The sequence below is a fragment of the Medicago sativa genome, chromosome 7, assembly GCF_051527215.1.
Source record: "Medicago sativa cultivar Bolivia chromosome 7, Bolivia_mono, whole genome shotgun sequence".
Lineage (NCBI taxonomy): Eukaryota > Viridiplantae > Streptophyta > Magnoliopsida > Fabales > Fabaceae > Medicago > Medicago sativa.
Genome location: NC_140755.1, coordinates 103,036,476 through 103,144,689, shown reverse-complemented (window position 1 = coordinate 103,144,689; position 108,214 = coordinate 103,036,476). Strand labels below are relative to the sequence as shown.

At 33.8% G+C, this 108,214-nt stretch overlaps 14 protein-coding genes and 1 pseudogene across 37 annotated transcripts; 7 read left to right on the top strand and 8 right to left on the bottom strand.

Annotated features, from left to right (window-relative positions):
* Positions 1-1,452: 1,452 nt before the first annotated feature.
* LOC146911556 (uncharacterized) lies at positions 1,453-2,094 on the bottom strand. Its single transcript, XM_085730205.1, has 2 exons — positions 1,856-2,094; positions 1,453-1,769 (listed from the first exon to the last, which is right to left on the bottom strand). Exons 1-2 carry the CDS (start codon positions 1,961-1,963, stop codon positions 1,662-1,664), a joined length of 216 nt encoding a protein of 71 aa, XP_085586331.1. The 5' UTR covers positions 1,964-2,094; the 3' UTR covers positions 1,453-1,661.
* A 367-nt stretch (positions 2,095-2,461) lies between these two features.
* LOC146911555 (uncharacterized) lies at positions 2,462-3,338 on the bottom strand (annotated as a pseudogene).
* Positions 3,339-6,290: 2,952 nt separating this feature from the next.
* Positions 6,291-10,235, top strand: LOC146911554 (uncharacterized). Its single transcript, XM_085730203.1, has 3 exons — positions 6,291-6,498; positions 6,676-8,583; positions 9,503-10,235. The coding sequence occupies exons 2-3, from the start codon at positions 6,913-6,915 to the stop codon at positions 9,884-9,886; spliced, it is 2,055 nt and encodes a 684-aa protein (XP_085586329.1). The 5' UTR covers positions 6,291-6,498; positions 6,676-6,912; the 3' UTR covers positions 9,887-10,235.
* Positions 10,236-10,795: 560 nt separating this feature from the next.
* Positions 10,796-16,304, bottom strand: LOC146911553 (uncharacterized). Of its 10 annotated transcripts, none has more exons than XM_085730197.1 (10): positions 16,204-16,304; positions 15,426-15,466; positions 15,082-15,324; positions 13,664-14,001; positions 12,998-13,247; positions 12,737-12,902; positions 12,518-12,620; positions 12,193-12,321; positions 11,335-11,553; positions 10,796-11,246 (listed from the first exon to the last, which is right to left on the bottom strand). In XM_085730197.1, the coding sequence occupies exons 3-10, from the start codon at positions 15,308-15,310 to the stop codon at positions 10,962-10,964; spliced, it is 1,719 nt and encodes a 572-aa protein (XP_085586323.1). In that variant the 5' UTR covers positions 15,311-15,324; positions 15,426-15,466; positions 16,204-16,304; the 3' UTR covers positions 10,796-10,961. The 10 variants fall into 10 exon arrangements, with proteins under 10 accessions (XP_085586323.1, XP_085586328.1, XP_085586322.1 ...); XM_085730202.1 differs by having other exon boundaries at positions 11,335-11,493; XM_085730196.1 differs by lacking the exon at positions 16,204-16,304 and adding an exon at positions 15,715-16,164.
* A 2,880-nt stretch (positions 16,305-19,184) lies between these two features.
* Positions 19,185-21,004, top strand: LOC146911552 (uncharacterized). The gene is made up of 3 exons (XM_085730192.1): positions 19,185-19,539; positions 19,627-20,653; positions 20,734-21,004. Exons 1-3 carry the CDS (start codon positions 19,379-19,381, stop codon positions 20,815-20,817), a joined length of 1,272 nt encoding a protein of 423 aa, XP_085586318.1. The 5' UTR covers positions 19,185-19,378; the 3' UTR covers positions 20,818-21,004.
* Positions 21,005-22,373: 1,369 nt separating this feature from the next.
* Positions 22,374-28,825, bottom strand: LOC146911551 (cell division cycle 5-like protein). Of its 2 annotated transcripts, none has more exons than XM_085730190.1 (5): positions 28,718-28,825; positions 28,254-28,395; positions 26,223-28,157; positions 25,201-25,488; positions 22,374-23,557 (listed from the first exon to the last, which is right to left on the bottom strand). In XM_085730190.1, the coding sequence occupies exons 3-5, from the start codon at positions 28,113-28,115 to the stop codon at positions 22,727-22,729; spliced, it is 3,012 nt and encodes a 1,003-aa protein (XP_085586316.1). In that variant the 5' UTR covers positions 28,116-28,157; positions 28,254-28,395; positions 28,718-28,825; the 3' UTR covers positions 22,374-22,726. The 2 variants fall into 2 exon arrangements, with proteins under 2 accessions (XP_085586316.1, XP_085586317.1); XM_085730191.1 differs by having other exon boundaries at positions 28,722-28,825.
* Positions 28,826-30,029: 1,204 nt separating this feature from the next.
* On the bottom strand, positions 30,030-35,830 carry LOC146911550 (protein PHR1-LIKE 1-like). 9 transcript variants are annotated; one of them, XM_085730182.1, is made up of 9 exons: positions 35,553-35,830; positions 34,086-34,298; positions 32,554-33,138; positions 32,033-32,204; positions 31,869-31,945; positions 31,713-31,752; positions 30,855-30,912; positions 30,693-30,762; positions 30,030-30,623 (listed from the first exon to the last, which is right to left on the bottom strand). In XM_085730182.1, the coding sequence occupies exons 3-9, from the start codon at positions 33,100-33,102 to the stop codon at positions 30,270-30,272; spliced, it is 1,320 nt and encodes a 439-aa protein (XP_085586308.1). In that variant the 5' UTR covers positions 33,103-33,138; positions 34,086-34,298; positions 35,553-35,830; the 3' UTR covers positions 30,030-30,269. The 9 variants fall into 9 exon arrangements, with proteins under 9 accessions (XP_085586308.1, XP_085586311.1, XP_085586307.1 ...); XM_085730185.1 differs by having other exon boundaries at positions 32,554-33,133; XM_085730181.1 differs by having other exon boundaries at positions 34,086-34,267.
* An 11,154-nt stretch (positions 35,831-46,984) lies between these two features.
* LOC146911549 (peroxygenase 2-like) lies at positions 46,985-49,096 on the top strand. The gene is made up of 6 exons (XM_085730179.1): positions 46,985-47,411; positions 47,606-47,755; positions 47,895-47,980; positions 48,078-48,172; positions 48,246-48,371; positions 48,746-49,096. The coding sequence occupies exons 1-6, from the start codon at positions 47,297-47,299 to the stop codon at positions 48,897-48,899; spliced, it is 726 nt and encodes a 241-aa protein (XP_085586305.1). The 5' UTR covers positions 46,985-47,296; the 3' UTR covers positions 48,900-49,096.
* Positions 49,097-52,323: 3,227 nt separating this feature from the next.
* Positions 52,324-54,133, top strand: LOC146911548 (uncharacterized). The gene has a single exon (XM_085726699.1). The coding sequence runs from the start codon at positions 52,576-52,578 to the stop codon at positions 53,740-53,742; it is 1,167 nt and encodes a 388-aa protein (XP_085582825.1). The 5' UTR covers positions 52,324-52,575; the 3' UTR covers positions 53,743-54,133.
* A 958-nt stretch (positions 54,134-55,091) lies between these two features.
* Positions 55,092-57,385, top strand: LOC146911547 (Profilin family protein). Of its 2 annotated transcripts, none has more exons than XM_085725660.1 (5): positions 55,092-55,448; positions 55,547-55,616; positions 55,704-55,816; positions 56,464-56,578; positions 56,673-57,385. In XM_085725660.1, the coding sequence occupies exons 1-5, from the start codon at positions 55,388-55,390 to the stop codon at positions 56,755-56,757; spliced, it is 444 nt and encodes a 147-aa protein (XP_085581786.1). In that variant the 5' UTR covers positions 55,092-55,387; the 3' UTR covers positions 56,758-57,385. The 2 variants fall into 2 exon arrangements, with proteins under 2 accessions (XP_085581786.1, XP_085581785.1); XM_085725659.1 differs by having other exon boundaries at positions 55,176-55,460; positions 56,673-57,185.
* Positions 57,386-59,750: 2,365 nt separating this feature from the next.
* Positions 59,751-63,933, top strand: LOC146911546 (inositol phosphorylceramide glucuronosyltransferase 1-like). Of its 2 annotated transcripts, none has more exons than XM_085730177.1 (10): positions 59,751-60,178; positions 60,273-60,393; positions 60,494-60,679; positions 60,753-60,916; positions 61,544-61,651; positions 61,785-61,922; positions 62,018-62,152; positions 62,470-62,752; positions 62,862-62,985; positions 63,614-63,933. In XM_085730177.1, exons 1-10 carry the CDS (start codon positions 59,924-59,926, stop codon positions 63,753-63,755), a joined length of 1,656 nt encoding a protein of 551 aa, XP_085586303.1. In that variant the 5' UTR covers positions 59,751-59,923; the 3' UTR covers positions 63,756-63,933. The 2 variants fall into 2 exon arrangements, with proteins under 2 accessions (XP_085586303.1, XP_085586302.1); XM_085730176.1 differs by having other exon boundaries at positions 62,446-62,752.
* Positions 63,934-65,278: 1,345 nt separating this feature from the next.
* LOC146911545 (F-box associated ubiquitination effector family protein) lies at positions 65,279-67,159 on the top strand. Its single transcript, XM_085730175.1, has 2 exons — positions 65,279-65,428; positions 65,610-67,159. The coding sequence occupies exon 2, from the start codon at positions 65,662-65,664 to the stop codon at positions 66,922-66,924; it is 1,263 nt and encodes a 420-aa protein (XP_085586301.1). The 5' UTR covers positions 65,279-65,428; positions 65,610-65,661; the 3' UTR covers positions 66,925-67,159.
* A 1,597-nt stretch (positions 67,160-68,756) lies between these two features.
* LOC146911544 (myosin-11) lies at positions 68,757-81,392 on the bottom strand. Its single transcript, XM_085730174.1, has 38 exons — positions 81,172-81,392; positions 80,489-80,617; positions 80,219-80,362; positions 79,982-80,127; positions 79,742-79,898; positions 79,581-79,639; positions 79,067-79,226; positions 78,847-78,996; positions 78,608-78,744; positions 78,370-78,516; positions 78,138-78,239; positions 77,950-78,007; positions 77,764-77,865; positions 77,158-77,195; positions 76,865-76,991; positions 76,612-76,782; positions 76,291-76,422; positions 76,063-76,172; positions 75,900-75,960; positions 75,505-75,682; positions 75,116-75,321; positions 74,913-75,032; positions 74,350-74,448; positions 73,937-74,158; positions 72,906-73,045; positions 72,449-72,560; positions 72,316-72,363; positions 71,974-72,228; positions 71,721-71,876; positions 71,420-71,626; positions 71,129-71,272; positions 70,290-70,360; positions 70,098-70,197; positions 69,929-69,985; positions 69,741-69,797; positions 69,583-69,663; positions 69,362-69,444; positions 68,757-69,193 (listed from the first exon to the last, which is right to left on the bottom strand). Exons 1-38 carry the CDS (start codon positions 81,172-81,174, stop codon positions 69,070-69,072), a joined length of 4,593 nt encoding a protein of 1,530 aa, XP_085586300.1. The 5' UTR covers positions 81,175-81,392; the 3' UTR covers positions 68,757-69,069.
* A 965-nt stretch (positions 81,393-82,357) lies between these two features.
* On the bottom strand, positions 82,358-86,068 carry LOC146911543 (GRF1-interacting factor 1-like). Of its 4 annotated transcripts, XM_085730173.1 has the most exons (5): positions 84,704-84,907; positions 84,482-84,550; positions 83,693-83,769; positions 83,167-83,251; positions 82,358-83,060 (listed from the first exon to the last, which is right to left on the bottom strand). In XM_085730173.1, the coding sequence occupies exons 2-5, from the start codon at positions 84,482-84,484 to the stop codon at positions 82,620-82,622; spliced, it is 606 nt and encodes a 201-aa protein (XP_085586299.1). In that variant the 5' UTR covers positions 84,485-84,550; positions 84,704-84,907; the 3' UTR covers positions 82,358-82,619. The 4 variants fall into 4 exon arrangements, with proteins under 4 accessions (XP_085586299.1, XP_085586297.1, XP_085586296.1 ...); XM_085730171.1 differs by lacking the exons at positions 84,482-84,550; positions 84,704-84,907 and adding an exon at positions 85,329-86,068; XM_085730170.1 differs by lacking the exons at positions 84,482-84,550; positions 84,704-84,907 and adding an exon at positions 85,329-85,760 and having other exon boundaries at positions 82,358-83,063.
* Positions 86,069-103,276: 17,208 nt separating this feature from the next.
* On the bottom strand, positions 103,277-107,972 carry LOC146911542 (myosin-binding protein 1-like). Its single transcript, XM_085730169.1, has 4 exons — positions 107,914-107,972; positions 106,562-107,765; positions 104,747-106,264; positions 103,277-103,644 (listed from the first exon to the last, which is right to left on the bottom strand). Exons 2-3 carry the CDS (start codon positions 107,676-107,678, stop codon positions 104,760-104,762), a joined length of 2,622 nt encoding a protein of 873 aa, XP_085586295.1. The 5' UTR covers positions 107,679-107,765; positions 107,914-107,972; the 3' UTR covers positions 103,277-103,644; positions 104,747-104,759.
* Positions 107,973-108,214: the final 242 nt, after the last annotated feature.

Sequence of the window (108,214 nt, the reverse complement as noted above, 5' to 3'; positions counted from 1 at the left end):
TGTACAAGTTTCAAATTGAATTAATGAAATTATATTGTAAAATGGAGATAGTCATTGAGCCATATTGAATCTGTTCAATTCACTGTATTTAATTAGTTTACTAAATTTTGAGCATTACAAATACTTAAGACAGTTTGCTCAAAAAAAAAAAAAACAAACTTAAGACAGTTAGACCGTCTTCAACTCATGTAAATATATACAGACACACATGGTATAGCAACATAAAGCGCACACATGAAGTACAACGTTGGAATAAATGGTGTCAACTATGATATGATATTACCAAGTTCATAAAAAAAGTCACCAACTGTGAAGAAATTCATACGACATAAAGAAATTGTTACTGGCTTACCGTAGCAGATCACTAATATACCCCCAAAAGAACACTTTAGTAGATCACTAACACACCCCAAAAAAACACTTCAGTAAATCAGTGTCCCAAAGAAGAAGTCCATCCAAAAAAAAAAAAAAATAACCACATCTTTGTAGGTTGGTAAATGTTTTGACATCTTCAAGAAGATTTGATTACAGTTAACTTGGGGGTTTAGAGATTTCTTTTAATTATTTGTCTATTTGTTTCTCCGCCATTAGATTAATTCAGTGATTGAGACTATTACAGCAGAGAGTGCAGAAGGGAACACTGAATGAAGGGATCTGAATCTGATAGATAGGGAGGATATAGGGATTTAGATCCTCTCCTTCACTTTTTGTTTCATTTCTCTCCTCACGCTCTATCTCTCTCTTAATCCCACCCTATCTCTTCGTTAAAAAATAATAAAACAATCGAGAGAGTAAGATTCAGGGAGTGATAGAGAGTAGATATAGATGTAGAGAAAAGTAAAGGAGACTCCAATTTCAGGATATAGATGGTCCTCTCCTACCACCTCTCCATCTTTCTCATCACATCTCTTACTCCATCTTTCATGCATTTTCACTCTACTCGTACCCTCATTATTGCTGCTGCAGGTCTGCACAACAAGAAAGGATCCAGATTCCTTTCTTATATACGGTGTTGTTAAATAACAGCCATAGCGGCGCTGTACCGCTATTGTTCTACGATATGCTATTTAGTAAAAAATGTGTCAAATAGCGGTTAAATTGGTGCTATAGACAAATGTGTATTCACAATCAGCTATTTTTCACTATCCGCAATTGACAACATTGATGCTTATGTACTATACGACCCCATTATGATAACATTGGATTAATCATTTTATAATCACTCACCTCACGATGCACCCAATAGTCTTTTTTTTTTTTTTGTGGTGGCCGGGGTTCGAACCCCGGACCTTGCATATTTTATGCATTGTCCCAACCAACTGAGCTAAGCTCACGAGGACATGCACCCAATAGTCAAATAATATGACTCAATAAGCCAAAACAAGTCTCATTCGAGCAGCAATTTCATTCTTCTTCTACTGTTATTATTATTCAACAAAAAACAAAATAAACTGATTCAAACGGGTTTAATCATCATGATACTCAAACATAATCCATATTGATATTCTATGCATCTCTTTTCCTTAGGTGGAAGATTTAACAGCTTTGACAGAAACTACTGCTTATGGCACTAAAAACAATTTTCTACAATTTCTAAAAAATTCTTCGTCGAAAGCAGAAAGGCTACCTCAAAAAGAAAAGTTACAATACGGAATGGAAATTCAAAACTTGGATGATTCTTCAATCTCAAACTCATTGATTGTCTCTTCCCTCTTCATCTTCCTCTTCAATTCATCCTCATATTTTCTCAGCCTTTCATTCATTTTCTCCTGCAAACAACGACTCATTTCAAACACTAAAAAGGTAAAATCATTAATATGAAAAAGCAAAAGGGTTTCAGATTATTCAACTGAACCTTGTAACGAATCTCCATACGGTGCATAACATAGAAACCGAGGATGCCTCCGATGATTGTGCCAGACATGATTCGAATGTAGCCCCATCTCTGAGAAGGCACCGTCATCGATTCAACCCTGCCACGGCGGCGGAAAAGGTTGTCCGGTGAAAGTTGACGGAAAAGGTATTGAAGAGAGGAGTGCAAACTACTAATCAGGGTGGTTTGAGAACTATATATACGATTATAGGTTTCAATTTTATTGTTTCTTGGATAATTTATTTTACCACTACTAATCCTTCAAGCGCACCTAATTTTGTGTTGGGTTAAATATGTCTTTAGCTCATACAAATCACTGGTTTTTAAGTTGTGTTTCTATATTCCTTCGGAAAAAAAAATTGTGTTTCTATGTAATTTTAAGGCTTAATAGCACTTTTGACCCCCTATGTTTGCAAAAGTTGTGATTTTGACCCCCTATGTTTAAAAACTATAAAATTGCCCCTTATGTATTGGTTTCTTTGCACTTTTGACCCAGGATCAATTTTGACCTGGTCCACGCTGACATGGCACCCACATCACTTATGTGAGGTGCCACATGTAATTTAATTTATTTTTTTCTTTTTTAAATTAATTTTCGTTTTTCTTTTTTTTTAAAATTTTTTTCTGATTCGTTGTACTACTCTGCAACAAAATCGCCAAAATCTCCAAAGCATACTGCTTATTACTATCAAATTCCCTAACCTTAATCTTCCCCAACAACCACTTCAACAACTTCGTCTTCTCGCAAACCAACTCCGCCACAGCCGGTTTCACCTCAATTAAATTCTCAATCGTCGCCAGCGTATTATAAACCGCGACATTCTCATCCGCATCCTTCTCCGACAACCGATGCAAATTCTGCACAAGCAATTCCAACACACTACAATCCACAAGCGCATCAACAAGAACCTTAGTAGGTTCATCATTCTCCTCAAGCACATCTTCATCAGTCAAATCCTGAATCAACGTAACAACATCAATAGCAATATCAGTATTATCATGATTCAACAAATCAACAATCGACGGAACAACAATGAGGTTAACAAGATCCGGATAAAGCTCCGGTGCTCCAGCAAGAACTTTCAGCTTGTTAAGCTCTTCGTGGAGCTCCAATTCAGAATCCGCGAACCGTTCGGGTTGATTCGGATATTTGAGACGTGCTTCGATGTTTTCTTTCAATCGACGTTCGAAGGAGAGGACGAGTTTTTTAGGGTTTGGTTGTCGACGGCGTCGATTGTGGGTTGGTATTTTTCGATGTCTTCGAGAAGGGAGAGATCGATGTTGTTGGTGGAGGATGAAACGGTGTCGTTGAATTTGCGTTTGGATGAGTGGTTGCGGGTGGTGGTGGATGCTTCCATTGTTGTTGAAGATTTGAAACCCTAATGAGAGGTTTTGAGAGGGTTTGGATGAAGTGAAGAGAAAGTTCTTCTTCTGCCGCTACCTCAGCTCAAGCTTTACTGTGCTTTTTTTTTTGTGTTGGTGTCTTAAATTTTGACATATTTTTTTAACATTTTTAGGGTCTTAAAAATAGCATTAAAAAAAGTGCTATTAAGCCTAATTTTAATGATAGTTTTAGGCTATGTGATCTAAAATAGTTACACTTTGACCATTTTTATTCTACAAAATGGTTCTATTTACTTTGATAATTTTAACGATAATTCTAGAATATTTTTTTGGAAATACTACTGAAATTGTTAACTCGAATCATTTGTCAAAAAAAAAAAAACTCTGGAAGAATCCTATTTATTTCCTATTTTAGAAGTCCTTCAAATTCATTAAAAAGTTTGAGTCATTCGATGCTTGTGTTTTTCGTCCCCAATTTCAAGTCACAAATTATTTTTCATCATTTCCTCCATTATATGATTTTCAATAACAATAGTAAATTCTAACTTCCTTGCTTCATGTTGAACCCCGCATCAACAACTTGGCATGTGTAGTAAACTTTATTTTAGTAGTAAAATGTATTTGGTGATCAATATAATGATTAACTGAAGGTGCAAACTCCGCCTTAACATTGTTGGAAGAATTACCAACTAGAGATGGAGTGGGGAAATCTTGGCTTTGACATTGTCGATATCATCATAAACTTTAGGTGCAATGTGTGTGTATAGGTTTTGGATTATATAATCTAAAGGCAAGAAAACACGCTTCTGAATATATAATTCGAACTAAGATTTTACAAATAAATAAATAAAATGATTTGTCAGATGAAGGGTTCAAAGTAATCATTTGAGATTTTAGAATCTAACAACGCTTCAAATTATAAAACCTAAAAGATGGTATAAATGACAAAATAGAAGACGCGGGAAAGTTTGGAGGTGTGAAAAAACAAATTCTTACAAACAAATGTTTGTGTTTTTGTTAGTGAATTGGCTTCATTGGCTAGTTTCTAGTTTCTTTGTTTTGGAGTTTGTAGCCCATTCTTGTTCAAAAATAAAATAAAATTATGTTAACAAATTATCATAAAATATAATCATAATTTGCCTCTCCTTCCCACAACCAAACTGACATATGATTCGCGTAAAGTTTTGATCATTTAATCATAGATCATATTAAGTTGTATTTTAAAGACACATGTTAAAGATGTCATAATTTTGATCATTTAATCATAGATCATATTAAGTTGTATTTTAAAGACACATGTTAAAGATGTCATAAATTAGGGCTGGAAATGAGTCGAGTCGAGTCGAAATCGTCTGAGCTCGACTCGACTCGATAAGAATTGGTTTGGTTCGTAACTCGGTTCGAGCTTGATACGAACCTTTTGTTAAGCTCGAATTCGGTTCGTTTAAAGTTCACGAACAGTTCGGCTCGACTCGTTAGGTTCACGAAACTTTTTACTTAAAATATTTTTTTTAAAAAATTTTGAGCTTTTAATTTTTTTAAAAGGTATATATTAAAATAAATAAAAGTCATAACACACAAATTTATGCAGAATACAAAAACAACAATAGCGCTTACCTGTGAAGCCCCGATACTTCAAAATGGATGATGTATCGTATCCCCTGCGTATCCTGCACCGATACCTGTCTGATACTTTCCGATACGTATCAGAAAAGTATCCAAAGATAAAATTTTATTTTTTTAAAAAATAATTATCCGATACTTCCCGATACGTATCAAGAGAGTATCCGATATTTATCCTGCACTGACACCTGCCCCGATATTTCCCAATTAATGTTAACTAAAATAACTTAACTCTTGAGTATTGATGTGTTTTTTTTTTGGATATAGTGCTTCTTTTATGGATAGATATAGTATAACACTAACAATGTTCCTTTTGATATAATATAGCAGTGATTGTGCTCTTTTTGGGATATATTGTTTATGTAATTGACTAATCATCACTCTCTTAATCGTCAATATTATTTATATTTATGTTGATGTGCTACGAGCTTATAACTGGTTTCTTTTGTTTGTTAATATATTTGCATATTAAAAAAATGGTTATAATTATATTGTACATTTAATTATATAAATTTTTTTATTAACGTATCCTAGCTGTATCGTATTTTGATTTTTGAAATTTTTCCGTATCGGCGTATCGGTGCAGTATCGTATCTCGTATCCGGGCTTCACAGGCGCTTACTGTTGAGTGTTAGTACAATGAAGCTCCATTGCACACACTTCCCTCTTTTTATATAGCTAACCTCATCTGTATTGTTTTAAACCCACCGATGCAGGACATTTTAACTTATGTAGAAGCTTAGACTATTGACAATGTATATGCCGTTAACTTTCAATGTGAAACTTTTTTTCATCATTTTTTCTTATTAAATGAGACTACTCTTATTTTATTATTATTGTTAGTTGTTGGGCATATTTCCTTTTTGTGTTGGCGTGTAATTTATTATTTAATTAGAAAAGACTTAAAATTATCATTCGAACTTACCACAGACCAACAAAATTAGTGCATATAAGAGAGACAAAATCCAATAAAATTCAACAATTAAAATTGAAAATATCCTCAAAATACTTTTTTCACTTCCCAACTATGATAGTTTAAGTTTGGCTCATTTATTTAACGAACTTAATTTTCAACTCAAATTCAGCTCATTTGGTTCATGAACCAAGTTCAACGAGTTAATTGTCGAGTCGAATTCCGAACTATATTCGAGTTGGTTCGGTTCATTTTTAACCCTATCATAAATTATAAATATTTATTATAAAATAATTTTCAATCTCTAGAATAATATATTGACACAATTTACCAAACAAAATTTCCATTTAAGTTACATGTTACTAGCATTTCCCTTTATATATTTCTTCTGATCCATTAATTAAAAGGACAACACACATTATTATTGAATGTATCTATAAAATAAAATGATTTAAGAGAGGGAGTAATGAATTAATTAAATTAAAGGAAAGTGAAAATTGAGTGCATACATAGATAGTGAGTGAGTCAAGAGCGAGTGGTGGTTTCTTTTGAGGTGTAGTAGTAGTCATCATCTGTCAGCAGCACTGAGTGAGTAGAGCAGCATTAATGGTCCACCACCTTTAGATCTCATTTCATCTTAACCGTCCGATCAACAACAACCCTAACCAAGAACAATCATCCATCTCTCTCTCTCACTTGCTTTCTTCTTCTTCTTCTTCTTCTCACCAACCTAAGCTCAGCTCAGGTACTTCTTCTTTCATCACCGATCTTCAACTTATCTTTACTCATTTCAATTTTCTATTATCAATTTTCATTTTCAATAATCAATTTATCTTAGTTTTTCTCTCTGCTGTTACAATTATGTGTAAATCTTAGTGCTGTATGTGTCAATCTTTAAAGTTCAAGCCTTTTCTGTTTGCAGATTTGATTTCTTCATTTCATTGGACCATTCATGAGTTTTAAGATTCATTTATCTACTTTGATTTTCGAATTTTACTTCAAAATTTGGGGGAAGAATTTCGAATTCTCAAGTTATTTGGAGTAAAATCACCTCCCATTTTGTTGGTGTTGGGAAGATCTAGAAATTGAAAGGAAAAAGGGGAAACATTATGGGGGAGGCTTGTGCAATTTGTGTTTTGTAACTCAAGATTGAATAACCATGGAAGCAAATGGAGTTGTACATGATAACGGTGTAGGAGCTGCGAAGAGGGAAAAGAGAGAGGTAGGAGATAAATCCATGGAGGATTTGACTAAATATACACACAGTCCTGCTCACTTGGCAGTTGCAAGACGTGACCATGCTGCTCTTAGGCGCATTGTTACTGCCCTGCCTCAGCTTGCTAAGGCTGGTGAAGTTAAAAATGAAGCTGAATCTCTTGCTGCTGAACTTCGAGCTGATGAGGTATCGTCTGTTATTGATCGTCGTGATGTACCTGCTAGAGAGACGCCACTTCACCTTGCCGTGCGTCTTAGGGATCATGTCTCTGCTGAGATATTGATGGCTGCTGGTGCGGATTGGAGTTTACAGAACGAGCATGGTTGGAGTGCTCTCCAAGAGGCGGTTTGCACTAGAGAGGAAGCTATTGCTATGATTATTGCACGCCACTATCAACCTTTGGCTTGGGCTAAATGGTGTCGCAGACTTCCCCGTATTGTTGCTTCAGCAACTCGTATTCGTGATTTTTATATGGAGATAACTTTTCATTTTGAAAGCTCTGTAATTCCGTTTATTGGACGCATAGCCCCTTCTGATACTTATCGAATATGGAAGCGTGGTTCTAATCTCCGTGCTGATATGACCCTAGCTGGTTTTGATGGTCTGCGCATCCAACGATCAGACCAAACATTTTTGTTCCTTGGAGAGGGTTATACTTCAGAGGACGGTAATTTAACACTGCCACATGGTTCTTTGCTTGCTCTTTCTCATAAGGAGAAGGAAGTTACAAATGCCTTGGAAGGGGCTGGTACACAACCAACAGAAGCTGAAGTTGCCCATGAAGTCTCCTTGATGTCTCAGACAAATATGTACAGACCAGGTATTGATGTTACTCAGGCTGAGCTTATTCCTCATTTATCTTGGAGGCGTCAAGAGAAGACGGAGATGGTTGGGAATTGGAAAGCAAAAGTTTATGACATGCTTAATGTGATGGTGAGTGTGAAATCAAGACGGGTTCCAGGTGCTATGACAGATGAAGAGCTTTTTGCTGTGGAGGATGGAGAAAGTATGATAAATGGGGAAAACAATGATGAGTACGATGATGTACTGACTGCCGAGGAAAGAATGCAATTAGATTCTGCACTAAGAATGGGGAACTCTGACGCTGCTTGTGAAGATGAAGAGCATGGGGTTGATGGTCAAGAAAATGGTTCATCAGCTTCCAATGAGAATTTTGAAGCCAATGGTGTGGTTAAAGAGAAGAAGAGCTGGTTTGGTTGGAACAAGAAAAGTTTGAAAAGCAACAGTGATGATCCTCCAGAGGATTTAAAAACATCAAAGAAAACTTCTAGGTTTGGCCCAGAAGGTAGCAACCAGAGATTGGCTGATCAAAAGATAGCATCCGAGTTTCTGAAGGATGATAGTGGAGACACCAAGAAGGGAAAGGATAAAAACATTAAAAAGAAGAAGAAGAAAGGAGCAGTTAGCGAGACTAAGACCGAGAGTGAGTATAAAAAGGGTTTAAGACCTGTATTGTGGTTGACGCCTGACTTCCCATTGAAAACCGACGAACTTCTTCCTCTACTTGACATCTTAGCAAATAAGGTTAAAGCTATCAGAAGACTACGAGAGCTTTTGACAACTAAGCTTCCTCAAGGAACTTTTCCTGTCAAGGTAATCCAATTACTATAACCAAAGTTACGAACTTTTTATGCACTGTTGCTCTGCACTCTATCAGCACAACAGAGTGCTCATGTTACCTGTAGTTGCCTTCTATGGGCAGTGCGGGATAAATCTTTTATATTTCTTAGTAAAATATACCTGATAAACATCTGAATTTGGCCAGTCGCTTAGGTTTCACAACTGTTTGAGATTCTGATCACATGTGTCTGTTTCAATTATCTGGTCATTCTTGTATAAGTATTGACATTTGTGCATGAGTATATTTTTAATGTCTTGTATGACCTATAATCATCACATGATACTTTTGTTATTGTTGATGTTATTTTAATCATGTCAAGCTACAACGATACAAAAACTGTTTCGTGTGCAAATCCAAGATTTACTGCTCTTCTTCAGATGACCTGATAAACTTGTCGGTTTTTCCAGTTTTCATCCCCGCCCCCTGCCTTCTATTCATTTTGCCTTATGAAGAGTTCTGTCAGTTGGCAGAGAAAATTGGGTGATTATTACACCTGGATTTGACTTATCATAGATTAGTTATGCCCCAGTTGTATGACTAAGATCATCAATCTGGTTGGCTTATCTCGACATAAACTTCAGAGAAATCAAATTATATCTAAGTGTTGGCGCGATAATATTGAGCTTGATTACTGCATGTATGTGTCACTCTTTGTGCTGTGGCATATTCATCATCCATTCTAGTTCTTTATAATGATCTTGATTTATGCGTGTCTGTGTGTCACTCTTTGTGCTGTGGCATGTTCATCATCCATTCCTGTTCTTTATAAGGAGCTTGATTTCTGCATGTCTATGTGTCACTCTTTGTGCTGTGGCATGTTCATCATCCATTCTTGTTCTTTATAATGACATTTGATTTTGAATGGTAATAATAATCTCTTGTGCTGCACAGGTTGCTATCCCCATAGTTCCTACTATCAGGGTGCTTGTCACTTTTACAAAATTTGAGGAGCTTCAGCCAATAGAGGAGTTTTCAACACCACTTTCCAGCCCTGCACATTTTCAGGATGCCAAATCCAAGGAATCAGAGGGGTCCGCGTCATGGATTTCATGGATGAAAGGAGGCCGCGGGGGGCAGTCCAGCGACTCTGACAGTCACAGATATAAGGATGAAGCTGATCCTTTCAGCATACCTGCAGACTACAAATGGGTGGACGCCAATGAAAAGAAACGACGAATGAAGGCAAAGAAAGCCAAAAGTAAGAAACATAAGAAGCCGCCAGTGGCTAAATCTGGAGATGGAGTGCATCGCAGCACCGAGGACATAGAAGAATAGTATTAATATTACAGTGTGGCATCTCTGGGTAAAACTGCAGCTCTGATTATTGTTGCCAGAGTCTTTTTCTTTGTGCACAGTGCCAGCTGACTTTACATTTCAACGTTGGAGGGTTTTTCTAAGAATTTACTAGAAACTTATTGTGCAACCAATTGTTATTAGCTATTAAAAAGGTGCCTTCATTTTTTCCACTGTCATCTTGAAATTGTTGTATTGTCATGTGAAGTGAAACTGAAGAGCAAGAGTCTTGTTCATCATTTCAATTGCTTGGCGTCATTCTAATTTTCATTTGATACCAATATCTGTATCTACACCTATGTCGATGATCATCGATTTTACATTTTCTTGAGTGGTGTTCTCTTTAGTTACATTCCTTTCATTGGGATTTTTGTTTCATTAGGATTTTGTATGTTGTTTTCAAAGGACCTGTCTGTGTTAGTAAAGTTTGTTAAAACGTGATATCCAATTATTTAATCAAAAGGATAGTTGCATTGCGTTTGCATGGTCTATAAGCTCTGAAGAAGTCAATAGTTTAAGCTTTTGTTTTTCGGTGATAAGTAGCAATATATATATATATATATATATATATATATGGGTTATGATGAAGGTGTCTTTTATCATATTAAGATTTTATAAAGTGACAACCGCCTCCACTTATAAATTGATGTTTAGACTTTATCCCATCTCCTATGTCCAGGACTGAACATTTAGAACACGACCTGATAACAACTAACCTAACAAACTTGAAACAAGCTATAATATCATCTTAAGATTTGGGTTCGGCCGACTCAACCCTTATGTTTGTAAGGTGAAAATTGACTCCACTTATAAACTCATTCAGACCTTATCTCATTCAATGTGAAACTCTTAATTGAACCAAAGAAAAAACAGGAAAGGGACAAGAACAAGTTGCAAATATGATGAATTTTTTACTGGCATGTACAATGGTACTACATATAAGAATAATTTACATCATTTTACAAAATAAGATTACAGAAATCTATTATGTTATTATTGAAATAGTCAACATTTTCGTTGACAAAAAACCTAATAGAGTGGTAGATAATGTGTCTCCCTACCAAAATCTGTCCTTGTTGACGCTCAAGTAGCCAGACATGACCTTTCCACCAGTATTTCTCATTCCATCTATAAGGAAGCACCAAGTTGAACCCAAAGCTCCAACAAAAAAATCAGAGTCCGTAGCCATAAGAAAATTAACAAGTGGATAATTAGTGCTTCTCTCCCTTCCCAGGCTAGCTTCATACTCAGCCATTGAAACATTACTCCTATCTTGCCTTCTTACCTTTGTATAATGAAAGTTCCACCTAGAAGAATACTCTTTGGTTTTGTCTATCACTTCCTGAATCAAATGAACTCAATGGTGAGTAACACAGAGAAGAATAAGAAGGCTGAAAAATCAAAAACAAGTGCAGTAGTAGTAGCAGTACCTGCATCTCTGTAGACAACCAAATGTTATTGAGGTTTGGGAAATGACTCCTAATTCTATCAGCAAGCTGCATGTACTCTTCAAATTCAACCACTCTCATTTCACATGCTTTATCTCCCATCCTTACATGCATGCTTAGAAGAGGTCTTGGGACCCAGGGCTTGTGATTGGACCATACAAATTTATCAATATCAGACTTTGGCTTTCTACCATTCTCCTCCTGAGGCATCTCCAGAGGTCAAAATACATGACAATATCAAAGCATGTAAAAATGGACCATAGGATTTGGATTCCTTGGTACTCATGCAATCACGGCCCGTGATTCACGGGGACACCAATCTAAACCACCTGATCAAGGTCGCTCACATTCTGACTTTATACTTTGGACCCAATATACCAAGTTAGAATGCGATCAGCTGGTCTTAATATGATGGTTCAGATTGTGTGACCGTGTCAAATGCGTAATTGCTTTTTTTTTTTGACAAAAAATGCGTAATTGCTTGAGTGCAGGAAATCCGTATCCAATACACATATATATGCTGGTGCTAATTTTATGCTTTGATCAAGAATATTCAAGTGCACAAACATAAATAGGCCAAAAAGTGAACTTGGATTCTACGTAGCCGTCTAGCTTCTCCAGCTAAATGTCGCACGTTGGATCGAGCTGCAACCTAGACCCAACAGCCAAGATTTAGTTGGACGAACCGGACAGATACAGAGAATCCAAGCTCACAAAACATAAGTAATTTAATCAAAAATATCTAATGCTATTATCCATTTATAGATGTAAAGCACAATCATGTGTATTCTTGTCCACTTAGTCTTCTATACCAAATAGGAAAATTAGTGGAGAGTTAACCTTTGGCCATTCTCCAATAAGACTTTTTAGAACCATTTTCGCAGCCATTTTTCCAAAGGCAGCATGGCGCTCCTCATTCAATAAGTTGCATGTGTATTCAGTCGGGAACCTCATTAAGTAACGTACAGCCTGAAAATGATAATTATGGCAACATCATTAAATCACTATTCATGGATGATAGTTACAGATAGACTTGCAAACAGAAGTTATATAAATCTCTCATGAAACAAAACATTGGTAGAATATGATGGTAAAAGTGACTAGCGAAAATCATACTCTTTTCCATCAATGATATCATGGATTAATAAACAGAAATAAGGAGTACCTGTGCTCGCCACCACCGTCGATCCATTTTTCGATGTGAAGCCACAAGACTTCCGTTTATATCGGTTGTTGGTTGCAAATAATTCCACGGATCGCCCCATATCCTGCATCATACATTGACACAAGAATAAGAAGAATAGGTTTATGTTCAGGACCTTGTTACGGAATCAATCAATCAATCATATATTTATAAATGATTGTAGTTCTTGTGAAAGCTTGCCTAGGAGTTGGTCCTGCCCATATATGCTTCGACGTATAATTTTCTTTTGTCGTCAAAATTCCTTTACTCAATGCATCCTCAATTTTCACGAGTTCCAACGCACGTTGGCGACATTCTACAGAAGTTTCTGCAAAGAAGTAGCAATTCCAGCTAGATCGGGACAGCCCTGCATGAGCAACATTCCAAGTAGATGTTCGCAATACTGTGAAGTTTTGTTAAAATGGATATGCAGATTCATAGAATGGCTCACAAAATTTATACCCTTGCAGCCATCATGATCAGCCCTATTGTAGAAGTTAGTGACAAGGACTCTTCCTTCATTGATTGCAATAGCAAGAAGTCCACACATTCCAGCAATTTGAGCTCCAATGCCAAATCCAGGTAATCTCTCCCAGTCAGCTAAAAGGAACTTGACATTCGGGTCGCTACAGTTTGATGGATGCTGATGAATCCATATGTCGCGTTGAACTTTTCTAGTCAGAGGATAGTTTTCTTCATCAGACCCTGCAATCTGCAAAAGCTTCTACAACTGTCATTTTCTATAATCTAATAAGGCAGTACATCAATCTTCCTCAAGTATCTACTCTGCATGCTGTTGTTCTGATAATAATTGTGTCAAAAATGCACTTAGGTAAGATAAGTAATTATATTTAATTCATTACATAATAATGCACTTAGGTACTTATAAATCCTTATTAAATACAAAATCCAAATATGATAGTAGTTTCCTAAAACAAACAAGACATTAGAATAAAATGTTAAACAGTAAATTGAGATTACTAAAACAAAGATACCAAAATTACTAAATAACAAATTAAAATATTGTAATTTATCTAATCTAAGTGATATCCAAGACTCTATAATGTAGTAGATACTATCAAAAAATTATCACACATTAAATACAGTACCAATGATTAAGAAACATACCCAGGGTGGATGATTACCCTCAGATACAGCAAGAGGGGGCATGTTCAACAATCCTTTCCTACTTGTCCATGGTGGAAAGGAATCATTTCCTATACGTGTGTCGAGACGGTTATGCAGCTGCGATTTCGCGTTGCAATTTTCCAAATGTGGAGCATTAGGCAAGTTGGACTCACTAATACCAAGTTTCCATAAGCACTTACTTCTCTCAGTTTTAGGTTCAGTTAACACACAACTCCAAGCTGAGTAAAGCAAAGATACCCTTTCATCTTGATTAATCTCTTTTCTGCTCTTCAAATCTGTTAATCTTTCTATTTCTTTAGGTTTAAAGGAGCACTGTGCTGTTGTCACAATGCAAAAAATGTCACTTGTGTTAATTTAATTTTAATTATTATAAAATAAAATGATTGAATTACTACATTTTACACGTGTACTATAAAAAGTTGGAAAGTGGTAATTGCATGATTGTTTTTCTACATGAAATAGTATTAGATTGATTATGCAAAACAAAACAATGAGCATATAGTGTATTCAACTCTCCCTAATGTAATGTTATCTTGTAGCAAGTGCGGTCTGAGTCAAAAAGGCCAAAAATTAATTATAGTATGCTTAACGTAAAGTAAGCATTAGTGTAATTATATGTTACTTCATCTACAAGCCTAAAATTTCATACTCATCAAGTTTGCTTCACAAATAAACCTCCCTAAAGTTTCAACTGTATTTCATAATTCTTTTGAATAATTTTAAAAAAACAGTAGGATTCATATTAATCAATAACAAAAGAAGAAAATAATAAAGGGGAACTGTTAACTTCTTGTTCTGTCTTGAGCAAAATTACTTTAACTTCTTCATATAGCAGTTAAAAGGTTAATAGAATTGCTCATTTTCTACTACTTTTAAAGTTTATACTGAATTTGATACTCCATGTGTCTCATATTAAATATCAAGTTTGAAATATTTATTTGTCTCATATTATTTATCATTTTAGAATATCAATAATGTATTGAATAATTATTTATTGTACAACTTTTCCCTAAAAAAAAAAATTATTGTACAACTTTTAGTAACTCATTAACTAGTATTAGTAAAAAATGTTCATTTGATCATAAAAATTAGTACTATCAATAAGTAATTTTTTGGATTAATTTTAGAAAAACAGTAGGATTCATTTTTTTTTTGAGGGAAGAAAAACAGTAGGATTCATATTATTGGATTAATGTTAGGAAGACAGTAGGATTGATATTAATAACAAAAGAAGAAAATCATAAATGGGAAACTGTTAATTAAACTCTTATTCTCTTCATAAAGCATGCTAAAAAGTTGATTGAATTCCCAATTTTCTCTTAATAACTAGGCTAGAAACGGTAACACTAAAAAAGACATTAAGTAGTAAATGAAAGTGATTAAGGAAAATAACTTACTGATGGTGGTATTGAGATCTGAATTGAATGATAAACTAAGCATAGAAAAATGAGCAAACTGGAAGTTACCAAAGTTACCAAGAATAGCCAAAATCAAAGAAACAATACAGAGTCCACAAAAAAGTGCAACAGCACATATCTGACATGGAAATGAATTGCTCATTTGCAATGCCCTTTGAGAAACCACTCTCTCAAGAGGAGTAGTAGACCTTTGATTTAATGGCTCCATTTCACTATCCTTTTCTTTATGCATGAACATGGATTAATTCATTTTAATGCTTCAAATAAAAAATAAAAATATATATATATATATATATATTGACATGAATATAGGATCTTGCCACCTCAAAGAAACTTGTGGGCCATATCCCTATGATTTTTCCAACTGCAAAAAATAAATGCAAGTTTCTATCAGAATATACATAGAATGAGAAAAGGACATAAGACAGATGTTGATCAAACAAGAAAAGTGTGACTGAGATGATAAAGTAACAGCCAACCAAACAAGAAAGAAGGAAAGAAAGAAAGAAATTCACGGACTTTCTTCACTATTCATTCATTCATTCAATATCATCAACAAACAAACAAAGAACAAGAAGAAGGCTAAACTGTTATTAGAAGCTAATGAATCACCTCTAAATAAAATGAATTCTTGAAAATTTGAATTCTTCAAAATTTGAGTCATTAATTAACCATAAGCACTTTGTGTAAGACACGTTTCTTCTTAAAAAGAACAACAAAATGAACAAGACAAGAATCTGCACTGACAGTCTTAGCAGAAACAGTGAGTCGGATTTTGAACCACAAAGCCTTTTTGTCTCATATAATTATTATTATTAGAATCTAACTTTGGTCTAACTTAACTTTATAAAACCGGCTTATATATAAGATCCTGACCTCATGAAGGCCTGACATGAGTGGCCTGAATAGAAAGACTCGGATACTATCTTAGAAGTTGTGTTGGGATTAATTCAACACTATCAAAATGATAATTATCACACTTATAAACATATGTTCACGCTTTATTTAAGACTCTTAACAATAATATAAATATAATTTTGTGTTATAAAAACGATGAAAGATGAAATAATGAATACTAAAAGAGGTTAAGTTAAGTAGTACCTTTGAGTTAGATTTAAGGTGAGATGAAGTTATACGTAACAAAAAGAAGTGAGTGGCAACCACCAATGGAGAATAGAAAAGGATCACCTGCCTATGGTGGCGGTTTATTAAGTGTTACCAATGTTAATATATATTAATAATATGATTTCTCTATCAAAATGGTCCCCTACATACTATACTATACTATACTATCTCTCTACGTCTTCATTTTCATAGCTGTCGTTCAACTTCAACTAAACTACACTCTCTCTTCCTTTTTTCCCTCAACTGTTTCTCAATTCCATTACATTAGCTCAAACCCAAATTAATTATTATTTATTGTTCAATACAAACAAGACATGTTATTTTATATTGAACAACTTAATAGTCAAATATGCACGTAAATTTAATATCAAAGACATTAAGAATAACTAGACAAGTAAAGACACTTGTTACCTTTCTTCCTCGACCGAGATTTTGATTTTAGGTCTTAGACATACATGTGTGTTGTTTTTATGTTGGTGATCATTTTTCTAATAAAAACAGAAATCAATAACATCTACAATTACGCCCATATATTAATTAAATTTTATAATTGTTATCAATAATAATATGAATATATTTTATTACTATAAATAAAAGGGACACACGTTTTGGAATGACATTTTCCTTTTTAATTTCACCCTTTATACAAATCATTTAATTTATAACTTTATCATTTTTTTATTTATTAAGTAATCACTTTTTCAAATATCTATACTTTTATATATTTATATAAAAAGATACAAAATTGAATAATATTTTTTCTTCTAATTTTACCCTACATTTAATTGTTTTTTCTTTTACAATTTTATTCTTTCCGGCTTATCTCAAATAACTTAACACTTTATTAAATTATTGTATACCATTTTACAATTTCTACATAATTATATAAAAAAAAAGACGGAATAATAATTAAATGAAATATTTCAACAATAAATGCCACATGTACGTTCTCCTTTTCTCTCGTGCTAAAAAAGTGGTAATGTTCCCTAAAAAAAAAAAAAGTGGTATTGCGTTGGTTGAGTTATTATGAATTTATACCATGAGTAATGATATTTTGACATCCATTTGATGACAATTTTGTTGACAACCTTGTTTTTTCTCACTTCTTATTGGTCAAAAACAATAGAGAGAGAGAGAATAACAACATCATGTGAGTATGAGAGAGAAAATTGTCCAAAAGTTGTCAAAAAGTGGTTGTCAAAATATCAATTCTCTTATACCATACCATATCACATGTTTCCTAATTTAATTTTGTTTCCTGTTTTGAATTAATTTTTTTCTTTTCTTTCCAGAGGGAAACACGCGCAATAACCGCGAGTGAAAATAGATATAGGAATCAATAGTTGACAGTTGGTGCTCAAGCCAATGACAGAGCGAGTGTTAAGCTGAGAAGGTATGGTTTGGTTAACTTAACTGGTTCCATATAGTATTTAGTTGGTTGTATATCATTCAAGTGTAGAGCACTGCATCCATAATACATGACACAGTTGACCCTATGTCAATGCATAATTTTGAGTTTAAATATCTTGAAAAATATATTAAAAGAAATTATGAAAATTTGATATTTTAAAAGTATTCGTTGAGACAAATCTAACAACATCTTATATGCTATAATTTCTTTGTATATTAGTAGAAAAATATAGGAAAATATATTATGTGAATAATGCACATTTTTAAAATAAGTATATTATGTGAATAGTGCACATTTTTAAAGTAAGTATATTATGTGAATAGTGCACATTTGGTTATCTTTATGAGCAATGATATTTGTACACAACTTTAGTGACAACCTTGCTCTTCGCTATTTTTATTGGTCAAAAACAATGGAGAGAGAAAAAGAAAGAGATATGATAAAAACATCACGGGAGTATGAAAGAGAAAAGAGTAATGATATTTTGACATCCATTTGATGACAACTTTGTTGACAACCTTGTTTTTCTCACTTCTTATTGGTCAAAAACAATGGAGAGAGAAAAAGGAAGAGAGAGCATAACAACATCATGTGAGTATGAGAGAGAAAGTTGTCCAAAAGTTGTTAAAAAGTGGTTGTCAAAATATCATTTCTCAAGAGAAAATTGTTAAAAAATGATTGTACAAATATTATTTCTCTATCTTTATATTGGAAAATGAGTTAAAAAAGAAATAATTATAGATTTGTAGAAAGAATTTGGAACAACTTTTGGGACAATTATCTTTCATATTTTATTTTAATGGTGCTTTTATTTTATTCACCTTACATTGATTAAAAAAAAAACAATCATATGCATGGAGTTAATTAGTCGAAAATTGGATCTCTACCATTAAGATTTTTCAGCATTCATGCAATAAAGACATCGGTAGTCGTCTGATCTTGATTGAATAATCCAACAAAAATTGATTTTATTTTTTATTTAAAATCATGACAGATGTTAACGAGTGTTTCCGAGATACTTTTTAAGCACCTGAAATGGTGAATTTTTTATAAAAAAAAATGTATGTAATGTATTGTAAATTGAAATATGACTTTTTAAAAGCCCCAAGAACACTCGTTAGTAAGACCCTGAAATTATTGAGAGCTTAAATTTGGATAATTCAATTTCGATTGAATGACTGTGTCAATGTAGAGAAATTCGGACCGCAGGGAATCATAATCCATGGAGTTGGAGGTGTTAAAGTTTTAAGTGGGACTTCCTTGATTATTTTTAGCGTAAATGGTCAACCATCCCTCGAGGTGTTAAAGTTGTAAGTGGGACTTCCTTGATTTTTTTTTAGTGTAAATGGCCAACCATCCCTCGAAATCTTTAAGGTGATTTTGGATAGAGGATTTAGGAGAGGAAGGGAGGGGATTTAGTGTAAATTAAAGACATTATGGGAAAAAAAATTATATAAAAAATTGTTATAGAAAAAAAGTTAAAAAAAATTATAGTGTATATAAATAAAGTGAAGTTGTATTAAACAACACAAGGTGGGAAGGCTTCAAGTACAATTGATGGGCCCAAGCAAAGTAGTATCTGGAAATTAATTTCAACGGTCAAAATTTCAAAAGTTGTAACCGTTTGGTTTTCCTCTCCTATTCATTCTCATCCCTACGAGGAAGACGGGGTTGTAAATTACTTTACAACAACAAAAGCTAAATCACTTTTAAGTTTACACAATCAAATCAAATCAAATCATGAAGTGCTTTCTACCTTGTTTTTCTTCTTCCAAACGTCATAAGCACTTTTCTTCTTCTAAACCTGCTGCTGCTGCTGCTTATACTAATACCATTCAATTTCAACCCACACACCATGACACTGACCTTGAAGAATCCATCCATTGGATATCACAATCTAAGTATGTTTTTCACTTCCTTATTCATTCTTTCTTATTATAGTTTCATATTTCATTAATTTTCATTTCATTTCATTTATTTATTTTCAGAATCGACAATGAACAAGAGAAATCTCAATGTGATCTTGAAACAAAGGAAAAAACCTTGAAGGAAGAGAAAATAACAACACCTCAATCTCAATGTTGTATCCATGAAGAAGAAGAGAAACAAGAGTGTTCAGATTCACTTTTTTCTGTTTCCATTACTTGTGGAAAACCAGTTTCAAAAGAAGAAGAAGAAGAAGAAAATGCTGAGAATGAAGTTAACAGCACTCCAATCAAACTCCATCATGCAAAAGATGAATCAAAGATTGAAGACCAACCAAATGAAGCCAAAGATTTCAATGAAAAAGCCAGACCCATGAATCAATCTATTCTTGAGTATAGATATCGAGATTGTTCCGATGATGGGTACGATGATATTAACCTTGATGGTGATGATCTTTGTAATGACAAGACAGGGGGAAAAGAAGAAGAAGAAGAAAGGTCTTCAGAATCTTCTTTGTTTTCTCTATCAACTGATTATAATAACAATAATTGTCGAAAAAGAATTTCATTTTCATCAACAACTGAAAAAGAAGTTAGCAGCAGAATGGTGCCAACCCAAGAAGAGAGTGAAGGAAACAATGATGATTCTTGCTCCTCAATGTTGAATCCAATTGAGAATGTTAGCAGTCAAGGGAAGATAGTCAAAGTGGTGAAAGAAACAATAATGTTGCATTCTGTAAAGAAAGACAAAGAAAACATGAATTGGAATCAAGCAGAGACTAGTTTGAATTTGAAGGTGTTATCATCAAACAGAAAAATGAAAGAAAAAGAAGAAATTGGAGTAGATACAAGCCTTTCTAGTTGGTTGGTTGAATCAGAAAATCATACACCAAATAAAGCGTGTTATGGCGAGGATAGGCCAATTTTAGGAGAATTAAAAGTTGAAGAGATAAGGAAGTATAGTCCTAATGTGTCAAGCAAATCTTCTACAAGTCTTAGTCCTGAAGACACACCCATCATTGGTTCTGTTGGAAGCTATTGGAATCATTCAGGGAAGACAAGGTCTTCCAAATCCAACAAATTTGGAAAGGTTAGTCAAGTAAATTTTGTTAGAAGTATGTAGTGTTGATGAATGAGGATGAACAAAGTAGAGAATTGTTTGTATTGCAGGATAGGAAACAAGATTGGAGTTCAACAACAATAATAAAGACCAGACTAGAACCATCATTTGAAGCCAGTGTTCCTCAAAACTAAGACCTTACCACATCCTATGTGTGTTAGACAGACACAATTTTTTTTGATTCAATTGTATCATAATTTGATGCATAGATAGATGATTCGAATCTCCTAGTTTTGTTTGATTCAAATGAATAATGAGTACATGTTAAAATGCCTTTTGCTTTTTAGTAAGACAATGAAAGCAATGTCTCCATTTGTTCTATTTTTTGTTTGCAATGATAATTCACCGCTGAAGCAAAATGCAACCCATCAGCATCACTAGGCTGCTGGCAAATGACTGTCATTATTATTATCTTGACTGTCATTGAATTCAACTATACAGATCCATGTAAATGTAAATGTAAATCAATTACTCAATTCTTTCCATAAAAAAAGTTTGATGTATGTATCCAAGTTTCTGATAAATTTTATAACTCAGCCCAACTTAATTTTTAAGAAAACAAATGTCATACAAATAACACTCTCGTTATAATTTTCCTGTGTTAAGTAAATTACAGTTACTAAATGTATTTATATAGAACAAAGGCAAACTAGCCCTCTAGCCCAGTTTTCCAAATTCTGGAGCTGCTGTCTCGAACATAGCTGCAGATTTTCGCTGACATTTCCGTTCAATTGGCACGACACTGCTTGGTTAATTGGCAACGAGTGCGGGGATCTATTGCAGCACAGGCCGAAGCAGCTGTCATGGACATAGCAAAATTGGGCTAAACCTGCAGCAGGACAGATAAAATGTAACTGTAATGCGAGAATCTTTTAAGAGTGAGGTTGTATCAGAGTGGGTATGTGTTTGAGAGGATCCAATGGTGAGTTTATTCAAGCCAAGATGACATGGACACAAGGATTACCAACGCCTCATGGGGCGAAAACTTGGGACTTAAGGGAAGCAATAATTTGGCTTCACAAATTAGGAATTCGCCAGTGTCGATTATACTCAATATTAATGGTGATCTTGATTCCCACTCTAAATTTGGTGCTTTTTTTGCTTGTAGAGCTTCTTTGCCTTCTTTGCAATTATATCCAAACTTTAGAATAAGCAAAATCCATTGTCAGGAACAAGCAAAATTCATTGTTCATTTGAATGAAACGTTGAAATTTTTTGAATGAAATGAGTTAAGTTAGTTTATCACTTAGTTGAATAGTCAAATATAGTTTACAATTAAAGTTAGGGTCTTGTTAACAAATGCCCTTAAGGATTCAAATAATGAAAACAATTGATAACTTCTATGTAGAAAAAGCTACTTTTTCATGTTTTAATGTGTTGAACACACAAATTCCAAGACAAAATTTCTATTTTAAACTTCTTATCAAGTGCCCTAAGGACACTTGTTAACATTTCCCTTAAAGTTATTTAGTTTATCCAAATTAGAGAAGTCAAATATAGTTTATGATTCTTAACATAGCACTCAAAAGCTCACGCTGTTGAGTGTTGAGGAGGGAAAATTTTTAATCATGCGATATTTCATTTAAAACATACATAAATACATTTGACATGAATAATTAGTTTTTTCTGTTTTGATTTTTTTTGTCTATCATGAGAATATTATGGAAAGTCTATATAGGGGTCAGGACCATTCAACAATCAGGCATACTTATGCAAAGCTCGTCATGTCAATGGACCAAAAAGTACATTACGAAATTCAGAGTTGTTGATAGTTTACCCCATCTAAAAGGAGTTTTAAGAGGACATGGTGCAATCAAACCTAATTAAGTGAATCCAAAAGAGATCATCACCAACATCCACTCCGAAAAGTAACAAGGGCAAAACTTGGCAAAATAAAACGTTCCAAACCTTTACTTATGATCATTCAATAAATAAAGACCCACTTTCCATGCAATTCATTCGGATATCTGGGCTGAGTAACAACTATTCAGTTTAATATCACTGCAAACTCTAACATTAGAACTTGCTGATACAATCTCCAACCTAATTTGCCTCATCTCCTTTATCATCAGCAATTTGCATGTCATCAAGCGGAGTTATGCTATTATCAGGTTGGTTTGAAGCTTCCATAATCTCATCTGGATTCCCAACATCTGGACCCTCCTCATTTCCCTCATTATTTTTTATTTCCACCGCAGCACTCATATCTACTGTGGTCTCACTATTCTCTTCAACGTTTTTGTCTTCTACAACTTTTGAATGCTCATCCTCGGCAGCAGGTGCATCTGGCAATGTAACACCAATACTGTCTGTCATTTGTGCTTCACTAGAATCCACATCCATGTCAATTTTGGAGCTAGAAGTAGCCTGATCTTGCATGGTGGCTATTTGCTGGTCAGCTGAGAGGGGCACCGCTTCACTATTTTCTGTACCCTGCACATTAATTTCATCAGCTGTGGCTCCAGTACTCTCAAGTACATGATTCTTAGCTTCAGTTTCTTCTTGCTGTTGTGCTTGTGCCTCTTCTATTGCATGATTCTTGGCTTCAATCTCTTCCTTTTGTTGTGCTTGTACCTCTTCTATTGCACGATTCTTGGCTTCAATTTCTTCCTTCTGTTGTGCTTGTACCCTGAAGTGCTCCATTACATTTTGTGTCCTTTCCAGCTCTGCCATAAGATCCCCATACCTCTTCTGTAAAGTTTTCTCAAGTTCCTTTTGCTTCTGAACTTCAGACCAAAGATTGTTTATCCTATGTGATGCTGCTGACTGCTCCTGCTTTTTTAAAGCTTGAAAACACTCGAATTCTGTTGCAGCCACGTCCATCTGCTTGAAAGTAGCCTCGATTTGTGGCCAAAGGCCTTTTTTTGATCTCATCTGAAAATCCAGCCAAAGTTTAATATTCAGTCTCGATTACGGAAAAGCAGTCAAATAATTATAAAGATAAGAAACTATATTCAATTTTTCAATCTGCTAAACCCATAGAAAAGGGTAACTTCATTGAATAAACCCATATAATCAAGAAAGAAAACAAAGATACAAAATAAATTTGAAGATCAAGCCTCCTTAAAAAAAAAAAAGTACTACTATTTGATGATACATACATGTGCCCACTTGCACTGTTGCAGATTTTAAGATGAGAGGGTTTGCGTAAACTTGAACAAATCTTTCCTTTCTCGGTGTTAGAAAGAACTGATAAAACCATTTCCCACGCCCTAACACTTTCATACTCCATCAACACATTTCACAAAATACACCCCTTTCTTTGTAGGACCATTGCATCATGTGAATCACAGACACCCATCGTGAGAAATTGTAAATCTAATTTGATCATATGGTATATACTATCTAACATTTTATGCTAATTTTTGGGGAGAAATAAAAGTTCCGGAGGCCTAATTTTACTTATTTTTTTTTTTTTTTTATGCGGCAGCAGAGGATTTTTATTTATATAAATAATATGAAGGGTTCAAGGGCTGCCCCAACTCAAATACACACAAATGCAGAGTCGAATCAGAATAGAAGAAACTAAATTACACCCGCCAGCTTACACACTATAGAGACTACGACCTTAATAAACAATTGAGAGGATCCACCCACTATTATAAAGACCCCTTCCTCCTTTCGCCCTTGGCAGTAACCATTTCCATGAGTCCACCTTAATCTGCTTCACAAAAACTGGAGCCTTGACAACCGAGTTAGAAAAGATACAATCATTTCTCGATCCAAGACAATCCATTCCTCGATACAATAAGTGTCAGTCCACTCCTTTTCTTAACTTGAGGAGTTAAAGAAACAAACACTGAAAAGAACTGAGACAATTCGCCCATGCTCGAAGCCTTCAATAAACCACATGACCACTACGACCTCAATTAAAAAATCAAGTCTGTTTTGTTTGGCCGGACATATTATTGTGTAATTTTAACACTAGCCTGTGTGTTATACTGTACAACAATGGATACATTAAAAATTGATGTCTTTAACAAAAATAATCATTATTAAAGAATATACTACAGCTATATTACCCATATCCATGTAAGCTATAGCACTACAATGCCGCTATTTGACAACACTATTTCATGAGACTGCACACCAAATTCCAATCAAGCTGATCCTCCATCCTTAAAACTTAAGCTATTGGATCATATTTACACAAGACTGTTTGCATCATACATTAGATGAAGTCCTAATATATTATGTTAACTTTTTCTATCATCCATTATATGCCATGGGAATGCCAAACAAGGTCGAAAGAAATTATCAATTGCAACAGTTTTAAGTTAGGTGTATAGCATTTTATATTACAAAACCAACTTTGAAGGGCATTGAGACAACATTAACACTCTAGAATCTCAGTAAGATTGATGCAAGCTAACTGCTCATAAAAGAAAATGAAAGCAGGTAAGCAGCTGGCATCCAAGGAACTTGACAACTACAAAATGTGCCAATAACAATAATTGAAAGAAACACGGCAAGAAACAAAAATGTAGAAATTTGCATACAAGTTAGCAGTAGCATACCTCATACCCTTGCGTGTGTAGTGTAACCTTCTTCTCAAGTCGAATCATCTTCTCCTTCTCCTTCCCATCATCCAGCTTACTTCTCACATTCTCAAATTCATTCTGCAAAGCTGCTAGCTTCTCCGCGTTTCCAGCAACACTAGATAGACCATAGGCGTTACGGGTATCAAAGTACATTAAATCATTAATGCAAGTTGTATGTGCTTCAACAAATTCCTCGAGGGAATCATTTTCATGCCCCATTGCCTCACGAAGATACTGGGCTTCATCTTTTATCAACTGATCAGCCTATTGAGAACAACAGATATAAATAAATAACATTCAACACAGATATTATGATTCATAAACGTACAAGCTCATCTCCAATTATACCATAGTCAAATTTAAGGATTCAAATAATAATTAACAGGCAGTTTGGAAGTTTGTATTACTATCAATTGCTGAATTAACATAAATAGGGAATAAACGTTGTAAAATGTAATTGAAGAATCACTTGTTACAAAAACGAAAGTGGAAGGTAGAATTTGGGGAATTACGACTGAATCAGGAGTGGAACTATCTGAATTCACAAAAGAAGAAATGGAGAACAGCAATTAAGAGAAACTAAAACCAACTTCAACCTAATTAATCAGATGATTATAACTGAAAAAGAAAGAAAAAAAAAACAAGGATGATACAATGCATATTACATACCACCACAATATGCAACTAGTTCATAAAGGAGATGATACATAAATTAAAAAGATGTCCAAATTTTTTCTATTTAATTATTACATAAGATTCCAGTGGTTTCGAAGGGGTGAAAAGGGGTTTCTATTTAAAAATGATAATGCCAAGTAATAACTGGACAAAGTACTAATAATTTAAAGGTCAAGATCATCAGAAAAAGCATGTGTATCATCTAAATGAAAAAGCACATTGTGTACCAAAGGGTGAAAAGGTGAACAAGCTAATTAGTAGCAAATGAAGAAAAGTGAAGTAAAAGGCATAAAACAAAATTAAAGGTGGGCATAAAAACATACAGATTTCATCTCGTCCTCCTGATAATCTTCTATGACAGGGATAGTAGGCCCATTTGCTGCTCGTTTGGATCCTTTCTTCTTCTCCTTATTTGCTATCTCCTCAAGCGGATACTTAGCATTGTCGTGCTCCAGTAAGGCTAGAAGCTCCTTTCTTATCATCTCGTCGGCTTGCTCAATAGGGGTTGGTGGAACAAATGAACTTTTGTCTCCGTCAGCTCTTATCAAGGAGTTCCTAATAAGCTCCAGAGATGCCAGAGGAGGCCTAGGAAGTTCCCTTTGAAGGACTTTTGATCGTTTTCTAAGTAATGCCTGCTGCCGTGCCTCTTCTTCTGCGTTTTCTCTAGCCATTCTATCAGACATATCCTCTTCAATCTTCTCCTCAGGCTCTTCAGCATCTTCTTGAATTGGTTGCATCACTATCTGGTACTCATTTTTAGGCTGTGGAAGGCTGCTTAAACCAGAGCGCAGACTTTTTTTCATATCAGCTTGTCTCCGTAGCTCGAGCTTAGCACTATCACGCATCTCCATATCTTCATTGATATGTAGCTCATCCCTGAGAGGAGTTCCCTTCGGAGTCATGCCAAAAGAAAAACCATCCCTTGCCGGCGTCATACCACTTCTGGGAGTAAGGCCTGCACTTCCAGGGGTTGCAGAGGGAGTCAGCAGTGGGTTTGGAGTGTGAATTTCCTTTTTCTTAGGAGTGACCCCGGAGAAATCTGAAGGATGCAACTCCGGGTTTTCTCCTCCTAACAGTGGTGTCTGAGACTCCCTCAGCCTGGCCAAATTTTCAGCTTCCATCATGATAGCATCTCCTTTACTAGTTGGTGTTCTCTGAGGAGTTCTTAAAGGAGTCTTGGCTTGGTTGGGTGTCTGTGGATAATTAGGGAGAAGAGCACGAGTAGCACTGCTGCCTTCGGTGAGTTCCTCGCTGCCCACAAGGTCACTGGCATAACCCAACTTGGCAATTTCATCCAATTCTTGATCGGAAATCTGAGGCGGTGGAAGCATCAGTTTTGATCTCTTTCTAACTGTTTCTGGGTCATTCAGCTTGTTGGCATGCAGAATAGCAGCTGGGGCATCTTGCCTCTCTGCAATTTTATTCCTTGCAACGTCTTGCTTTCTCAACTGTGCCTCAACATCAATCCTTCTTTTCCCCTCAAGTTCTTCAATAGTAGTAGGGAACGCAGGCTGCTCCACCTCCCTATCCTCATCAGCAACATCAAAATAACCCGGAGGAGGCCTCTTCTCAAACGGAATTTCTGCATTATAATCAATCCCTCTCCTTTTCCTCCTCCGCTGCCTTATATCAATCCCAGCAGCCTTCAGTTCTCTCTTTTTCTGTAAAGAAGCGAGCCTCCTCGCTTCCTCAAGCTGTTTCTCCCTAGCTTTCCTTTTTGCTTTTTTACCTTTCGTGTTAGCCAACCGAGCACGTGCTTCGGAAAGCATCTCCTTCTCATCCTCATCCATATCAACAGGATCAGGTCGCGCAGGCTTTGATTCAGGATTCGGATCAATCTCCCCCGGACGCAATTTCCTAGGGTCATCACCAGGTTCATAGTTATCATCCTTAACACAAGCGGTGTCAAGGAGTTTCTCATAGCGTTCAAGACACTGCGAAGGAGTACGACCAACAATGGGAGCAATGGTTCTCCACTGAGTAGGCATAAGCTTAGCAAGATGAAGTAGCTTCTCATCCTCTTCTCGAGTCCACTCAGTCTTCTTAATGGAAGGATCTAACCACTCATACCAACGAGCTTTACACTGTTTTGCAGATTTGCGAACGAGTAGGGACGAGATACGAGCCCACTGATTTTTACCATATTTCATAACAGCAGCTTTCAGGATTTCATCCTCGGTGTTTTTCCAAACACCTCCCTTTATCATAATCCTCATTTTTGCAACACTTTATTTGTATTCCTCTCACGAAATGGGTTACTGCAACAGGAAGAAATATAAACAGAATCAATTATAATTGCTGAAAATCACGAAATGCGTGGAAAACACAAATTGAGAGAAGCGAGAGAATGATACCTGCGGTTTGGAGACGGTGGTGAATGAGAATGTGAGAGGCAAGGCAGCTAGGGTTCTGATATGGTGGTGAATTGATTTGTCAGTAGAAAGGGGTAGTCCCGTATTCGGTGATGTACAAGCAGAAGTCAAATGCGTCAAAGAACTGAAAAATTAACACACATGATCCAATTAAGGGTTGGTTTGGAACAAGAAAAATGAATAGTATAGCACTACCGCAACCAACACAAACATGAAAAACCCCAATCTGAAATTATCAAACAACAATGAGAATATCAAATTCCAAAAACTTCTGGGTCGGCCAAATTTAGGGTGAGCGGAAGAGAGGGAATTTAAAACCCTAGAAAATCAATTGTAGTGGGTGAAAATCGCGTAATGTGCAGAAACAGGGAAATCAATGAATTGGAAGAGGTTAAAATCGCAAAATACGTAGAAAACACAAATTGAGAGAAGCAAGAGATTGATACCTACAGTTTGGTGTAAGGGGCGACAGATCTGAAGACGACGATGCGGCGGTGAATGAGAATTTGAGAGCACGATATATTATAGATAGCTAGGGTTCTGATAATTGGTTTGGTTTCACGGTGGAGAGTCCTAATTTTGTATTTTCATAATGTAACATTCAAAACAAAACAAAAAAAAAATGTAACAAACTATATTATTTTTTTCAACGACAAAAATAATATTTTTTTTATTAAGTAACACACAAACAATATAACAAATACTACTCCCTCCGGTCCTATTTATAAGAGAAATTTTGGTCAATAAAAGTTGATGTATCTAGTTAAAAATTCAGTTCAAATACATTAATTTTTGTTGACCTAACTTTCTCTTATAAATAGGACCGGAGGGAATATATAAAATTTAGTTCTCCTGAGCTTAGCTCACTTGGTATGGACAATGCATAAATATTATATAAAATCTTCTTTAAAAAATATAATATAAAAGTTTATCTTTGTGAATGATACCAACAAAATAACATTTTTATATTGCATAAAAACATATAGGATTCCTCAAAATATGGTTAATAATTGTTCAAATATCCCATGTAATATAGGCGAGGTTTAAAAATAGTTAATGTAAAAAAGCAATAAAACACAAATTTATCCATGTAATTTTGCATTCTTCAGATTTTGGTAATTTAGCATCCTAGTCGCACATAAAACAATGATGTGACAGAGAATCTTGCCATATGAATTTTTTTCTTGACCTGCCAATTTTATTTTTTTGCCTAAAAAAATTGATCAACAAAAATACATACTTTAGAAATCAATTTAGCTAAACAGTCAAGACCATAGATCATAAAAAAGTCTCTTAAACCTATTAGACCCGTCTACTAAAGTAAATATAAATACTAATATTTTATTGCTAATATTATTGTTGTTATTATTATTATTAAACAAGTTTAACGTTACAAACCGGTTTATTTTTGAACTAGTTTCTAAAATAGATTTTAAAACACTCTCTGTCCCAAAATCCACTTTCCCTTGTATGCCCACTTTCCCTCTATTTTAGTCTCACTTATCTCACAAACCAAAGAATAAGAAAAAAATAATCAAAGAGGGAGAAAGATAACTGAGCGAAAAGAAGAAAGAGGCCAAGGGAGATGAAGAGAGGCTGAAGGAGAGAGAGGTAGAGAGAAAGAACAGGAAGAAAGGGATAAGGGAAAGAATGGGAACGGCCTGCAATCTCATCTACAAAGAAGAAAAGAGAAATAACCTTTGAAATGTCAAGAGTCATCATGGAAATTCCTACGTAAAACGAAACCCACAAGCAGGCTGTCAGAAAAATAACCTTATAAAACGTAAATACCACATTAGTTGAAACAATCATGGATCCAATACTATATCTACAAGTTCCATGGAGTCTAAAACATGTCCAAGAATATAAAACAAATCTAGGGAGTGAAATTTATTTCATCCCAAAAAATGAAGTTTAAGTCATTGCTGGCTACGGTTAAAGTTGATTATATCATTATGATAAGCAGGAGATATTCGAGCATGTTGTCTCTAGAAGCAGTCATTGAATCTTCGCCCGTTTTGTTGGAGGCACGTCAGAAAACTGATCATCTACCCTCTCATGTTCATTGGTAACTTCAGCTTCATCTGCCATTTGCTTTCTGCTTACATCATGGGAACTTTCTCCGGGTATGTCTTTAGGAATGTCAGGGTTACATCCTGATTTATCCCGTTCATCTTTTGAAGTTTTTAAATTGTCCACCGGAGAAGAAGGTGGCGTCGTGTCCAACACTGCAGCAGAAGGTGCATTTGAAGGGGAAGGGCCCTTGTTGTCACCTATCTGTTTCTGTTTCTCAAACATCATCTCAAGATGTTTCCCTTGGTTTTCAATTTGAATCTGCAACTTCCTTTGAATCTGTATAACAATTACAATATCAGACATGCCAAAACTTGGAAGTTCCGGGTGATAATAACAATAATGTACCTCAAGTTGTTCATGAAGTCGCTTCTGAAGTTCCATCTGCAACCGTAATGCTTCAGTGATTCCCTTACTCCTGTAACCATAATTCAAGGAAACAATGGAATTGTGATTTGTGAACAATAAGTATCATATCTAAAGCTAAAAGAAGTTAGAGAAATGACTCACGTTTTCAAGTCCAGAGATTTCATTTCCTCAATTGAACTCATCTTTTTCTCAGAAGTTTCTGCAGGTACAGAAGAAGATCTCATTCACCATTCACATTCTTACTCTTATATTTTCACAAAATATTAAAGGAGTTTTGTTAGGCCTACTATTAGTAAACATTATTAGGCAGTTATTATTTTATTAGCCAGCAATTATTACATTAATGTGCAACAGTTATGTATTAGGAAGCAGTTATGTTTCTAGGCAGTTACTAGATAAATAGGGAATCTGAAGGACAATGTCAATAGCGAGAGACCAAGCCCTCGAATTCTTGGAGGGAGAGACCCAAGACTCTCGAATTCCTAGGGAGCCTATTGTGTAATCGTATTCTATTCTATTATCAATAAAATTAAATTGTTTCTATTATATTTCTATGTTTGGTCCTGGTTTCATCAAGTTTCTGTGTGCATAAAATAAAATATTCTTCAAATGTAACAAGAATAAGGGGGGGAAAAGCATTCTAACTTGCCTTTGAATGAGAGAAAAATAGATAAACTTTTGAAGTTTTAAATAAAGGAATAATTGGATTTTTACTTCTACACTTTTCTTTCTTCTCTACCTTTCCTTTTCACTTTAACAAATATAAGAGATTGTTCCTATTTTTAAAATGGTCTTTTGTGTTTCATCCATATCTTCTTTTTATCAATCCCAACATAGGACATGAAGAAGAAGAACACAAACAAAAAAGACATTTGAAGTTGAAATAAAACATCTTTCTCGAAACTATAAGGGATAAAGAAGCCACACATCCACAAAAAAAAATTGGTAGCAAAACCTGCTGTATAAAACAATAGGGATTATAAGTACACTCTTGAATACCTTCTGGTGACTCAGGTTTGTATCTGGCAGTTCTATACTTCTGAAATTAAAAGAACAATTAATTTATAAACAACATTAGATTATAAAAATCGACATACACGCCGGTGACGGCACCAACAAGCTCAATTTAAGAGGACGGAAAATCCATATATGCACCTGGAGGTGGCTTTTTACATGGTAGATGGTAAGGCCCTCAACATTCATTAGATTCAAGACACCTTTTGGAGTAGCCTCTGCATGTTAACATCATTATATGATGAGAAGAAACGTTCATGAGAGAAGGTCAAACGAAGGATGAGATTAGGAAGAAGTAAACATACTCTCACTACCACCAAGCTGGTTGACTGCTTCCACAAAAGCTTCGTGAAGTTCTGGACTCCAACGCATTCTAGGCTTAGTTTGAGAAGCAGTTGATGCTGATGCTGAAGCTGGATTACAAAGATTGTTGACTTCTCCAGATGGTGTATGCTGCTTCTGAGAAACCTGCATCGCCTGCATCAGAAAAGTAGGATATACTGTTAACAGCCGCATACAACCTAAAGGGGAATAGGGAATGAACTATATGCACATGGTGACAAATTCAATTAATAATAGAACTGATCATCCAAATATGGATTTTCCTCTCGAATAAATAATAATAGAATGGCATTAATGCAGAAAGTTAATAGAAATGAAAACCTAGGTGAGGAGGACTGCGTGTGTGTTTGTTTTGTTTCTTTGTCTTAAACCTCCAGCTCCTAAGGCAAATGGGCCCTAGTGAGTTCGGCTGGGAGGTAAGTAAAGTTTGGCCTAGGATTGTTCTTGTTCAAGTCAGGATTAGAAATCAGATTGAGAAACAAACCTGTTGTGTTGGTTCAACAACATTGTCATCACCAAGAAGCTGACTCCAATTTGGATTAACAGAATCATCACTTGTCATTAGTTGTTCAACCCACTCCCCAAAATCAGTTTTTTTGACATTGTCTTCATTCATGTAACAAGCACTGTTTTCCACCTGATCATGCTGGACAGAAAAAATTTCAGGAAAACCAAGAATATCTGGCAATGGATCCGGTCCCCACGATATATCATCATTTTCTTGAAGGTGAGAAGTGAATGTTGCTGAGTGGATTTCCGAAGACACATTGTCACCTAATGCCTGAGAAGCGAAGGGAGAATCTTGATATTGCCTATCATGCTGTGAAACGGGAGGAAAAGGGACGCCGCCAGGACATTCATCATTGGTTGAAAACACAGGTCGAACACTTCTGATCGGATACGATGATGTAGCTTGCAATGAGGCAGGATTTGCTGTCAGACCCCTGACAGGTGAACGATGAAAAGAATCCGGGGGTTTCATATAATTGCTTTCCATAAGACTGGGAAGAACAGGTGAAGACGAAGAAGGCATGGCTCTCGAAGCTTCAAGTGAACACCTTTATCTGTCCTGATTTCAATTTTCAATAGAAAAAGCAGGTTTGTATGTCAGCTAATCACACTAATACAAATTATCTTGACTGCCAACATAAATAACCCTGTTGCTCACAAGTTTAAACTTTTTTTCAAATACCTCACTAGTAAAAAATTTAACCTTCTTTGCTCACAAGTTTAAACTTTTTTTCAAATACCTCACTAGTAAAAAATTTAACCTTCTTGTGTCGTTAAAAGCACTAGAAAACATACACTCCCTCCGTTTCAAAATGAGTGTCGCTTTAGCCAATTGCAAATAGATTAAGGAATGGAATGAAATAATCATTAGACATAACACTTTTACTAAACTGCCCTTACTTTATAAGAAAAAGACAGACTTAAAGTTGCATTGAAAATTGTGTGAGAGAAAAGTTGGAGTATTTATTGAGGGTATAGTTAAAAAAAAAATTAAAGTTGTATGAGTAAATAGGCAATTACCCCCCCTGAAATTGTAAGTTTCGTCAATTACCCCCCTGAAATTAACAAAACTTCAATTACCCCCTGAAATTGCACAACGTTAATCAATTTACCCCTCCGTCAAATTCTTCTGTTAGTCAACATGACATTTTGCAAATACCCCCCTGAAGTTTTGCACTTGCAAAATACCCCCTGAACTTGAAAATTTATATTTTTTTTTCTTATTCTTGACTTAAATGATATTAAAAGCAAACAATTAACTTTAATATTTTAAGCTCTACATTCTTGGTTTTTTATTTTTTTGAAAAAACCCATGTATTTTATCAACAAACCATTCAACCTAGAAGGTGTACCATGAATAAGAACATGAGTACAAAACAGAACAACAAAGTAAACAACTTATCTTGGCTTATTTGATTATGCAAATGATTGATCCGCTAGTTGTTTTTATAATCCTATTAATCATAAAAGAAATTAAAAGAAACACTAAAAAAAAGCAAGAGGTACCTGCAGCATTTTGCTAACATTGTATGCTATGTTCCTTTGTTTTGTCTTCTATAAACTTCCCCTGTTTCTTTTGTTTTATAATTTTCTTTTGAAGAAAAAAAATGGATGGAAATTCACCATGTGCTTCATGCAAGCTTATGAGACGCAGATGGAAAAAAGACTGCACCTTTGGCTCCTTATTTCTTTTGATGATTAATGGGATTATAAAAACAACTAGCGGATCAATCATTTGCATAATCAAATAAGTTAAGATTAGTTGTTTAGTTTGTTGTTCATATTTGTACTCATGTTTTTATTCATGGTACACCTTCTAGGTTGAATAGTTTGTTAATAAAATACATGGGGTTTTTCAAAAAGATAAAAAGCCAAGAATGTAGAGCTTAAAATATTAAAGTTAATTGTTAATTGTTTGCTTTTAATATAATTTAAGTCAAGAATAAGAAAAAAAATGTATAAATTTTCAAGTTCAGGGGGTATTTTGCACATAAGTGCAAAACTTCGGGGGGTATTTGCAAAATGTCATGTTGACTAACAGAAGAATTTGACGGAGGGGGTAAATTGATTAACGTTGTGCAATTTCAGGGGGGTAATTGAAGTTTTGTTAATTTCAGGGGGTAATTGACGAAACTTACAATTTCAGGGGGGTAATTGCCTATTTACTCAAGTTGTATTGGAAATGTAAAGTGACACTCATTTTGAAATAAATTTTTTGTTGGCTAAAGTGATACTCATTTTGAAAGGAGGGGGTATAAGTAATTTGAGAAAGAATTCAACTACCCTAAGAATACATCACAATATTCACAGATATCCTTGAAAGAATGTGAAAATATTTTAAATTAAGAGCTTAAAAAAATGGACAATACTTGGGTGCCATTAATGGCACCGTGCCATTAAATCCTGACCATTGATGGCACCCAACACACACATCACACACACACACTTGGGGCAATGTGTGGCCCTGATCTAATGGCATGGTGCCATTAATGGCACCAAAGTGCCACCCTAAAAAAATAATCTAACCAACACTAATTCATGAAAAATGTGATTAACAGTTTCTACAACAACTTAGGTGGAATACAAAAAAAAAAAAAAAAATAATCCAGCCCCTTTACAATATGTATGTCAGAATTCTATGCAATACCAAAGAACATGATGCAACTACAAGCACAATTGCAATTGAAAACCTTGATCTGTACCTAAAATAATTTATTGGGATTATTTGAAGTAAGCATGTTAAAGTGATTGATGAACACGGAAGCTATATACTCATGAACTAACGCATATACATGGATGTTATGTTATATCATACAAATTGAAAATCAAGGCAATGAAAAAACAAATAACCAGATTGAGAGAAAAATCATAACCCAATAATTAATAATCTTATCCAAAAATATACTAGTCAATTACAAAACAAAAAAAAACAGAGAGTGATGTTGAGAAAGAATTAGAAAAAAGAGAAGATACCTTGAAATCGGGAAAAAGCGGTAATGGAATCGAAAAAAGAATGAAGAATTGTTGGAGAAGAGGAGTTATAATAATGCACGAACACGATAACGTACTTGTGTTGTAGTTGTTGTCGTGTTTAACTAACTAAAAAAAGTAAAACAAGCAAAAGCAGACTCCAAAAATCTAGGACTCTGCCAACAAGAAGGACAGAGTCTGCTTATTAGATTAGGTTAGGGCGATTAGCCGGATAACCTATTTTTCTCTATCATTCGATTAAACACAAATACTCCTACGCTACTTATCTTGCGGCGGCTCCCACGTGTGTATATTGTCTACTTTGGGCCGTCTGATTCATTTCTTCATACTTGTTCATGACCTCATCTCAAAAAGAGAACACAACTAGTTGACTTTTTTTGTCTACAATTTTTTTTATGGGTTAAACTAGCAACATACCCGTGCTAAGCACGGGCCCGTGCTCCGCACGAGTTAATTTAAAGTGGGGGGCTATGCATCAAAGCGTATTGCAATACTATATGAACTGAGAAAATAAGGAAAAAATACTAATGTTAAAACCGACGTTAATGATAAAAGGGCAAATTAATTTGACTTCCCTTGAGATTTTCTTAAATAACACAAGCACACCTTCTAATTTTCAAACACATCAATCTCTCATCATTTTATCCATCTCAATAACTTTGTAAATATACAATTTAATTTCAGTCATTTTGGTTTGTTTGTATCTGTTTTCTCTTTTCACAATTAAGTTAAATGAGATTTTTTTCTTGACTTGTTTGTATATGTTTTTCTCTTTTCAAAATTAAATGAAATGAGGTTTTTTTTCTCGCAACATTTGTTTTTACCACCAAATAGAATAAACATCGGCAATTACATAAGAGATCAAAGGAGAATATAGAGATGAGAATAATTTTGGTGGATGGACATTGTGGTTAATCAATGAAAAGGAAATAATCTTCGATATATCCGTTTTATTACTTTAGAGTTTAAAAATTAAACGACCTTGACTAAGGAACAATAAGTTGAGAAAAATCACCTAGTGAAAAGTGGAAAGAAAAAATTGTTGAAAATTAAATGAAGAAGTTAATTGCTCAAAATAAATGAAAATAACAAAGTTTAAACCGTGTTATATTATAAAAGAAGTGCTTGTCGATTTGATAAAAAAATAAGAGAGATTGGTGTTTAGTTAAACAATAGAGCGGGTGTTGTGTTATTTAAGAAAACCTTAAGGGAGGTTAGTGTAATATTATGTACAAATATTTAAAATAGTAAAGATTTCATTATTGATAAAAATGCAGTTATGAGTCTCGTGTATGAATTGTACAACAATATTATTTTGTGACTCATTTATCATGTTTTCATTGTTTTTTATAGTCATTTTTCTAAAAGATATAATAATTAATAATCTACAACAATAAAAAATAATATTTTATACTGACATGGTGGCCTGACTTCTTTGATTTTCTGTTGTTTTCAAATATGTTATGATATGCAGGTTTCAAAGTGTCTTGTTTGTCTACCCTTTGGTTCTTCAAGCTCGAAAGAGTTTTTATGCCTATTGATTTGTTTAGGGAGTTCCTGGCACTTGGATTTTGATATTGTGTTCACGGTCGATCCATTAATTGCTTTTCGCAGAGGTCCACTTTTCATTCTTTTTTTGTAACAGGGTTTCGCGCCCGTGTACAGGTTCGCTTGTTGATTAGTGAATTTTTGTTACGATAAATTTGGGTCGATTCACTTGGTCTGATTTATTATGTGGTATCCCGCTTTTTTGTTGTACCTGAGTCAGGTCTAATGCCCTCGGTCTCTTTATCTATTTTTATTTATTTAATATATTTTTTCTTTTGACTAAAAAAAAGATAAAAAAAAAAAACAAAGGCAAATTATTTTTTGAAAAAAAGCAAACTTGAAAATGTGTAATTTTTTGAAAAGTGGGTATATGCCTTGTAATAAATATTTTGTAATTTTTTTTAACTCTTTAGATATTTAAAAGTTGGATTATATGAAAATTTGTTTTGATTGAGATTAAGATTAAATTTGTTTGTTCTTTAAAAAAATATTAAGTTGGTGTGTTTTTTTTTTTTTTGACAAATAAGTTGGTGTGTTTTATTGAGTGAGTTTGTTTTAATTTATTTTTAAAAAAAATATGGGGAAGTTGAAGCAAAAAACACAGAAGGATATAATTTTGATGATGTGTCAAATTTAAGAGGGGTAAGATTGTATTTTTGGTAGACATTAATTTCATAATTAAAGAATAGAAGATTGTATTTTTTTTTAACTCTTGATATTTATAACTTGAATTATAGGAAAATTTGTTTATCTCAGACACCACCAAAAAAATAGGAAAACTTGTTTTGATTGAGATTAAGATTGAGTTTGTTTGTTTTTAAAAAAAGATTAAGTTAGTGTGTTTTATCGAGTAAGTTTGTTTTAATTTGGTTTTTGAAGAGAAAAAATAGAGGGAAGTTGATGCAAAAGACACAAAAGGATATAATATTGATGATGTGTCAAAAAATTAAGAAGGGGTAAGATTGTATTTTTGGTAGACATTAAGTTTCATATATAGAGAATTCCTGGCACTTGGATTTTGATATTGTGTTCACGGTCGATCCATTAATTGCTTTTCGCAGAGGTCCACTTTTCATTCTTTTTTTGTAACAGGGTTTCGCGCCCGTGTACAGGTTCGCTTGTTGATTAGTGAATTTTTGTTACGATAAATTTGGGTTGATTCACTTGGTCTGATTTATTATGTGGTATCCCGATTTTTTGTTGTACCTGAGTCAGGTCTAATGCCCTCGGTCTCTTTATCTATTTTTATTTATTTAATATATTTTTTCTTTTGACTAAAAAAAAGATTAAAAAAAAACAAAGGCAAATTATTTTTTGAAAAAAGCAAACTTGAAAATGTGTAATTTTTTGAAAAGTGGGTATATGCCTTGTAATAAATATTTTGTAATTTTTTTTAACTCTTTAGATATTTAAAAGTTGGATTATATGAAAATTTGTTTTGATTGAGATTAAGATTAAATTTGTTTGTTCTTTAAAAAAATATTAAGTTGGTGTGTTTTTTTCTTTTTTTTTTTTTGACAAATAAGTTGGTGTGTTTTATTGAGTGAGTTTGTTTTAATTTATTTTTAAAAAAAATATGGGGAGGTTGAAGCAAAAAACACAAAAGGATATAATTTTGATGATGTGTCAAATTTAAGAGGGGTAAGATTGTATTTTTGGTAGACATTAATTTCATAATTAAAGAATAGAAGATTGTATTTTTTTTTAACTCTTGATATTTATAACTTGAATTATAGGAAAATTTGTTTATCTCAGACACCACCAAAAAAAATAGGAAAACTTGTTTTGATTGAGATTAAGATTGAGTTTGTTTGTTTTTAAAAAAAGATTAAGTTAGTGTGTTTTATCGAGTAAGTTTGTTTTAATTTGGTTTTTGAAGAGAAAAAATAGGGGGAAGTTGATGCAAAAGACACAAAAGGATATAATATTGATGATGTGTCAAAAAATTAAGAAGGGGTAAGATTGTATTTTTGGTAGACATTAAGTTTCATATATAGAGAATAGAAGAGGGGTAAGATTGTATTTTTGGTAGACATTAATTTCATAATTAAAGAATAGAAGATTGTATTTTTTTTTAACTCTTGATATTTATAAGTTGAATTATAGGAAAAAAAATTTATCTCAGACACCACCAAAAAAATAGGAAAATTTGTTTTGATTGAGATTAAGATTAAGTTTATTTGTTTTTAAAAAAAGATTAAGTTAGTGTGTTTTATCGAGTAAGTTTGTTTTAATTTGGTTTTTGAAGAGAAAAAATAGGGGGAAGTTGATGCAAAAGACACAAAAGGATATAATATTGATGATGTGTCAAAAAATTAAGAAGGGGTAAGATTGTATTTTTGGTAGACATTAAGTTTCATATATAGAGAATAGATATATTGTTTATTCATTATAAATATATTAATTTTTCGATTTCATCCTCCTAAACATTTTCTTCGACTTTATTTGTCAAAAAAAAAATATTCTTCGACTTTTAAATCTCTCAACAATTTTCTATCATCATTTTTTGTCTTTGGTTTTAAGTTAATTGGATGTAGCTTTTGTAGTTTTAATGAAATTGTGCAAAAATGAGTAGAATATTACAATAATATTTTAAAAAAATATTTTAAACAAGGCATAAATTAAATATGAGTTTTTAAGCCCAAAAATATATTAAAAAAGCATAAATTGAATCTGTTTATCTAACGTAAAGAATATAATTATTTATATACTAATGATTAAAAAAGCATAAATTGAAACTGTTTATTTCGTAAAGCAAGTAGTTTTTTAAGGAATTATATAAAATTAGTTGACTACTTACTTAATTTTTTGTGGTTTTTGGTAATTTTAAAAAGGACAAATATTTATTTTCGTCTCTGAATATGTAATGAATAGTCATAATAATCGTTTAATGTATCAGAATTTTATAATATGGCAAATATTAAGGGCAAATATTCATTTCAGTTAAAATATTATGTTAATACTATCGTATCAGTCCATCAGTATATTTATTTATTGTCATATCAGACCCAATAAAGATAAAGATTTATTGTTAGCATAAGGAGACTATTTTAACGTTAAAAGAATATTTTGACTAACGTATTGAACAATGAGAAACATTTTTTTTTTGAAACAACAAATATTATTAGCGTCGAGTGAGTGCAGGACGCACCAAAGCATTCGTGAAAGCCAAAAGCTATAAACAAAACAAACAAGGTGCCGTATATACGCAGAACACCCGATACAACCCAACAAAAACCACCCAAACACCACCAATACAAAAACAGCCAAAAAACCGCACAACAAGGGGCCAAACCAACATGTAAGGAGCCTGATGACGAGGTATATTAACAAATTGCACAACAACGAACTATTTTAAAATTTTGATACATTGAATAACTATTGTAGCTACTAATCATTACACATTTAAGAATGAAAATGACTACTAACCCTTTATAAAATTTAAAATGTTATAAATTAATTTAAAAAAGATATATGCAATTGTTTCACAAGGGTAATTTTGTCACTTAGATGTGATACATATCTTATCATATCAGCGTTTTGTCTCTAGCAGCCAACATGTATTAATCGTGTCTTCTCTCAAAAAAAATGTATTAATCGTGTCTTCTAATGAACTCCGGTCTACCAAAGAGTTAAGACTAAAAAGAGACAAAGAACAAAAACTATTACAAATAATGAAATCAAAATAAAAATTGTCGTTATTTTTATTTGGATGAAAACTATCTACCGTCGTCTTAGAATGTAACTCTAAGATTATGTTTATCCAAACCGAAACCACAGATACACAAATACAATGAACTGAGACTATGTTTGTTCAAATCGAAACCACAAATATACAAATACAATGAATAGTTTGACCAATATCAAAAGTCTTCCCTTTCTTGATTGCCAAAGAAGGATTAGAAGTCATCATTCTCACCCAAATAAAATAGATATGATGATATCATTAATGTATTTTTGTTAAAATATTACTTTTAAAAGTAATAAAGTGATATCATAGATTAGTGTAATTGGTTCGCAACCACGATGGAGATTGGATAACTGGTTTTTCCCATTATGAAGTTGGAGGTGTTGCGTTATTGTTGTAAAATTAGGCATAAATTATAAATATAAATAATAATCAATATATAAATAAAAGAATCAATCAAATATAAACAAGAGAGATTAATAAACTTATCTCTTTTGAGGTTGTTGTTGAATTAGAACACCGACCACAACTTTATCGACATCTTTGACAACCAAATCAAATAGAATCAACGGCTACAAAATGAACAAAACATAAATAGTCTGAGACGTGCTGATCGCACTGTCCTTAAGGATTTTCCGCGTAATTATACGCTAATCCCCCAGGATTTAACAGACCCTTCTCGACGTGGAACCGAGGAAACAGAACTAGCAAGGATATATTTTCAGGATGATGATAACCCAAAATTAATTTGTGAGGGATGGAGATAATTGTTTTTTGTTTCAATCTTCATGAAAGCAAATGGAGAAAGTGCAGCTTTTCTTCTGTACGTGCATCATGGTTTTTCATGTATATGAAAAATTGGTATTATAGGTATTGAAAGTAAAAAAGGAACGTAACCTCTGTATCTGAGTATAATAGCCACTACTAACTCCTCAAATATAAAATAGTAATTCATAGTCAAAGTATAACTGCCCTTTTAATTTGTTTCGGTTGCAAAATAAATCTCCCATGTGCCTAATTGACTGTTTCAAATGAGAGTAAAATGCTCAGACTTAATAGTTAAGAAAAAGCAATATTATTTCCACATTCAAGAGATATAAAAGCAAAGACGGTTACAAAACTTTGGAATTAAAAATATGTCTATAAAACCAAGTCAAACATTATAATTAATAATAATATGATAATAATTTTCTATTAAAATAATTTTCTATATTTCTCAATTAAAAATATGGGACACAAAATATTTGAAACTTTTGAAATATATTCAAAATTTACAACAGTTATTAGCTGAGTTACGTGTTATCTAGATAAGTTTTGATTTTTGTAGCAAAAAAGGTTATGTCAACATTATTTGTGAGAGTGATTGTTTGAAAGCAGTTGACCCGATTATTGATGGTCATGATCATACCTTGCACACTTATGCTATTGACATCCTTCATATTGGAGATGTTTTACATGAAAATGGAAATACAACATTGGTGCATGCTCGTAGGGAATAAAATATGTGTGCAGATTTTATGGTTAAGGAAAGATCACATGCAAGGTGCTCTGCTCACCAGAACTGCCCTCCGCCCGGCATGGAATCTCTCATCCTGAGAGATAAACTTGGAACTTAATTTCGACCCTCTCTCTTTTTCTTTTTCTTTTTGCCTTGTTATATTGTAACACTTCAAAAAACAGTGTAATTGGACTTAAAATTTTCTTTTTCGAAACATTGCTTATAATTATTTTTAAGATGTCATAATATATTCATTGAACTTTATATAAAGTAAAGTACATTTTGGCTGCTAGAGACTATGAAAGGTTGCAAATGGAGGGAGGCAAGTGCCAAAGTAGTGAGAAAGTGAAAGTGGACGCATGTCCAAATGGTCCAAACAAAGTCACTATCAATTTCCTTTTGGGCAGGTGAATTCATGGTGGCACTTCACTCGTTGCTACTTGCTCGCTGCCCGGTGTCCATGGTCAATTTTCGTCGAAAATGAACGGAAGATATTTTTCCATCTCAATTTCTAATTATTTTCAAGCTACGACAAAATAATTATTTTTCCACAAATGTATGACCACTAAGCAAAATAATGCACAAAGATTGTAACAGTTCATTGAAGCTTGAATGTGTCCAACATATATTTGCCACTTGATTGAATGCACATATTTATCGCATATCAGCAGCTTCAATAGTTGTAATTTTTAGTTACGGGTTCTACTTGAAATTTTTGGTGATGATTCTCATTGTCACGTTTTTTTTTTTTTTTTAATTATTCGGTTCGAAGAAATTTGAGTAATCTGAAGTTCAATCCGAAGATAAGTAAAATATGATAAAAAGTTATCTCAATAAAAATTAAACTCAAATTTTTTATTTGTCATTTGTTAAAATTTATTAACAATTTGTTCCATCTTTTGATTACTGTTATGGTCTTTCAAACAACGGTATACTTATGGGTTTCCGTATATTATTCATCATTTCATCATTTCACAATTTTTTGTTAAAAAAATATATAAAGAGAGAGAGAGGCCTTTTATACAAGGAGTGCAACTCTAATCCAGCTAAGATATATAAAATAGACCCAACATTCAATTAAAAAAAATAAAAGCCTAGATGAAATTAATAAAATTAGCATGGTGACCACTAATTATTGACTTAGCAACCTTATAATTGTGAGGTCTCCGTAAACTTAAGTTAGTTGGTAAATGACATCGCAAAATATATATATAGAGGCAGGGTTCAAACTCTGCATATCCTACTTATTCATCTTCAAGGTGAATTTTTAGTTACTAAGCTACTTGATCAAAAATATTCTTATGATTTTGAGATTCATATAAAAAAATTGTAATGATAAATGATAATTGTTATGTTAGTATTTTCTCCCTGTTAGGATTCAAATCTTGAACTTTAACGCCTTTAATCCATTAGCTCAACCAAATAAGCTATCCACCCCCAAGTGAGATTCACATTCTACTTTCAACTTCCTTCTCAGAGTCCTATCTTGTAATACGAAGTTACACATCCATGATCCATTTTTTATGAACGTGATTTGTTCATTTTTTTTATAAGCGGTGAATTGTTCATATGAATATTTCCATACAAAAAAAAAAACTCACTCAATAGGGGGACAAACTCATGGAGGACAGAGGACGGTGGACGGAAGAAGCAAAGATTTTCACAAGATAGATGAGTGTAAATTGTGAATCTTTAACAATTTGTAACAAAACATATCTAAAGTTATTACTTGCATATAGAAGTTAGTTAAACAATAATTGTTTGTTCTTACAGCGTTATTAAAAGTTATAATTTAAAGGCTTAATACATCATTTGGTCCCTTAATTTAATTATTTTTTTTGATTTGATCCCTTAACTATTAAACGTTTCGATTTGGTCCTTTATCTTTGTTTGCGCCATCAATTTGGTCCTATTTTACTAATTTTAAATCTCTCAAAAAGAAGACCGTTGGATAAAGGAGGCCCATCGTATCTAACGGTATATCACCAACACCTAATTTATACTACTTTCTTGATCTTCTTCTTTTTCATATAACATTCATCAACTCAAAAACAACAACTTTAATTTTCAAACCCATAAGCTTTTTATATTTTATGTACAGTTAATAACGAGAGAAAAAAGAAAAGAAAAGAAACAGAATAGAGAGAGATAGAGATAGATAGATAGAGAGAGAGAGGATCGCAATGGAGACAGTGGCTTGCGGTGGCTGGTGCAGGGCGGCGCTCGCGGTGGTGGTTGTCTTGAGTTGTGCAGTTACAGTTACTGGACTAAGAGATTAGAGTTGAATTTAGGTGTTGTTTGTGGTGAATTGAATTTGAATTAAAAAGTTTACGGTGATGGAAGAGATTAGAGTTGAAATTGGAAGAGATACCAGAGCTTTTTTTCCAGCTAGTAAACCCATCTTACAGTTGGATAGTGTGAAAGATTTTCTGAAACCCATCTACTAGAGATTTTTTTTTTCGATCTGAATTTCTGATTTTTTTTTCTTCTGATGCATTACATTCAAATCAATTAAGATTAAGCCCTAAGAACTTGTTCTTCACTTTTCCTTTCTGTTTCCTTGAGATTTATATGGTTATGTGTTTAGTGTGATTTGAAAATATATGGATTATGTTTCCTGAAGATGCATGTAATCAGTATATAAAATCTATGTTCACTCTTTTTTTTTTTTTTGTTAACGGTATGGATAGAATTCTTGAACAATATGAGAGGATGTTCATATATGGAGAGGCAGCTTGTTACAAGTGACCGGTCACTAAGAAATAAAAGGTGGAAGATGAAAGAAGCATAGTATTAGGTGTTAGTGATACACCGTTAAATCTGATGGATCTCCTTCATCCAACGGTCTTCTTTTTAAAAGGTTTAAAATTAATAAAATGGGACCAAATTGATGACAAAAACAAAGATAAAGGACCAAATTGACACGTTTAATAATTAAGGGACCAATTCGAAAAAAAGAATTAAGTTAAGGGACTATCTGATCAATTAAGCCTAATTTAAATATGAAAACTGTAATTTGTGTGTATGCAACTATTAATTGTTTAGCCCTCACATCTTTGTGAGAGTATCCACTGTGAATTCGAGATACAACTGTTCTGAATACATTTTCTTCTCTTTGATTTTTAATTCTTGAATCAATACAAAACGTACTATCACAGCCTCAACAGGCTTACACCTTAGGCTTTACAAACAACAACTCAATCAAACTCAAAGGAGTGACTTGAGGTGGTTACAAGTAATGAAGTAGTGTTTGTGGTATTTGCTTGTGAAAACTCAAAGCTTGGTTTGAGAAGCAAATGATAGTCACTTATTACACTCATAGAATTAGTGATTCACTAAAGAGTTTAATTAAGAGAGATTGAGTGAGGGTTACAGACAAAATGCTTAGTGACTTATTGATAGAAAAAAACAAGTAACTGATGATTTTTGAGTTCGTTTTAGGCCTCATTTAGTGTTGGGTCTGCCATGATAAAAATTTAATATAGTTTGCATAAGTAAAGTTTATGTATTGGAAGAATAGAAATGTTATTTGAAAAAATATTTAGTTATCGGTTTCTTTTTTTTTCCTTGTTAAAAAAAACCTATTTTGTATTTTATTTTATTAATTTCTTTTTCTCCTCCAATAAAATCAATTATTATAAATGTTATATTTTTCATATTGCGTCAAATACATTGTAAATTTTTAATTGTTAAAATAACATTATTTTTATCTAAGACCACTTACAATGGGATATTGAATCCCAAATTCAACATATTGAAGCCATTGCAAGACCCTATTGAATATCATGCAGAGGAAAGAGAGGATGAAAAAATTCAACAAGTTTAACCCCTGACCGAGGTGCCACGTGGCGTTGCGGCATTGGGCAAAACTGGCGCGTGCACGTCACGCGCCGACAGGGAGGGTGAGAAGCAGCTTCACGCGGTGAGAGAAAGGGAGGGGATAAAGATATTGCCACGTGGCTTTCGTTGATTGGCTGCTTGGATTTTTATCTTCTTAATAATTTGGACTCAATTATTTCATTGCAAATAATTTTTTTTTTTTTTACCAAAATTCGTGATTTTTTTTCTCTATAAATAGAGACTTGGATCATTTCATTTGGACACAGAAAAAAAATCGAGTTTTTCACTCTCTTAATCTCATTATTAGTCTTTCTTTTAAAGTTTTAGTCTTGCAAATCATGTGCGTGCTAGATCCGAGTTGCGTGATCCAAATGTTCATCACGAATTGCAAGCAGATCTCGTGAAGCACATATGGACAAAGTTTGGAATGTTTCGTGATTGAAGATGATTTGTATCAGAATAAATAAATTAGTTGTGTTTTGTGTGCTTGTTTGTTGTCTTGCATTTTAAGTTATTTGTGTGTCGCGTGCTTAGTTTGTTGTATTGCATTTTAAGTTAAGAAAAAAAAATATTTCAATAAATATTGTTTTTAAAAAAAATTAATTGTATTATTTTAATTTAATTTAAATCGATAATTATAATTTTATGTAATTATAAAAACAAAAATTAAATAAGAATAAGAAATAAAAAGTGGTGGGGTAGGGTGTTGAATATTTACCATTGGAGTGATAAAAATTGAATGGGTGTTGAATTAAGAGAGAGAAAATGATGTGGAGTGTTGGGAATTGAAAAAGTGGGTGTTGAAGGTTATTGAAAATTTTTTCCCATTGAATATGGTCTAAAGAGGGTACATAGGCAGTGTCAAAGACAAAAGCAAATAATAAGTGGATGGACTTAGCTACATGTACAAGGACATAGTTATTTGTCCATTTGCATCAATCCACATGTCCTTTTAGATGTGGAGGTGTGGGACCCAACCAAGCGAGTCATTTGGAATCAGTTACAGTCATCTCAAGCTTGTTGCTTCCTATTATTGAGCATCTTACATTGCTAAATGCCACAAAAATTGAAAACATAAAGGATTAATCATTATTATAACCAAATAGTAACTTCTTCATCAAATTGCTCTACTCTACCACAAGAAAGTGAGTGATGGCATCAGTAAAAACTGCATCCAATGAAGCTATGGCAACGGTGGCCCACAAGGCACCTATAACTATTGAGAGGAAAGTTCCAGATGACTTGGATACCAAGCTTCCCAAACCTTGTATGTAATCTATCTATTTTCTTATTCATTTGTATTCAAACTCATGCATATATACATTAGCATTGTTATATATAATAATTTGTTTGATAAAGATACTATAAATTAAGAATATGATAAGGAACGTTGAAAATAAGAATAGGACACTAAAATGGAGTAAGAGTTTGATCAAATTTGATGTTTTAATTTGGGTTCAGATATGCCACGAGCCTTGGTTGCCCCTGATGAAGAGAATGTGAATGGCACATGGGGCCACAAGCACAATGACATGTCTGTGCTTCAACAACATGCAGCCTTCTTCGACATTGACAATGATGGTATTATCTACCCATGGGAGACATTCAAAGGTAGTACTATTTATCTCCATATTTTGTGCATAATTGGTGTTGTGTAAAATAAACTTCAACTAACTGCTAAAAAAAAAAAAAAATACCTTAATATTGAATGAAATACCTTAATTTCATTCTTATTTTCATGATTTTGTAGGATTCCGCGCACTTGGTTTCAATGTGGTTTCTTCCTTCATATTTACAATTATTCTCCATGCAGCTATGAGTTATCCTACTCTTCCTGTGAGACATAGCTACCTTCATTTATGTTACAATTACTAGCCTATGCCCTCATTACCATCTCTTACTTGTACTCAATTTTTTCGTATTTCTTCCACAGACATGGCTACCTTCACCTCTATTACCAATCTACATACAAAATATACATAGAGCAAAACATGGAAGTGATTCAGGTAGCTATGACACAGAGGGAAGGTGAGAAACATGTCAACTTTTCTTACTGATATTTTGTACTATCAATCACTCTTGCTAAAACAATATTTTTTAGGTTCATTCCTGCAAATTTGGAACTAATGTTCAGTAAGTATGCTCGTGAAGTTCCTGATAAATTAACAATGTGGGAGCTATGGCACATGACTCAAGCAAACAGTGTTGCATATGACTTCTTCGGCTGGTAATTTCTATCCGTAATGATGGTCATCCACTTTCTATACCCTCGCTACATCTGGTTAATTATGTTCAAAAATATACTTGATTCAGTTGAGTAGATGGTTAATTTAATTTATGGCTAAAATTTTGATCAAGTCAAATGCGTAAACTAACACAATTTTCAACGTAAATTGAATTAACCATCTATTCAACTGAATTAACTTACACATGATTAACCAGGTGTCGTGGGAGTACAAAAATTTAGTTGTCCGTGAATTATTTTTTAAAATCTCTACATATATGTTTCATACACACACAATTATCTCATATGTAGATGTCAGTCTTAATCAAATTGACCTTAGGTGAATGAATTAATATCTTTAAGTTAACCATTTGCAGGGCTGCCAGCAAATTTGAATGGGGTGCTTTGTATATTCTAGCAAAAGATGAACAAGGTTTTCTGTCAAAAGAAGCTGTGAGACGTTGTTTTGATGGAAGCCTATTTGAGTATTGTGCTAAAATGCGTAAGGGTTCAGTTGAAAAGATGGCTTGACAACTTCTTAAGTAAATGTTCTTATTAATATTCAGTGTTAGGATAAGGCTAATGTGTTAGCGGAATTACTCATAACGTGGTTCATTACTGCACTTCAATGCTTTTCTTCTACCTTTGTTAAGTTGAAGAAGCATTATGTTTATTCAACCTATTGCAAACTAATTTGGAATAACACGATATGATTATTTTCTTCTTTATATCATTGAATTGAGACAAAATTGTTTCATATTTCTAAAGTCTCATACATGTGTGGATGAACTTTGTAGTATAATGGTTATAATTCATCTTTAACATGAATAAGTGAGTGTCTGGGATTCGAATCTCAACCTCAGCATATTACAATGTATTGTCTCTATCAACTAAGTTATAACGACTAAAAATCTTCTTTATTTTTAGAGAAATGGAGACTTCAATTACTATAATTTTTAGTGTGTAATTAGATGTTTAAATATGTTATACATTTTATATCCGTGCATATCTATATATATCTAAAGTTATATTAATAATTTGCATAAAAAAAGTTATATTAATAAAGCTCTATTTTTTAATAAATTGGTAGACTATAAAAAAAAAGATTAAATAAGGCCCGACTATTTCAATCTCGATCCCACATAGATTAAATATAAGGTCAGCGTCAGACTATAATATATAAAGAGTTTTTTTAAGAAGGCAAAGAGATAATTAAATAAATACCGGAGAGAAAAGAAACCAAGTTAAGCACAAGGTATGCCTAACCAGGAAACACTACAAAACATCAAAATACAAAATGCAAAACAAAAAACAGCTACAACCAAATTACTTCATTACAAGTTGGAGTAATCTCGACAAACTAACGGTTTAATCCTAAAGTTGCGTTCCTTCCAAAAATTCCAATTACTTTACAACCAAATAATTTGAAGACGAGTGCAAATGTCCTTCCGAAAAAGATGGTATATAAAAGGTAACATCTCTTATCTTACAAGTCGGTTTATACATCGAGCTCTTTTTTCTCTTATATATATCGAGGTTTTAGAACCGAACAAATGATTTTACATATATCATTTATTCTTTACATGTTTTGAACACCTTCGGATTTTAAAATTAGAATGTGTGAATTTTTTTTTGGACAAAAATTAGGTGCTTAGTCTTTTTTGACACAATTAGGTGCTAAGTTAAGTTGATATTCATGTGATATTTCTTTTAAAGGGATATTAATGAAATATATTTTTAGGCTATGTTTAGATTGAGGGGATGTGGTGAAATGGACTGACATATAATTAAATTCCGTTGTTTGGATTGATGAGATGTAAAGTATAAACGGAATGGAATGAAACACAATGAAACCAATTCTATTCTATACCACTCAATCCATCAATTTCTCATTCCCTTAATTTAAGGTGTATTCAATAGAATAAAACTTGAGTCTTGAAATATTACTATTCTACCCTCGTTTTATTTGCCTATTCCTCAACTCAATTCTACTTCTACGGTGTCTACTCGCAGCATTCTTTCTTCTCTTTTTCTTGTTCTTCACACTCGCAGTAGACCTTCTTTCCTTCTTCCGCCTTTGTTCTCAATGCAATTATACTCTACCTCACCTCTGTTTATCCCTGAGTTTCAATATGCATCAACACATAAATTTGTATTAACATGCATACTTCTTTAGTTCTACTAGGTTTTACAGTTTTAAATATTGACTCACAAATTAATTATAAATGAAGAGAACTATTGTTGTTCTATACATTACATATAGAAAATATTTGTAAAATAAGTAATTTCATATTCAATTTTGATAAGAATCAATAAAATGTAATCTACTGAGTAAAAAAAAATGTAATTTATATATATATATTGTGATTACATTCATGTCATATTTATATTTTAGCAAATAAAAAATGTCATATTTATATGTCATATTTATATTTTAGCAAATAAAAAATGTCATATTTATATAATTAAATAATTAAAATTTGTTGGGTCATCGGGGGACCGCCCACATCAAGGCCAAGTGTGAGTCCATCAATTCATTATGCTCCCACCTCAAACGGAAGCTCTTTACTTGCTTGCAAAGTCCTTGCTTGCAAAGTCATTGCTGCTTTCTCCGCAAATGGACCGACACTACTTGCTTGCAAAGTCGTTGCTGCTTTCTCCACAAATGGACCGGACCGACACTACTTGCTTGCAAAGTCGTTGCTGCTTTCTCCGCAAATGGACCGACACACTTGTACCGTCGTTGCGTCGTTGCTGCTTTCTCCGCAAATGGACCGGACCGACACTACTTGCTTGCAAAGTCGTTGCTGCTTTCTCCGCAAATGGACCGACACACTTGTACCGTCGTTGCTGTTTTGTGCGCAACGACCGACACACTTGTACCGTCGTTGCTGTTTTGTGCGCAACGGTTGCTGTTGTACCGTCGTTGCTGTTTTGTGCGCAACGACTGACACACTTGTACCGTCGTTGCTGTTTTGTGCGCAACGGAGGCGCAACGGTTGCTGTTTTGTGCGCAACGGACCGGTTGCCACGGTCGCACCCTTAGTCGAACTGAGGCTCAGATACCACTCTTGGGTCACTGGGGGAGCTACGGGGACCGCCCACATCGAGGCCAGAATAACCGTATAAGCCGAGAGAGACACCACACTCTTACCCAAAACCTTAAGGCAATGAGTTTATGGGTCCTCCCACTTATCAAGTGTTCAGCCTTTACTAGTCTATCCGATGTGGGGCATAATTACTCACACTTGCACACAACAAAATTTACTTTAAAAAGAGTAGAATTGAAATAAAAAGTTATAATTCATTTCATTTCATTCCATCCATTTCCCAAACAATGGAATTATAAATTGGTTCCGCTCTATCATAAAATAACAAAACAATACAATGAAATCACTATTTTATTCCACTCCGTTCCACTCCATTCCACTCCACTCTACTAGAGTTTATTCGACATACAATATGTGAAATAATTTCACACCGAAAATCGACAACCCCACTCCTGCATTTATTAGACTATTGCCATTGATTTCAAACTACCCTTACAAAAGTGTGGTAACTTGGCAAAATAGTATGGATTTTTATATCATATTTACACTGATCTTGCATATCTTGTATCATTGTTTTTAAATACGCATCAAATCCCATTTGATTCGGCAATTGAACACCTTTTTTTAAATATTATTGTAATTTCAGATTAAATTTTAATTCCATCTTTTGTGCCAAAAGAAATCTTATTCAATTTTTTGAAAGAATGGAAAGACTGTCTTTCTTAAGTTTGTTTCTTCCAACACATGAAAGAGCGAAGACTCTATTATTATTGTTATAAACCTTTTTATTTGACGCAATATTGTTATAAAGTTTTAAGAAACGCGAACAAATCTTGACTGGATAGGTCGCTATAACAATGACCCAAAAATAAAACGTGACATTTCCATTGCCATTCATTATGGTTAGTTTCCAACTCCAATCCAATACTATAATAGATAATAATTGAAATCATTTACAACAATGGTTGATAATAGAAAAATATAAATCTCAAAAAAAAAAGAAAAAAAGAAAAATATAAATCAAAGAGATTGATCGAGAAATTTGACGTTCGTTTACGGCAGAGGGTTGGTGGTCAACGTACCACGGTAACCCACAAATCTCCGCAAACACGGACGTCAAAACATTAATTATTCTCATAATCATCATCATCAAAACAATGTCGTATTTATCATCCTCTGCACCATATCAACTCTTAGAAATCAATATCATATCTGCACAAGATTTATCTGGTGTTGCAAAATCCCTCAAAGCCTATGCAGTTGCATGGTTACATCCAGAACGAAAATTAGCCACACAAATTGATCAAGTTGGCCATACCAATCCAACATGGAATGAGAAATTTGTTTTCCGCGTCGATGATGAATTTCTCAATTCAGAAAGTTCGGTTATCATGATTGAAATTTACAATTCCGCTTGGCTCCGTGATGTTCTCATTGGAACCGTGGCTGTTCTTGTTAACAACCTTCTCCCAACGGGAACACTCTCCGGTAATCGGAAACCTAAACTCCGATTTGTTGGACTTCAAATACGAAGACCCTCGGGTCGTCCACAAGGGATTCTTAACATCGGTGTTACATTGCTCGATAGCACGATGAGAAGCATGCCACTTTATTCGGAGCTAAGCACCTCTGCTGTTGGATATTGGGATATGATGGATTCAAATTCAAACAAAAGGAAAGTTAATAATAATTACAATGACAACAGTTCGATCGTCACAGATGATTCCAAGATGATGTTAACTCTTCAGCGTTGTCAGAGCGAGAAAAATGATTCATCCATTAATGATTATACCTATCACGGTGCTGGGAAAAACAATTATAACCGTTATGAGGAATCTGAAGTGAGTGTGCCGATACCGAGAAAGGGGGGAAATGAGGAGTCATTATGTTCTGATGTAGGACCGTCACCGTCTGTTGTTGCAGCAGCGATAGCGAAGGGATTGTGTCTGATGCCTCCACCATCGAGAAAGGTGAAAAGCTCCGCGGTTGGTGGATGGTCAGAGAGTAACTATACGGAAGGGATGGATACAAAGATTGAGAGGTGGAGGAATGAGTTGACACCGGCATATGATGAAGAATTTGAAGAATTGGATAAAGAGATTATTAAGAAGAGAATGGTGGCAAAGCAAACGCCGAAGCGTAGTGGAAAAACGCCTGGACGACCTATGAGTAAGAAAGGGAAGTTGTGTTCGTGTTTTGGAACGATGTTTGGGTGTGAGTTTTCGATAACTTGTGGTGGTGGTAATAATAAAAAGAAACGTGGAAATGACAAGGCTCATCTCACCTCTGCATCTGAACTCACTTATGATGAATCACGAATTTAACAAATAAGAAAATGTATTTGATGTAAAATTTGGACAAAATCCACCAACTTTTGTTAACGAAACTTTCTCCTCTTAAATTTTGAACTGGAGTGAGTATGATGTTGTTTTTTGTTGATGATGTTATCAAATATTTGCATTGGAGCCTTGTCTTTGCTCCGTTATGCTAAATGTAAAATTAACTAACGTTATTGGCATTTTCAAGAATCATTATGCATATATAAGCATAAGCGGAAGAAGGGAAGGATACATGCTATGCTAGGAATGTCTTCTCGGATCAAGTAGTATTGAGAGTAGATCTCCTCTCATCCTCTTTTTTCATTTTTATCTTGAGAAAGTGTACATTGGTGTTCAATCAATTGAATGAGTTAAAGCAAACTGCTTTTGTTTTTAACCTACCTGTACATAATGAAATTCTTTTCAATTCATTTACTTTTTTCTTCTTTTTATTTTTACATGTTGTTCTTCATACATATCTATCAGATCTATATGTATGTAACAGTGATACTTAAACACTATGTATTTCCTAACACTTATTAAACACCTTATTTTATCTCTATATCTCTTTTCTTAAAATATCATCGACTAATCACATTTATCATATTACTCTCTTGTATCTTTCTCTCTCAAGGTGTATACACATACATATTTTCAACCAAAAACAAAAGTATACTCCATATGAAGTATTCACCAAACGTTTTTCTTTAAGGGATTGTGTTTGATACTATAATATAATGAGTAGTGCTAGCAACACTCTCTTTTCAACACTCTCTCAAAGACTCTCTTCATTATTGGTTTAAATCAAGGTGGGTCTCACACGTTGGAAATGGGTTCCACTTAAAGTGGTGGGACACACATTAGTTTCATCCAATAAGAGAGTGAGTGTGTCCTTAGCATCAGGGCCGTCTTAACAAATTTGTTGGCCCTGTTTAAATTTTTAAGGATTCACAAAAAATTTAAATTTTGGGCCCCAAAAAACCTAAATAAGACACTAAAAAGAAAATTATTAACAAAAATCACCTTAGTGGGAGTTGAACCACCAACCACAAACACAACCAAAAGCAAGCGCGCCACTGAACCTCCGTGTCTTGTTTGAAATGTTATTCGCATTAACTATATATAAATACTAATTAAGTGCCTAACATATAAAAAAAAATATGTTTCGGGCCCCAAAAAAATCGAGGCCCGGTGGCATAGCCCAGCCTCGACGGGCTATGGGCCGGCCCTGCTTAGCATTACTCTAATATAATAGAACAATCCGAGACAAAAAAGAAAAGTAGAAAAATCAACGCTGATTTTTTATATTCCTTCTCTTATCTTTGTATTACTATTTTAAAATAGATATTGCGTGTACATTGTATACGATAACAACCCATACTTTTCTCATTTTACAATTTGCCCATATTTATAGGATATAGGTCAATAATCAATACTGTATGTAGTTTACTGAAATAAATTTGCATTTTATTTTCTTTAAAAAAAAAAAGTGTTTTGTTTTGTTAGCGTGGCACTGTACTTGAAGCGAAGCGGTCACTATTTGGCTTGGATTGAATTGAATTTAAGTGCAATCAATCAGATTCCGAAGGAGATTGATTGAGAAAGTAACCTTCGCTTCGTTTCTTCTTCGATTGGATCTGTATTAGGCGCAATGGATTGGGGTTTTGTGCATAAAACATGGGATAAATGGGCTTCTACTAACATTGGTCCTCGTGAGTTAGTTAGTTAGTTAGTTATTTAGCTTAACCTTTCGTAGATTCATTCATTCATCACATTTATTTGATTCATATTTTTATTTTTATTTATTTAGGTCTTCCTTTAAAAGCTGCTTTGCTCATTAATTATGATCCAACTGCACCTTCTCGCTTGTTATCTACCCTGTAAGAACCTTCAACAACAACCATTCTTCTTTTTTCTTATTTCTTCAATTCTACTGCTTATGATTATCAATGAATGAATGCTCCCAGTGCTGAACAGGAAGGAATTAAAGTCAATATCATTGAATTGCGACATTTTGTCGACTTTATCAGAAACAACAATAATCTCCAGACTCAGAGCTTCTATATTGGATCCCATCAGTGTAAGCTTCAACTTCAACTTACCTGCATTTTCTACTTTTTGATGCCTGTATTATGCGAATTAAATGCCTAACTGTTAGAAGTTTCAATTAAAATATTTAACTAGGAAATAGGAATAATCAAGGCAGACACATGTGCTGCTTGCTGATGCATCCTCTAACACAAATCCCTATCAATTTCGTTGGTGCATACTTAGTTCTAAGCCTCATTGAGTTCTTAATGAAGAACTAAAAAAAATGCGAGCCGTATGGAAATTTTATTTTTCTGATTAACTTCTCTTTCAAATTCTACTTTTCGCGGTCTGCTTACGAATTTTATGGTCACTAGTGTTTTTAAATTGTTTAGGTTTCTGTTTAAAACAACATATATACAAAATATTGTGACGAGAGGATTTGAAAGAAGGGAGGGGGGATTATTCCCTAAAATTAAGTGTTCCAAACATATATTAGCATCGAGTTTGAAGGTCTATGATGTTCTGGATTTCAGATGGACAGGCCGATGCACGTTGTTCTATGCATGATATATTCATATGCATGTCATTAAACTCACCACAATTTTTGTGCATTTCTGTAACTCTGCCCGCTGATGTGGTGCATCGTAGATTCGTTGTTCTCTTATCTTACAATACTTATGTAAATTTGGATGGCAGACTTGGTCACAACAATTCATGAGAACTGGTTTAGTGCAAGGTGCATCAACACATCAAAACCTGCTGGGGAAGGTGCGATAGTTATGCAAACAGCAGCGTATATCTTGGTTGCCCTGTAAGTATATAATTCTATACAAACATGTTTATCGTGGACTTCAAACGCACTTTACTCTCTACTTTCGTCCTGCTACTTATCTTTTGTTTCACAGGTATGAAGGTTCCATTGGTCCGGCATCTTGTGCTATGGCAGCTGCTGATCAGTTAACTGCGCAACTAGGCCGAAAAAATCTTTAAAATGATCCTCCTCCAGACGACTTTACTTTTTTAGCTCCTCCAGCTGTTGTGCAGTGTTAGGCCAGGAACTAATGACACTACAATAAGTACTCTGCAAGTCTATCCCTGAAAGAAGTTTAGAAATACGAATTAGTTTATGCTTTTGTGTAGGTTGTTTAGGTTTGTTGTTATGGTATTATAGCTAGTTAGGTAGGGATGTATAATCCCCTTTCTGCTGCTCCTCTGAGAAACCTAGCACGGCAGACTCTTGTGGCCATGTGCATTGGTGATGTTCTAATGAAGCTATTGAAAAACCATGCTGGTCGCAGTATGACTAAGGTCCATCACTTTGTATGATCTACGTTTTGTAATAGACAGATTTTTTGGATCTGTTTCTCATGTTTGTTGGATCTTAAGCGGATAATTGTTTAAATTATTTCCATTTCCAACACCGCCTTTTGGTGAATGACCAACCGCTCCATAGGTAAAGGCAAATTGGAATGGCGTGGGGGATGTATGTTTGTCCTGCTTCATACGACCAGTTCATGTGTTACTTGTTGCTTTTCCACTTATCAAGTAAAAGAACTTGAAGTCACCAAGTGTAATATTTGTCCTGCTCCACTTAAGAGCCCTGTGCAATTTTTTTTCCCTGTTCAAATCCCTTCAGGAATAGCCTTGTGCAATTGAAGTAACCTAAATTGTTGATAAGCCAATGGGTTATGCACATACAAACTACCATTTTTTTATAACTTTAATTATTGTGTCCCTGCCATTGAATGTCATGTGGTGTATCGTTTCTCTAATTGTTACAAATTTCTATATCTAAGTAATCATTTTCTAGTTTATTTATATAATCTGCAGTAGTAGGATTATGAATTTAATTATTGTGTCCCTGCCATTCAAGTGGTGTACCGTTTCTCTAATTTTTACAAATTTCTACTATTATCTAAGTAATCATTATTTAGTTTATACAATCTGCAGTAGTTGTTGCACCTTTTTTGCAAACTAAGCTGATTCACCAAACTGAATAGCATGATCCAAGGGAGAAAACAGGAGGTACCAAGCCAATTTAGAACTTGCACCCAAATGTCCCTAAAGAATTCACAATAAAAAAACAAATGATTAACGGTGTCGAAATTTGTGCCAAACTCATCTTTACAAAACCAGTTTATAAGGTGGAGAGTATCTCCTTTTTATAAGTTCTTATCAGAAGTTTTATCTATCTGATGTGAGACTTGAGTTGAGGGGTCAAATTGTCCTTTGTTGGAATCATGTCATTACAAAGTTGTTGAAAAAAAAAGAGTCACCTTCAAAGTTGTTTTTCCCTAACCCTTAGAGCATCCACAATCAGTGGCGGAGCCAGGATTATTGTAAAGCCCGGGCAAAAAAAAATTTGCAACACATTTATAGGGGTTTACATAAGAAATTGCAAGCAAATAATAAAAAAAATTCTAAAGAAATTGCCCAATTTATAGGGGTTTATACAAGAAATTCATCGGGATTTACATAAAAAATTGCAAAAAATTTGGCCCGGAGCCCGGGCGGGTGCCCGGGGTCGCCGGGCCATAGAACCGCCCATGTCCACAATAGAGACCTTCAATCTTGAGGTCTTAAATGAGTTTCACATGGCCACATCATTTTTTTTAATACTCCCTCCGGTCCTAAATATAAGCAAATTTGACTTTTTAGATTCATTCAATTAATGATGTATGTGGTTCATAATATGAACCAAATACATTATTAATTGGATGAACCTAAAAAGTCAAATTTGCTTATATTTAGGACCGGAGGGAGTAATTTTTTAATAATAGTACCTAATAGACACTCAACCACTCCAATAGAGACTTTCTAACAAAATGTCTAAATGAGTCCCACCAATAACTCTTTATAATTTACATTTCAACAAAAGCAACTCAACAATGATTATTTTGTTAAAGTGTCATGCTACCTAGTACCATGATGTGTCCTCAAGCCACTAGTTAAGGATGTCAAAAATAGGAATTTTTTATTATAAACAACAACATTTTGACTTTCATAAAGTTAAACATTCCATTTTTCACCAATTTTCAATGCAAAATTTTTATATTAATCTCCTTAACTAGTGCTCTTAGAACACTTGTTAACATTTCTCTTTATTAAAGAATGATGTGGGGTCCACTTAAGAGCGAAGGTCTTAAGTGAGACCCTGAGTCTTAAGTGACCCACAAAAAAAAAATTCCCCAATAGGGATTCCTGTTAGGCACTGAGTCTTAAATGATGAAGACCTCACCATTGGGGTTTCGGAGGTTCGAATCAGGGTGAATGAGATTCGAACTCTGGCCATGCATATATTATGCATTATCTTTAATTGTTGTTAATAAATATTATTATATTCTACTCCCTCCGGTCCTAAATATAAGCAAATTTGACTTTTTAGATTCATTCAATTAATGATGTATGTGATCCATAATATGAACCACATACATCATTAATTGAATGAACCTAAAAAGTTAAATTTGCTTATATTTAGGACCGGAGGGAGTATATTAAAAAAAATGAATTTTATTAAATTTAAACACATAAAGATCATCTATAATTGTTTCATAAGGAAGTTAGATTTTTTTTTCCCTAAAAAAAAGGTTAGAACTTAGTAATTTATTCTGGGGAATTAGTCACTTTAGTCCCTGAATGGGAGATGATTCGTCACTTTAGTCCCTGAATGAAGAGAAATTGCAAAACAGTCCCTGCATGGTCAATTTCAGGGACTAAAGTGACTAACAGAGTCTACATTCAGGGACTAAATTGACTAACGAAATTTGCATTCAGGGACTAAATTGACTAACAAAGTCTACATTCAGGGACTATTTTGTAATTTATTTGCATTCAGGGACTAAAGTGATGAATCCCTTCCGATTCAGGGATTAAAGTGACTAATTCCCCAATTTATTCTCTTTGGTTCTTTCAAAAAAAAAAAAAAAACTCTCTTTGGTGAAAATACTTGTGTAAAAATATAATTTCTGCGTGTGATTTTATACAAGTGTAGATGCACGCACGCAGCCAGTGGTGACCGAAGGTCAGAGACGACTGAAAGAAAAAAAAAGAAGTTCGAAAATTCAATTAAAGTTGAAACGAAACGAACCAACTTTCCTTTAAATAAATATATCCAACGGAAACAAGAGGGATAATCAAGAAGAATCAAGCTGCTACAATGAAACCAAACAGTAGAATCAGTTGGCGTTCTTTACTATGCTTTATTATTTCTCTACTTTGTATTCTTCAATTCGAACCTTGTTTAGGAGGATCTTACAATGAAGAAGAAGCATACGTTACTCTTTTGTACGGAGATGAATTCTTATTGGGCGTTCGTGTTCTCGGTAAATCCATACGCGACACCAGATCCAATAAACACATGGTTGTTTTGGTCTCTGATGGTGTTTCCAATTTCGCCAAAAACCTTCTCCGTGTCAGTATTTTTCTTTCTTAATCTCTTTTTTTAATTAATTAAAGGTTTTCTTATTTTAACTGTTTGATTTAATTATGGTTTTTGTGTGTTGCAGGCTGATGGTTGGATAGTTGAGCAGATTACTTTACTTGCCAATCCTAATCGTGTTCGTCCTAAGAGATTTTGGGGTGTTTACACTAAGTTGAAAATCTTTAACATGACCAATTACAAAAAAGGTAACAATTAAGGTTGTTACTAAATGCAGTTTAGTTTACTTTAATAATGTTTTCTTCTTGTTGATTATTGGTTGGTTGTTTATGTGATGTGAATTTGCAGTTGTTTACCTCGATGCCGATACTATTGTGGTTAAAAATATTGATGATCTTTTCAAATGTCGGAAATTCTGTGCTAATTTGAAGCATTCTGAGAGGTTGAATTCCGGAGTTATGGTGGTCGAGCCATCTGAAACTCTTTTTAACGACATGGTCAACAAAATTAAAACTACTAAATCTTACACCGGAGGTAAAAACAATTTTTTGAGATTGTTAGTTTGGGTGAAGTGCCTTGTCTTCAACTGTGTTTCTTCCTTTTGCAGGAGATCAGGGATTTCTCAACTCCTATTACTCTGACTTTCCCAATGCACGTGTTTTTGATCCAAACTTGTCCCCAGAAGAGTTGAAATCCAGACCTGTTCCGGAAATGGAGAGACTATCAACATTGTATAATGCAGATGTTGGTCTTTACATGCTCGCTAACAAGGTACGGAGTATAGGTACTGAGAGGATGGTTCTTTCCTCGTGTCGTAACTTAAGTAATTAGAGTCACTGAGGCAAAATTGATATATGACTCTGTTTAAACCTCATTATGATTTATATGCTTATTTGACTTCAGTTTAGATAGAATGTATGCTAGGTTGATTGCTTTATCTGATATATGCCTAACTTGTTTGAGAGAATCCCACAGTTACATTTGCCTAATGGCTAAAAATGGCATTGTTCAATTCACATGAGTTTATTTGTTTCTATATGTAGTGTTCTATGTCCTATTGACCGGTATTGTCTGTAATAGTTAGAATACAGTATGGGATTCAAGTTATCTATATCAGTATTCTCAAAGGATTTATCGGTGGCACTGTGAGTAGCACAGATTCCTGTGGAGATTTTATCTCAGTGTCTTATTTTTAGGGCACCTTGTCGGAATTGCTGTCGAGTGCTGCAACCCCTCATGCATTTTTATTTCATTATTAAATCTTGAATAATGAATATATTATGTAGAATAGTTTACACACACTTGCTTGCATACAAAATATATGTATATGTCTCTCGGCATTCCTTTTCAATTCAGATTATCTAACTTTCTTCTAACTGTTCATGCTGATCTATCCAGTGGATGGTAGATGAGAAAGAGCTCCGTGTGATTCACTATACACTGGGACCCCTTAAGCCTTGGGACTGGTGGACATCTTGGCTTTTGAAACCTGTTGATGTCTGGCAGGTAATTATCCTCTTTTGGTTTGTTATTAATGTTGTAAAAAGGCTACATTGCCGAAGCAATCATGTCTACCCAGTTAAATCTTGTGACAAAAGTTTGCTGACGTATTTCTTCTTACCTTGGTGGGGTTCTTCAGGATGTTAGGGAACAGCTTGGGGAGTCCCTTCCTGGAACAAGAGGCGGCCAAAATCCTAATGACTATTTTCTTGTGAAATTTCTCTTTTTCCTACCATTCTGTGCTTTATTATTCTACTGCTATAATTCACTTATGAAGGTAAGTTATCATGAATGAGTTTATGTTCTCGTCCAATCTCAAGCATTAAGCACATGGGGCTTCGAATAAGTCTTGGAATACTGTATTTTTTGCAGAATCGAGAGTACTTTGGTTCATTTTGTAGAGGCTCCCTATGTGATCAAGTCAGGCACCTTTATTATAAGATTAGATCAAGTGGACCACTTCCTTATACAACTATCTCAACATCAGGAATCAATTCAATCCATCAGGTTGGTTTTCTCAGTCTCCTGGTTTTAGATTTGGATCATCTCATTTGAGGCCTTCATATGATCTAGCCATTTGATTTTGATGAGGTAGACAAACACAACGCCTTGTATAAGGCCTCCCAAAATCTCTTGTACAGGGCCCCGTGTTCTTCTCATGTACAGGAAGTTATATGTGTCTGTCTACTACTATCATCAAATGACCTGGTCAATGTTGTCATGTCATGGATTCAAATAACAGGATGCATAACCTCTAGTTGGACTTGCATACTTATATTTATAATTTTCAACATATTAAGATTTGTTTCGATGGTGTCAAGCAGCTCTCGAATGGTTCTCAGTGCAAGGTTCCTACCTATTTGGGCGGTATTTCTGTCTGTTTCTGTTTAACGGCTGCTGTGGTGTCTCTTGGACTAGCTCTCTTGATTGTTCCCCGGCAAGTGATGCCGTGGACTGGTTTGCTTTTGATGTATGAATGGACATTCACAATGTTTATTGTATTATTTGGAGGTTATCTTCATTTGGTTTATCGGTGGGGAAAACATGTGGCATCACGAGCAGCATCCTCGTCACTTCCTGAGTCTTTGGATTATGATTCTGGAAAACGTATGTTATCAAGAGTAAAGCTTATTTTGTGGTTTTGTCAATTTTGAATTTGAGATACATTTTTTCATAATTTTTTTCTTCAGTAAATTAATTTATACTGTATTTACAGGTCATCAAAGACAGATATCATCATGTGATGCTGCTACATGGTACTATGGATTAGGGATGGCCTTGTTGGCCATTGGTGCTCCATCTTTGCCTTGTCTTTTTGGAATAACTGCCTTGTTTTTAAGGTAATTCGCGTTCTAATGTATTAGGAAAGAGCTCTTATTACAGCATTTATAATTTGTCTATCGTTAAAATACTTCAAACCTTTTTTTAGGGTGAAAATTTCATCCGTGGTTCCAAAAGTGGCTCTTTGTTGCCAGTGCATGTCTGTTATCGGCTTATCGTTGACTAATGACTACTTCTCAAATTTCTATTGTGATTCAACATTTAAAGAGGCAGAAAAATAATAAAATTTTAACATGGACCAACTTTTATAATTTCGATATATTACAGTTAATTTTGGTGGCCTCTATACACATGTACTGTTTTCGGTCAGCTTTATGAATCAAATGTCATATATATTCTCTTGTACTTTTTAATAAGTTGTGGCTAGCAAGTTGTAGTTATGTAACTGTAATCCACTCATTTGAATTCCCTAAGAGATGTAATGTGAAAGATTTTAAGCTTGCATTGGAAAGGCTAAAAATCAGTTTGAGTGGCAAATCCTTTCCCTTTTCTCTCAATTCTCAGTATAATCTTTCCTAGAATCACATCAGAGTAGACTGATTGCAATTGTATCTTGTATGAAAACAGCTTTGCATCAGAGATTTGTTTGGAATTTACACATACCATTTATTTTTGTAATTTTAACAGGTTAGGTTTGATGGTTGTCGGGGGCATCATATTGGCATCTTTTATGACATATGCTTCTGAACATCTTGCTATCCGGTCATTCCTAAAAGGACTTGATGAGTGGGATATTGCTCCAAATAGGAGCCTGTGTTTCATATGTTGATTTTTGTAATAATAAGCGGTGATGTAAACGGTGGTCGATATTTGTTTCATTTTTACATCTTACAGCCTAGATTTGTATTGTTGTTCTAGTTGAAGATGTAAATAAAGGAATTTTTGTATATGTATCATTGTATTTGCTTAGGTTTTGTTGTAATATTATTGTTCTTATTCTTTCAAAATCTAGTTGGCCTTACCCGACAGAATTGTGCCTATGCACATTTTCAGATTCTCTTTTTATTCTACCAGTTAGTTCTACTGTCATTTGCACGTTATAATAGCGTTTAACCATATTAGTTTGTTCCCTACAGCAAGTTGTCATTTAATTACAACTTTAAATGACAACCCTTCTTAAGCCATGGTGGTGCTAGTTGGCTACAACTTGGTACCTTGGTTCTGCAATCAGATAATTTAAATATACTTTCATCAAAGTACGATCTGGTTTAGTTTCTCAAACACATTAATCTAAATGTACTTTTTAGATTTTGCACTATTCATATGTCGTTTTTATCACTTATTCACAATCCATTCATTCCACCATCCCTTGATAAAAATAAAATGAGAATAGTACAAAATCTAAAAAGTAAATTTAGATTAAATGTGTTTGAGAAACTAAACCAAATAGGACTTTGTTGAAAGTACATTTGAATTGAGTTTGTCTATCATGTGCAATGTTGTACATGTTAAAACAACTAAAAGTAAACAAATTTTTATTGAAAAACAATTATTTATTAAAAAGTTATATATTTAATACAAAATTTACAATTTTTAATGCAACAATTACTATTTTAAACTTCATAACATATGCAAATTTACACATAATAGAAAAACTCAAAAAAATTGACTTACTTTTCTTTGGTTCTCTCTAACAAAATTTTATCATTGATACATAAAAATTTGTGGGACAAATAGGCGACAATGATTAATATATGGGGTCTATATTTTTATTCATGTATTAAAAAGGGTGCCATTTTTTCTTTAATTTATACATGCGTCTATAATTTCACTCATTTTATCGTAAGTGAGACCTATTTTAATACCTGAATTGACATTTAAAAACCTGAATTTGAATAGACTTCAGTCAAACTGCATACGGTCAACACATTGAACCATCCGATCTAGATTAGATGGTCAAGATTTTAAGCTTATTTTTGTGTATTTTTAAGGGTTTTTCTATCAAGTACACCCTCCGGTCACTATTATAAGCAAAACTCAACATTTTAAGTTCATTCATTAAATAATGTATGTAGTCTTTATTATTGACTACATACATCATTTAATGAATGAACTTAAAATGTTGATTTTTGCTTGTAATAGTGACCGGAGGGTGTATGTTAAGAAGTTTAAAATAAAATTTTTGTATTGAAACTTGTACATTTAACATTAAATATAAAATTTTTGAATAAATAATTGTTGTTTTCAATATTTTTAATTTAAACTTTGGACGTGCAAAAATCTTGATCGGACGATCTAGATGTGATGGACTGCAATGCAATATATCCTCCTAACCGGACACAAACACAATCCATAGAAACCCTGAAAGAACAAAGCTCAATCAGTAGTGAAGCAGATCCATCAAATCGAAAAGCAAAATGCAGACGACACCGTTTTCTCCATCGCACTGATCTCAACTCGCTGGAAAATTCTACCGGACTTGCTCTTCCGCCGTCACAATCAGTGAGAAATTCCATCTTTTTTTTTTTTTTAAAACCTTTTTTTAACTTTTTTTTTCGGATTTTCTTTCCCCTCTCCTGCATGCGCGATGATTCGATTTCACAGCGATTTTCTGCGATTATAGAGTAAAATTAGCTTAATTTTGTTGAACTATCGATTTTAGATTTGTCTGTGTTTTTTTCAGTTTTTCTGAAGATGATGATGAACTTGGCATAAACTTAACCTAGCTGACGAAAATGGCAAAGTCGAAGAAGAAGAAGAAGAAAAGAGCGAAAACGAGTCATGATAATGATGATAATAATATTGATATTATTAGTAGTGTTTATGATGTACTTAACTGTGATGATATCATGCATGAGATTCTGCTTCGTGTACCACCATCAACTGTCTTCAAATCAATCCTTGTTTCCAAAAGATGGCTCCATTTTATATGCACTTCTTCCTTTCATCGTCGTTATTTGACTCAATGGGGCCAAAATTATCGACAATTAGGGTTTTTTGTATGCAACTTTTTGTATCTTGGAAGGCCTCGTGATGGTTATCGTCGCCCTTCTTGGGAGCCTGCACTTCCGTTTTTGTCCACTTGTAAAGAGGGTGATGATTTGGTGCGTTCTGGAATTCTCAAAAAACTTGGTTACTTTATGGATTCTTGTAATGGTGTTATACTTTCTGGTGTACACCCCAAGACTTACTATGTTTATGATACGATGAGCAAGCAACGGTTTCAGCTCCCGGAGCCTCAGCAGTTTTATAAAACTCTCTGTATGGCGTTGATTGTTGAGGAATATCTTGAGGGTGATATTTGCTACAAGGTGATCCGTGCGAAATGTGAATCTAAGCTTAAGGAACGCAACACTGTATCGGTTGAGACTTACTCGTCGAAAACTGGGAAATGGAAGCAGTCTACTCTGATGTGTTCTTCACCTTTTTCGTTGCGCCCAAGGACTGTAGGTATGGTGGTTGCAGGAGTTGTGCACTGGCTTGCAATTTGGGGAAAACTTGCTATTTATGATCCGCGTCTTGGGGATAGGAATGTAGCTTTGGTTAAACTACCGGCTGGTGTGTTATCACAGGAGCACGAGGAATCTGTTCTTGGGGAATCGTCAGATGGGCTATTGCAGTATGGTCAGAGCAATAATTTGGGTTTGGAGATATGGGTTCTTGAGAAGGAGCCAGCAGTTAACCCATCCACTTACTGCAACTGTACTCATTTGAAGTACAGTTGGATTCCAAGGTGGAGATTGAATTTCAAAGCAATATGGAAGCAGATACCAACCTTTAGCTTGTATTTTAAAGAGACTCAGATACTATCATTTCTTCCTAAGAATTCTGCATCTGTGTTTATTAGACTGGGCTGGAACATTTTCCTGTGTGATTTGGAGACCAAGACAGCAGAAGTAGTTAATTATCAGGGTCGAGGAGCTTCCATTTCTTGGGAATCTAGCAAAGTGGTTCCTTACTTTCTGCCTGCTTGGCCACGCTCTTCATCCGTGTCTTGATAGAATGGAACATGATTTCCGTTGAGTTGAAGGCTTGTCTTTTCTATTTCTAGATGTAATCTTTCTTTTCCATTTTGTTTTTAATCAGGATTGATAAATGGAAGTGAAACTAAGCTTTAAGCATCTTTGTTCTGTTTTAAAGTCTAGTGCTTTATATGATCAATGGTGTGTAGTTGTGTACTGTATCTGATAAGCTTCTGGTTAATCAAGTACTTGAAAATATTGCTCTTCTGATTAGGGGTGTGCAAAAAAACTGGATCATGTGAACTATATCTGGAAATCCAGTAAACTGTTTTGGAAAAACCATTTTCTCTTGAACCAAAACTGACCCAGTCCATTTCATTGGAAACAGTTATAAACTGTATCCACTTAAAAAAACCATATTCAATTCTTTAACTGCATCCTGCATTTCAGAGAACAAGAGAGTTACTTCTCTGTTGTAACAAAAAAGGTGAGATTGAAAAAACAAAAAAAGTCGCTCAATAATTGTAGAAAGAGAAGGAGAAATTGAAAGAGAAAAGCAGTATTTTCACAAGGCTGCAACAACCACGATGGAGACAGAGAAACGGAGACGGCAACCGCTACGACGGCGGTGAACGACTGCAAAGACGGCAATAGAGACAACAACCGCAACAACGGCGGAGACGACAACCACATTGAATCGACGATACACTTTGGTGAAAACTGGAATCGGAGAAGAGTATCAATTGAATGAAAACTGGAATCGGAGAAGAGTACCAATTCGACGATACCCTTTTATCATTCTCTAACTTTGGTTTTTATCAATTGAATGAAAAACTATTCAGTACCAATTCAATAAAAGTTGTTTCAAACTAAATTCAAGAAAAAAAAATCAGATTTTGTAACTAATCCATTTGTAAACCAGCAGTTTTTAATCAAATCCAGTTTAAACCGGTTTTGAGCCATATGGGAACCGGTCTGTTCTTGAACCAGAAAAATGGTTTGGATCTCAAACTAGAACCATTTAAGTGGATTGGTTCTTATATTTGGTTAACCATGCACACCCCTACTTCTGATCATTATTCTGTCTAATCTTCTGATCATGGAACTCTCTTTTTCACCCCTTGTTTGTTTTTACGTTATTAATTCTAATTTCAATCATACATTAGAAACTGATGTCCCTCACACTAAGCACGTTCATAGTGTTCAAGGTGGTAATTTCGCTTATACTACCATCCAAGTAGAAGGCTTTCAAGGCTAGTTTAAAATTTTCAGACCGTGTTCTTTTCATTTTGGTAGATACATTGTTTATTCTCTGGAACTACATAAAGAGAACTTGAAACCTTGATTCTCTTCGATTTAATATTCAATTAACAAACACGGCACCAACAAAACATAATAATCTGAAATATAGATGTTCATCAAAACAAAGACAAAACAATGAACTATAGTTGAAGCTTCAGATGTGTTCATATCACGCTTATAATGCTATGATCTAAAGGGCCTAATTTCATGCAGGGACAAACAAGGTATCGTGGTAACCGATATAATACCAGACCTAGGTAAATTATTGGATTAATTTTAAATCCTCAAAAACCCAAGAAAATAATAATTTTGTTATGATTTTTAAGATATTAATATATATACTTGGTTTATTCAAGATAATATTTTGGGTACAGTATTTATATTTTCTTTATTTAACCTTTAAGAGATTACAAGATTATATTTTCTGTAACACTAAGATTATTAAGAGAATATATTGAAACTCATTTCATTCTCTGAGGTTAAAATTGGCATCTGGAAAGTAATGGAAAAAAAATGCAAATGTGAATAGCTAAATCTAAAATAAAAAGTCCAGCTAAATAATGTTCTTTGCTGACAGAAATTGTGTTCATTTCGGTATATTTTTTTTTTAAAATTCCTAGGTACAAAATCTTGTATCAAAACAAAACAAGGTTGTTGAGAGGGCAATATTCGTTTACTCCCGCCTCAAATGCTAGATTGCGCACCGTAAAATCTGCACTATGTCATCCCTTTTCAAGCTATTGAGAAATAAATATGTTAAATACAATCTTCTTTCTGATGTCAAAATTTTTTATTTCACATAATAACATGTAACTGAATGTGAGCTGATATCTGGACAAAGGTAAGAGTACTAGTGGATCAATTCTGCAACGAAAGCTGTCAATCTGGGCGTGGCAACAAGAAACTAAACCCAGAGTTCTCGCGAATTAACGGCGGAGGCTCTATATCAGAGATATCTATCTGTTCATTTGACTTTGATATGTCATCAACAGAAAATGGAATGCTGCAAAGTAGGTGCCACCAAATGGTCAATGACAAATAAAAATTCAAATATACATTCAGTTATTAACAACTAGAAGCATGTGTAACAAAGAGGAAAAAATTAATTAAATTTGAGTGTATAAAACAAAGAAAACCTGAATAATTAGTATTCACGTAGCTCAAGGCTTACCTTGAATCATCATCCAACAGGAAAGAATTACTAACTGCATTATTTGAATCTTCAGTCATCAGCACTCGCATATTGGATATTACCTACATGAAAACATTTATATGGCAAAGCTCAACATAATTTTTTTTTTTTTCTGCACGTCTTCGATATGAAGTTATCCTACTGCTTTTTGGCATAGATGGCTTTAAACTTAAGTTTGAGTAATGAAAGTGAAAACTTACATCAGGGGCCACGCTATGTGTACCATACTTGTCATCCCAGTACATGGTACTAATTCGATATAGCTGCTGGATACTGAGGACCTGTGAACAAGAAACCAACAATGGTAGGTATTTGGGAAAGTGAAAGTTAGATAGAAAGTCGGATATCTTTTACTTACCGGACACAGGTCATGACTTATTTCGTCCAACGTTTTCTTTGGTTTCTGATGTATGACCTAAAATAAATGCAGGAAATATCATTGTTTGATATTTTACTCTTTCCATTTGAACAAGTACCGTGAAGATTGCAGATAGATAGATAGATAGATAGATAGATAGATAGATAGATAGATAGATAGATAGATACCAGAAATCCAATAGCTTGCCTAATATGTTTGAGCTCATCCCAGGCTGGACCTGCATACTGCATTTTTTTTTTCCGGAAGAGGAGGGATGGAGTGGGGGGTTAGTATGTATTTAAACATTATTGAAAGAATTGAAGGAACTGGAAAATTAGCAGCAGCTTAGTATTGCACCTCATCGGTTGCTTTATAACACCAATGCTCCAATTCAGCCAGACCAGCTTTCACATATTCTCCATTACTAAATGAGCAGCACTCCCGTCTTAAGAGAAGACTATAAGAAAAATAAGCATTGAGATGAGACCATAATTCTGATTTGAAGAACAGTAAACAATCCCAAAACATTGAAAGTGGAATAAGACAAACCTATTGAAGAGTTGGACATTGATGAAAGAAAAAATTTGAGTGAACACCTTCCGAACCAAAAATGGGGGGACCTGCCAAAATGAAACAGAATGAGAAGAACACATATATTTAACTCAACCAAGAAGAAGTAAATGTAAACATAACAAGCTGCCAAAGGAAAATGGAAATAAAACAAAGAAAGAAGATAAGACACATAAACCTCCCTAAGGTATAACAAAATTATGTGGATTTCCCTTGTTGCTCTAAAATTTGCACAAGCCTCCTTGATTAACGATTAACATTACAGTTTAATGCCTATGGACAGAAAGTGTATTAAATTTTTACTCAAATGTCCAATCATATCTCAACACGATGTCACCTTATAATATTAGTTCTTAAAACATCTCCAAAAAGTCTCCATGGTGAGATACAATTAGATGTATGCAAGGTTGTCAAAATCTCGTGTTAACAATTTTACATTTCTAGCCTTCTAGGTGTAAAATTTGTGATAAATCGGATGTAAAATTGATTTTGGGTGAAATCGGAATTCAAAGCGATTTCACAGCAAGTTAACTCGTGATAAATTGGTTAAAATCGAGTAGAGTTGAGTCTGACAACCTTGGATGTATGTATCAAATTATTTTACACTATCTGGGCATAGGAAATAAATTTAATTAGAAATAAAATCTGTTTAAATTTAAGAAAAAAAGAGGTAATCTATTTTCGGTCAACTTTGAGAGCAGCCTGTGATTTTGTTATAAGGAGTATTTTTCGTTAGGAGCTAGAAACACTGCTGGAAAAAGTAGTTATGAGAGAGCACCAGAAAGAGAGAGAGATGTACGAAAAGAGGTTAAACTAACATTATTTGCTTTCAAAGTATTTAGGAAGTTTCCAAGGCTCTTGACTATTCCCTGCCAGTGAGCAATCAAGGCTTTTTGCGCTTCAGTGTTTGCAACTGAACGTGATGATCCCTTAACTAAGCTCGCTCTGGATGTTCTTGGTGCCTATCTCATTACATTCAAACAGTACCATGTTAAATCATTGAATTTGAATGGCAATTTAAGAAATGAAAAGCTTTACAAATGTAAGAAAGCATGCAGAGTATATCAGTCCGTAGAAGTTTACTAAGCATAATGACGAAATTGTTGTACCTGGATGCATAATCCAAGCAAAGGAGAAATTTCTTTCTTCAAGTTATCTCGAATCATTCCATATATCTTTTCCACATAAGCCGTAAGCTGCTGTTTGAAAAGCAGAGCTGGGTACTTGGCCTCAACCTGTCTTAATGTATCTCCTCCCCCATTCATGCTACCATTGATTAGGGAAAGATTGACTCCCGCTGGAGCTCCACGGAAACTCTGTAATAAGGGTAAATGAAAGACTGTACTTTCCTAAAGAAGGAAAATTTCTCAATGGGAATCAATCCATTTCAAATTAGAAAGTTATATTTACTTGTGTCATCCTCCCAAACAGGGTTGCTGAGGAAGAACGGCGGCGTTGAGGAGCCATTCCAGCAGCACCACTCGCTTTAAGTGTGCGCTGGAGCAACAAGAGAAGTGTAGAAGCATTGGATAACCAATAAGCCAAGATGTCGTTGTTCTCCTGGGTCTGAAGTCCGAAAAAATATTTTAGTGAAAATAAATTTGTTGAGAAAGGAGTGTGAGAAGGAAAGAGAACTATCACGTGAAAGTTGAGCATTTTAAACCTCAATTGCATGGCCTATAGTTTGGATTATACGATCAAACACGCTTGTACGCTCAACTTCAAATGATCTCCAATGCAAGAGGCATTTGTATATGATACAGGCAGCAATTGGTCTATTCCCAGCAAAGCCTAGATGTTGTGCAATACATCTAATGAGCAACTCTTGATTCTCCTGTTGTTTCTCATTCAATGACCTCTGTGGTTTATCCTCCACCTCTGCGGATTCCCTGTGGTTCATTGATGGGCTATGCATATCCTGAAAAGTTGATCAAGTGAAAAAAGAGAGTCAAGTCCACATATACATATCAAGTAAGAGTAATGTAACCAAGATAATCTTTGTTACCAAATGTGGCGGCTTTCCTTCCACTCCAATATGTCCACTGTCAACTCTCTATCGACAGAGATAAGAAAATATCATAAACAAACTTTAAGATTAATTTTATTACCATGTATATAAGATTCATCCCAAGGAGTACCTGAATAATTGATCGAGAGCGTCCCGAGAGGAACTTATTAGGTGCCATGGAAACAGCTTGTTGACGTAGAACCTGATTCTCTGATTCTAAATTATTAATCTTCTCTTCTAGCCTAATCAACATAATGTGAAATTTTGGTCATACACCTCGTGCAGATATGAGTGATATATATTATTTTTAAAGCAGAGAATTAGATATAAATTCATTTGTTGTGGATGTCATCATTATTGCTACTTAGTGAAGAAGAGAAATAAAGAAAAATAATGTTTGATCAGTTAGCCAACAACATTTTCATACTTTCCATGAGTAAGCAAATATCTGGAAAAAGATTTCCGGAGTTTGAAAGATTCCAAATCATGAATCAGTTACACTCCAACCCATCATTTTAAGTATTGATTGCCATTGGTAACCACAGGAGAACAGAAATAGTTAGGTTGTTGTTCATTTTTTATATTACCTGGTCAGTGATTCTTGGAGCTGACGAGCCTTCTTTTCCGTGTCTTCTAATTTTTTAGACCTTTCTTCACTATAAGCTTGGGCTTCATTATATTTCTTTTCAAAATCATCAGATTTCTGTTTCTCCGACTCTAGTGACATCTGTATAAAGATAAACCCAAGGAAACATCATATAGACGAGATGACCACTATACACCTCACAAGAACTTAAGTGTACCACTATAATCTTAAGAAGAGATCATACTACTCAGCGAGTTTGTGCTAAGCCAATAAAAAAATGTATGCTTAAACATTTCATAATTTTTAATCCCTTGGTATTGTAATTTGTCTAAAAAAAAAAAACTATCGTGCCTCTTCCTAACAACTTAAGCTTTTAGGATGATCGGTTATTGTCATTAGCTATGCTGTTCTCAATTTTTTTTATTAATTGTGAACATTATGGCGTAATTTGATCCATGTAGCCGACCCACTTAGTGGGAAAAGACTTGGTTGTTGTGAATATCTTGACTGAACTGCCAAGTATTAATTCAAGGAATATGCACAATAATGTGATTTACTATACTGCTTCTCATATCAACTGGTGGGAATCAAATCATGTTACATGCCTTTTGATTAGGGATCCATTGAAACTGCTTCTAATTCTAATATGAATACTATGAAATCTGAAGTGTTATTCTAAGGTTTCCTTCGGTACTGAAAGCATCTTACACGAAATGCATAATTTATCTCTGTTTACAAGCTAGGTTGTATCATTGGATATATCATGTCCAGACCCGGAAAAAAAACTGTCGAAATGACATCTTCACATTGATTTTTTTTTCCAGCCCTCACCCAAATATTCCTAATTCCATACATGTTATCCAACTTGTTTCAGCTAACCAATGAAAAGTAGCCTAATAAGCATACAAATCAATGAAACACACTCTAAGAATGATAAAGTTGTATACGATTTAAGTATATTGTCTACAAAATTTCACAGTTAACAAGCATTATACATGGAAGTAGAAGCATTCTAATACTGAGCGTTCTTACCTTTAAACTCTCAACTTCTGCTGTTAGTGATTCAACCTTCTGCGTGTCTTCAACAATAACCTGGGTCTCTTGAATAACAGGAGGCGCTTCTTCAATGGATTTTTTTGCATTCTCTCGCTCCTTTGCAAGCATGGAAGTGGTTTCATCAACTTTGCTCTGCATATCCTGCAGGGAGTTCTGCAGTTTTGCTATCTCTTGTGCTTTAGATTCTTCTAGATTGGTCTGCAGGATTCCATATAGTTTCTTTAGTTCTTACAAAATAAGAGGATGCTTGGTCACTTGCATAGGTTGAGCTTTTATTCTGCCTTGTTTTTATTCCCAATTTGTGCAATTTTACAAAACGCATGATTGTGAAAAATATCAGAACAATAATGTCCTCCATATTTTATCTAACTGCCAAACGTATATCTCACCCTTAAACTTTTTTCTAGTTGGAGGCGCCATGTGAGTTCCTCCACTCGTTTTTCAAGCTTATCCTTTGCTTCTTTAAGTGCACCGGTTTCTCTTGAAGCCTAAAGCACATGGAAACAGATATCAACTTAGAGTAGAGAGAACGAGAAACACAAAAATCAATAATAAGAAAAGGTGAGAATATTGATGCGTAAATATTAAACAATGAATCGTAAAGGATCAGCTTAATTGGTACAATTTGATCAACCATATAGCCACAAACAAAAGAATATATATTGTGGTACGAGAAGAAACGATGCCTTTCATTTCAACTTCCTGTGAACGAGATATGCTTTTCTGTTGTTTACATCGAAGATTTATTGTGCATCTACTTCACATGTTTTACAATAAAGCTATGAGGAGAAAAAAAAATTAAACTAAGACATGTAAAGAAAGCAAAGCTTTTGGATCCAATTATTGACAGGTTAAATCCAATTTCAGATTAGTCATTACAGGATGACTTTTATTTTCTTCTGTTGTTTTTCCTTGAATGACCTGAGTTATGTTGGCTGGATGCATTACTTACCATTTTCAGGCTCCTAAGCTCTTTTCTGGCTACACGCCCCCTCCATCGGCATTGTGTCACAATTGCACCTTTCTTCAGCCTTTTATAATATGAGGAAGCGTTGTGGCACCGCCAGCGAGCCTGAAATTTTTCAGAGAGAATTTTAATATTGAATACTTATGTCTTTAACTGACGGTCCTAATTTTACAAGAGTCAACTATAACCTGAATAATGGTGGAAGCTTTGGTCCGTTTCCTATAACTGAACTCCTTACGGGCAGCAATTGCCCTCAAAGCTGTTTGCAAAGTAAGCACTGATGCATGGAGTTTATTGTAGGATTTCCTCGATTCATATCTGCGTATGTGCTTCTGAATTTTCACAGCAGCAGCCTCCCTTCTCATGTTCTGATAAAGTTTGCATGCAAGTCTTCCTACAGAACATATTACACATGTGAAATTGGAAAATAAGTAAAAGGAAAGAAGGCTAATCAAGCAGCAAGATGTCCTGCGGTACTGAGAAACACTGTTGTATTTAGGGAAGTCCATACAATATTGCACCTATATCCAAACAAATGATTTATGCTATTTCGTTTTTCATTTTTAAAATACTTCACCTCTCCATAGAGACTGTACGTATATGGTTTTCTTTCGTAACGCAAGATAATGTCTACGAGCCTGATAGGTTCGTACACGCCGTTGGATAGTTTTTGCTGCTACACTCAGTACTTGAGCTCTCCGGGCATCTAGTTCAGCCATCTGACCTGCTCTTAGAAATACCTTTGTTTTCCCAATCTACAAAATGGACAGCCAATCAAATGAATTTGGTCATGAATGTCAACGAAGCATATGGATGTTAAATAATCATAAACTAACCTTATTAGCATAAAAATGTTAAGGCAAATAAAATCTATATAAATGATGTAAGATCCATGAATTGTGGTTGTTGCTAACTCTAAGAGATTTTAGTATAGTTAAAACAAGAACACAAGAAAATGATTATTCAAAGTACCTGATATCCTTTAAGCCCCATCTTTTCTAGAATCTTATGGCAAGCAGCCTTCTCATCAAGGCTGTCCATAGGTGAAAAAACCCATTAGTTAGGTGAAAAATGTTTGATAACATAAAGCCAAAACTTTCTACATGGCTTAAAAGTTTAATAGAAGAGTTCTTACTTTCCTTCCGTGGCCTCTGGGGCAAGGAGGGAAAATCGGTTTATAAACTCAAAGAAAGCACGGCGAGTTGGGTACCCAGCACAACTTATCCTGATTGCCTCTAAAACACCCTGTATGATAAAGCATTAGACAAAGCTAGGTTGAAAACATGAAGAAACCATGACCATGCTTTTGTACATGCTATCAACCTATGAGTGGAACAAAGGAGGAACATCAAAGTATACTCACACCACATCGAAGTTGTTGCATAATGTTGACATTCTCAAAAACTGCAGGCTTGAGAAGGTTGTTTGGTTTCACACATCTAACGTAATGAGGCTCAGTTGAGTTTAATGTCTCCATTAGTTGCTGTAGTTGCAGCTGCACCATTCATATAGAAAAACATGGTTTGTTAGCTTCCTGATAGTACGAGTACAGTTTAGCTTTGTAAGTACGAGTACAGTTTAGTTTTGTAAGCTATAACATGGGTACATGTTGATGCAAGAAGTTTATTGTTATTTGGGACAAAGTCCACATGCTTAAAAATAAAGATTAGAAAAAGAATGATACCTTAAAACGAGAACCAATCGAAGAAAACTTTGAAGATTTTGATGTCTCTTCTGGAGGTGGAGGAAAAAGGCCCGATACAAAAGAACATTTGGAAGAACTCAATAAATCTTGATGTTCAGGAACCACGTAATCCTTGTTTTTATCTAAAAATTGGTCAGACTGGTACTGCACCTGCACATTTACAACAGTAGAAATGGATAGACATAAGATGTCTTATTTTTTATGAAGCTAGTGCTATGAAAATAAGTCATACCTCGCCTGCATAATGAGCAATAGTAAAATCTGTTCGAGACAATTTTGGTTTAATAAAGCGCTTGTGATTCTTAAATGTTTGATAAAGCTTGTTCGAAAATGTTTCATGTGTTGACTTCGGAAACATGCTGAAAGACAAGTGGAGGAAAAGTTAGAATGAAGGGGTAAATTTTGTATGGTATATAACAAGGAGATTAAGATTTCAAACAATTAATTTTTTTTTTTTATCATATAACCAAAATGAGAGAGCTAAACATCATCTAGCAAGCTTGATTAAGGAGAACAATATTTTACCAAGCTTCATCAAGGAGAGCAACGATTCCTCCAGGTTTCTGCAAAAGGAAAAAGTAATGTATAAGACTAGTAAGGAAAGTAGAGGAGGACAAAGTTAAAGAAAAGGATGAAAAACTGATTGAATTTTGGTAAACTGTAAAAATGAACAAAGTTACAACCTAGGGAAAGATCGCTTAATAACAGTAGTATCTGAATTGTAAACTTTTGTTTGTCTAAAATCCAGACATGAAATATTTGTGTAATATACTCAACAGGGCTCTTGTGGTTCATTACAAAGAAGCAACTATAGAACCAATTAACCAAGTTCATTCCCATCCCTTCTCCTCCTTCTCCTCTTTCTGTGCAGTTGCTTTATAATTATTAAGTTGATTTTTTTAGATTTAATTAATAAATTTTCCATTATTTTTAGTCACATAAGATAGATTATGGGATGATATTTAAACAATAAGATAGTTAGATAAATAATCAAAATTTAAATCACCAATAAGCATACTAGAATTAAATTCCATTTCATTTCGGAAGATCTAAATTGACTGCTTTTAAACTCAAATTGAACTACTAGAATCCTCAGCCCCTTAAAGAAAGTGACAAAATGAGAAATAAAACCTTTTCAATAAGGTCCAAAACATCTTGGTTGTCAACAAATTCAATGTAGCTCCAATTGATCTGTTCCTTTGTATATTCTTCTTGTTCCATTTTAAACACGTGCTGAAAGTCATCATGAAAAACGTATTAAACATGGAAATAATGGTCATAACAAAATGAAGCTTCTTATCTGGTCTGAGATTTTGCCTGATTGAAATGCTGTTGCAACTTTTCATTTGTAAAATTAATGCAGAACTGCTCAAAACTGCAGAGCATGAAAACTGAAAATAAGTTGCACTGGATTGAAAACAAGCAGACACTGCTGCTTTCACATCTTTAGTAATGCAATATTGTGGTATCAAGAGGCATGCTTGTTCTTCTAAACTACATATTACCTGTTAGATTTAAAGCTTTCGAAACCATAGATATCAAGGACCCCGATCAAAGATTTAGAATTGGGATCTTGTCCAATTGAATTGTTAATCTTGTCCACCAACCTGTTAACAACCATATTAGTGCACCAAGGATCAAAACCATAGTCCAAGATCCCTGCCTTATGAATTTGTAGTCCGAACTAGAATTACGAAGGACAGCACTATAGATTGGTTTGCATTTTCAGCATCTTACCAGTCAAAGAGCCTAGAATAAATTGTTTTTGCGAAACCATCTCTGCTGATTGCTGCACTTTGGGGATCAAGGCTCCGTTTTATAATTTCCTCAGGGGTGACCATGACACGCTTACATAATGCATCTTCCAAGGCACCTACATCACACCTGATAACATGCAAAACCCAATAATGGTGATTATCTAAGAGGCAATTCAAAGTCATATGGGCATTGAATAACAATAGAATTTGATCCATACATGAGGAGCTCAGCAGTTGTGGCCAAGTGGAATTTGGCTTTATCATCTTTTGGAACCGATGAGTCAACTTCCTTTCCTTTGGCAAAATCAATATTGCCAATATGAAGAATTGCAGCAACAACTCTGAAAATTGCTTCCTGACAAAAGAGACAGCAGAGAAAAGTAAAGAGGTAAGAATCTAATAATTCCATATTATAACAGGAAAAAAACTCTGAATTCACGCTCATGACAAGAAAAACCTGCTCTTTTTGGCTTATTCCAACGATATCCATAGCTCTCCTGGTGGCAAGATACTCACGAGCATCGCTTATATCAGCCAATTCATAGCATTTCGACTGGTTAAGGTAGTGATATGTTTTAGGATGTCCTAATTTGTATTTCTCGATTTCCTGTCAGCATAAATTGTAATGAGTATATAATTAAAAGAATAAATAGAAAGTAAGCTATGAAGAAGTTAACCTCTTGTGGTGCAGCACAAAGAAGATAGAAGCAGTGGTAGTTACGTTCTGGGTCATTAACTTGGCAAACCCGAGATCTCTCAAGAAGGTACGTACGAATGGCTGCGCCTGAGATTCTTCCACTCTTATCAAATTGGATCTCAACAAACTTACCAAAACGACTGCACCATTAAGAGAATGATATTTTTTAAACTAATAATTGGTAAAAGAATGAAGGTTAAGTAGGCTTCATGTAGTTGTTTATATTCCATTTCTGGAGAGCAAAATTGATTAATGGCAATCAATTTAAATGTTGTCACATTGAATCTTGGCATTATGATAGAGAATTAGGGAATGTAAGGAGACAAATTGGATATAGATTTAATTTATATATCGAACTATCAAGGAGAATGAAACACAATGAATCACTTTTCCCGTATTTAACAAAGACTTGCAACAAAGTTAATTTATATATCAGCATATCTTAGAGAAATAAACACAAGAATATTTACTGCTCACATGTAAGGAAGACTTGCCTGGAATTGTTATTCCTGACAGTTTTAGCATTACCAAATGCTTCCAAAACTGGATTTGACTGCACTCAAATAAGTTAATACAAAAGTCTCAAATGAGTGGCAGTTCAAGAGAGAAAATTTGAATTTTGCGCGGTAGGGGAAGATAAAAAAAGAAATCATACTTCAAGAACTTGTTGTTCAACCGTCCGTCCTTCAGTGGCTGCCCTACCACCTAAGTAAGCAAGGTATTGCATAAGCATTTTCGTAGTTTCAGTTTTACCAGCTCCACTTTCCCCACTGACCAGAATTGAATTGCTTTTCTTTTCATTAATCATTGCCCTGGTGTTAATGAAATCGTTGATTATAAATTTGGTTCAATGATAGAAATGGGATTTGGACAATCAGAAAAAAATGTATAATACCTATATGCAACATCAGCAACTGCAAATACATGAGGGCTCAACTCTCCAAATGGCGCTCCCTTGTACTGTTGCATCATGTGTGCATCGTAAAGATGAGGTAATCTTTGGAATGGATTTATTGCAATCAATATGTTTCCGGTATAAGTCTGTCAAAACAATTAAGAAGACGGTTAAGTGCTTTTAGGGATGATAAAAACAGGTTGTGAACTTATCATAGTAAAGGGAAATGAGCCTTACATATATTTCATTCAATTCATATCTAATTTTTAAATTCTCCAGGACTCCAGGCTCATGCAAATAGGACAATTTAGTCATATCATCCACTCCCCCAGCTGGAGCTTCCATATCTTTGGGTAATATTTTTGATAACTTTGCAACAACCTAGAAATATCCAAAATAGAATAACATATATTCAGAATTTGCTTTTTCCTTGTATAACTTTTGCAACATTTCTATAGAGTAAGTATGAAGATTTATCAAGGTGAAGATTAGAAGAAAATATAGTACCTTCTTTCCATTGGTCGTTTCAATTTCTGCATCCTGTCCAGTGATTTTGGAAACCTGTCCATCAACCCAAGATATATCTGGATCTTCGATCCAGACATGAGAACCCACAATAATATTCACAGGAGTCCCCTGCAGATGGAAATAACAACTCGTTAGTTTATCAATTAGAAAGATCTCTCTAGCACTAACATTTCTGATTAAAAGTGTGTCTGGTGTGGTGTCTAGTGTCGGACAGGAGACCCGACACATTTGATTACACCAAAGTATGTCATTTTCTCAAATTATTAACGGTGCCAATCTGTGTGTGAGTGTACTTGCGTCATACATAAAAAGACAGATATAACTTCTAAGGGATCAAATTTCTAATTAGAAATTTAAAAATAATGTCATATACACACATAATTTTGTTCCATGCATGCATGGCACGGAAATGAGGAACAGTGTGTGTGTATACATATATATAAATTATAAACAAAGATACATGTTGAATTGAATTGATACAAATTTGTTGCGTGCAGTGTTGTGTTATTATGATCCAGATGATACTTCTTAGTGGTACCGATTAACATTTTCCATTAATGAACTAATGAAAGATAACAGTTTGAATATAAATTTTGATGAATTAATTCAGAAAATGAAACAAACGGTAGATAGATAGATGAAAGAGAAAGTAGTAGACGTACCATTATAGAGGTGTGAAGAGTAAATTAGAAATGGCGGATTTGAGCATAGAGAGATAGATAGAAGTGAATTGAGAAAGAGAAAAAAAGGAAAGAAAGAAAGAAAGAAGAAAGAAGAGATAGAAAGAGGAAGTGAAAGTGGGATCGATGGAGTGTGATGGATCGATCGAGTGGTTCTTGGAAGAGACAGACATTCTTCAACACGCCCTGTAATTTCGCTTCTTCCCTTTTCTTTCGCGCCAACTCGTGGTTACTACTAACCCTCTCTCTCTCTCTCTCTCTCTCTCTCTCTCTCTCTCTCTCTCTCTCTCTCTCTCTCTCTCTCTCTCTCTCTCTCTCTCTCTCTCTCTCATTCTCTCTCTCTCTCTCTCTCTCTCTCTCTCTCTCTCTCTCTCTCTCTCTCTCTCGGAACATTTTATTTTCATTATTTGTTTATTTATTTTTCCACTCAAATAATATACTATTGTATGCTATACTAATAACCTAAAATGCAGTCTCGTAAGCATAACTCAGTTGGTTGGATAATGCATTATTATATGCAGGGCCTGGGTTCGAACCCCGGACACCCCACTTATTCACCATATAGGTGAATTCTAGGATAGTTTTGCCAAAGATATCCGGTTTAAAAAAAACTACAATGATAATGGATTAGAATTTGTTTTCATTTGACATGTACCTAAGATTTCTATACTCTTAAACGTGAGTTTCCACGGTGAATACTAAAGTTTTCTTTTTGGTAGTGTCGTTTTTTTTTTTTGGTAGTGAAATACTAAAGTTTTCAATCATAGGCTAAGAATATTCTAAATTATAGTCGAACACAATTATTTTCAAAAATCCGAGTTTGAATGTAACTTAAACACTTTGTTAGTTAGACTTTACTTATATTTCGATGGAATTCTAAATTATTGAAGTCGTCTTCAAGAAGATGGGAGATTAAGACCAAAACGAAAAAACCATAACATCGTTGAAAAATACATACCAAAACGAAAAAACCATAACATCATTGAGAAATACATACAAAATAATGAAAAACAAAAATGATTCATTAACTCCATCAATCAGACCACATATAAATTAAACTAATAACCGAAAAATACCTAAATGTAACAGTACTCACTCTAACGATAATAGAAGGGTTTTCCGGCTTTGCTTCCTCAACAATATGAATCCATTCGGAGAGAGGCATAGATTAAGCAAAGCAAAAGCTAACATTCATTTGATGCAAGTTAATTCAAATCTCACCAAATAGTTTACCTTAATTAAGCACAAGATAAACAAGGATTATCTAATTAAGAAGCAGAATTAAGTTTTTCACCTAGCTAGCTAATTGATCTAGATTAATAGTTCTCCTAGCTAACTAAATAACTAATTGATCATAAAAGCTAAAATGCATCTGAATTGGATCAAGATAACTAATTAAACCAAATTCGATCTGAACAGCTAATTGAGTACTAGTTCCCATCATCAGAAGATTTGAGGTAAAGGTTTTCGCCGCCTTCACCACCACCGCCTCGACCTTGATCCGATGAAGAACTCATCCCAATCTCTTGTTGCTTGCCACTACCTCCCATAAGACTTCTGTGCAAACCCTCTCCTCCACCGCGGATGAAGTCAGGAAACCCACCACCAGAACCCAATGTTGAGCTACTACCTCCTCCCACGTTCATATTGCTACAGGCTTCGCTTTGCATCATGTGTAGTCCTGAAGTTCCACCGCCTCCAAGTTGATGCTGTTGAAGTGCTGAGTAAGGTTGCTGCTGCTGTTGCTGCGCGAATAGAAGGGAGGAGCGTGCAGCCATTAGCTGTTGTTGTTGTGTCATCTGCTGAGCCTGCATGTAGTGTGCTCCTCCCTGCTGCTGCTGACCCTGCATCACTCCACCACCAGAAGGGTACTGCTACACCATCAATAATCAATGATTAAACACTCATTAGTATTGATAATACATACATAATTAAACAAACCAAAAAAATTATATCACAATGTGCGTGTGTTTCTACCTGACCGGCCATGGTTGGTGGTTGAGGTTGAGAATCAGCTATTGCAGCTAGGTACATGAGATTTCTCTGTAGCCTTGCTTGATTCCTGATATGTTATCACATGTATGACAATAGTTATAAATGATAACGTACCTAATAAGCAGACACGTTGACAAGTCGATATTGGTAACAAATAAAAGAACTGAACTAACTGAATGTATATATGTGTTTATGTATCGGCCACGCCTTATATATGAAGTTTCAGTTCTATATGGGACCCTTCACTTCAGCAACCCAACCGTTAAATAAAATTAGATTCATAAAAGACATCAACGTGTTAGGGAGAAAATTCACATCCTTTATCCCAAAAGGAATACAAGCATAATTTATGTTTAGTGTAGTACGTAGCAGCATCAGAAGATGGCGTGAACAAAACCATCTCTTACCTTTTTCTATCTTTTCAATATTGGGCCTCATATCATAAAATTAATGAAAAGAAACTAAATTGAATTCAATTGATATATAGGAGAATTAGACTGCTACTTACTCGGCACACTCGTTAAGCTTGCCCGAATTCTGACTCTCTACAATCTTCAGAATCAAAGACTTGTTCTCATCCAAGTACTGGTTGTGTAAAATAAGTAAAAGGTTAGAAGAATGATATGATGATATTATATAAATATGCAAACGAATTAACCGGTGGAAGGGATAGTGACAAAACATATAGTTTTAGCAACACTTACTCAAATACTCTCTTTTCAACACTCACTCTAATTGGGTAAAATTCACGTTAACCTCACCATTCTCTAAATGGTTTCCACTTAAGAGCCGAGACACACATGTTTTAACACAACAACGGAATGGATGTTTGAAAGAGAAAATTGGAGTAAGTATCACTAGCACTTCTCTTGCATAAAATAAGAGAAGAGGGTTTATCCTAGTTTGCTTACTTTCAAAGTAAGCAAACTCCATTTAGGATATAAGACGTTAGTTTCCCAAGGCAACCATTTCTAATTACAAATGATGATGTCTAATACAATTTTTTGATCTATCAAACAAGAGTAATATATTTGTAGAACCATTTCATGACTATTTTTGGGACAGCCTTTCCCTCCTATTTTGGGACACAATGAGAGTGCGTTGTCTCAAAATAGTTATACAAATATCATTTTTCATCAAACAACAAAGAGTTGATAGCAGTTTAATTAATTAGATCTTGTTAACGAGTGCCGTCGGGGTACTCTATAAGCATTCCTAATGAAGAAATTATTTTTTAAAAAAGTTAAAGACTTCAATTTTCAATGCAATAAATGCATAAACTTTCATAAAATCTTACCATTTTAGGTGCTTACCAAGTCTCTTAAGTGGGAAGCAACTAATAATGTAAAACAATGTGCTTGAAAATCTAGACCAAGCAAAAAAAAGTGAGTGACTGAGATAAAGTGTCAATCAAAAGAAACAAGTAGTAGTGTTGGTTTGATAAAGACAAAGAAGGACAGTGATAAAATTTTCAGATTCAGATAAGATATGTGAACATAGAGAGGCACACGTCATATACATTCTTATCTCAGGTAGGAGCAGCAGGAGTTTTGAAAGTAAAAACAAAAACAAAAATGAATCCAACCAAAGGCAGGCAGGGATGGGTGGGTGAGTTATAGAGTGGGCACAGTGCAACTGGAAGCAATAGATGAATGAGAATATTTTGCAGACATAAGGCAGCAGCCACTAAGGATTAGCTAGAGCATCTACCTAGCAAACAAGTGAGGGTATATAGCAGAAACTGACAAGTAAAGTGAAGAGAGTAAAGCAGGTAGGTAGGTATATAATATAATAGTAATAAATAAAGGAGTACACTTCACTTCACTTCACTTGAATGAATGAATGAAGACCCACAAACAAAGCTGTTCTGTTCTACTGCTCAGCACAAAAGGGCCCCCAGGAAGCACAGAAAGATGCCAGCAAGTTGTGTTGTGTGTAAACTATGTTGACTAGAGCTTAGCTTTGAATACATACAATACAATACAACACAAGACACCATATCCATATACAAGTGATGTGTAATATACATTGAACACAAAATAAAATAAAATAAATGAAGGAATAGATATATGCAGACAGAAGCAAGGAAATTAAAGAAGGAGATAGATGAATGATGAATGAAATGAATAAGCAAAGAAAGAAACCTGTTGAATGTGATCAGTGGTGACGTTGTTTGGATAGTAGGCTGCCATCATGGGCTGCATCTGCATCAGGTGCTGCTGCATTTCTCTACTCTTCTCAACCACTAGCTATATATCTCTCTCTTATGATTATTATTATTAAATATTAAAAATAATATAACGATGGCTCTCTATCAAGTTTCTCAAAAGAAAGAAACAAAGTTGAAGAAGTGCAGAGGAAGATCCAAAGGAAACACAGGTGCAGGTGCAAGAGTGCAAGTGTAAAGAGAAAGCAATGAAACCCTTTTGAGTTCTCTTCTTGCAATGATGCTACAACACAGTGACAGAAGAAGATAGTAGTATTTGAAAGAGTGTGACTAGAGAGAGAGAGAGAGAGAGAGCATTGGGGTTGGGGCCTTTCTTTCTTGTCTCTCACTCTGCAACGTTACGCAACGCAACGCAACGCAACGGAGCCTCTCTTCTCTTGAACTGCGTGTCCCTTCCTCCCTCTCAAAACCTAGGTTAGGTCACGTGATGATTTACTATATTCACAGGGAAATATGATACCCGTTCTACTTCAATAAATTACACAATAATAATCTATATTCCAGAGGAGAAAAAAATCCTCCAGATCATACAAATCAAGGAAAAAAAACATGAGAAAAATGCAAATCAATTTATTAATATTAACTAAAGAAAAAAGTATTAGTCAAAATATGCTTATTAACCTCTTTAAAATGGATCTACATGCTCTACAAAATTTTATTAGATATACAAGTAATATATGATTATAAAATGAAAAAGAATGGAGGTACACGCTCTACAATTTTTTATTGGTCTATTAACCTTTTAAAATTATATGCTAATTAGCCTTTTTATAAATAGGTCAAATTTTCTACTCCCTCCGGTCCTATTTATAAGAGAAATTTGGGTCAAAAAAAGTGGATGTATCTGGTCCACTTTTTTAACCAAATACATTAACTTTTGTTGACCAAAATTTCTTTTATAAATAGAGTCAACCAAGTTAATAGGTCAACCAAACTTTTTAAAAAGTCATGTTAGACTTAAAATAAAGTCTTTAAAAGGCTAATAGGTCAGACTTAAGTTTCTACTCCTTCCGTCTTATAAATGTGTGCACTTTTGACCTGATATACTTTGACCATGTTTTTATACTAATATACAAAGATAAATAATATCATATGAAATGTTGTTGGATTCGTCTCGATTAATATTTTCAAAATATTAAATTTTCATAATTTTTTTCAAATAGATAATTAAAGATATTAAAGATCAAACATATGCATTGATTTGTGTGTCTGAGTCATCTAAGTCGTCTAATATGAGAATGGAGGGAATAATTTTTTAGACTAGACTTGCCCTATTTAAGTAAAGTTTGGCTCGACTCGTCCTATTTTCACTTCTACTAGGTATCACTACTAAATGAGTCTCTTCGCAAGCTCTAGTACAACTAAATGCTAGTACTACTAAGTCATAAGGAAAATAAATTTAAGCTACATTCAATAGTGTTGTTTCTTTGTCATTTATCCTACATTTTTAGTCAAGTAATTGTACTCAAATGATAAATAGCAAGTTTCCCTAAAGACGAATTATTCTGAAGAATAGTCTTTTATCAGTATTTTCTTATCTTCCGATCGAACTCCGAATTACTAGGTTCATTTATGAAATTGAAGAGTTATTATGAAAAATAAAATATTAAATGTCTTTTCTTATTCTAAAATTGTTTCAAAAGTTACAGTGGATTTAAGAGTTTTGAGCTATTTATCGACTTCGGTATTTTAGAAAAGATCATTTTATAAGGAAAAAAACATCATTTAATTGTTTATAAGTATTATACTATTTTTTATATTTTATAATAAAAAATTATTCAATATTCACCATTATTTATAAATAAAAAAACTCTATAAAAATTTTAATTTTATCCCGCTGACACTTTTGATAAATAATATTTAATTACTATCATTTTGAAGTTATTGGAAATAGTTTTTTTAAGGGAAAAAGTCATTTTTCTATTAATTTTAAAATCAAATGTATCAGTACATGTTGAAATATCAAATGTACAATATCAATTCTCATATTCCTCTCACCACCAAAAAAAAAAAATTCTCATATTCCTCTCATTGTTGGTTGATAAGTAATTGGTTCATGCTCGTAAAGGCATAAGTTCAACTTCCGCTGCAATCGAAGGTTTATAATGTTATATAAATCTTTATGTATTTCATAACCAAACTCATCCAAACTTTAATTTTATCTTATTTTTGACAAATAAACTTTATTTTTATCAACAACAAGAAAGGAAAAATTCTCACATTTTTATATACGAGATTAGACGGGCATTTTTTCATAAATAAAAATGAGGTTTTTAATTTAAAATTGGGAAAATGCTAACGAGTATTTCCAGTATACTCTTTAAGAACCTAAGTATTTATTATAAAAACATGTGCATTCAATTCATTAAAAATTAAAATATTTCACTTTTATAAACAATAATTATTTATTTTAAAATGTGAGTGTCGTGTACGTTAAAAAGACTTCAATAAAAAAACTTATAAATGGTGCAAAAATTGTCTCATTTTTGTATCTTTGAATTGGTCACTTTAATCCCCTAATAATTTGGTAACTATTAAACACATTATTTATAAAGATTTTGGTTGTCAAATTATTAGTTACTCGCGTTTAAATTGTATGACTTTAATCGGTACTCCCTCCGTACCGGAATAACTGACCCATCTTTTAAAAAAAAGTGTCCCAAAATAACTGACTCATTTCAATTTTCAATACAACTTTCATCATTCCCAATACAATATAACACTAAATAATACTAGTACTACTTTTATCATTCCCAATACAATATATTTCACTTTCCCCTTTATTTATACATTTTTCTTAATATGTGTGAAAAACAAAATTGTGTCAATTAAATTGGGATGGAGGTAGTATTTAACAACAACAAAATTGATCATTTTCCCCTCTATTTTAAAAATAATTCTTACATTTTAAGGTTTTGCAAAAGAGTGTCCGGACATCGAATCAAAACCATAAAATATACTCCCTCCGTTTCAAAATGAGTGTCGCTTTAGTCAAAAAAAATTGTTTTAAAATGAGTGTCGCTTTCAGTTTCCAATGCAATAATAACTTTTCTTTTCAATTGTACCCTCCAATTAATACTCTGCACACTACTTCCAAAGTATTACTTTTAAAACTAACCAATAGTTAATAAGGATAATTTGGTAAAATAATCATTCTCTTTCTTTTAATCATTGCATTTTTTAATATTTGTATAAACATCTAAAACGACATTCATTTTAAAACGGAGGGAGTATATATTTACATAAAACAAGATTAATTTAAACAAGACTATAAAATAGCAGGACGGTGAATGTGTGTGTTTTGTTGGGAAGCGTACCTGCCAATTTTTGATAAAAACTTTATCGTAAAAGAGAGTATCTCACATTGTCCAGCGAGTATTGTCCGCTTGATGACGTTGGACTTTTCTAAGAGAATCTGATGCTACCTTTCGTTGCATCACGCGCTCTTCCTCTCATAATCTTTGCTAATTAACCTTCACCTATGTGTTTTGTCAAAAAAAAAAAAAAAAAACCTTCACCTATGTGCAAATCTTTGTTCTTCACTTTTTCTGTTTTTTTTTTCTTCTTGGAATGCAACTTTTTTTTTACAAAGCTAATAAAAAAAAGAGCGAAAAGAAAATGTTTAATTGCTTGTTTGATCTCTCATGTTTAGTTAAGATTTTAAGTTAGTTCCTTATGTTTAAATCCATTCTCATCCTGCAATTCTGTTTCTCTTCTTCTATTCTGAAATGTCATTTTTTCTTTTTTTTTTTTATTTCTAATTTAACAATAAATAATAATAACAATAAAACTAATTTTATTTTATTTATTTTAATTTTAAAATTTGTCTTGTAATGTGCCACGTGGCTTGATATAATTGGGCCACGTGGCATATTTTTAACCGTTGACTAACTAAGGGACTAATAACAAACTTTTTTCAAAGTGCATGGACCTAAATCAAACAAAAAAAAATTGTAAGGACCAATGCCAAAATATGATGAAACTGTAGGGACTAATTACACGTTTAAGCCTTTTAAAAGTTTTAAGATGGTCCGTTATGTTTTAAATGTTTTAAATTTGTCCAAAACGTTACTCACGTTGTAATAAGTTAATCTCTTTCGAGACATGATATTGAGTTTAATAAAACAAAAAAATGTTTTAAAATCGGTTTTATAAATAAGTTAAATTTCATCACCCATATTGTCAACCAAATCTTTAAACGGTCGAGTGACGGAAGAGACTAACTTATTCCAACGTGAGTAATGTTTTGAACCAACTTGAAACCTTTAAAACATTAGGGACCAACTTTAAACTTTTAAAACACAAGGGACCAACTTGAAACCTAAAATAAACATAAGGCATCAGACATGCAATTAAGCCAAAAAAAATCAGGACTTTGAGAAGAAAGTTCTCAACTGGAGGCGATAAGTGAATGATGAAATCAACTTCAGAGGAGGCTCTTAATTTAGTCTGATAGTCGACACATTGATTTCCCTCGATGATAGTATTGATGAAGAGAGAAATTATGGTTGGCTAACATGTCCGAAATATCACGAACTAAAACAGCGTAGATGTGATGCCCCAGAGTGTCAATCGATATGAGATTGATGGAAATAAGGGAGTCTAGATAGCAAATCAAATCATAAATGCCCACTTTGATAGCCATTATAAGGTCGCGGTAAATTGTTGTGAGTTCTACCAAGAGGATATCATTTGAGTTGGGGATGAAACCTGAAAAGCCTCATGGATAAAAACATGCACTGTTGTGGAGGATACCACCATAGCCAGCACAGATTGGGGGTTCCTAAGCAGCTGTCATCAACGTTGAGAATGGAACCTGGGTGATTGTTGCAGTTCCATTTAATTAGTCGGTTTGTATGGGCGACACTACCATCTCTTTGGAAGCTTGAACTGATTGCATCTGCTGAACTGTGAATGTTGTTGCAAAGACGAGTCAGAGACCAAGTTTTATTATTGGGGCACATTAGGTTACAGTTCCTCCAAACCCACCAAAGACCGGCAAGAAAGATTGTGGTGTGAGGGCCTAGGGTGCCATTTTTTGATCCAGTAATGCGCATTTGGTGCATAGAAAAAGTCGTTACCTGATAAACCAATTTTGCACCAAATGTTACTAGAAAACCGACAATCACCAACACAGTGAAGGAAGGTTTCATCATGATCTCCGCAACGAGTACAGGTGCCCAAGAGCGCCATATTCCTATGATGAAGCAAAGATAAGGTAGGCGAAGCATTGTGACAACCTAACTAGATGAAAAATTTGTATTTTCTGGAACTTGCAATCTCCATATCCAATACTTTTGTTGTGTAGTTGCCATTTTTATTACGAGCCCAGATTATCTAAATTTTATGTGACAAAAAAAACTTGTGTGGTCATTAATGGAAATTGGACAAATTATCGACATAACACTTTTACCATTATTTACACAATATCGACAAGAAATTGTCAAAAAAGTCTTTTCATTCAAGGAAATGATCGAATCATCGACTCTCATGTTTTGAATAATGAAAACTCAAAGGATCATCAAATTATATTTTGCGCAATCGTAAAAATGACATAGATAATACATTTTCGCTTAAATTTTTAAGATATATATTAGGTATATGAATGATCTCACTTATATGAATCATCTCACTTGCTTGTGGAGTCTATTGTTTACATGTAAGAATCCATTGGATTTTTTTCTCTATTAGCATCATTGATTGTGGCTCTTTGGAGTCTTATTGTAAGGCTTTCCCATCTGACATTATAAGAAACGGGAACGTACAATTTTTGTATTTTACTGACTACATTTGAGCTTCCTCATTTTTGGAGACAGATATAATAAAGACAATTGATTGGCATTACCTTGACCATTGAGTCAGGCTTTTCAAAGGATGTGTGATAGGGTCGAATTATCTATCTTTTTGCAATAAGTATCACCCTTTACTTTAAAAAATAACAAAAAAACAAACGATTTTTATGGCTTTTCAAAGGGTGTGTGATAGGGTCGAATTATCTATCTTTTTGCAATAAGTATCACTCTTTACTTTAAAAAATAACAAAAAACAAACGATTTTTATGAAAGAGGGAGTAGAAAATCACTTGTCACATTGTAGTTGACCAATATCACAAGATATTGACACCAGAATGTCACACGAGTGCTACTCATACTAACCCGTTTAAGGAATGATGTCTTTTTTGGCCGTGACAGGTATAATGTTTTAATTGTAGTATGTTGCATTTTATTCTATTGGAATTAATTGTAGCCTGTTTCTGTTCCTCCCTATATATATTTCTAATTAACTTTTTCAAACACTACTTCCAAAATATTATATTCAACCTATTTATTTAGGACAATGAAAAACACATATGTTATTATTAATAAGTATAATTTGAAAAACACATGTATTTATTTATTAATACCTGTGCAAAAACATTAAAATAACATTATTTTAAACGAAATATTTATATTTTCTCCTCGACATTTTTTACTTAAGTTTTGTTAGGTACAGTATTTGCTCATTGAAACCAACAAACAAAACAGACAAAGATTACCTAAATTTTTAATATGGGGAATTGATCGTCCTACGTAACGGAAATTGGAGAAAAGCACGTTAACAACACAACATTGAGAATAGTAGAGAGAATAATTGCCTAAAATATTGGTTTCGTAGCCACAAAGAGACATAGGATAAGCATCCCAAAAATTATTACATATCATTTTCAATTGAAATAGAGGATCGGGATTGGGGTCCAAAGGTTCACATGTACACCATTTCTTTCTACTATTTGAGTGTTGTCCAGTCCATTCACAACTGTAATAGAATATGACCCTCATCATCACTTCATCAAGGTCAAACTTATCTCATTACCCCACATATTATAGATATCCCTTTCCATTGGAAACACATGAAGCAGGCAATTGCAGGCTCTCATTTCTCTTACTCTCACACACAAACAACAATAACATGTCTTCTTTTTCTGAATTTTTTGCTTTCTTTTGGTTTGCCTTTAAGGGGAAGCTCCTCTTTTGTAAGATTCCCACATCATAATATGTAGTATGTATCATACTCAAACAAATACATTAATTCCAAATATAAATGCAATACCATATACTACCAATTATACATGGATGTACAAAGTAATAGCTACATTAAACTATCGCCAAAAAATGCATTATTGTTGATTTGTATTGATGATCATCAATGAATTGAGTCAAACCATAATAAACGCAATTGGTTTGTGTCTCGGTTTTTCAAACATGATGGGTGGTTAGGGTGTCACAACACAATTGGTTTCTGTGTTTAAAAATTCGAATCCTGTCTTTTCCATCCTTGCTTTTCTTTTCTTTTCATGCCTTGCTGTCACTGCATGTAGGTCCTTCCTTCTCTGCTCCTTCAATTCAACCACACATACATAGATCCAGGGCCGTCCCTGAGAATTCGGAGGCTCGGCTCAGGGAATGAAAAGAGGTAAGTGATAAAATCAAAAGTATTTTTTTTAAAAGAGCAATAGATAATATAAAACGAGTTTAGGCGAATACCTTCAAAAAGAGTCTTCATTCGCACCAAAAAGAGACTTCCTACGTGTATTTACTGAAGCAAATTCATCAATCAACTCTTCGTATTGTATATTTGGTGAGGTTAGACATGTAAGATTATTAAGAGGTCAATTTGGTGATAATTATCTAGAGTAGATAATGTGGCAAAACTAATGCTTCTAGAGTAGAAAAACTATGAACTTCCTAATGGACAAGTTATCATAATTGGGGCTGAGAGGTTCCGTTGCCTAGAAGTCTTTTTCCAGCCATCTATGATTGGAATGGAAGTTGCTGGAATGGAGATATTAAGGGGGCCTAAAAAGCAATACTATTTTTTTATTGGAGATACTATTACTACTGGGTATAAAAAAAATTGAGGCCCATCCTTGAGGGAGGCCCAGCTCGTTTGAGCTGTTTGCACCCCCTCAGGGACGCCCCTGCATAGATCAATCACGCGCCTCTCTCATTATGCTTAGGGATCATCTTGCCCTAATTGAACTTTGTATTTTTGTTCTTCTCAATATTCCCTGTGTGCGCAATTGCGAAAAATAATCCTTCAAGATTTGTGAGATTTAAATGGATGATAAACTTTTTTAAAAGTTTTAACGTTGTTACATGTTCAAGGTTGAATTTGAATATCCATGATCTTTGTTAAGTTAGAAGAGAACTGTGTCATCTCATCTAAACGTTCTTTCATAACTTACTCCATCTTTCATTAAAAATGTTTTTTTTTTGGAAAATCTTAAAGCATTTGTTTAAGAAATTAAACACAATAAAACTATTTTGGAACTTAGGTAAACAATCTCTTAAAAGTTTAAAACTACTTTGATCATGCATGGGTATCGTTAAAGTTATTTTTGGCCAAAGGATGTGCCAACCGATTCATATGGAAGAGGCGACTATGTTGTTTGTTAAAGAGTTTTGTGGAGCGGTTGAGGACATTGTGATTGGTGGATGTCCTTTCTTTGGGGACCTTCAATGGAGGTTGGATTCTTTACCTATTAGGTTTGGGGGGCTAGGTTTGTACTCAGCAGTAGACACCTACTCGTACGCTTTTGTGACTTCTAGGGCTCAATCTTGGATGCTACAAGATCATATTTTGAGAGACAGTGAGATATGTCGTATGGACTCAGATTTGATAATGCTTTGGATGATTTTCGTGTTACGATTCCAAATTTTGACGTTAGCAGTTTTACTTGCAAGGACATTGTCCCTCCTAAAGCACCACATGTTTTGGCGAGTGCTCTTTTTAGTAAAGTTGTTCAAGATATGGAAGTTAAGTTTGACATGACCACTAGACAGAAGACAGTTTTAGGATGTTTGCAAATAGCACATGCTCAGGATTTTCTTCTAGCTATCATGATTGATGAGTTATGTCAACATATGTCATCAGTGGAGTAACGTATTATCCTTAGATATTGCCTTATGATTCCACTATTTTCTATTGATGAAGTGTGTTGTTTGTTGTAAGGCGCGCCTGGATACTTTTGGGGAGCATGTCGTTCATTGTAAGGAGCTTCCCGGCTTTAAGTACATCATGACTTTGTTAGGGAGTATCAATGAAGAAGGAGGCGCATGTGAACTTTCTGACTAACCCACTAGATAGAAGATCGACACTTAGACTTGCGGATGTAATGGTGTACGAATGGGTAGGAAGAAAACATGCATGTCTGAACTTGACTGGGGTTTCGCCACTTGTGGGGTTAGGGGTAGGGGCTTTTACATTTACAGAAGGACATGTATCTCTAAAAGTTGTGTTAGTAAAGTGGCAAAACATGATAAAGTGTGTTCTCACAATCAATCTGCTTTTATATCATTTGTTTTTAACACTTTCGGTTTCCTAGAATCACAAATTGTTGACCTTTTAAATAGAGAGGCTCCCTTAAAAAAATATTATTGATCGATGACTATTAATATTTTTGAAACTTAAAATTGTTTGTATTTTGTGTTTTAACATAAACAACAACCAGAATACTATACACGTGAAAATCCAAGTTTTGAAACCCTACATCTAACAGCATGGTCGTTGAATAAATAGTACTAGTACGTAATTCACTTTGAATAACAAAATGCTGGGAAGTTTACCCCCCAAAAGAAAAAGAATAATGAAACCAACTAGCCCAACAAATTATTCCAAATATATAACTAAAGTCCATTGAGACAAGAGCGGACATAATTAATGGCAGAAATCCCGAACAGGAATTATATGCTATTAAGACCATAATGTGCTTATTTCCCTGTTCAGCATGCACTGTGTTGTTGAGTCTATTTTAACAATAACTGCTAGGATGTACTAGTAGTGGAGGACGTTGATGACACGCGTTTGATGTTGTTGCAATGTGAAGACCACAATACAATACATAGCCTTTTTTAGCATTTGTTAGTTTGCAAGTTACAGCAGAGCTGAGTGAGTCCACATACATGACTGAGACTGAGACCACATACAGTTCTTTGCCTTGCCTTAAATGACTTTGCAATAATGTGCGGTACTATAGTTTTTTGGCTCACTTCTGTGTTTTACCATGTGACCTGGTGGGGGAAATGCCCCCCAATTTTTTGACACTTTCTGCCAAAACAAAATTCCAATGCTCGAGAATCTATCAATTATATGTATCACTCAAACCTTGCTGCTGTAAGTAATACATTTACAAGGAGAGAATCCACTTTGTGTGTTTAATGAACTTATCGGTGGAGATTAGTTATCGTTAAATATAAACCAATACTTATTGAAAAGTTAATAATATAATGGACTTTTATCGTCTAAGAAGATATATATCCAACACCATAATTTTATAAGGTTTTTGTTTTCATTTTTTTCTCCAATCTAACTAACCACTTTCGAGAGAGCAACACATTTGGTATTACGTGCTGATATATTGGACCAAGAACAATCACACAAGCGAGTCTTAACGCCACATCTTCATATAAAATTGTAAGACATTGTATACAAGTTTTCTCTATAAAAAAAAATATACTAGTTTTCTCACTTATCCAAGTGAAGTTAAAATATGAGCCAAAGATGGTGTTTGGCTAGCTTGGTTAAGGGGGTACATTAGTGGAGATGCCTTGATGATTCTCACGCCATATGTGTTACCGTCTTACAAAGTTTGATTCAGAGGAGAGTACTTGCGAAGATAACTTACCCAAAAAAGAAATTAATTGCTCCAGAAAGGACTAAGGGGCCTATTTCTTTTAGTTTAAAGGGTTAATAGTGTTTTACCCCCTGTAATATAGGTCATTTCCGGTTTTTAACCCTGTAAAAATTTTTGTTTGGTTTTCGTCCTTGTAATTTGAAGATTTTTTGGTTTTTGACCTTTATGGCAAATTTCACTCCCTTTAATTTGAGAAAATTTCGGTTTACCCCCTGTAATTTGAGCAAATTTTGGTTTACTCTCCTGATAATTTGAGCAAATTTCAGTTTAGCCCCCTGTCATATCGTCGATTTTGCACTGTCAAAATTCATGAAGGTCCAAAACCAGAAATCTTCAAATTACAAGGACGAAAACCAAACAAAAATTTTACATAGTGGACAACTGGAAATGACATATATTACAAAGGGGTAAATCATTATTAACCCTATTTTAAATTGAACTATCAGAAATACGAGGACTAAGGTGCCTACCTGTTCGCTTTTTTACCACGGTTAATTGTATGAATGTCTTAATTGTATGAATGTCAATTTTGAAATAGACAATAATAAAATATTTTTGGTGAATTAGATTAAAATAAACTATTTTTATAATGCTCAATATTTGTTCATATGAGATTTTTTTTTTGAAGGAAACTATTTTATGAGATTTGACTATTTGTTTGATTAATAATTTAAATAATATTACAAAATAATTAAATAGTTTAAATGAAAGGTAAAATTAGAAGAAAAATGTCAATCAAAACTATATAAAAATAGAAGAAAAAATTGGTGTTAACCTTTCAATTCATAATAGAAATAGACCTTAGTGGTCTAGAGTTCGATTAAAATGTATATAAAATTTAGTAAAAAATTATTCCGCTATAAAATCAAATTCAAGTTCCTAAGGGGTGTTTATTGAAATTTTGATGACATGTCATATACTTTGGGTTATATGTAGTTCCTCCTACACCTCTCCAAAAAAAAAATGTGGTTGTACACAAGAATTTCTTTTCTACACACTTCCATTCCATCCCTTTAATGTTCTTTTCTTCTTATTTTCTTTCCTTTAATTTTCTTTAACAATCAAAACAAAGCATTGGAGTTAGGGTGGCATTTAGACACATTTTTTCGTCAAAAATAAAAATAAACCCATTTTCATATTGTACCTTCCATTAACTTTATTTTCAGAACTTCTTGTTCCCAGATACATCTACGTCTATTGTGCAACTTGCTTGGAAACAGAATAGTACTTGTGGTCCTTTGTCAAAGGAATCTCTAGCTGATCGATCGAGTTAAAAGACAAGCTTTGGTGACATATCTATGCCAATAATAATTCAAACAAAAAAGTGTACCTATTGGTCAAAGTGTTAGTATGCAAGAATTTTAACTTTGTATAGCTGCTCATTCTTCCAAGCATTACACTATCAATAAATTCCCAGTTAATTAAACATATATGAGATATACAAAATTTCACTCCTTTGACCTAATTTGAAGTTTGTTTTATCTTCTTTACTTAATGTTAAATTAGTCATCATGTTGAGTTAGTCATTTTTCTTTTATATATGTAACCAAAATAACATTTAAATTGTATGACTATTAGTGTATCTAATCCATAAGCCTTTCCTTAAGAGAATTTGAATCATACGTCTCTCTACTATTATATTAAAATACACATCTAAATGGTGTTGGAAGTCAAACGTTTATTCTATCAAAAGAGATTGATGCGAATCGGATAGTGTCGGACGAGGTGCAGCTGTTGTAAGTGGTTGTGGCTCTTTTTGTTTATTACTTTATTTGATTTTGGGTTGTCGCTTTGGTTCTGGTTGTTGTTGTTGGGAGGTTTAGTGTTTGTGATCTAGTTATACCGAAGGGCTTAGTTTTATATCTTGTGTTGTGCAATTGGTGGAGGCCTAACTGCCTTTGTATCTTTTCTGTTGGTTAAATAGGAACCTTAGGGGGTTTTTCAGTGAGGCACTGTTTGGTGGTTAGGTGCTGTTGCTATTTGGCATTTGTGTACTCTTTTTCCTCCTTTGCCGGTTTAGTGCGTCTTGCGCTTACCTAACTTAATAATATTTGCTGATTTAAAAAAAAAAAAATGGTGCCAAATTTTTTTTATAAATGATTCATGTTAATTGTTATGTTGTAACTGACAAATTGATTTATTAATTTAGTATTCAAGACCAATTGATTTATTTAAGTAAATGACAGGCAAATATGGTCCCGTGGCTAGTCTTACTAAACTACTAGTTAGTAGCCCAGATATGTGTCAAAAAGAAAATAGTAAATAGTGGAGTATGCCACAACACAAGATATAATAATTCAAACATTTGAATGTTGACATGATCTTCATTTTCAGTAGTTTTATTTTATTACCATACAAATGTCAACCCTTGTGACATACTACTCCTTTATATTATACACCCTCCGGTCACTAATATAAGCAAAAGTTAACATTTTAGATTCATTCATTAAATGATGTATGTGGTCTATAATAAAGACTATATACATCATTAATTGAATGAATGCAAAATGTCAATTTTTGCTTATATTAGTGACCGGAGGGTGTATTACACAAACCAAGACACTCAATAAATGTTACCTTTTTCTTATACAATAATCTTTACTTTTACTATAATAGCTTTAGTCATTTAATATTTTATTTCATATATTTCTCTCTCCACAATAAATAACTAAGGGTAATGTTGATAAAACAACATTTATTGTTGCATTGAACTTTGAAAGTGACAGTTAAATAGGAACAAAAAATTTCTCCAAAAGTGACACTTAAAAAGGAACGGAGGGAGTATATAATAATAAATTATAAAAAGAAAATTTCAAAACCAACTCTTGACTACCACGCGGCATGAATATATAATTAGTAAATAGTAAGGCAATGCAATGCAGGCATGCCATGCCAGCCTACAAATTTGACGGTGCAAAGATGGTTGATGAAAAGTAGATGAAACTTGTAACTAAACGGCCAGAAGGAAAAAAAAAATAATGAAAATGAAAACAAGTATACCCATACCTTTTTTTCTTTATATTTGTTAATTATACAAAAAATAATATATTTATAGAAAATTATACAAATTAATTAGATCCACAACGAGAATAAAAATTGTATTCTATAAACTTTTTCCCTTCTGTAAAGCAAACTATTGAAATTTGCAACCAGCGCAGCTAGGGTTCAAGAATCACTGTGTCAATCTATATGTTACATATATATTTACCTATTCATATATATGATAAAGGAGATTGGTGATCGTATATATACGATATAGCAAATTAAATTCAAAAAAATGTACACCAAGATAATACAATATTATAAGGTCCGTACCGTATGATATAGTATAAATTAAAAATGTGTTAGTATACAGAAATTGTATGATGCAGTTAGTTTTATACATTTCACAAGTAATAACAAGATCTTTGTATCAATTAAAAAGAAACAATCTCTTATAAAAAATAAAAAATCAAAAAGAAAAAAATGTGTGTGTATAAAAATTACATCTGTGTATCAAAAAAAAGAAAGATCTGAGAGTGATCGATGATATTGCAATTATTTTTGAGATTGTAGGTGTTTGTCTGATTCAGTCAAGGTCTTGATCATTGCGTTTTTTTGGATGCTAACTTCATTATTAATAACAGCAGGAAAAGGTGGTGATGATGAATGAGCAACGACGTTAATATGTCCAGCAACATGAATTTCAGCCAAAGTACAACGCCCTTTACTGCGACCAGGAACTGTAGAGCATGGATTCTTCGTCGAACCTTTCACTGGACCTCTTTGTAGTAGTGTTCTTGCTGCACTTGTGTTCTCTATACTCAATACAAGAATTATTATTAATGTTGTCAACAAGCACAACTTCTTTATCATGTAGCTACCCATAATTAATGTAAAACAATATGTAAGAACTTCAAAAGAAGAGAGGATTTGATTAAAAGATATGGATTGGATTAGGGATTGTAATGAAGATGGAATGTAAATATGTTAAATGAAATTTGAAAGAGATGTTAATGTTTATATAATAAATAAGACGAGGTTTTGATTTATTATTTATTTGACCAAATTCCGCGTATTGAAGTTTTCAAAGAAATGTGCAGCTTGTCTAATTCAAACATCTTGAAATTTCCGTTCCATTGCTAAGCATTCACATCACGGATGTCCACGTAATAGTATATACTATAAGTATAAGTATTACTTTAATTAAGTCTTAGTTGAAACTTGAAATATTTCTCTTATTATATCTGTTTATACTATACATTTCTACTTTATATTCTTTGTTTATTTCTTTTTTTTGCCATGGTAAGGCATGTTTTCTTTTTTCTTTTCTTTTCTTTCATTTTTTTATGGCTGGTCAAAATACTCAAAACTTGTGGTACACGATTCCAAGCTTCACGTTTTGTCAAAACACACTTCCGAGTTGGATTGGAGGTGTGGAACGAGTCTAACACTCCGACAAACAATGTATAATTTTGGTCCACATTAATTTCAATCGGTTAATATTTCTATTTTTGTTGTTAATCCTCCGGATTTTAACAAAATAGATTTTGGTAGTTTAGAACGTAGATGAGAGACAAATAAAATATAACTAAAAATTATTTCATCTAAGAATTAAAATAAGACTCTCTTAAGAATTCGTCTTTAAGTGTAGTTCATTAACTTGATTAAGTTCACATTGCTTTCTACAATTATTAACTTGATTAGTTCCATTTTGTGTATCATTGTTATACTGATTATACTGATTCAAGTATAAATATATTCACTTGTTCACATTGTTACTAATTTTTTATTTGTGTATAAATATATTCAATGTTGATTTTTTATCTTAGAAAATAAATTATCAGTATTAATCAGAAATATATTTGAAAAGAAACTGATAAATACATTTAATAATTCAAAAGAATAATTACATTTAGGGACAAATTTGCTTTTTCAAATAGTGCTTATAAGAAGGAACAGAGTGAGTAGTTTGCATGGACTAAAACAAGTATTATTCGGGCAAACTATTATTTTATATAATTTTATTTATGATAAGTGGTGAAATCTGTTTTGGAGTATAGTTATACATTAACTAGTAAGGTTTTGTAATTTATTTTAGTTTTTTTTTTACAGTGCAATTTATTTTATTTCTAGTTATGTATCCAATATCAAATGTTTTTGCTCACCATGAATGGTCTAGTCGCAGGCCGTGCTACAATCCATTGAAGAGAAAATAACAGTTACTTATACTGTGCGTTTGAAGCTTCAATTGGATTTAGCTTATGATATTAGACATTTTTGTAAGTGTATGAAAGTGTTCATAAAAATATCTAAATTTTCGGCTTATTTTCATAGGACCGTAAGTTGTTTCCACCTTTGCAGTGTTTGTTTCTTTTTGAATTGTGGAAATAACTTATACTTATTGAAAAGTTTACGTCCAAATGATATTGTGCATACTACACTTGTATACCGATGTACAGTCAAATGGTCAAGCTATTTCCTTCAACAACAAAAATGTCAAATTAACATATTATCTATGTGAACGTGGATTAGGTGATTAAATTGAAAGGTATTCGCTTAAGTTTTCAAACTTTAATATATAGTAGTATAATTGGTTTATAGACTAGATAGCAAACATCATCTAAAACATATATACAAATGCGATTTCCATATTTAAATTCAGATAAATGTGTTCAGTTTAACAATATTAATACCGTCTGTTGAATAAAGTCTAATAAACACCACAATTTTATGTATTTTTTCTTTTTTTTTAATAATAATATATATAAGCAGTTGATATTAGATTAGAGTGAAGTGTCAATTTAGTTGAGACGTCTTTTAATCGTGTCATTTTACTCTTGATTTAGATAAAGAAAAAAAAATCTAACAAAAATAATATATATTTTCTTATCCACGTTGTTCTTCTCATTCTTTCACACAATATAATACTATATTAACTTTACAATTGTGCTTATTAAAACATTTTCTCTCTCTATCTTCACCTTTTGCCATTCCCACTTACAATTTTTTTAATGAATAAATAAATTTACTGTATTTTGAAAAAATTAAAGGTTGTTATTTATTTATTTATTTTTTTGAGCAAAAAAGGTTGTTATTTTAATAAACTCGTGATTTATTATGATGTATGTACAATGTTTACCTTTAATTTATAAATCGATGGTTAATGTAGCTCGCTTTATAAAAATCAGATTCCTAAAATATAACAATAAAAAATTATTGATGTGACTCATTTATTTTTATTTCTTGAGGTGTTACAAGACATAGTAAACTATGAATGCTTTAAGAACGTTACATATTTATAAAGACGGTCGTTGATATTTACCTTCCACTTAACATTCCTCAAATTATTTCTGTTACTCCTCAAAACAACACTCTTTCAATTAATGTGGAGTATGTAAAATATAAATTTGAAATAATGAAATATAATGTAGGGTTCAGTGTGACCCATTTTAAAGTTTTTTTATGAGTTATATGAATATTTAGAAGAAAAAAAATGTTAAAGAGTGTTCTTAAGACATTGATTAAGAGAACAAAAATAGAAAGATGCTTTAAAAAGTGATAAATTCAACTATTTAAAAGTTTAAAAATTGTAATTTTCAATACAAAACTACTATTTTTTGGAAAATATAGCTGAATTGTTTTAATAATTAAGACCTGTAAATAATACACAAAAATTAAGTGAGCTCCATTTAAAGAATCAAAATGAATGTAACGGGTATAGGTGCTCTAAGTCATCCCCATCCCACTCTTATTATGACCTCCACCACTATCATTAGTTTGATTTCATATTTCCAAAATTTATTTACATTCGAAATTTATCAAACAAGTGTGTTTTTCTATCAAAGTTTTTGGTGCAAAGTATTTAACATTTTTTTTGGTCAAATACTGATGGCCTTTAACAAGGCCTTCTTCCCATAAGAGTATTTTACATTCACATGGCTCAAAATCAGGACGCTCTTGAAGAGTTCTCCATACCCAGTTTTACTCCTACTAGCGTAATGTTGATTATCAAACATGTGTTTCTAGTATATCAACTTTGCAAAGTAATTCTAAGAGATAATAATTTATGATAGAATTTTTTTAAATTACTCTTGCTAATCAAATCAAAGCACTGTGAAATACAGACACTGTTTCACTCTCGTTTCTTTCTAATCTCTCAATGCAAATTCATCACTCTCAAACTCAAGGAAACAAGGGAGAAAAACACCACATAAAATAAAAGCCATATACAAACAATGTTAGTTCACTCTGTTTACAAAATACTCACTTCAATACAAGAAGACACAAATTAAACAAGCAACCACTCATTGCAATTATTATTCATTTTACAAGGCAAAAACTACAAAAGAAAAGAAGAAGTGTGTAAAAGACAATTCAAATGCAGCAAAATGTCCCAAGGAAACTATCCCCAAAAAAAGGAAGGGCGAAAAAGCTCTCAGTATAATTTGAAATCCCATTTTCTTGTAACCTGGATGATATCAAGCTATTGTTACTGTACAGTTGCAACCAGTCATGGTTTACCCGGTTCACCGTTGTTCAATGTACCTTCTTCCTGGTGGCTAATCATTGGTATACGAATCTGTCAAGTCACAATAGCATTTTATAAACAAACACTCAGAAAACAATATTCAAAACAGATGCACCGTGTCTATTAAATAATCTTATTATGACGCAAAGTCTTTGGTCTTTCACACTAAATAGTTCGTTGATACAAATTATATTTGAATACTGTACCATTGTTGAGAGCAACAATATATGATGCTCCTAAAACTCTAACTACTGCACAGGTGGAGTGAAGATTTTAACTTCATATATAATGGCAACAGTCGTTATTTAAATTTTGGTTTCAATTGAAAATCCAAATTCCAAACCAGTTCATACATTAATTTTTCTTTGCTAGTCGGTAAATAGTCATGTGGAATAACTGTCATGAGGTCAGCAACTTAGAAGCGTAATTACGAATATGAAGTTTGGTATGACATTGAACAATGATATTCTTAGTTGTCTCTCAGTTAACGAAATTTTCTAGGGGATGATCGAACTAAACACCTATGATTTTGTGGCATGCACATTTCTAAATTGATTAGAATATCCTGAATTAAAATCCTGCTGTTTCACGCTTGCTACCTATAGTTAATTTCAGTCCGAATATGTTCTTACACGATTTATTTATCCATCAATGAATACTAAACTCTGGCAACTAAAGAAATAATCAATGCCTTAAAGAAGACTTCACTCAATCTACTACTGCACATTAAAATTCGTAAATTCCAGCACTGAATCATACGTTCATCTGGCATCCTTTTTCTCTAAACTTGAATAACTATATTAATATATTATCCAACCGCATGTTATCTCGACATGGACACGAATCCTCCTCAAAAAACCAAAATATAAATTATCAATGTATCATTACAGGGAGGTCGGTTCATAGTTATCTCTTAATTATTTCTAAATTTGCATAAACAATCTAGCAGTGTTGTAAATAAGACAATAAAAAATAACCAACCTTGAGAATAAAGTGTTTTATTTGTGAAATTTTCCCTTACTTATCTTGGATCACAGACATTTATCCATACTCAATATGCTAAAATAGATTTCATTATAGTGTATGTAGTTTTAAAAATGACTAAAGAGTGGTGCTTTTATCTTACGTCAATGGTTCTGCAGAGACTACTAACCTTATATACATCCTCAAGCAACAGGTTGATCTATTTCTCTTATCCCGATCCTGCGTAATTGTTGCAGGCGATCAGCTATTTCCTGCAATAACTTAAGTCCTTCACCTCCATCGCTCAGTAAGTTGATAGTATGCTCAAGGAAACTATGGTCTGCCTCAAGAGCTTGTAACCTTTCAATAAAATCTGAAACCAAACTTCCAGTAGAAGCTAAATCATTATCTCCACATAGAACAGAGGAGTCATGTCCAGAGTATTCAAGTTCACCATTTTGCTTGCAAACTGGAGGTTTCTTGGATGACGGGTCATCAACCATGGCATCTGAATTTAATTTGAATGACGAAACCGAATCTTTCATTGGAATATTTTTGTCCAACTTTTCCGAGTTTTCTGGGTATTCCTTTACAACATTTTCAGAATTAGGCCAATTATCCTGAGACTGGTGAGAATTCAGGAAAAAGTATACTTGCCTCTCCAATTTCTTCAAACGTTCAGAAATATATAACTTTTCATCTTGAAACTCCATTTGTAAACTTTGTGCAGATTGAATATTCTTTTCTTCCGAAGACATGAGTTGAATGTCAGCTTTGTCATAGATATTAGGATTTGATTTTCGGGGGCCACTTTCATCATTTTCAATGAAAGTGCATTGTGAAAGATCCAATCCAATATCTTTTACCTTCATTTCAGAGTTTTTCTCCACCATGTTCTCCGGCTTTGATTCGTCAGGGAATTTCTTCCTATAAAACTCAACCTTTGCTTCTAAGTCTTCTAACTCCTTCTCCCTCTCAGCAAGTAGGTCATTAGCTTTTTGCAATGCTTCCAATTCATATTCTGACTGCTCATCCATCATCCTTAAGTGCTGCAAGGCTTCCATATGTAACGTTGCCTTTTCTTCCTGCAGTCTAGTGATCATGGCTAAAGCTTGACTTGCAGCAATTGCAGAAGCGTTTCTCTCTTCCTCCAGCTCTTTATACAAAGCATTCATAAGTTTCCTGTCATGATCAACTTGTCTTTTAAGCTTGTCAACCGGGCTTTCACCTTCAATATCACTGACAATGCTTCCATCCAGAGACAAACCAGATTCGTTTCTCTCAAGCGAAATCATTTTTTGAAGTATCTGCATTCCAGTAGAGTTAGTAACATCAGAACTCTTTGCTTCTTCGCTATTCATAGACAATCTGGGACTGATATCATTAAAAGACATATCAGTCCCTCGAGTGGCCGAGAATTGTGACAGCAATATCTTTAGATCTTCATTAACTCTTGAGGAATCTTTCCCAAGCCAATGTTCTGCAAGCATGCCAGACAACTGTCTTCCTCTATTACTGACAGCTAGCTTATAAGCATCACCAAGATCTAGCAAATTAGGATTTTGCTGACACGTATCAGTAGAAACCGGGGTTGGTTCTAAACCTGTTTCAGATGTTATTAGCCTATTGCCTGACTTAATGTTTTCTTCACGGTCCATGGCGGGTCTTCGCTCAGATGTTAGCTCCTCTTCGTCAGTTCTAAAATCATCTATACAAGAAACAATAACATTATGATTCTATATCATTTAAGAAATGGAGAAAAGGTTTTTCATATCAGAGTATAAAACTAATGCACTTATGAACTGAAAATAGTGAAATATAGATTTTTCAACTGTATAAAAAGGCACTAGACATTTTCGTCCTACATTTATAATAGATTATTTGGGTATTAAAAACTAGATTATTTAATTGCATCAACTTTCTACAAAGAATTATAACAGACTCCTCTATCCTTCAAATCCATGCATTACATGGTAAAGAAAAGCAATCACAAAAAGTAACTTACGCTTTTCCTTTGATACTTCAACAGGCACTTCTGTTATATTTGATAATGTAGGAACATCGTTGAAGGAAATAGGCTCGCTTGGGGACGGACAAACATCACTTCTTTCAATCTGCTGCCAGTCAAGTTCTGTCAAACCATTTCCACTTTCCACTGTTGCTTCTGCGGTTTTAATAGCACAAATGTCTTTGTTTTCTACTTGTACTCGTGGTTCTGACAACAATGGCTCAAGTACAGAAGCTGAAGTCCCGGGCTTTGTGGAAGTCAGATCCTCAGTTGAATCAACACTGCAAAGCTCCATATATTCACATGGAACTCTTATATCTTCCTTGGTATCATCTTTCCCGTGAATTGGTATACTTATACCGTCATCATCTGATATGGGAACCTCAAATTCAGACTCAGTATCAGAAGTAATGTTGAGTTCTGTGTAGCCTACACGGGACAAAGGATCCGCATGATCATTTCTCAGCCGTGCATCTCTGAATGATACAGACGGCTTCGCACTTCTTTTCTCATAAAAATCATTTCCAACAACACCTGAATCATTGAAATCAACAGCCCTAGACCGAATTGACTTGGCAAATACCAGACTTTGATCATGACCATCTAACCGGAATTTCTCACTACAACAAGAACAGTGTCCGGCAACTGTATGTTGACCAAGTAATGGATCATGATCAAATACAGATCCAGATTCTTCTTCTTCTTCACCCGATTTACCAAGCAATAGCCGGGAAGTCTCGGCATTGGATTTATCGACGACGGTTGCAGAAGACAAGACACAAGTTTCACAAACTCCTTGAATATTTACAAGCTTATCGTGTGCGCGACAAAAAACTAATTCAGAAATTTCAGACTTATGAAGACTACAAATCAAATCCAAATAATAACCTCTTTTCTGTTTGCCTAAAACATGATCAAGCCTTGAACAAAACAAGCATGGTGTTTTCAATTTGCAGTAATTAGCAAATTTAGTAATAACATAAGAGAAAATAGCACTAACAAATAAGAAAATGATCAATAACCATTCAAGTAAAGCTGAAGCCAATGATGTTGTAATTCTTTTGTAGAAATTTTGCCACCTAGAAGAAGATGAAACTTCATTGGCAGTAGCCATATTCTTTCTAGTCAAATCAATTATTGACTTTCAAAGTTTGAATCAGATCAAACTTATATGATTGATTGATACAAATATATATATAATCTGAAATTATATGAAGAACAATATTAGTTTAGTTTGTATAAACAGGTTTGATAAAACAAGATCATAATAAGAAAAAGAAGTTATGAGGATTAATTATTATTACAGGAACTGAAATTAAAATGAAATAGAAAATAGAAACGATTCGTACCGTAGATGAACAAGAAGTATAAATGAAGTTAAACAATAATAATAATGTTTATTGTGTTTGAGAGAAAGAGAATGAAATCAATTTGACTAATATGCGATCAATACAAAGTAAACCAACCCAAAAAGGTTTAAACTTCTTTTTAATTCTTTTGCGGAAAAAGAAAAGAAGTGTGCTGACACAGTGATGATGAGATAGAGAGTAACCCAATAATTTGTAATTGTATTTTTAAATAATTTACATACTTTTACTTACAAATTAGTTCAAAAAAATAAATTTAACAAATCAAAATGAGATAAATTAA

Coding starts and splice junctions, on each gene's coding strand:
- LOC146911556 (XM_085730205.1), bottom strand. CDS start 1,963: ATGACGGTGCCTTCTCAGAGATGGGGCTACATTCGAATCATGTCTGGC. Junction 1,770..1,855: donor GTATGGAGATTCGTTACAAG/GTTCAGTTGAAT, acceptor CGTTGTTTGCAG/GAGAAAATGAATGAAAGGCT.
- LOC146911554 (XM_085730203.1), top strand. CDS start 6,913: ATGGAAGCAAATGGAGTTGTACATGATAACGGTGTAGGAGCTGCGAAG. Junction 8,584..9,502: donor AAGGAACTTTTCCTGTCAAG/GTAATCCAATTA, acceptor TGTGCTGCACAG/GTTGCTATCCCCATAGTTCC.
- LOC146911553 (XM_085730194.1), bottom strand. CDS start 15,340: ATGTTCATGCATAAAGAAAAGGATAGTGAAATGGAGCCATTAAATCAA. Junction 13,248..13,663: donor AGGGTAATCATCCACCCTGG/GTATGTTTCTTA, acceptor AAGCTTTTGCAG/ATTGCAGGGTCTGATGAAGA. Junction 11,247..11,334: donor GGTTGTCTACAGAGATGCAG/GTACTGCTACTA, acceptor CATTTGATTCAG/GAAGTGATAGACAAAACCAA.
- LOC146911552 (XM_085730192.1), top strand. CDS start 19,379: ATGAAGTGCTTTCTACCTTGTTTTTCTTCTTCCAAACGTCATAAGCAC. Junction 19,540..19,626: donor CATTGGATATCACAATCTAA/GTATGTTTTTCA, acceptor ATTTATTTTCAG/AATCGACAATGAACAAGAGA. Junction 20,654..20,733: donor AATCCAACAAATTTGGAAAG/GTTAGTCAAGTA, acceptor TTTGTATTGCAG/GATAGGAAACAAGATTGGAG.
- LOC146911551 (XM_085730190.1), bottom strand. CDS start 28,115: ATGAGGATTATGATAAAGGGAGGTGTTTGGAAAAACACCGAGGATGAA. Junction 25,489..26,222: donor AGGAGGACGAGATGAAATCT/GTATGTTTTTAT, acceptor TGTTCTCAATAG/GCTGATCAGTTGATAAAAGA. Junction 23,558..25,200: donor TACACACGCAAGGGTATGAG/GTATGCTACTGC, acceptor CTGGATTTTCAG/ATGAGATCAAAAAAAGGCCT.
- LOC146911550 (XM_085730182.1), bottom strand. CDS start 33,102: ATGCCTTCTTCGTCTTCACCTGTTCTTCCCAGTCTTATGGAAAGCAAT. Junction 30,913..31,712: donor CAAACCTGAGTCACCAGAAG/GTATTCAAGAGT, acceptor CTGTACCTGCAG/AAACTTCTGAGAAAAAGATG. Junction 30,763..30,854: donor AAATCTCTGGACTTGAAAAC/GTGAGTCATTTC, acceptor TTATGGTTACAG/GAGTAAGGGAATCACTGAAG.
- LOC146911549 (XM_085730179.1), top strand. CDS start 47,297: ATGGCATCAGTAAAAACTGCATCCAATGAAGCTATGGCAACGGTGGCC. Junction 47,412..47,605: donor TACCAAGCTTCCCAAACCTT/GTATGTAATCTA, acceptor ATTTGGGTTCAG/ATATGCCACGAGCCTTGGTT. Junction 47,981..48,077: donor TGAGTTATCCTACTCTTCCT/GTGAGACATAGC, acceptor TTTCTTCCACAG/ACATGGCTACCTTCACCTCT.
- LOC146911548 (XM_085726699.1), top strand. CDS start 52,576: ATGTCGTATTTATCATCCTCTGCACCATATCAACTCTTAGAAATCAAT.
- LOC146911547 (XM_085725659.1), top strand. CDS start 55,388: ATGGATTGGGGTTTTGTGCATAAAACATGGGATAAATGGGCTTCTACT. Junction 55,461..55,546: donor TGGTCCTCGTGAGTTAGTTA/GTTAGTTAGTTA, acceptor TTATTTATTTAG/GTCTTCCTTTAAAAGCTGCT. Junction 55,617..55,703: donor TCTCGCTTGTTATCTACCCT/GTAAGAACCTTC, acceptor GAATGCTCCCAG/TGCTGAACAGGAAGGAATTA.
- LOC146911546 (XM_085730176.1), top strand. CDS start 59,924: ATGAAACCAAACAGTAGAATCAGTTGGCGTTCTTTACTATGCTTTATT. Junction 61,652..61,784: donor AACCTGTTGATGTCTGGCAG/GTAATTATCCTC, acceptor GGGGTTCTTCAG/GATGTTAGGGAACAGCTTGG. Junction 62,753..62,861: donor GGATTATGATTCTGGAAAAC/GTATGTTATCAA, acceptor CTGTATTTACAG/GTCATCAAAGACAGATATCA.
- LOC146911545 (XM_085730175.1), top strand. CDS start 65,662: ATGGCAAAGTCGAAGAAGAAGAAGAAGAAAAGAGCGAAAACGAGTCAT.
- LOC146911544 (XM_085730174.1), bottom strand. Junction 72,229..72,315: donor AAGGAAAGCCGCCACATTTG/GTAACAAAGATT, acceptor TCAACTTTTCAG/GATATGCATAGCCCATCAAT. Junction 71,877..71,973: donor CTATAGGCCATGCAATTGAG/GTTTAAAATGCT, acceptor TTCGGACTTCAG/ACCCAGGAGAACAACGACAT.
- LOC146911543 (XM_085730170.1), bottom strand. CDS start 85,409: ATGCAGCAGCACCTGATGCAGATGCAGCCCATGATGGCAGCCTACTAT. Junction 83,252..83,692: donor AAGCTTAACGAGTGTGCCGA/GTAAGTAGCAGT, acceptor ATAACATATCAG/GAATCAAGCAAGGCTACAGA. Junction 83,064..83,166: donor CACCAACCATGGCCGGTCAG/GTAGAAACACAC, acceptor TTGATGGTGTAG/CAGTACCCTTCTGGTGGTGG.
- LOC146911542 (XM_085730169.1), bottom strand. CDS start 107,678: ATGGCTACTGCCAATGAAGTTTCATCTTCTTCTAGGTGGCAAAATTTC. Junction 106,265..106,561: donor TGAAGTATCAAAGGAAAAGC/GTAAGTTACTTT, acceptor TTTCTTGTATAG/ATGATTTTAGAACTGACGAA.